Consider the following 144179-nt stretch of genomic DNA (forward strand, 5'->3'; position numbering starts at 1 on the left):
TTTTGGGAGTGTCATGTAACCTTCTATTTCCTCAAGTACAAATTTAGATTGTAAGCCCTCTGGGACAGGGAAATGCTTACTGTTCCTGAATGTAACTTGCCTTGAGTTGCTTCTGAAAAAACCCTGAGCTAAACCTAAACCTATTGGCAGCTAGACCTCCAATGTACATCTGCCAGATTCAGGATTAAGCCACAGTCTGTAGCCTCTGGCTAAGGATTGCCATGATGGCTGGGTTAATCCTGGATGAAGGTGATTAAAATGTAAGGAAGATCCTGGGTAAGGTTCATATGAAAAGCCTATGATGCTCCAGCCCTAGCAGAGACGGAAACTGAAAGAAGCAGAAAAAAACTGCCATACCAGAACCTTCCAAGCATTTCTAGAATTGCTAACTCCGATAGTTGATTTAGACCCCCTTTTATCAAGCCACATAACGTTTTTTTATCGCCAGTTGCTGTGGTAAAAGCTGCGACGCCAGCGATAAAAAAACCCTAATGCAGCTTGATAAAAGGGGGCCTAAATCTTTGCCGGCCCATGCAACTTCTACTGTCTGCTGCTCGCGCTGGCTTTTCCTCTGATGTCACTTCCTGGCCCCATGACTAGGGGGAAGGGAAGGGGGAGGGGAAGGGAGGGCGTGAGCTTGGTGTGGGGGAAGCTGAGAGGTGTCGGCACCCCCACCAAGAGGGCACACAGGGCACGTCACACATCAAAAATCAGAATGTTTAAAATAAGAAAAGTCAACAGTAACAAGTCATTGGATACAGTTTTATTATTTCTTAATTTTAATCATTTATTCTCATTTGACATTGAATAGAGAAGAGTGTGCAAGTCAAAGGAGCGTTTTAACTCTTCCCCTGTCAAAAATATTCACCAAGTATGAAAAAAAGTCCACTTTGTGGAGATAATTCACGTATCAGCTAGGCCCAAGCCTCAGTTGTTCAGCAGCAAGGGCTGCTCTTCCTCGGCCAAATCTTCGTTAGGTGGAATTTCGTAAATGAGGAAAAGGGAAGAATAGAAACAGCCGATAAAGGACACGAGACTTGCAAAGTACATCACCCCGTTGGCGCTGCCGACCACAGAGGTCAAAGGTCCCATCGCGATAGAAACAAGAACCTGAGCCAGAAAATACTGACAGCTCAGGAGAGAAATGTCCACACCCATACCCCTCTTTGTGCCATTGAGATTTGACCCTGCAAACTAAACAAAGAGAAATAGTCAGAAATGACTGTACAGCAATTTATTCTCTAACCACATCTGAAAAGATAATTTTTTTAAAAACCCAAAAAACAAAACACACAGACAAGTTAGTCCATATTCTAGAGCAGTGTATCTATCGCAAACTGCATGCCTCCTGAGATTTCAGGTGTGCCGCGACACACTGGCGAGGAGGAGAGACGTCCACGCTGGCCGACTGCCTACAGGATGTGCCTCTCTAAGTTTCCAAGTTTTATTTAAAATTTGATATACCGCTTAAAAAAATTTTTGTAAGCGGTGTACAAGGTCATTGCAGTTAAAATCAAGGGGGAACACAATTAGACAACAACAGTGACGTAATGAAACAAGATGGATTGGGGGGGAGGGGGGAAAATACAATTTGCGATAGGAGAGAGAGACAGTAACGTTCAATACAGAAGGAGGGGTATATGCTATTCCTTCTTCTTAAAGTCTGGAGATTACTTGTCATATGCGTCCTTAAAAAGGAAGGTATTTAGCTTAGCTTTAAATTTGTTCATAGGTATTTCTTCTCGGAGATGTGAGGGTAAGGAATTCCACAATGTAGAGGCTGTAACGGAGAAAATATTCTTTCTGGTGATGTGTTGTAGGGAAGGAATAATTAGAAGTGTTCTAGTTGGACAGTGTAGAATGAGAAGTCTGTCTATAAATCCAGGAGTGGGTATTAGTTTGGCCTTGAAGATGAGCAGTAGGATTTTACATGTAATTGGGAGCCAGTGGGATTTTATTAGGAGAGGGGTGGTAACATGATCAATTTTTTTTGCATTATAGATTAATTTAACTGCTGTGTTTTGAATAATTTGTGACCTTCTTATTTCTTTTTGAGTTCTTTTTGAGTTATTCCCCGATATAGGGTGGCGAGAGGCACGTCCTGCAGGCAGTCAGCCGGTGTGGACGACTCTCCACCTGGCCGGCAACTCTCCTCCTCTCTCTGCACCTCCCAGATCCCTCCACCGAAGCGGGTTGCGGCCAGATGGGCTTCCCTGCATGCACGGACATTGACGCAATGACATCATGCTGTTTTAGGAAAAACATAACATTTAGAATTTTAAAAATAGCCAGTTTAAGGTCAATATGTGCTTGTAATGGAAGCCAATGAAGTTCAGTATAAAGGGCTGATTGATTGGGCAAGCCGAGATCAAATCTTTTTGCCGGTCCTTATTTCCAGTTATCCAAAAAACCTAACCCAGCAACCATGCTTCTTTAGAGATAATATTATGGAAAGCCTGCCCTCTAGTGGATACCTACCTGCTGCATTGTGAATGTGCTCAGATATGTTTCTGAATGGTCTACCAATGCATTATGGGGTCCTTTTACTAAGGCGCGCTAGCTGTTTTACCATGCGCTAAATGCTAAAGCGTCCATTATAGTCTATGGACGTGTTAGCGTCTAGCGTGTGCTAATATTTAGTGCACGCTAAAATGGCTAGCAAGCCTTAGTAAAAGGACCCCATTTATTTTATGCCTAGATCCACTCAGTTTTCATCTAAGAAAACTTGTAATTTGGTTATTATTATATCCCCCCTTTTACAAAACCATAGTGCATTTTTAGCACCAGCTGCGGTGGTAACAGCTTTGACGCTCATAGGAATTCTGTGTCAGAGCTGCTACCACCGCGGCCGGCGCTAAAAACCGCACTACAGTTTTGTGAAAGGGGGGGGGGGGGGTTAGTGACAGCTTCAATTGGAAATAATAGTTTGTTCTTTGTTCCCTATGTTTGGGTGTTGAGAAGATCCTTTTGGAGGGCAGGGAATTCTCAGTGACTGGTCTAGCCCAGGGGTAGGGAACTCCGGTCCTCGAGAGCCGTATTCCAGTCGGGTTTTCAGGATTTCCCCAATGAATATGCATTGAAAGCAGTGCATGCACATTCATTGGGGAAATCCTGAAAACCCAACTAGAATACGACTCTCAAGGACTGGAGTTCCCTACTCCTGGTCTAGCCTAATGGAATATATTCCCTCTCAGTTTTGGGAATTGGGTGGGACATGAGCATGGGGGCAGGCTTGGAAGAGGAGTAGTGTTTCAGGATGGGTAGATTTGGGAATCAAAGTGCTATCCCAATCCATGCTATTATCTTATTTGGATTACTGTAATTCTCTTTATAGTGGAGCCTCTGACAAATTGTTGACTCAATTGCAAGTATTTTAAAATTCCAAGTTGATTAAAATCTGATATACCGTTCTAAATAATTGTCTAAGCGGTGCCCAAAATTAAAGGATAAAAATATCTATAAGCTTTGGGGGAATATGACTAAGACCAAAAAAAATTACAAAACATACAGGAACAAATGGAAAGGAGAATGAAGGGCAACGCATGGGGCGAGGGGAAGTTATGCTCTTCCTGTATTGGAGTCTCAGGGGGACAGTGATGTCATTGATTAAATGCGTCCCTAAATATAAATGTTTTTTAAAATTAGCTTTAAATTTATCGAGTTGTTTCTCCTCCCGTAAATGTAGAGGAAGTGAATTCCAAAGGGTAACTGAAAAGATTCATTTCCGAGTGGGGGTCATTGAAAGAGCAACTCCATTGTTGAGGAGACTTTCATTGGCTGCCAATAAGATCTCAGATTAAATTTGGTCTATAAATCACTTTATGGTTTTTCTTCTGATTGATTAACAAACTATTTAAAGATTCCAGCAAAATTTGCCACTTCAAGAAGTTCGTGTTGTTTTGAGTTGAATTATCTTTCTATTAATAATATTTCCTGGGGAAAAAAAGCAATTAAAAACCACGCTTGCTTATCAAGGAGCTCACGTTTGGAACTGTTTACCTCTTAGTACAGTAGAAGACAACTAGATTCTTATCTAGCTTTGGATTCTTGCCCAGAGATATCAAAGAAGAAAAAATAAAAAAAAATAAAAATTTAAATTGAATCAGGTTGGGCAGACTGGATGGACCATTCGGGTCTTTATCTGCCGTCATCTACTATGTTACTATGTAAAGCTCTTAAAACATGTATTTGTTTGGAATTAATTATAGACAGTTCAAATGAGAGCCTGGATGTATAATCTAATTTTTATGTATATGTAATTCCCCTTCTTTTAAGGGTTCTGTCTTTTTTAATCTGTACCAAATTAAATTGAATGGTAGCAGAATATAAGTGCTGGGATGGGTGGCAGTTATCTGTAGAGAAGGCTGTGCATAAGTGCTACAGCATATAAATGCAAGAGGGGGGAGGTGTAAACATAGATGGGATATTTCGAAGAGAGATCAAAACCCTGCTATTCAAGAAATTTGTCCAGACACCTTAACTCCCACCCTCATTCCTCTCCTCCCTGGAAAATCCCCTCTCAAAGCCTCCACTTCTCTGGTAATCTTTTCCTCTTCTAAATATCAACCAAGATTACAGTCCCCTAAAATGTAAAGCTCCTGGAAATATCCAGCTTTCTTATCTCACTTGTAACACAAAATTGTAACTATCCTGGAAATGTCCAGTTAGCTCTTCTGTAATCCGCCTAGAACTGCAAGGCACAGGCGGAATAGAAGTCACTAATGTAATGCAATGTAATAGGCAGGGCTCCCAGTTTCATTCTAGAACTTAGAGAAGATTCCATAGGGGTCCTTCTTGGCCCAATACGCCCTGCTCCGTGCTATTACTTAGCCACTGTTAAATTTGCACCAACCACAAGCCTTACCTGTTTGCTTTGGTAATAATCGCAGAGCAGAGAATAGGGAAGGGTGCAGAGTGTGGAAAATAATACGCCGTAAGTTACGCAGAGTGATAGAATTATATAGATGTTCCGAGAGAGCGTAGCCAAACCGGTGCCCAGTCCGAAGGCGAGATAGGCTATAAAGTATAAAGTGCGGACACTGAAATATTCTTCAAGTTTCTCTAGGAAGGCTGAAGACAGAAAAAAAAAGAAAGATAATTTATAGTGGATTACCAAAGGACAAACAATGCAATTGTGCAGGTTCTCCTAGGAAGCTTTTCTACTTAGGGTTGAATAACTTGGTTTGGTCTAAGCCCAGTGTCCTGTTTCCAACAGTGGCCAACCCAGGTCCCAAATAGCAAAACAGATTTTTTGCTGCTTATTCTAGGAATAAGCAATGGATTTCCCCAAGCCACCTCAATAATAGCCTATGGGCTTCTCTTTTAGGAAATTATCCAAACCTTTTTAAACCCCTGCTAAGCTAATTGATTCCACCACATTTTCTGGCAACGCATTCCAGAGTTTAATTACATGTTGTGTGAAGAAATACATATTTTCTCTAGTTTGTTTTAAATCTACTACTTAGTAGCTTCATTGCATGTCCCCTAGTCCTAGTATTTCTGGAAAGAGTGAACAAGTGAGTCACATCCCTTGATACCCTTCCCTGTGTTATTTCCTCCCCTTCCATCTTTAAAACTTCGGAAAACATTCCGCTTTAAACACCGACAACAAACTTTTTAGCTCAGTATCAGGAATGGCTTTTTCAAGAGACAACTTTGTGTTCTGGAAGAGAGAGAGGACCAGTAAAGATCCTTGAGCTGGCTGGTAACATTGGTATTAATTTGAGAAGAGTGGTTTTTACCTGCCATCATTTACTATGTTAAACACAAGGTATTTTGAAGAATTCTCCGTACCGGAGTAAAGAGCAGCGCTGAATGCATATATACACATCCCCCAGCAGCCCATGGTGACCCCAGCATTGTATTTCTGGTATTCCTCTGAACCGTGGGGAGCTTTGGGATCCCCCTGGAACACCACCTCCCCCATGAAATCTGTGTAGAACAGCAGCATTCCCTCAAAGGACAGCCAACCTAGAAAAACAAGAAATTCATAGCAATTAGCACGATTTCCCATAGAGGCTACGCTGACCTGTTATCTCAGTCTAAAAGCCCACTGCGCATTCATTTCACTATATGAAAAGAGAATAACAGGTAACAGAGATCAAAAGAGGAAACTGAGCTTGGCTTGTAGAGGAAAAAAAATTCCTATTATGCAATTCACAAATATCTCCCCGCCTCTTTTACAAAACCGTTGTGTGGGTTTTAGTGCTGGCCATGGTGGTAACTGCTCCGATGCTCATAGGTATTCTACACGGCCGGCGCTAAAAACTGCACTGTGGTTTTGTAAAAGGGGGGGTGGTTGTCTTTCTCTAAAATATCAGATACAGTCAAACCTTGGTTTGCGAGCATAATTTGTTCCAGAAGCATGCTTGTAATTCAAAGCACTCGTATATCAAAGCGAATTTCCCCATAGGAAATAATGGAAACTCACTTTGATGCGTTCCCCCCCCCCCCCGAGAACCGGCATTGCTCCCCTCGAAGGCCCCCCCCTGTGATCAGGCACCTCACCCCTGAGATCCGGCCCTCCCCTGCCTCGAACCGGCACCCCCCTGCCACGATCCGACCCCCCCGACACGATTGGGCACCCCCCCAACACGATCTGACATCCCCCCCGACACAATTGGGCACCCCCCGCCGCTTCTTACCCTCATCTGGGAACTCTAGAAGATCAGACTCCTCATCTGTTGGGCCTTGAGCATCTGAGCATGCTCAAGGCCTGCGAGTTCACGTTCACGTTCAGATGGATCTGGGTATAATTCCTAATACTTCTGCTCCAGAGTTGGCCATGGATGCTTTGGAAGCATCTTACTGTACAACCATGACACCTAGTGGCTGGATGTAAGGTCCATGATTGCAGGATTTCAGAAGGAGATCGGACATATGCCAAGGCAGAATGTTAGGATATTCAGAAGCACCGTCTGGAAAGTGCTGAGGGGGTCTATAAGGATATTTAGGGGGAAATTCATCACAGGGCGCTATGGCTTTAATGCATGTTAATGGAATTAGTATGTGCTAAATGCCAAAGCCAGGGCCAGATTTAGATGAAAAGAGGCCCTAGGCTATTCCACTTATGAGGCCCTTTCACCTCCCATTTTTAAGTTTGTAAATTACATGAGAGATAATAAAATACATCATTACTGTGATATATATCAATATGTTAAATGAAACATGTTGTTATTGGTACTAACCTTTATAAAAAAATAAATAAAAAAAAGTCGAGAACACTTATTTGGACATTTATTCTCAGCACCATATATAGTACTTGTAACAATAACTAATCAAACATAACACACAACATTGCCCCTTCCTATGTCTATAGTGCTCCCAGTGTGTCCTTCCTCACCTCACCCCCCCTCCGATGCCCGCCTGCCTCCCATCCCCCTTCCATTGAACACCCCCCATGCCATCCTGCCTGCCTGCCTTCCATTAAACCCCCTCACCCCCCTCCGATGCCAGCCTGCCTGCCTCCCATCCCCCTTCCACTGAAACCCCCCCCCCTGATGCCAGTCTGGGCCGCCCTGTCCTGACGGATCCACGTTTTGCCTCTCTCCCCGCGGGGCTGGGCTTTGCCCAGCTGTTTCCGGACTGACGTCTTTCCCTCCCCGATCCTCCTCCCAGGGCGAGAAAAAGAAAGGGAGAAGCCGAGTGGGCGCCCCGTTGCGGCCGGAGCCGGTTCCGATCCTGAAGCATAGAATTTCTCCTTATTTTCGGTTCAGTATTTTATTTTTAGAATAGTGTAATTTTAATTTTGCTAACTATTTGAATGTAGGCCCCTCTTGATCTTGAGGCCCTAGGCTGAAGCCTAGTTAGCCTGTAGGAAAATCCGGCCCTGGCCAAAGCCCCATTCAATATCTATGAGTGTATATATAGCATTTAGCTTATGCTAATTCCTTTAACGCGTGTTAAAACCATAGCACCTTTTGATGAATTCCTCCCCCCTCAGAGACACTAAGGCCTAGATTCACGAACCTTACCGATCTGGATCGCTGTCGGGCGATTCTTGGCCGAGTTTTGCCGAGTGACCGATTCACTACAGATTCTACATGCAAATGATCTGATCGTACGCACGCCCTATAGCGATCCCACTGATCGCTGTAAGAGCAAACGAAACGCACGTGCAGAGTATCCTTGTTGTTTGTTGATGCAATTCACGCATGCGCTAGCTCTTCGCCCTTACGACGTAGTTAGTGGGTGGGGTTTATCCCCGCACGTCATTGGCAGCAAAGCACAAATGAGCTCAAAAGAAAGGGGGAGAGGTGGCTGCAGTTTACTTTTGCTGGCTCTGTGGTGTTCCATCTGCCTTGTCCTCGCTCCCCTGGACGTTGGATGAAGTTTCATCGAATCTAAGTTGCTTTCTTTTGATTTTTTGGGGAGTTGGCTGGTGGGGGGTTCCCTGAGTGATTGCTGTGATTGAATTCACCTGTGTTCATTGTGCACTGTTTTTTATGATGATAGTGTTATTTTCATTTGAAGCACACCCTAGGTACCCGATGATGGTGTGTAGGTGGTGGCCTATCGGTCTCTACCTTATTGTGTGAAGCGTTGGAGCATTGCTCCCATCGCTGACCCCTTGCACTGAGGGTAACTAAATTATTGAATTTCTCTCAGTTTTGTTTATTAGTAGTTTTTCAGTGTCTTCTGAGAACCCTTGACCATTTTTTTGCCTTATTGTTGGCTCTATAAGTTGGACATTTCTAAAACGGAATGATTTGTGACTGATACAGTGAATTATTTTGTGTAGCCAGATTATTGAACAGAACACACTTTAAACCCACGGGCTCGCAATGCACTTTTTACAGAATGCATAAAAAAGGAATTCTTACACATATGTAAAGATATTTTACAGTTTTATTTTTAATTTTGATGGTTGTTTTATATGGGGTTGTAACCTCGATACTGATATCTCAGGGCAGGAGAGTCAACAAGGATAGCAAGCCACTGGTCCTCAGCATCACTTCTTTTCGGATCGGCAAGCCCAATAGCTGTTTCTTCTTCTGCTTAGCGAATCGATGGCTTCCTACTTTTGCGTGCCATTTCCCCTCGTTTGCATGGGTGGATCGGATCGGAGATTGATCGGGAAGCAGTTTAGTGAATTGGGTCGGGGAATGGGTTTCGCGATCGTCGGGATAGGATCGGAAGGTTTAGTGAATCTAGCCCTATCTGGATAAAAGTGTGTTCAATACTGAGCCAAGTATCTTTTTCTTGGAAGGGGTACGAAGTGATCATTAGTTCAGCAGAGGGATGAGAATTAGAGAATGACACGGTGACAAAATTCATCACCGTCCCCGTCCCTGCGGATAACCGCGGGAAATAATCCCATGTCATTTTCTAGTGTCTGTTTCAACCTCGGTCCTTCTACACCAGCATTCTTCAAAGCAAAGCTTGTGGGTCAGAGGTTGTGGCCATTCATACTCTGATTCTTATGGGAGCCAAGGATAATGAAGCCATTGTGACATCACTGATGTGATTGGCTCTTAGGCACTGGTGGAATGAGGCATTATGACATCACAATATCTGCTCTGGATACCAGAGACTGTCATTCTGTAGTGTCTGTTTCAACCTCAGTCCTTCTACACCAGCATTCTTCAAAGCAAAGCTTGCGGGTCAGTGGTTGTGGCCATTCATACTCTGATTCTTATGGGAGCCAAGGATAATGAAGCCATTGTGACATCACTGATGTGATTGGCTCTTAGGCACTGGTGGAATGAGGCATTATGACATCACAATATCTGCTCTGGATACCAGAGACTGTCATTCTGTAGTGTCTGTTTCAACCTCGGTCCTTCTACACCAGCATTCTTCAAAGCAAAGCTTGCGGGTCAGTGGTTGTGCCCAATTATACTCTGATTCTTCCCTCTCTCCTTAAAGAATGACATGAAGATGGTTTACCGCGGTTATCCGCGGGGACGGAAATGGTGATGAATTTTGTCACCATGTCATTCTCTTTACAGTGCTTATGTTTGACTGTTTGATTGCAATTCACTTTGTTCAAGTTTTATATTTCACAAGTTACAAAAAATGAGTAAATGAAAGTCACTTGTTTACATTTATCTCGGATCAGTTACGATGAAAATAAAGGGGCTGATATTCCAAGCAATGACAATGACCAGAAACGGTTCCTGGCCATTTAAATCAATTGTCAGGCGCTAACCGGGTATAATCAGTGGCAAATAACTGGATAGTGCTTTTCAGAGAATGACACGGAGACAAATTTTGTCCCCATCCCAGGCCCGTCCCCACGGACTCTGTCCTCATTTGCACAAGCTTCAAAAACTTATGATTTTGTTTTTTAATATTTTTATTAAAGAATAAGAAGGGACATTATTCTGTATAACTGTTTATAAATCACAAATTGAGCCTTCCATTTCGATCTGGTTTTGGTACAACCTTCCCAAAGGTTCAGTTGCCTATGTTTTTACATCATCTGGGAAGGTAATTGGATTGTCTTTCAGACATGGGTGTAGAAGAGAACTTACACTATGTAGTGGATAAACAGGAAAATAAGTGTCTATTAAGGGGGGGTTTCATCGAGGGGCTCTATGGATTTAACGCGCGTTAATGGAATTAGCGCAGGCTAAATGCTAGATGCACGTTAAAGCCATAACGCCCCTTGATGAATTCCCCCTAAATGTTGGAAATGCCTCTTGATGACAGCAACAATGGATGAACCTGTTGCAGTAACAGTAAGATGCATGAGCAGCTGGGTGCATGGTGGAAGGACATTGCAGCTGGCAGATGAGAAACATGCAACAGTAGTTCATTGAAATAGAAAAGTAGCTTCTGCAATTTTATTTAATCATTGATTCCAGTTGCCAATTGTCTAAGATATGTTAAGTTTTTACATATTGATACTAGTCTCAAGTTTATAGAAATTAACACAGGGACAATATTTGTTCCTGACCCTGCAGACTCTGTCCCTGTCTCCACTCTGTCCCCATGGGCTCTGTCCCTGTCCCCATCCCATGGTACCATCCCCATGTCATTCTCTAATTGCTGTTGAAAATACCTGGTTAGCACGTAAGCCAAAATGGCTACTTGGGTAGGCGTTCCAGAGGTGGAATCAGACCTCAGCCAGTTAAGTGCTAATGTTAATTCCTTAACCAGATAGGATAGCCGCATAAGTAGGACGGCATAAAACACAGTCCTATCTGTATGCAGTTCATTATAGCTGATTAACGCTGGCTTTTACAAAGGTAAATGCCCCTAAAAGCTGAATATTGCGTATGTCCAGATGTTTGATGCCAATGCACAGAAATGGCTGAGCAATGAATATCTGACAATCAAGCTGGCGGTGATCAGCGTAACATTGACGCTATTAGCTGAATATCGATCACAAAATTAATCACCCAATTATTCAGTGATCTGACAGACTCCCACACAAATTACCTCCACCCCAATTCGTATTGTTATCAGTCTCAGAAGACAGACCGATAAATAGGGCAGCATGCAACCAGTGTTGTTTAAAGTACTAGGTCAAAGTACTTAAGTAAAAGTAGCGGTAAATTGCATATTTTCATAATTAAATAAAAAGCATAATGGAAAAGCAAATTAAAAATTTACTCAAGTAAAAGTAAAAAAGTAAGGCCCGGATTCTGTACATATAGCCTTAAAAGTGGCCACCGATCACGTGTCAATTACACGACGATGCCGGGTACAGAATCGCGCCTCCGGCAAAGGTAAGCACTGAAAATGTAGGCCAGGGGGTTCCTGGCCTACATTTCTGGTGCCTACCTCGGATGTGAATCGCCACTCCTTATGCGCTTTAGGCCGTCTAATGCCACTTCTGGCGTTAGCCATGCCCACAGTGGCATTAGGCAGTCTAAAGGGACTTCGGAGGTGCGATTCCAGGGCCGATTTTTTAGACGCCTTGGAACTCAGTTTAAAACACAATTTCAACAGCGTTTTATACTGAGTTAATTGGTGCTGGTTAGAGAATCTGGGCCTAAGTGCCTAAAATAATACTTTTGGGGTAAAAAGTAAAAGTCCCGCAAGTACAATGCAGGTTCATCAAGAATCGCTACCAGCTCCGCTTTAAAGTGACCCAACCAGTGGCGTAGCGAGGGTGAGCGGCATCCCACCCCCACCACCACACACGCGCGCCCCTTCCCCGTTCCTTTTTAACTTAGGCGCAAGCAGCTGCCAACTTGCTGCCCGCACCGGCTTTGGCGTGCTCTGCGAAGTCACTTCCTAGCCGCAGGTCCCAGAACTGATGTCAGAGAGAGCGCCAAAGCCAACGCGGGCAGCATGTTGGCGGCTGCTTGCGCCAACATTAGAAAGGTATGGGGGAAGGGGGCGTGTGTGTGGCAGGGGGAGACCGGAATTGCTTACCCCTGGGTTAGGGGAAAGCACTCAATAAGCCAAATAGTACGGGGAATCTCCCCGTGGGGTCAGGCAGCAAGCTACAACATTAGGAACACAGCCGATTGCGTGGGTTTACCTAGGAAGTGATTGACGCAGAGTCGACGCAGAGCCGTGGGCATGTGGCAGATTGTGGAGCAGAGAAGTTTCATGGAAAGCTGTGGCTCAGCCATCTCACCCGTCACATTCAGTTCACTCTCGTACTTGACGCCATTCAGCAAAATATTAGCAACCTGCACCAGAAGAACTCCAAATTAGCGCAGAGTACAGAAACACCTAGAAACCAAACCGTGTAAGGTTAAGCCATGCGGCAGAGCGTGGCTAGCGCACCTCTAAGCACCGAAGAGCAGTGAGGCAGGAGAATGACGCGGGGACAAATTTTCCCTCGTCCCTGAGGAAACTCATTTTCCTGTCCTGTCCCCGTGAATTCTTTTCCAGCCCCTCCCCCTTCCTGCACGTTCCATCCTCATCTGCGCAAGCCTCAAACATTTAAAAAATCATAAGTGTTCGAGGCTTGTACAGTTAAGGCAGACCTTACAGGAACGGGGCAGGGACAGCGACAAAACTCACGGGGACGGGACAGGGAAATTGAGTTCCCATGGGGACGGTGAAAAATTTGTCCCCGTGTCATTCTCTATATACAATACACAACTACATTACGTGCAACGTTTCAACTTTTTAGTAAAGAAGCTTGTAAGGTTAGCATTTAAATTGAATCAGGTTGGGCAGACTGGATGGACCATTCGGGTCTTTATCTGCCGTCATCTACTATGTTACTATGTTACTATGTATTCAGCACAGCTGCTCTGTTCCTGGATATTACCAGCACAAGCTTCAAAGCCGTCTCCTGAGTATATTGGCCTGTCTGTAAACTGTTCTCAATCGCTCTAGCTCAGAGGTTTTCAACCCAGTCCTAGGGCACACCATGCCAGTCTGATTTTCAAAATCCACAATGAATATGCATTTGCCTCCATTATATGCAAATCTCTCTCATGCATATTCATCTTCAGTATCCTAAAAACCTGACTGGTTGGCCATGTCCTGAGGATTGCATTGTGGAGATCCACCAGCACAGTTTGGGGGAACCACTGGGGTACATCCTTGTAGGCAGAAGAAGTATACCCAGGGGAATTCTCTCAACACAATCAGCAAATAATGCACATGGAGCAGATTTTCAAATCTACGCGTATTATATGTTCCCCAGAAATTTCACTCGCACAAAAGACGTACGCAAAAGTCTGCGAATAGTGTGCACGTGTGGCAGTTGTCAAACAGGAAAGGGCGTGGTACGCTCGGTATTTTTGCTGCATCTGGGAAAAAAGTTTGAAAACTATTCCCCTAAAGCCATAGGGAACCTATTCACTATTAAAGACCAAAAGGCATTCTTCGTGGTTGGAATGCTTAAGATTTTGCATTTAAGCCATCAGTCCAGACAAGCGTTGCTTGGTTTAATTTTTCTCTATTTGAAATGGTTTCATTGGGGAATTAGGGCTCTTTTCACTAAGCTGCGGAAATCTCTAGTACCTGCTTACCAGAGCTTTAAAGGCCTCACCGTGGAATGGCCCCGCAGAAAGTTCCAATTATGCGGTTACAAACCACACACTAATAAGGTTGTAAATTTTTCTGGGAGGGAGATGTCTGGGGGCGGAGAGTGGATGTTTCCATTCTAATCACTTAGAAAATCTACACTGTCGCAAACTGATTAGCAAGGGATTAGCCTCTTACTGCCTACAAAATAGGAAAAGTCCATAGTCTGCTATTGAGATTGACATGGAGGAAGCCATTGCTGTTCTTATACTATTGAGATAGAGATGAGGAAGCCACTGTTTGCCCTGGGATCACTAGCATGGAATCTTGCTACTCTTTGGGGATTCCTTATGGAATGTTTCTACTCTTTGGAATTCCGGAATGTTGCTTACTCTTTGGAATTCCAGAATGTTGCTACTCTTTGGAATTCCGGAATTCCAGACCATTGGTCTGACCCAGGATGGCTGTTCTTATGTTCTTATACTATTGAGATAGACATTGGAGAAGCCACTGCTTGCCCTGGGATCAATAGCATAGAATCTTGCTACTCTTCGGGGATTCCACATGGAATCTTCTACTCTTTGAGATTCTGGAATGTTGCCACTCTTTGGGTTCCTGCTGGGGACTTGTGACCTGGATTGGCCACTGTTGGAAACAGGATACTGCGCTAGATGGACCATTGGTCTGACCCAGGATGGCTGTTATTATGTTCTTATACTATTGAGATAGACATTGGAGAAGCCACTGCTTGCCCTGGGATCAGTAGCATGGAATCTTGCTACTCTTTGGGGATTCCGTATGGAATGTTTCTACTCTTTGGAATTCCGGAATGTTGCTTACTCTTTGGGGTTCCAGAATGTTGCTACTCTTTGGGTTCCTGCCAGGTACTTGTGACCTGGATTGGTCACTGTTGGAAACAGGGTATTGGGCTAGATGGACCACTGGTCTGACCTAGGATGGCTATTCTTATGTTATATGAATGTTATTCCATGCTACCTGTTATGACATTATTTATATTCTGCTAACATTTATTGTATTTCTGCCATGCGATTGTCTTACAGTGCTGTTAAATGTGTATCTTTCTGATACTACATCATGTTAGTCCTATCACTTGGATTCAATTTGCCATTGGCTAAAAATAGCACTAAAAACAAAATTGGCGCACGCGCTAGCCGCTACCGCCTCCTTTAGAGCAGGCGGTAGATTTGTGGCTAGCGTGTGCTAATTCGGCGCGTGCGCTAAAACGCTTAGCGCACCTTCGTAAAAGGAGCCCTAAGGGCCTTGTTTGAGTGTTAGCACTCTTCAAACATTACCTATGTGATCACTTATAGCGCTGCTATTTATACCATAAGCGGTAAAGTATATTTAATTATATTTACTATTTTTATTATTTTTTTAAATGTTCTATGATTCGATATGTGAGATTTTGTTTTATTATAAGATTGTTGAAGTTTATCATTTATGTATTTTCCCTTATGGACCCCTGATGCAGATGCTGTTTGCCAAAACATGGCCCATGGCAGGTCATTCAATAAAGTGAACTCTGCTATCCTAATCTACGAGGCCCTTGCTGCTGTTTGGTGTGCACTTGGATTCCCTCTTCTTGTTGCTATGCTTACAGTTGCTCATTTGCGCTTTTATTTGGTTATGCTGTTAACAAAATTGTGAGTTTCGTGTCAAGTTGTGAACATAAGAATAGGTCCATCAAGCCCAGTAGCCAATCTAGGTCACTAGCACTTGGCCAAAACACAAGGAGTAGCAACATTCCATTCAGAATCCTGAAGAATAGCAAGATTCCGGAATCCCAATGAGAGCAACATTCTAGAACCCCCAAAGAGTAGCAACTTTCCATGCTACCGATCCAGGGCAAGCAGTGGCTTCCCCCATGTCTTTCTCAATAACAGACTATGGACTTTTCCTCCAGGAAATTGTCCTAATAACAGACTATGGACTTTCTGCCTGTTGTATACAGCCTTGGTGAATCATTTTCATAAAGGAAGTTAGAGAATTGACTAGATATAATTTTGTAGATTTATCACAACGTGACTTTCTTGTTTTATAATGGACAGCGTCCCGGTTTCATCCCCTTTTACCTGTTGACTGAAGGTCACGTTTCTTCTTCTGCTACTCTCTGTGCAGTTTCCTGCCACCACATCTGGAATAGCTAAAGTCTGTGGTCTTTTCAGAATGCCTGAAGATTGAGGTCTTGGACCATCTAGTGAGCCTACACTTAAAACATCTCCATCAGCCCTGGAAGCTCCTCCATTCTCATGGTACAACAAGCTTTCGGGCAGCCTGGGAAGGCTGACAGCTTGCCTCGGTAAGCTATTAGAGATTGGTAGAAAGCTCTCATGTCCTCCTGTGAAACAGTCTATGAGCACACCGTCAATGTTTGAGGTCCCAAATGAAGATGCAAACTCGTTGATCCCTGTTAAAGAGTTCGCTCTGCTGATGAAACTGCCATATTTTGGTGTTAATGGGCTGAGGGGTGAAATTGGACTTGTGAAGCTTGTGTACAACCGAGTTGAATTTTGAGTGCGGCGGCTCTGAACGTCACTTTCTTCAAAAAAGACTGGTGGGGAAGGAGGAAGAGGTAGGCTCGGGCTCTTCATCACTTTCTTCTTCTTGTGGATAGAGCGCAGGGGTCTTTCTGGAATGCTAATTAGAGTCAAGACAGTCGTTACCGTTAACGTAATGGATGTGAAGATGTAGATGACCCGCAGCTGCCCTCCCACAGCTCTTCCAAAACCGGTTCCATTCCAGTTAATTCCTCCAACAACATAGCCAAAACCACCTCCAAGACCTGGGGACAACAAAGCATATTTAATTAATTAATTAATTAGTTCATTTATATAGCCCGTCCTCCCCATGAGTCCAGAATGGGTTACAATAAAATAAAATTAGGTACTTAGAACTTCCCTATCTGTCCCGAAGGATCACAATCTAGCTAATCTATTTGGAGGACACCAGCTTAGCTTAGAGGGAACAGGGCTGCCCTCCAAATCCTTAGATACCATATTGGTACGCTCCAAATATTAAATTACCTTTCAGTTACCTTAGCCCCCTGCTAGGGTCATTTGCAGATGTACTAGTGTTCACTCAATTACATTCATACATATGCAAATTTAGGTAATGTACACATCAACTGGCATGCGTATAGCTTAATGCTCAGTAGTAAATAGGCCCCTAGGAATGCCATTTCCAGGGTAGCAAGACTTTTATTCAAATATTACCCCAAATCATAAAAATACTGATGCAGGACTATTTTGCTGTAGCATTTTACAGCCCAAACTGTAGTCAAGCTGGAGTCGAATTGTTTTTATTTGCCGGATAATTTCTGGCAGCTTCTTTCTCAACATGTTCTTATCCCTAATTCAAGCTTTCTTCTCAATGCAATCGGATACTTCTAGTCCTACATTTCAGTAAGAAAATCAGGACTAAACCTACCAGAATACATTAGAAGGGAAGTGCCCAATGGAGGAACTGCTTAAGAATGGTTCTAGGGTATGGCATGGAACCATCTAGGCACCTTTTAACATAATTGTCAAGAGTGCCTACCCTTGAGGTCCTAAATGAAAAGATAGACACCTTAATTAAAACAGTGGTCTCTACTGAAATTTCCTAAAAGCACAAGCTCGGAGAAAAGTATCTGTTGACATTTGTGCATATTTATAATGTGAGAATAAGGAGCAACGTGGAGTTAAACCGGCCTAGACAATCATGAGCTCAAAGCAAGCAAGACTTGTACCTGTACCACATACTAGAGAGTTGCACAGGACTGAAATTTCAACTGTCCCCAACGGAACCTGACCCATCCCCGCTGGCATCTCCTTCGTCCCGCTGTTACCCATAATAAAAAAAGAAGTAACTGTGTCAGGGGGCGGAGCTGGAGATCACATTCACCAATCACCGGTCACCACATGTTGTCAAGTGCAACCCCCTGGTTAGCAAGGAGATGGTGGCCTTGGCATAAAGAAAAGATGGTACACCGTTAAAAGCGTGGCGGACAAAGCCGAGCCGACAAGCACGTGCCGACAAAAATGCGCCGGACATATGCGCCTCGCCGGTTCACCCTATTTAAAGCCTTATCTTTTACGCTCTGAGGGGGGGGGGGGTGGGAAAACCCCTGACTACACTTAGAAGTGCTGGCACTCCCGTTGGGGGGTTGGGGTTGGCAGGGAAACCCCCCTCCCAATACACTGAAAACTCCTGTTTTTCCCTTTTGGGGAGTTTTCAGTGTAGCATGTGTGTGTTTGTGTGTGGGGTGTGTGTGTGTGGGGGGGGGGGGGTTTCCCCCACACCTCCCCCAATGGGAGCGCCAGCCTGTAGTCGGGGGAGGGTTTCCTACCCACAAACCCCAGAGCGTAAAAGATAAGGTTTTAAATAGGGTGAACTGGCAACACATATATATCCGGCGCGTTTTTGTCGGCGCATATATGTTGGCGTGTGCTTGTCAGTGTGGCTTTGTCCGCCATGCTTTTGACATGTCACCGAAAAGATAGGTAGGCTGGCCTGGCACTACACTTCCACGGGAACCCCAAAGGACCTGTCTCCATCCCCTCAGGATTCCCGTGAACCTGGCAGGGATCCCTGCAGGATTCCCACTAGCCCTATTCCAGTGCAGCTCTCTACCACATACACGCACTAGGCCCTGTTGACCTACAGCTGGGCACAAGAAATGTACCGAAGGGAAAAAGGTTGTACCTGCTAGCAGAGCATGGATATTGAGTCCCCTGTCTTGGTCCTCTGGGCTGCACACATCCATCATATAGGCATGGCTGGGGTTATCGGCTGAATCTGCACTGAAATCCATTAAGACAACCCCACAGATGGTGAGAACAATCCCCCATTTATGGTCACTCACTGTGTCAGCCATGGATAGTCCAATGTCTCTGCCATTCAGCAAAAGCGACAGTCCAAATAACGCTCCTAGAACCAAGGGTGGTTTAAGCACAGGGAAAATATTAGCAAGTACAAGGCATCAGTGTAAACTCGGCAGTCTTAGACTGGGCCAGGGGTGGGCAATTCCGGTCCTCGAGAGCCGGAGCCAGGTCAGGTTTTCAGGATATCCACAATGAATACGTGCGAGATGGATCTGCAGGCGCTGCCTCCTTGAGATGGAAATCCATCTCGTGCATATTTATTGTGGAAGATCCTGAAAACCTGACCTGCCTGTGGCTCGTATTGTCTATCCCTAGACTAACAGAATCAAGCAGAGAGGCCTAATTAGCAGTGTTTAGTTGGAATATAACTAGTGAACATAAATATACCTAAAACATCTGGATATTGTGAAATAAAGTATATCTCAATTATAAATTGTGAGCCCACCGGGACAGACGGAAAAATGCTTGAGTATCTTAATAAATTCATGTAAACCGTTCTGAGCTCCCTGGGGAGAGAACAGTACAGAAAATTGAATGAATAAATAATGTGAAAGGTTTCAGCCTTTGATAACCAGAGCTGGTATTGTGACATCACAATGCTTCATTCCACTAATAAGGGCCAACCTCCTCAGTGATGTCACAATGGCTTGATTGTCCTATACTTGGCTCACTTTTATTACATTTTGATTTCTAGAGTGATGCAGTGGTTAAAGCTACAGCCTCAGCACCCTGGGGTTGTGGGTTCAAATCCACACTGCTCCTTGTGACCCTGGGCAAGTCACTTAATCCCCCCCTTTGCCCCAGCTACATTAGATAGATTGAGAGTCCGCCAGGACAGACAGAGAAAAATGCTTGAGTACCTGAATAAATTCATGTAAACAGTATAGAAAATTAAATAAATAAATAAATTAGTTAGCCAAAGTAGAGATTTTGGTACCATTCCAGGCCTACTTAACTCACACAGAAATATCACAAACAAACCATTTTCTAGGTCAGTATTATAAGAACTCATCTCTGGAACTGTTCAGGGAAAGGTAGGAAAACAGAACAATCCATCAGCAACTGTTCAAATTCTGACTTTTTCTTACTTTTATAGCTTTTTATTTACACTGTTGGACATTTGTCTGTAGCTTGTTCTGACTACATTCAGATAACTCGGACTTTATTTGCAATCAGAACGAAGATCTTCCTCGGTGGCTTTTATCAGTGTAGCTTCCTGACCCTATTTCAGTGGTCTCCAACTCCAACCCTTTGCAGGGCCACATTTTGGATTTGGAGGTCCTTGGAGGGCCTCAGAAAAAAAATGGTTGATATCTTATTAAAGAAATGACAATTTTGCATGAGGTAAATCTCTTTATAAATCTTTCCTTTTGGCCAAGTCTTACTAATAATATTGTCATTTATAGCTAAAGAGACATATGATCAAGAAACTGTTTTATTTGACTTTTGTGATTAGGATAAACATACCGAGGGCCTCAAAAGAGTATCTGGCGGGCCGTGAGTTTGAGACCATGCCCTATTGATATAATTAATGTTACACTTATCTGATACAAATTTAAGCATGCGGGATGAAATAATTGACTCACTCTGGAATACAATTGAACCATGAATAAGAAAAAAAAAAATGCAGACTAGGGAGTAGCATGGGGACAGATATTTCACCCTTAAGCTGCCCATCCCCGCTGGAATCTAACCCGTCCCAATTGGAATCGCCTCCATCCCCTCCTGTACACGTAAAAAAAAGAAGTAACTGCATCAGGGAGCAGGGCTGGAGGTCACACTCGCCAATCACCGGTCGCCACACACCTGGTGATTGGCTAGCGCAGTGGTTCCCAACCCTGTCCTGGAGGACCACCAGGCCATTCGGGGTTTCAAGCTAGCCCTAATGAATATGCATGAGAGAGATTTGCATATAATGGAAGTGACAGGCATGCAAATCTGCTCCATGCATATTCATTAGGGCTAGCCTGAAAACCCGATTGGCCTGGTGGTCCTCCAGGACAGGGTTGGGAACCACTGGGCTAGTGTAACTTCCCTTTCCTGCCCCTTGATCAGCGAGGAGGCCGTGGCACAAAGAAAGGATAGGTTGGCTGGCCTGGTACACTTCCATTGGAACCCTCCAGGTCCTGTGTCTATCCCTGTGGGATTCCTGCTAACCTCGTCCAGCTCTCTAACACAGACCCCACTGACTTTAAAGGATTATGAAAGTTTAAAATATTATTTAGAATATATTTCATTTTCATAGTACTGTGTAAGTAATGCACCTAGAAGGAATATTGCGCCCCAAAGGCTGTGTTCTGTAGATTTATATGCATTACCAGTGGTGTACCGAAGGGATTGATTCCTAACTATATCCAGATGATCAGGAAAAGTGGTGGATTACAGCCTCGGATCGCTTATGAGGGAACATTCCGCAGAGACAGGCTGGCAGCCCAGCCTCAAGCTTCAACACCTGGAGGGACTCAGAGATCAAATCCACCAGATTCCCAAGCTGTCTACATACAGTAGGTTTCCCCCCTCCCCCCCCCCCCCCCGATCTGGAGCTCCACCCGGATCTTGGTCCTAGAGACCTGCGAGGGCCACAACAGCTCTTGCAGGAGTGGTGCCCACCCGTGTAAGCAGAGGCATTGTCATGGACATACAGGTCAACCACGGGCGTGGCCAGCATAAAAGGTTTTATGCAAGCAGTATTGTGGAAGGGCAACCTGGAAAAGTTTGCCTCTTAACAGATCGTACCAAAATTTCCCAAAGAAACCCCAGATAGTGTGGATAAGATGAAGAGGGATCTAGTGAAGCTTGAAACAGTGGGCTAGAATTTGGCAGCTAAGTTTTAGAGGGGTTACAGTTAAGACGTGTTAGTCCCAGGTATTAATAACTCGGTCGCCTGGCGTAAAAAGAGACCTGTGGTAAAATAGCTGGAGTTACTGGTAAAATACCCAAATCTTAACAGTAGTCCACATAGAAAATTACCCCACTTAGGGCTAAATTGCCACATGCGCTAGACCTTAACGCCAGCATTGAGCGGGCGCTATTCTAGAAGCATACCGCGCGGTAATTTTGTGCTAGCCCTTAGCGAGAAGAGTTTCAGTCTCTGTTAACCAGAGCGGTTATTGTGATGTCACAATGCCTCATTCCACCAATGCTGAAGAGCCAACCTCCTCAGTGATGTCACAAATGGCTTGATTGTTCCTACACTTGGCTCATTTTTATTCCGAGTTCCAAGTTTATGAAAACTTTCTATCCCGCGCATTATGGTTAGATTTTCTAGGCGGCTTACAATTCTAAAATTTAAAATAGAGTGGAAAAGTGTCTTAATCAAAATTGAACAGTGAGGGCAAACAGCAGAAATACAACAATTTAAGGAAGAAAATGGGGACAGGGGAAAAAAACATAAGGCGAGGTGCTAGTTTATCAGTTTCCCCGAAATGCATCTTCAAGCCAATTTTAAATTGTCCCCGATTAGTTTGCCCAAGGCCTTAATTTACTTTTACTCCATAGGCTAATAGGATTACTTAAATATTATTCTGTTACACAGCACTGTACACGTGCTTCTGTAGGATCCGTAGGCTCAGTTTTAGCTTGTGCGTCTTGCAGGCCATTACCATCTTCTGAGACCTACCTAGTGCTAGGACCATAATAAATGGCCTTCTCCTCCCGTATCTTGAGGTGCATCTGTCACTCCAAGCTCCTAAAAATGGTTGGAGCATGAATCCTAAAACAAGAAAGGATGCCATCTGAGAAATTTGAGAAAAGAAATCTGAGAAAAGAACACTTATGCATACGAAAGACAAAGCCAAGGGAGCACTTTGGGACATGGGAGTGTATCTAGTGTTTGAAAGCACTTTGGGCTTGATTCTATAAGAGGTGCCCAGATTAGAACCACTAGGCAACTATGTTGACGATGCCTACAATGCCTCACTTAAATCTATAAATTAGGCCATATAAAACCTAGCCTTATATATTGGCATCTACCACTGGGATGCCTATGTCTGCTTAGGCACCGCTAGGCGTGATTCTAGAAAGGATGCCTAGCGGTTGAATGACAACCACGCCAACTGGCACCTAGAAATTAGGCATGGTAGGTGCCATTTATTGAATGAGGCCCTTCCCGCTTAGTGACTTCCACTATCACGAATTTAAGGACCCGGGGATACTGCTATGCTGATCCTCGCTATAACCCAATCCGGGCATCAAACTCATGAGCTAACTCAAAGGAGGGGCTTTAGGAATCTGGGCAAATCAGAGCCTTAGGCCCCTCCCCAGTGCATCCCAGAATGCAGCGGGAAGGGGAAGGCCAACCATTTTGGAGCTGCTGGACAGAGGGTGTATGCATCCCTCTGACCGGACTTTCATCTTGAAAGGTACGGGGGGTGTTTGGGGGCTGGGGGTGTCACCAGGTGGGAGGGGCTAGGGCAGTTCTGGATTGGTGGCAGCAGGAGGGAGCGGGCATCCCTCCTGCTGGGAGATTATTCAAAGGAGGGGGGCATAGGTGGTTCTGGCAGGAGGTAGTGGGCATCCCTTCTGCCATAGGATTTCTCAGGGGGGGATGTCAGTGGTTTTGGCAGGAGGGAGTGGATATCCTCCTGCTGGGGGGATTTCTCGGGGGTATATTGGGGGTTCTGGCAGGAGGGAGTGAGCATCCCTCCTGCTGGCCAACTTTGCAGGTGGAAGGAGGTTCCCTGCCACAGCCGCTCAGCTGATTTTGGCAGGTACGTTCCCTTGCCTTGATCAGCTCAGTGGCCGTGTCTTTTTGAAATGAAGGCCAGCATGTTCACTAGTGCACAATATAAAAAATAAGAGCATAGAAAGCTTTTGGCTAGAAGCAAAATTCTAGTTGCTCAATTTGAAATTAGCATGCAGGTGGAGAGATTTAATTACCTAATATTGGGCTGATGAACCAAACCATGCTATAGAGTTCATCGGGCAACCCCATTTGCAGGAGCACCGGTGTGACATAGGCAGTCTCCATGGCGTAGCTGAACTCAATGCCAAACAGAATGCATCCATTGAATAGAAGTTCTAGGAAGGATCTCCTAGGGCGAAGGTCCCCAAAATCAATGAGCTCTATGGGGCAAGGGGTGTTGGGGGGAGGAGGGGGAGAAGGCCGAATAAGTTTTCTCCTCCTCGGGTGTCTCTTGAAGTTGTTTGCCCGGTGGCTGATGTGGCCGGTGACCGTGCTAGAATAGCCACAGGACTGCAGTCTCCAGAACTCCTGAGCAGCCAGATTGGAAAAGAGGGCATCGGGGGATGGGGTGACGGCAGCTGAAGATATCATCATAACATATGGAGTTTCTTCCTGGAAGAGAAAGAGAAATGAAGAATTCAACACCATCCTATGGTTTCTTTTCAACACCATTCTTCTGTATCAGGGGTGGGCAACAATTGTACGCAGAGGACTGCCCGAATGTCAGTACTTTCCCTAGTACACTGCAACATTAACTAATAATGCTTCTATGGAGGAAGTGGTGGAGACAGAGACTGTGTCTGAATTCAACAAGGGGTGGGATATCTTAGAGAGAGAGAGAGAGAGAGGAAGTGATAATGGTTACTGCGGATGGGCAGACTGGATGGGCCATTTGGTTTTTATCTGCCATGCTTCATTGTTTCTATAACCATAACGTTCTATGACATCACAATGCAGGTGTGAAGAGCCTTAGCCAATAGGGAGAGGAGGAGATAGTGAATGCTGCAGATGGGCAAACTGGATGGGCCATTTGGCCTTTATCTGCCATGTTTCATTGATTCTATAACCATAACGTTCTATGACATCACAATGCAGGTGTGAAGAGCCTTAGCCAATAGGGAGAGGAGGAGATAGTAGATGCTGCGGATGGGCCATTTGGCCTTTATCTGCCATCATGTTTCTACGTTTCTATAAAATTGCAAACAGAAATACATAAAGCTCCATAGGTCTTCTGTGATAAATAAATACGTAACAATTTAACTAAAACTGATGCTAAAGTGCTAGCCTGACAAAAGCTAGAATTTTTTTAGCCTCAAAGAGTATTTTAAATGACGAACAATTGTCTTTAAATGGGTTTAATTATCCCATCACTTCCACTAACAAAATTTTAGATCGGAACTTCTCAACGTCATATCAAGTGAACCTCGTGGTTTGAAAAAGGTTTGTGAAGTTATGGAAGCTGAGTTCATTACGTTCTTATTTTGACTTTTATTTTTATCAGTTATTAGTAGAATCTCTTGTTTTAGGCTTTTTAGATTAGTGCAGTGCTGTGTATTTATCAGGCTCTCGGGAAAACTTTCAGACACTGCAGAAAATCCAAAATACTGCAGTATGCTTGATATTCAATTTTTTCAAAAATATGGCCATCTATATTTATACTAGGAAAAGCTTCATTGGCTTCCAGTTCAAGCTAGGGTTGCATTTTATTACAAATCCACGTTTGGGTTAGTCCCTGCTTATTTTTACGATCATTTTTCCTTTCCTTTATCAAATCGTTCTTAAGGAATGTAAGTCTCTTTATAGAGGACATGTCCAGGCATCCAGATGGCTTTTCAAAACCTGGCACTTTGTCCAGGAGTAAAATCTGGTAACCCTACCTGGGACCTTTTTGTGTGAGGTCCACCGAAGTGCCCCCCTACTCCACTGCTGTGTTGGGATGTTTGGGGGCCAGGCTACTGCTGGCCTCCTCATCCTAATGGCTTGTTTTGGGGCATTTTTTCCTTGGACTATTTTTTGTTTTGTTTTGAAAATGGTCCTAAAAGATAGACACATCCCTCCCCCCCCCCCCCCCCCCCCACACACACACGATATTCAGACCATGGGAGATCGCTGGCCTTATCCTGAAGTCCACAGCAATACTGCTTTGGATTTCTGGCCTATTTTTGGCCGGCTAAGACATAGCTGGCTAGACCAATATTCAGCGGCTAGCCAGCTAACTCTTAACAACCAAAGACTGAGCAATCTTTTAGGTAGCTCCGTCAGGCTGCTGAACTTAGCTGATGAGTCAGTAAATATTCCTGGTGACAGGCTATGTCATGCAACATAGCCGGTTACCAGCTAATCCACCAGGCTGGATATTCAGTGGGAGATAGCCACCAATTTCGGCAAGAAAATATGGTACCTGCTTACAAAGCCCCTCCACCAACTCATGGTGACATGCACAGTGAGGAATACTCTATTATAAACATACTTTGTAAGTTTGGAAGGAAGCAAACGGTTCCTGCACCGCTCGTATCATTATGCATTTATCCAAAGGCAAATAGACCGCAATAGCAGATAATCAGAACAAAAAATAAAATAAAATAACCCCCCCTCAAAAAAATAAAAGACTATTGTCCCAAATATCTATACACTTTTCAGACAAAACTGTGCGTGCATCTCTGATACACAGATACTGTATGCTCTCATGCTAATTGTTTTTCAGAGTAAATTATACTGTATTTATCGTTACATCACTGCAAAAATCCATCCTGCGTCAGTGTCAGCTCTATAAATACTGGAGAATGACTAATTAGAAAACAGGCTACTAGCCATGCTTTTAAAATAATGGCATGAGTTGCAAGTGGCAGATTGCCCAATCGTGATGCCAGGTAACCAGAATTCAGTGTCCTCTTAGCTTGGGCAATTAATCTGTTTTCCCTGCATTAAGATCCAGGAGTAAATCTTCGACTGTCCTATTACCAGACCTGATACTAAAACATTAGAAAGGCATTTGCGTTTTATGAGAGAGAGGGAAAAAAAACAACAAAAAAATCAATTGTGGACCAGGCTATAATAATCTGCAGCACTGAGTCATCAAGTTTTCTTAGGCCACTTTTAACACCTGCAGAACAGTGGAAGGAGATCAGTTTTTATGTTTCTTTGTAGAGAAAATTACTGGTAAATGTAGGTTCTCCGAAAAAAAACCTCTCTCCCCCCTCCATAAAAAGTACCAAGCAGCCTGGTGGGAGAGTGTGGTGCAGTGGTTAAAGCTATAGCCTCAGCCATCTGTGGTTGTAGGTAGAGAATGACACAGGGGCAAATTTTTCCCTGCCCCTGCCGGAACTCATTTTCCTGTTCTATCCCGGCAAGTTCTTTTACTGTCCCTGCCCCATTCCTGCAAGTTCTGACCTCATCTGCACACTTTAAAATCTTAAGTTTTTGAAATTTGTACGGTTAAGGCTAAGGGATGGGACAGGGACAGGGACAAAACTTGCAGGGACAGGATAGAGAAATTGAGTTCCTGCAATGATGGGGAAAATTTGTCCCTGTGTCATTCTCTAGTTGTGGGTTCAAACCCACGCTGCTCCGTGTGACCTTGGGCAAATCACTTAATCCCCCCATTGCCCAAGGTACATTAGATAGATTGTGAGCCCACCAGGACAGACATGGAAAAATGCTTGAGTACCTGAATAAAATCATGTAAACTGTTCTAAGTTCCCCTGGGAGAACAGTATAGAAAGTTGAATAAATAAATAGTGTGAAAAGTTTCAGCCTCTGATAACCAGAGCTGGGATTGTGACATCATAATGCCTCATTCCACCAATAAGAGCCAACCTCTTCAGTGATGTCACAATGGCTTGACTGCCCTTTAGTTGGCTCACTTTTACTACAATCAGATATTATCTGATTAATTATTTCTGGACTCTTGACGAAGGCTTTTGCCGAAACACAGCCTGTGTTGAGCCCCTTTTTTGAAGTTTCAGAATAAAAGAGCTGTCATCTACATCCCATGTTCGTTTCCCATTGTACGAGGGGCCGCTGAAAAGTTCTCAGTCCAACCAACAAAGTTGGAGCAGTCTCTATTGAGAGCTAAACACTTAGACCCAGATTCCCTGAACAACAATGTTTTTTTAGGCGTCGGCAGGCACTCCGTTTTTAACTGAGTTTCAAGGTGTCTAAAAAATCGGCACTGGAATCACGCCTTTGTAGGCGCTGCAGGCCACCTAAAGCCCTGGCCTACATTTCCAGTACCTATCTTTGACGGAGGCACAATTTTATACTTAGTGTCGTCATGTGATTCCGGAATCCCAAAGAGTAACAAAAGATTCCGGAACCCCAAAGAGTAACTAAAGATTCCGGAACCCCAAAGAGTAGCAACATTCCATTCAGAATCCTAAAGCATAGCAAGATTCCGGAACCCCAAAGAGTAACTAAAGATTCCGGAACCCCAAAGAGTAGCAGCATTCCATGCTACCGATCCAGGGCAAGCAGCGGCTTCCCCCATGTCTTTCTCAATAACAGACCATGGACCTTTCCTCCAGGAACTCGCCCAAACCCTTCTTAAAACAAGCTACGTTATCAACTCTTACCACAACCGTTGGCAAATGGGTTCCAGAGCTTAACTATTCGGTGTCAGGTCAAAAGCGCGCCAGGACAAAGGCGCAAGCAGACAACTGAGCGCAGCGCGGAGGTGCGCGCCGAAGAAAAAGACTGTTTTTAGGGGCTACGACGGGGTGTGTGTGAAAAAAAAATCTCCTCTCCACTAGTGATAAAGGGTGCCAAAATCCCAGATGGATATTTCAGTGCCATGGACCCCAGTTGACCTCGTTTTCTTCCTTCCCATCTCTGTGCTTATCACGTGCTTTCTTAAATTCTATTACTGCATTTGAAGAGAGACATCGACAGTGATGGCTCCCCAGACTGCAGATGGTATCAGTGATGGTAATAATGGGAAAAGCACAGGCGGCCAGTTCAATATTTGCAAACCAAAATTTTCTTGAGTGCTAGCCTTGACCTTGAAGTCTTTTTTTTCCCCAAACATCAGAGAGTTAACCCTTTCAATCCAGACGTTCAAGGCAAACCAGGACCATCAAGCTGTCATTTGAAAGCTGCAAAGCGTGGCCTAGCATTAGCACTGGGTGTGTAGTACAACCATCAGTGCCATTTAACTGATCAATAACAGAGCAAAAATATCCACGGGAAATTCTTCAGCTCAGCACTAAAGCTGACTAGCCATGCATATAATTTCCAGGCAATAGTAGAACGAACCCAGAAAGGGTAGGGGGTTACGTATCAAATGGTAACCCCCGCCCCCCAATTGTTCTTAAGGAAAGCAAAAAAGCTTTTAAAAAAAGGCAGGTCCATCTGTAAAACCCTCTGCAGTCATGGTTTTGGGTTTTTATTATTATTATTATTCCTACTCAAAATGCAGCTGGAACTTTGCAGTTAGAAAGAAACAGCAAACAACCACCCAAAAATTCCCTGTACACATTCCTTGTTTAGTGCCTAATGTAGGCAAATGATCAATCTGCCTAATTATATTTGCAATTTCTTGACAGACCCTAAAACATTCATTCAAGGAGGAGTACGAATAACTATTTCTCGTAGCAGTCACTTATTTATAAACTTGGCAATAGAAAAGGCTCTGCCTTCCCGTTTTCCCTCCGACCCTTCCTTCTGAGAAGGGCATAAATTATTATTTTTTAATTTATTGATAAGGAGGGACTAAACACAGGATCCCCTGCAGCTGGCTGCATAAAGCCACGCCACCGTCACACCGGGCTTTGCCCCTCTGCCGAGTCTGTCTCAGTGCCCACCAAACCAGCTTTTGGATGCCTCTCTGAGGAAGAACCCCGTTCAGGCACAAAGTGGTGCCATTATCGCCTGCCCAGTAATCGCCCCGTACATCTGGATGGCATCCAGCCCTCCCTGCAGAGAGGGCATTTCGCCTGAGGGAAGCCCAGCTCTTCTGCAGAACAGCAGATCGGTTTACCTGGGATTAGCGACGGAGATTCATCCTTTTTTTTCCAGAGGCAGATGGTAGGGGGGGAGTCCCAACCTGCCCCTTATCCTGGGGATGGATCCTCCCTCTTCGGAGAAAAGGATCTCTCCTGCTGAATGGAGGGTGGGGGCAATGACATCAGCAGTTTCCTTCCCTCCCTCCCCCCCCCCCAGCTCTGTGTCTGCAGACAGCATCGGCAGGTTTTAATGGCTGTGCCACTTAAAGGGGCAGGTGCAAGATATAACAGCTCAGCCTACAGAGGAACAGTACACGGGGCCACTTCTCAGGTTTATGGCGGCCAACTGTCCACGAAACGAAACGAACACTTTCTTTGCATTTATATATCTATAATGTATTAACTGAGTTGAGATAACATTCGTTGTAAGATTATTGTTATGTATATTTTATTTTTAAAACTCAATAAAAATTATTGAACTTAAAAGAAAATTGAATAAATAAATAGTGTGAAAAGCTTCAGCCTCTGATAACCAGAGCTGGAATTGTGACATCATAATGCCTCATTCCACCAATAAGAGCCAACCTCCTCAGTGATGTCACAGTGGCTTGATTGTTCTTTACTTGGCTCACTTTTACCACATTTTGATTTCTAGAGTGGTGCAATGTAGAGAATGACTTGGGGACAAATTTGTCCCCATCCCCGCAATTTTTTTTGCTGCCTCTGTCCCTGCCCATTCCTGTAGGCTCTGGCTTAACCGCACAAGCCAGGAACACTTATGATTTTAAAGTGTTTGAGGTTTATGCAAATGAGGACATAGCTTGCAGGAATGGGGCAGGGACAGAAAAAGAACTCGCGGGGACGGGATGTGAAAATGAGTCCCAATGGGGAAAAATTAGTCCCTGTGCCATTCTCTATTCTAAACTTAGAGACTCTTGAACTAAAGTGTGTTAAAGCAATTAGGGTCTGATGCTATATAAACAATTGATGCCAACTAGTGCAACACTTAGCACTAGAAAAGGTATGCATAACTTATTGAATCATATTTAGCCTCGGTTGTGGTCATAACTAGGGTTACCAGACAGTGGTGTACCAAGGGCGGGGTAGACCATCCCAGGTGCACGCCCTAGGGGAGTGCACAGCCGGCTGGGTCCAGAGCCTCCTGGGACCTGCACTTCAGCACGGCTGCCGGTCCACCCCCACAGCCAAGAAAAAGGCGAAGAAGCCGGCGGAAGTTGCGAAAGTATCCTTTAAGGGACACCCTCCCGATCTGGCTCTATCCCACCCCCTTCATGTCGCCACTGGACAGCATTGTCAGCCATTGGTCGACCTTGCCTGGGTGCTGAGCCAGATAGGGAGGGTGTTCCTTAAAGGACGCTTTCTCCGCTCCCACCGGCTTCTTAGCCTTTTTCGAACCGTAGCAGTGGTGTACCATGGGCGGGGGAGGGGGGGATCGAAAAATGATGGGCCGGGGGGGTGTAAAAAATGATGGGCCCCGGGTGTCACATACCCTAGGTACGCCACTGTTACCAGATTTCCACTTTAAAAAAAGTACGCAGTTCCGCCTATTCTGCCGCAGCCCTGCCCCGTTCCACCACTAGTCCCACCCCCACATGAACCTTGTGTCTCTTTCCCCGAGCTCCGGGTTGCATCGAGAAGTTTCAGTTATATTAAAATTTGATATGATCACCTATTCCTAGGTTTCTAGGCAAATTCCAAAAATAAAAGTTATACAGTGTTTAAAATGCATACACTTAATTTGGGGTTTGACGCACCAGACACACAGGGAAAGGAGGGGGAGGAACTACATATGCTAAAAGAAAATAAAACAATCAAGGTAAGACCGAAAGGGAGAGTTTGGTTACGAAGAACTAAGAATGGCGTTATGAATCCTAAGGAGATTAATGCTCCGGTGTAAAACTGAGAGGAATTAAAGATGACCTAGGCTCTCTTTTACTAATTCAATTAGCGAGCACTAATGGATTAGCTCACCTTAGTATAAAAGGGGGTTAATGTCTCATGGGGAGATGTGATCAGATAAAAAATTACAACGAGAAGGCATCTTTGAAGAGATGGCTTTTTAGTTTCCCTTTGAAATGCTCTAGCACAGGGGTGTCCAACCTGTGGCCCGAGGGCCGCATGCGGCCCAGTGAAGTATTTTGTGCAGCCCCGGCCGAGGGCGATGCAGTGTTTTCCTCCGCTGCCCCTGGGTGTTTACCGTCTTGCCGGCTCCCTCCTCTGTCTTGCTGCAGGGTTTGTGCGGCCCCAGAAACGTTTTTTTCGGCCAATGCGGCCCAGGGAAGCCAAAAGGTTGGACACCCGTGCTCTAGCATTTGTTTTTCTCTTAATTCGAGTGGCAGAGCATTCCACAAGTGAAGGCCTAAAGATTTCCAATCATCTAATACTGATAATTTTTAGAGAGGGAATAGTTAATAATAATAATTTTATTCTTATATACCGCCATCCCGAAAAAGTTCTAGGCGGTTCACAACAAAGTGAGCTAATACATGGGATACAGCTAAAATACAAATTAGAATAATGGACTTAAAAACAGATAAAGACAGAAAGCATTTACAATATAATGCAGAAAATACCGGCACGGCAGGGAAAGAAGTAATACATAGAACAGATCAAATACATCAAGTTGAATCTAAGGAACTTGATTGAAAAAATGAAGCAGAATGCATTAAGATACCAGTCTATCAAGATTCCAGAATCCCAGAGAGTAACAAGATTCTAGAATCCCAAAGAGTAGCAACATTCCATACAGAATCTCAAAGAATAGCAAGATTCCGGAATCCCAGAGAGTAACAAGATTCTAGAATCCCAAAGAGTAGCAACATTCCATACAGAATCTCAAAGAATAATAATAATTTTATTCTTATATACCGCCATCCCGAAAAAGTTCTAGGCGGTTCAGAACAAGGTGAGCTAATACATGGGATACAGATAAAATACAAATCAGAATAATGGACTTAAAAACAGATAAAGACAGAGAGCATTTACAGTTGCTGAATGGCTCGGGTGCCGGCGGAAGAAAGCTCTTCCAGAGATGCAAAATGATGTCCACGCATAGGTTGTTTCAGCTTTGGAAAAAGGTCAAAGTCTGGACTGTAGGGAGTATGAGGTAACATCTCCCAGCCGTATTTGCGTAGTTTTTCAATGACGAGTGAAGACCTTCATCTTCCCCACGATCAAAAAAATTTCGACGAGCTCAATCAAAAGTTAAACAAATGATGATTTTTGCTTATGATGATGAAGGCATCATCATCACAGACAAAGTTCCATGTGGAAGAAATGTCACAGAAGTCTATTATCGTGATTTCTTTTGCAAAAAATGCGCAGAAAAATGCACAAAACCCAACCTCAGTTGCTCTTGGCTGGGCCACTCATTCTTCACGACAAGGCTTGCCCGCACATGGGGAATGTCATCATTGAAAAACTACGCAAATACGGCTGGGAGGCGTTACCTCATGCTCCCTACAGTCCAGACATGAGTCCACCAGACTTCGACCTTTTTCCAAAGTTGAAACAACCTATGCGTGGACATCGTTTTGCATCTCTGGAAGAGCTTTCTTCCGCCGGTACCCGAGCCATTCGGCAACTGAACAAAAACGGTGTCTGGGATGGAATAATAAAACTTCCCGGATGTAGGGACTCGGTCATTGCAAAGCAGGGAGACTATATTGAAGGATTGTAAAGAAATACTTGGAAACCCCCCCCCCAAAACAAAACATGTAAATAAAAAAAAAATAGTGGGCATTATTTATGAAATGACCCTCATAGAACAGTCACTACAATCCCGCAGCGTCAGAGAGAGAAGAACCATCGGCTCGGTTGTGATGATGTGATGTGTGTATACTGTATACAGTCAAACCTTGGTTTGCGAGCCCAATTCGTTCCAGAAGCATGCTTGTAATCCAAAGCACTTGTATATCAAAGCTAATTTCCCCATTGGAAATAATGGAAACTCAGACGATTCGTTTCACAACCCAAAAACTTTAATACAAAATACTATACGTACTTGTATTGCAAGACCTCGCTCGTTTAGAACAGTCACTACACTCTCGTAGCGTCAGAGGGAGAAGAACCATCGGCTCAGTTGTGATGATGTGGCGCGTGTATACTGTATGTACTCGTATTGCAAGACCTCGCTCGTTTAGAACAGTCACTACACTCCCGGAGCGTCAGAGAGAGAAGAACCATCGGCTCAGTCGTGATGATGTGACGCGTGTATACTGGATGTACTCGTATTGCAAGACCTTGCTTGTATATCAAGTTAAAATTTAATCAAATGTTTTGCTTGTCTTGCTAAACACTTGCAAACCAAGGTTTTACTGTATTTGTAAACAGTCATCTTATTCAATATGTTACAATTTATGTGAATTGTAGCTTTACGTGCCTGGACTAGTGTAACTTTAGCAACTTGTTAACAGCTAACACTGCCAGGAGTCAACAGTGGACACATGGTTTAGAAAAGTGTCTGTCACGGTGGGGTGCCCCAAAGAGGTTCCGGAATTTTACTTTATTTTAAAAAATTCCCTTCATGGAATAGATGACACGTGTGTCCCGTACGCAAGAGCCTGTCGATGCTAGGAGCGTCTGTGCACATAAGGATACAACCGCTAAGACAAGCGTCATTCTTTGACGTGGTTGGTCCTTGAAAACCAACAGCAAAGAATTCTGTTTTTATTTCTTTTAGCCAATAGTTATCCTAACTTGAGCAACAAAGCAAGCGAGGCTTTGCCGGGAGATAATCACACATCCCATTTGAGATCTGAGAGCTATCCGGGTGTCGGCATGGTTTTTGGAGACAGCAGATGACAGCTTTTCTGAGGAGCTTCTTCCCAGTGACTTCAGCGTTCGTTACATGTGGTGGGCTATTGGTGAAATTAATAGTGGAGTTATTTTTTGCTTATGATATGAACAAGGTAGCTTTATTTTTACTGCGTGTAAAGTGCTGCCGTTTTTTTCCTCCACTGATTGGTTGATTCCCTTAGCCACTAATGGATGGGCCTTCCGTGGGACATATTTAATCATTTTTTAAAGAATTTCGTGTGATTTCGTTTGGAGTTATTCTCTTATAATCATTCATACCACACCATAACATATAGGGCTCCTTATACTAAGGTGCACTAGCGTTTTTAGCGCACGCTAAACCCACACTACACTTCTAGAACTAATGGCAGCTCAATGCTGGCGTTAAGGTCTAGCGCACAGTAATTCAGCGCGTGCTAAAACCGCTATCGCAGCTTGGGAAAAGGAGCCCTACGTCAAACCTAATCTCTAGCAGAAAGTTCAAGTTTAAAGATGGCAAAAGTATAAAAGGCTTTTCTACTATAGAAACTAGCTCAGAAAGTTTGCTCTTTTAAGATTTAAACCAGTGAACCACCAGGCCAATCGGGGTTTCAGGATCGCCCTAATGAATATGCATGGAGCAGATTTGCATGCCTCTCACTTCCATTATATGCAAATCTCTCTCATGCATATTCATTAGGGCTAGCCTGAAAACCCGACTGGACTGGTGGTCCTCCAGGACAGGGTTGGGAACCACTGATTTAAACTGTCCTATAAAGGAGCCTACAATTCAGCTTTTATTCCTCAAATCATCAAAGCTCAGAGCAAAATAATGTCCAAGATGGGGGGGGGGGAGGGGAATAATTTTTGTTTTCTTAAAACTGAAAATAATTGTTGAGGTTTTGGGGGGTGGGATATTTGATTTGAATTAGTTTCTGACAGAATATTAAGTGATCTCAAAGTGTAAAAGGTTTTCATCTTGTATTGCACTTATTGAAAGTTTTAAAATGAATAAAGAATTTAAAAAAGAAAAGAAAGCAACGGAAGCTAAACTTGGATGTCTCAATCCATCCTCTTTTTTCTGGAGCCAGGGTAACCCTAGGCCAGGGGTAGGGAACTCCGGTCCTCGAGAGCCGTATTCCAGTCGGGTTTTCAGGGTTTCCCCAATGAATATGCATGAGATCTATTTGCATGCACTGCTTTCAATGCATATTCATTGGGGAAATCCTGAAAACCCGACTGGAATACGGCTCTCGAGGACCGGAGTGCCCTACCCCTGCCCTAGGCAGACATACTATTTTTTCTAACTTTCCAGCTCAGGCAATGGAATTTGAGGTGAATTGCCCAAGAGTTTGAGGAGCATCAGTGGGGAAAACAGGATCTGAACCCTTAGTTCCTTGGTTCTCAGCTTGCTGCTTCAATTATTAGCCTACTCCAGTGGTTCCCAACCCTGTCCTGGAGGAACACCAGGCCAATTGGGTTTTCAGGCTAGCCCTAATGAATATGCATGAAGCAAATTTGCATGCCTATCACTTCCATCATATGCAAATCTCTCTCATGCATATTCATTAGGGCTAGCCTGAAAACCCGATTGGCCTGGTGTTCCTCCAGGACAGGGTTGGGAATCACTGGCCTACTCCTTTGTTCCTGCCAATTTTAAGAGAGAAAATATTGGTGAAGCACATTTTTAATGTACCAGCCACCCTCCATTACAATTCCTATAAGCTGTGTCGTATTTACCACGCCAGGAGTCGCCACTGCAGTTTTGTAAAAGGGGCCCTAAAATGCTTAGAAAATGAACCCTATGGTGACCTGAATTTCGTTCCTGATCTTTGGAGGAGAACAATTCTTAAATTTGTCCACTAGAAGGCAAGCAAGCATCACGTAATTGCTTTCATGTTCTGGGGAGAAAAATTTGGTTTGACTGAGAGCTAATTTGGCCTTTTTTTTTTTTTAATTGGCCACTAGAGTTTAGTATAATCCGTACAATCAATGCACATGCACACATGGTTTACATAATGCATCATGCATTTGTTCAAAAGCACCTGGAATTAGATACGTAAAATACAAAATGTGCAAAGATCAGTACTGGGGCTTTTTTGTTCGATATGTTTGTGAGTAGGTTTACCAGAGGTCCAGATTAGGGAATGACACGGGAGCAAATTTGTCCCCGTCCCTGCAGGAACTCACCCTGTGAGTTTTGGCGCTGTCCCCGTCTCCCATTCCTGTAAGTTCTGCCTTAACCGCCCAAGCCTTGAACACATGCATGCATGCATGTGACATCATCGCATCACAGCCACGCATGCTCGGAGGCCCTCCCAGACATAGCCACGAGCTAAAGAGGAGGTTTGTGTGGGGGCGGGGCTGGGGTGGAACAGGGCAGAATGGGGGCGGAGCCACGTGCCCGGGTTTCTACTTTGTGAAATCTGGTAACCCTATTTCTGAGCAACATTGCTGAAGGGTTAGAAGTAGGGTTTCCTTATGGCTCCAGAAAAAGGATGACGGATTGAGACATTTGGGGGTTTTACTTCCATCGAAAGCAATGGTCTGATTCTGTAAATAGTTCCTTAGTTAGGGTTACCAGTTGTCCAGATTTCCATGGACATGTACTCCTGATTTTTACGTGGTCCTATTCAGTGGTGTAGCGAGAATGGGAGGTATCTGGAGTGGTGGTGCCTCCCCCCGCCCTCTTCTCTGCCCTTTCTCCTTTCCTACACCCACCCTGCCAAACGCATGCACCCCTTATCTTCCACCGTACTGCTTTAACTGCACCGGCGCAAGTAGCATCGCCAACCAGCTGCCTGCGCTAGCCTCGGCTCTCCTTATGACATCACTTCCTGGTCCTGTGACCAGGAAGTGACTTCAGAGGGAGGGTCAAGGCCGCAGTTTAGAGATATGGAGGAGAGGGAAGGCGCGCATGCGGTGGGGGAGGGGGGAGGGAGGAGCAGGGGCAAAGAGGAGGTGTCAGCGCCCTCACCAAGATGTCATCTGGGGCAGTCTCCCCCCCCGCCCCCCCCTTATTACGTCACTGGTCCTCTTTATGTGGTTACCTTAGCTAGTTAAGTGTTGAATATTGGCACTTAACCGGGCAAGTTTTAACTTCATACCTGGAACTCCCTCAATATAGTTGATTTTGCGTTGGGCGCTAACTAAACATTCTCAGCAGCTCTATCTGGTTAAGTGCCATTGAATATGCCTGGTTAACTCTGGCCAGAAGATTTAACCATTTAAAGCGTCATTTTCTAGTGCTCCAGTTGTTTTCAGGTCCTTTTTGGTCATGTCTATTTTGGTGCCTTGAAGCGTTGGGACACAAGAACAGTGAAAGATAAATACACAGAAGACCCACATGGGTAACCACAAGGTGCCACGATAGCAACAGCTGGTTAATTCAGAGGGGCTTCCCTCATGCCGGCGGCTATTTCAAAGCCGATTTCAACAGCTATACATTTAGCATTTCCTGAAGCCTGGCTTTGGAAATATGTGTTAGAAAGCAAATATCGGAGCTGTGCTGATAAAGAATCATTTATCAGCAGGGCTTGCGCTCCAGTGGTTCTGTTCGCTGAGCACCTCCCACCTTCCCAATCAATAAAGAATTTGCTCAAGTCAGCAAAGGTTACAGCATGCTAACAGAGAGAGCAAACATTAACTCATGGTGTTTGCGCTGGGGAACTGCAGAGAGCAAACATTAACTCATGGTGTTTGGGGAAGATTTCATGGGGACACCAGGAAATACTTCTTCACTGAAAGGGTGATTGATCGATGGAATGGTCTTCCACGCCAAGTGGTCGAGGCCAGTAACGTGCTCGACTTCAAGAGACGTTGGGACAAACAAGTGGAGCTGCTACAGAGTCATGCTAAAAAAATGGACTCATGGGAGAGGCAAATTTGCTGAGGGAGGGTTCTTGAGTGGGCAGACTTGTTGGGCCGCCGGCCCTTTTCTGCCGTCATACTCTATGTTTCTATGTAAGCTGCAGAGAGCAAATGGTGAAAAACAGCCTCCCTTCTCCTGTACCCCCTTGCCCAACACACAAATATCTGCAGAGCTTTGAGGCTCCGATTTGTGGGTAGGAAATATGGCGGTGGTCGTCGCACAGCTGGAGATTCTGGAACCAGAGCGCTGTGGCTCAGTTTCATTTATAACTTTAGAAATTGACGTCTGTTGTATCCAGCAAGGATGTTTGGGACATTTAAGCTGCATTGAAAGGAGATGTTTCTGTGGGGCACGTTTAGGTCATGGGGATCGAAAATGCATTGCAGGTGGTATTTTCAAATCTATGCCCGATATTTTCAATTTAAATAGCAAACAGGCAAAACGAAGAACACCTTGCCTTGAGATATAGACCAGTGTTCTTCAACCACCAGTCCATGGACCAATACCGGTCCACAGAAATTTCCTGCTGGTCCACAGGGCCAGCATGTGCATCAGGCCCAAAACAGTGTTCTTCAACCGCCGGTCCACGGTGCGATCGATGCGGCGTTATCTTCGAGCCAGCTCCCTCTTCCTAACTGATTCAGTGCACAAAGCCACGGACAGCGGCTCCTACGGGCATCCTGTGCCTGAACCAGAAGCCTTCTCTCTGACATTGCAACTTCAGAGGGAAGGCTTCCAGATGAGGCACGGGACGTGCAAGGTGCAATTAGTACTATTATGGGGGCGAGGTCTAAAAAGCATGTTAGAAATATGTAAATTAGCATTATTTCACTGAAAATAAACTTGATTTTTATATTTTTTCAATAAAATAGACCATAATACTCAACTGGCCTTCCCATCAAAATTACTGTCTTTACAAAAACCTTATGAACAAAATGCGTATGTATTTAAAAAAATTTTTTTTAACAATTTTATTCACCATAACTATAAAGGAGAACAAAATGGACTAAAACTTCCTTTAAGCAGAAGCTTGTGAGCAGTTGCAGCTTTGGGGAACTGAGAACCACGAACACAATTACCAAGGGTGGAAAGAAATGCTTATTAATTAGCAGAAAACAAAGAAACACACATATTCTAACCAGGCACAGAAAGAATTCTGGAAATTTCTACCAAGTCAAGAGACAGTAGAATGAGTTCCAAATGTGGGGAACTGAAAAGCAACATTTTCCTGAGGATCATCCCCTCCCTTAGGATTTTAGAGGGGCAGAGCATTTCAGTCACTGCTTCCTTTTAATACAGTTGCAAAACCACGTCTTTTTTAAATGAAATTACTTGATGTGCAAGGGCTTTCACTGATTAACAAAGGCATCAGCTTCCTTCTCTGGGCTGTATTCCAAAAGGACTTTCCCTCATTCTGTGTCTAAAGAAAATAAGAAAAAAAAATCCCCCTTGAATAAGATCTTTAGAGTTCAATGCCTGAGAAGGTTCTGCTGCCCACCTGGCATATTAACATCACAAAGAACAAATGGATTTATGCATCTGAATTGCAGGCTGAATAAATTAATCAAAAAGAAAGTGCCCCCAGCTTCCTCCCCGAGACGACTGCTTCCAAGAAATGGAGGAAAAGGAAAGAAACAGGATACATTGGCTTTGGCCTGATCCACTAAGACAATTTCTATGTGAAGAAGGCAGAGATGCCAGGTTACATAGTTCCAGGCTGGAGACTTCTTGGCCAGTCCTGGTTTTGAACGGACACCCCAAAGCAGTGTGGGATTTGTAGTGCCTGATCCTGTCTATTGGACTCATTTGGAGCACTGGTCTTGACCTTGGGGCCGCCGCGTGAGCGGACTGCTGGGCAGGATGGACCACTGGTCTGACCCAGCAGCGGCAATTCCTATGTTCTTATGTTCTTATGACAGAGATTGGCCAAAGACCTTGATTCTTTTGATACCTTTACAAGATGGGCAGGATAGCTTAAGTTGTTGGTCTCCCCTTGCAAAAGAGAATCTATAAAGGTTCCAAGATAGAGAAACTAAGGGAGTAAAAAAGCCAAAGAGAATTTTGAAAATGACGCAAGCACATTTGAACTAAAAGCAGACTATGGACTTTTCCTCCAGAAACTTGTCTACTGTTAGAAGTAGAGAATGACACAGTGACAAAATTCATCACTGTTCCATCCCTGCGGGAAACCATCCCCATGTCATTCTTTAAGGAGAGAGGGAAGAATCAGAGTACGAATGGGCCCAGCCACTGACCTTCAAGCGTTGCATTGAAGAATTCTGGTGTAGAAGGATTGAGGTTGAGATAGACCCTAAAGAATGACACGGGATTGTTTCCTGCGGTTATCTTCGGGGACAGGAACGCTGATGAATTTTGTCACCGTGTCATTCTCTTGATAGAAGCAAGCATTTATACCAGCCATTGATCTAGTATAAGTGATCATGCATCATCTCGGTGCCTAACTTTATCTGATCTATAGAAAATGATCACCTCATTGTCTAAGAGCGTTAGCACACAACTGTCCTTCTTAAGCATTTTGTACCCTGAGTTCAAAACATGGCCATGCTGGGTTTTTAAGAAGCCTCACCGCAGCGTTGTACAAGGAGCCCAAAGTGACTTATATGACTGGTGATTTTTGTTCCAAAAACCGAGCGGACAACTAGCAGAAGTGATGTTTTTCCAATCTTTATCCAATAAATTCGTTTTGAAATGATAAGATTTTGCATCAGGGATGTTTCATTGGTGTTTATTGACTAAAATCGAAAATCAAAAGTCATGCTTATATTCAATGCGTCTTGACATCCTAATGAGTAGAGCAGGGGCAGGAAGAAGACAGTGACCTTCTCACTTGGCTTTTCTTTCCAGAATTTGCACTTTTCGTGACATATTTTAACATGCAAGTTAGATCTCTTGGCTACACTTTACACTTCTTCGTAATTTCCCACATATGGAGGCAGCCTTTCTAAACCCCAAGAAAAAATCATGAGGTTTTGTTTTTAACCTTTTCTTTGTCAGGACAATTGATTGAAAGCAGACTCCACAATAATTAAGCTCCTTTGCCTGACCCATCTACCAGAGCGTGCCTGACAGTTTTCAATGGCCTCCTTATTCACAGCTTGGCTCACCAACAGATAAACCCTCTCGTTATTCACTTGACTTGAATCAGGATCTTTTTTCTTTGTTTAAATGTTTCTTTCTTAGAAACCTTTCTAAGGATCTCAATAATCCTTTCTCTCCAGGAGAAGATTTGCTGCCTCTCGGTGACACTGTCACCGTTCCTCCTTTTCTTTCCTAGGAGATATAGGGCAGAAGCGGAAGGGAAAAGCAAGGGGAGCTTATTCAACACTTTTTCAGCTTGGGAGCAATGAATTTGAACTATTCATTCATAGTCTATGAGTACCTGGTTAACAGCCATTTTCTCATACCTAATTAGATTCTGTCCACCGTGGGATGGGCGGTGGAATTATCTGTTGGAACTTTCCAAGTCAATCATGAGCTCAAGAGGTTGGCTTTAGGGCCAAACATCCAGCGATGCCAAGGGTAGACCACTAGACCAACCCAAAGAGTGAGACTGAAGGTTTTTCAGACAGTGGGTGTAAATCTAGCAACTTCCAAACAAGAGGGGGGAAAATAATTTTTTGCCTCAAAAATGGCACAGCAACCCAGCAAAGGGAGGCAAATGAGATGTCAGAAAATCAACCATCTTCCAAACTTCTCTGACTCACTATTATCGAGAAATCATCCAATACTTAGAAGCTCAAAAACAGCTATATGGGAGTTCAGATTCCACCATTTCATTCGAAATTGGTAGCAGTGGTGTTCTTCATTATTCCCTTCATAGGTTAACGTTTATAACCTTTCAATATAGAGCATACGTTAAATTTGAGGGAGCTTAGATGGATGTTTGAATTACAAACGATGGCTCCTACCGGTGTGAATGAAATCTCGGACTGGTGGCACAGGTAGTGGGGCCTGGATATTTAAAGTGGATACCAATGGTTGCTAAGTGTGATGTCAGGGGAGGGGCCTATTTAATGCTCTGGGTAATTGTCGCGGCCATCTTTGATCGCCAGTGGCAGACAGAAATGGGAAAAGTTTAATCCTTATCATAGGTATGTTTAGAAGATTTTAAATGAATAAAGGTAAGGGATTTTAAGATTGAAGATTAAGGTATGTCTTTTGGTTTTGTCTTATAGTTCCCTCAACCTTGATAAAGATAAGCGAAACGCGTTGGGACGGCGAACCAACAACGACATAAGATAAGTTATCTTGATATAAAGATCTATATAAGTTGGATTAATATAAAATTAAGCTATAAAATAATAACTATATTGAAAGGTTATAAAGAACACCACTGCTACCAATTTCGAATGAAATGGTGGAATCTGAACTCCCACATAGCTGTTTTTGAGCATCTAAGTATTAGAAAATCAACCAGACAGTTACTTTATTGTGTAAATAATAAGTTACGTAAAGATAATAAAGCCTATAACATAATGTGCATCTTGATTGCAAAATCTCAAAAGAAATCCCAAATGCGTGATAAGGGCTAAAACTTAGGCCCTCGTCTATCAAACTGCGCTTGCAGTTTTTAGTGCGGGGAACCGGGCTGAATGGCCCGCGGTGCTCCCGACGCTCATAGGAACTCAATGAGCTTCGGGGGGCAGCGCGGGCCATTCGGCGTGGCTTGCCACGCTACAAACCTCTAGCGCAGTTTGATAGAAGAGGCCCTTAGTCTAGGTCAGAGACAGCGACTTGAATAGCTCTCAAAGCGATACAAACACAGACAATAAGCATGTGACCGCGTCTCTACAACAGAAGGGTCTTATGACTGAGGAGGTCACACCTTGTACTCCCCTCTCTCAAGGTCTTTGGCTTCTGCCTTCTCTTAGTCCCTGTAACGCTCGTGTTTGGTTCCAAAAAGAGTTCCTGGGGTGAAAATAAAAAAGCGAAAATCAGTTCATTACATTAATTTTATGATACATGTTATTTCTGTTCATTAAGTTGGGCTAATTGATTTTTTTTTTTTTTTTAAGATCAGATCTGTATTTTTTTTTAAAATACCATTTTCTTAAAACATGATCTTTGGGTTTACGCAGCTCATTAACCTCTAAAGAACTGTTAATTATTACCGAAAGCATTCCATTTCTCCAGGGCAATAGGAAACCACATAAAAAACAAACCAACCCAAAACCCTTCTTTTCAAGGTCAACGATGTTTATATGAGTAAAGGTGTGTTTTGTAATTGTAAGCTTTATACGTGCAGGACGGCAGACTTACCCGAGTGTGAGTAATTGCCACTCGTGCTCCATTATCTGTTTTGCTACGGTTTCTTGTTCTTGTACAGTCAGTTCGCTATTTTCCAGACGTTGTCTTCCTTGTGGTGGAGGGAATCCGAAACTGCTTTATAATTTTGGCAGGGCGGAAGCTGAGCGGAGGGAGAAGCACAGCCGTTGAGCAGCTCTGTCTCAGGCCGCAGGTGATAGATGCCGCTTGACTGAAAATAAAAGTTTTGGCATTCCCTGTATGACGGATGTTTACAAAATGACATACTAATAACGCAACATATACTCTTAGGGTTCTTTTTTACGAAGGCGCCCTAGCGTTTTTAGCGCACGCAGGAAATTACCGCGCGCTACGCTTCTAGAGCTGACGCCAGCTCAATGCTGGCGTTAAGGTCTAGCGCTCGGGGCAATGTAGCGTGCGCTAGTCCGCGTGTTAAAGCCCTAACGTGGCTTAGTAAAAGGTGCCCTTAGATTCTCCAACATCTTCCACTACGAACATGCGCTGAATGGTCTGAGCTGCTCCTGACACTTGAATGTCGGGAGCAGGGCAGAGTATTCGGCGTGCCAGCCTGCGCTAAAGACTGCCTCCGCGATTTTGTAAAAAATTTTGTCAAAAGCCTCCTTGAATACTGATAAAAAGGAGGGACGTTATCAACGCAGGCTATCACGAAGACGTGTTATTGTATTGCAAACTCGTGCTATTTTGTCAGAGTGGATTGCAAGCTCCATTTATAGGAGAGTTTGATCCAACAAAAGAATTAGCCCAGTGCATGAATGGTACTGGAGACTGGTTTCTATAGGGAATAGGACTGCTAGTCCACACACGCGCGCGCTTCGGAGCAGCACAGATCATGGGTCTCTTTTCCAAAAACGTTAAAATCTGGTCTTAATGTATTTTTCCCATACGTTAAACCCACTTTAACACCTGGAAAACCTTTCATACACTGAGAGATTGGAGAAACTGGGTCTCTTTTTCCTGGAGAAGAGGAGACTTAGAGGAGATATTACAAGATATTAGAGAGACTTACAAGATCATGAAGGCCATAGAGAGAGTAGAGAGGGGCAGATTCTTCAAACTTTCTAATAATAAAAGAAGAAGAGGGCATTCGGAAAAGTTGAAAGGGGACAGATTCAAAATGAATGCTAGGAAGTTCTTCTTTACCCAACGTGTGGTGGACACCTGGAATGCGCTTCCAGAGAGCGTAATAGGGCAGAGTACGGTACTGGGGTTCAAGAAAGGATTGGACAGTTTCCTCCTGGAAAAGGGGATAGAAGGGTATAAATAGAGGATTACTGCACAGGTCCTGGACCTGTTGGGCCGCCGCGTGAGCAGACTGCTGGGCATGATGGACCTCAGGTCTGACCCAGAAGAGGCATTGCTTATGTTCTTATGGGAGAGGAGGAGATAGTGGATGCTGCGGATGGACCATTTGGCCTTTATCTGCCATCATGTTTCTAGGTTTCTATAACCATAAAGCTCTATGACATCACAATGCAGGTGCAAAGAGCCTTAGCCTATAGGAAGAGGAGATGCAAATGTTAAGAGCCTTAGCCAATGCGCTTCCAGAGAGCATAATAGGGCAGAGTACGGTACTGGGGTTCAAGAAAGGATTGGACAATTTCCTGCTGGAAAAGGGGATAGAGGGGTATAAATAGAGGATTACTGCACAGGTCCTGGACCTGTTGGGCCGCCGCGTGAGCGGACTGCTGGGCGCGATGGACCTCAGGTCTGACCCAGCGGAGGCATTGCTTATGTTCTTATGTTCGTTTTTGAAGATCCCATGCCAATTTTCCCATTAGCCTACAGGATTTACATCAATTTAATAAGGGGGCACCTACCACCTCCTGTTTAAGAGGGCCTAAGTGCTCCCTTGTTGAGTCAGGATTATCCAGTTTGTGAGTGCTGATCAGAGTGTGATAGCTGAATAAGGTTACCAGATTTTGCATCTGGAAAAAGAGGACGCATGGCCACGCCCCGTTCCACCCCCAACCCCAACCGCACGCAAACCTCGTCTCTTCGGGCTGAGTCTGGAGTTCATCTGCCCATGCACAGATGCGACATAATGGCATCGCAGGCATGCGCGCAAGTGTGTGATGTCACCGCGTAGCAACCGTGCATGCGCAGATGCACTTCAGACTCAGCCCCTTTCTCAACAGCTTTTCAAAACCCGGACAAAGTGCCGGGTTTTGAAAAGCTGTCCGGACAGTCCTCTACAAAGAGGACTTGTCCGGATAAATTCAGACATCTGGTAACCCTAGAATAACGCTTTCGTGCCCATTCCCTGCCCATGCCATGCTCCCTTCCAACAAAAATGTAAAAAAAATGCACAAGGAAACAATCAACCATAAGATATTTTAACGTGTTTTGTGGTGCCCTTCCCCCCACACACACATAAATCATACATTAGATTAGAGCAGTGGTCTCAAGCTTGCGGCCCACCAGGTCCTATTTTGAGGCCCTCGGTATGTTTATGATAATCACAAAAGTAAAATAAAACAGTTTCTTGATCATAATGTCTCTTTAGCTATAAATGACAAAATTATTATTAAGACTTAGCCAAAAGGAAAGATTTATAAACTATAAAGAGTTTTACCTCATGCAAAATTGTCATTTCTTTAATAAGACATTAACTATTTTTTTCTGAGGCCCTCCATGTACCTACAAATCCAAAATGTGGCCCTGCAAAGGGTTGGAGTTTGACACCACTGGCTAAACTGTAACCATGACATCCTGTTTGCCTTTGGGAAGCAGAGCTGAGATTGTGATGTCATAATGCCTCATTCCACCAATAAGATCCAGCCTCATCAGTGATGTCACAATGGCTTGATTGTCCTGTTCTCCCCTCTGCCCTCCAACCCAGCCAGCAGATTAACTGTTCCCCTTAACTCAGTGGTGTCAAACTCGCAGCCCGAGGGGCCACATGCGGCCCACCAGGTCCTATTTTGAGACCTTCGGGATGGTTTATCATAATCACAAAAGTAAAATGAAACAGTTTCTTGATCATGTGTGTCTTTAGCTATAAATGACAATATTATTATTAAGACACAGCCAAATTGAAAGATTTATAAACTATAAAGAGTTTTTTACCTCATTCAAAATTGTCATTTCTTGAATAAGCATGAACTATTTTTTTTCTGAGGTCCTCCAAGTACCTACAAACCCAAAATGTGGCCCTGCAAAGGGTGTAAGTTTGAAACCACTGGATTGGAGCCTTAACTTTCTTTAGTAAAAGGATCCCCATATTAGTGCCTGCCCCCAAATTTTCTGAGAAATAGGACCCTAGGGTTGGTTCTGTTGTTCCCATTCCATGCTAGAAATCCTCAGATGAAAAAGGCTGCCAAAGTGCAGAATTTTAGTTGGAAATCAAGACAGTCTGAAGGGAGTATCTGTCATGGTGGAGGGAGACAGCAGCACAACGTGCCCGCCTGGAGTCTTAACCCCTCGGTGCCCTAGCAATGTTGCAAGAGAAAGGCAAGTACCAAATCTTCTTTAACAGGATAATGAGGCATCTGAGGGTTTGCCACACATGTCAAAAAAGCCACTTCTGCTTTAGGGCTTGGTAGCTGAGCTTTGGAATGTAATTGCGAAAATGAAGGGAGCATGAAGCAATTTAAAAAGCTGCTATTGTTTCTTTACTGTAAAGAAACAATATAATCTTCCTTCTCTCCTTGCATCTCATTATTATCTTGTTTTGCTGGATATGTTTTTCTAGGCTCTTTGGTTGTTTTTCCTGTGTCCTAGTCTTCCTTTCTTTTGTCTCATAGAAACATAGAAACATAGAAAGATGACGGCAGAAAAGGGCCAAGGCCCATCAAGTCTGCCCACTATAGACCCTCCCCTTAAGATTAGCTAGTGTTTTGTCGTTGCATTTTTTTTTTAGACCTAAACATTTAGGGATCCTTTTACTAAGCCATGTTAGGGCTTTAACGCACGGAATAGCGCGTGCTACATTGAGCTGGCGTTAGTTCTAGAAGCATAGCGTGTGGTATAGTGTGCAGTAATTTCCGGTGTGCGCTAAAAACGCTAGTAAAAGGAGCCCTTAACGTTCTGCTGGTTTCGCAATTTTACAATTCCAATTATAATGTGCTGAGAAAAACATTTGCTCCATTTAGTGTGTCGGAGCTAAAAAAAAAAAATTTGAGATGCACTGGGCTAGATAATTATCCTAGTGCTGGGATAGTGTTGTTCTCTGCACATTCACTGCCGATATCCACATATCCCCTATTTCTATAAATTTGTGTGCACAATTTTATGCTATGCGCAGAGTTGTGTGCACAGGTTATAGATTAGTGCCAATTACATGCATAACTTAATTTAATAATTAGCTGTTAATTGTCTAATTGACTATAATTGGTGTTAATCTCTTAGTTATAATTACATAAGAATGTAAAAACATAAGAACGTCATATTGGTTAAGACCAATGGTCCATCTAGCCCAGGATCCTACATAAGAACATAAGAACATAAGCCGTGCCTCTGCTGGGTCAGACCTGAGGTCCATCATGCCCAGCAGTCCGCTCACGCAGCGGCCCATCAGGTCCAGGACCTGTATACTAGCCCTCTATCTATACCCTTCTATCCCCTTTTCCTTCAGAAAATTGTCCAATCCCTTCTTGAACTCCAATACCGTACCCTGTCCTATCACTCCCTCTGGAAGCGCGTTCCTATATTCACAGTGGCCAAGGTCACAAGTACCTGGCAGAAACCCAAAGAGTAGCAACATTCCAGAATCTCAAAGAGTAAGCAAGATTCCGGATTCTCAAAGTGTAGCAACATTCCATGCAGAATTCCCAAGAGTAACAACATTCAAGAATCTCAAAGAGTAAGCAACATTCCAGAATACCAAATAGTAGCAACATTCCAGAATCTCAAAGAGTAAGCAAGATTCCAGATTCTCAAAGAGTAGCAACATTCCATGCGGAATCTCCAAAGAGTAGCAGGATTCCATGTTACCAATCCCAGGACATGCCTGGGCTTCCCCTGTGTCTGTCTCAATAGCAGAGTATGGACTTTTCCTCCAGGAAATCGAGTGCACGTAATCCATAACATGCAACTGCAAGGGGGTGTGGACCTGGGAGGGGCGTGGGCGGGTCAGGGGTGTGCCTAGCACTTATGCACGTGCCAGTTATGCGCTTGACTGACAGCAGTTAGGTGCGAGCGTTTAGACCAGTCATTTGAACTAGCATAACGGCTCATGCCTAAATTTTGACATGTAACTGTAGACTTATGCTAGCATTCTACAGGGTGGGCCATGAAAAAGTAGCCCGCCTCTAATACCGGTGGCAGAAAGATGGTGTTCTCCCTGGAACAACAAACAGTGATTGCGGAAGGCTATAGATATGAACGGGGACCACGGTCACCATCTGTTGTAACTTGTGGGTAAGTGAATAAAAATAATCCACTTGCTCGTTCATCTTGTCATAAAATCGCCAGAGGCAGGCTACTTTTCTGTGGCCCACCCTGTATGAATCAATTTTGCATATAATTACCTGTATAGAATTCACACTTAGCACTCAGCATCCCTTAATTTTGGGTATCCTATAGAGCAGCAGTCCCCAACCCTGTCCTGGAGGCCCACCAGACCAATCGGGTTTTCAGGCTAGTCCTAATTAATATGCATGAGCGAGATTTGCATATCATGGAAGTGACAGGCATGCAAATCTGCTCCATGCATATTCATTAGGGCTATCCTGAAAACCCGATTGACCTGGTGGGCCTCCAGGACAGGATTGGGGACCACTGCTATAGAGAGCTATCTCTATAGTGGCTGGTGCTGAAAATCCACATACAGTGGTGCCTCACACAACGAACTTAATTGGTTCCAGGAGCAAGTTTGTTATGCGAAAAGTTCGTTATGTGAAACGCGTTTTCCCATAACAATACATGTTAAAAAAAATTATTCGTTCTGCAGCATAAAATATGCTAAGATGACATAAAAAAAGATAAATTTGTCAAAATGGTGAAAATGGTGGTCTTGCTGAGGCCAAACTCTTTGACGAGGTCACACTGTTTTACCCCACATTCACTCCTTCTAATTATTTCCCGTTTCATTTCAACAGAAATCACCTTCCTGCTTTTTTTAGAAGCCATGATATATATAAAATATTGAGTTTATCTTAAAAGGATGACTGTATACAGTGAGAGAGGGCAGAGTCTCAGCGGCAAAAACTGGGACTTAACTTTTCTTTTTTTTTTTTTTTCTAGCATCGGGGAAGCGGCGAGAGTAGCTCCGCCCCCCCCCAACGCATCAGCAGTAGGCACCGGGCTCCTCCATAAAAGGAGGCGAGCCGACGGTCCACCACTTCACAGGGAGCCAGGCGAAGGGCTGTGAGAGAGGGCAGTTAAGCGCAGTGACTAACGACTGCCTGCAGTGCCTGCGCGGAAGGATGCAATACATCGGCAGCTCGGGCGACTTCGTTGTGTGAAACGAAGTTCGTTGTATGAATCAAGACATGAAGTTCGTTGTGTGCAGCGTTCGCTGTGCGAGGCGTTCGTTATGCGAGGCACCACTGTACTTAAATGCCATATAGATAGGGACAGGTTTTCAGGATATCCACAATGAGCATGCATGAGAGAGAGATTTGCAAACCAAACAGGCAGTGCAGGCAAATCTCTCTCATGCACATTCATTGTGGATATCCTGAAAACCTGGCCTTATAGTAGATCTCGAAGACCGGATTTGGGCAGCCCTGGATTACAGTATATAATTATTCATTATTTATGTTTCTGCTGGATCAAAGACCAAGTCACTTTAAAATCCATCAAATTAATAATTTTAAAACCATCTTAACTCCAAGCAGAATTATAAAATCACTTCAGGCTACATATTTTAAGATCATATCAAAATTATAAAATCATTTCATGCTACATACCAAACTCTAACTAATACACCCCAAATTGAATGTAATCTGCTGTCTGCCAAATTAAAAAATGACCTCCCTGCTGACTTCATAAGCGGTTGGTGAGTATCAGCGAAGCAATCGTTATTCATCACTTTTGGTTCTCAGGTTGACACAGATGCACCCAATGCGACCATCCAATATGGCTGCCTCAAGGGTGGATGAATACCAACTTCACCATCTGGTAAAAAACTGTACTTCTAACCAGCAAAACATGGCCAGGGGAGTGTGTGGCATAGTGCTGCACAGTGGTTAAAGCTTTCAGCCTCAGCACCCTGAGGTTATGGGTTCAAACTCACATTGCTCCTTGTGACCCTGGGCAAGTCACTTAATCCCCCCGTTGCCCCAGGTACATTAGTTAGATTGTGAGCCCACCAGGACAGACAGGGAAAAGTGCTTGAGTACCTGAACAAATTCATGTAAACCATTCTGAGCTCCCTGGGGAGAATGGTATAGAACAGGGATCCCCAAAGTCCCTCCTTGAGGGCCGAATCCAGTCAGGATTTCCCCAATGAATATGCATTGAAAGCAGTGTATGCACATAGATCTCATGCATATTCATTGGGGAAATCCTGAAAACCTGACTGGATTCGGCCCTCAAGGAGGGACTTTGGGGACCCCTGGTATAGAAAATTGAATAAATAAACAAATGTTGGACGAATCTGTTTAAATCTGGGAGCCAAGCATGGTGGCTAAAGATAGCTTTATTCATATGTACGAGTATGATATGATCGTCTTGTTTTCCATAAAGGATCTTGTGGACCGTTTGCCTTGTGTCCTTGGTGAGCATCAGTGCCATCATCTGTAATTTATAAAACTCCTAGTGTAGGCCATTCATACAGTGAAATTCCTTTCACAGATCTGTTGTGTTCAGAGTTGCAGCCCTAAACTATTTAGTTTTGTCATGGCTTACAAGTGGGTTCCAAAAGGAGAGAGTGTGTGATAGGACAGAGTACAGTTTTGGGGGTTCAAGAAAGGATTAGATGATTTCCTGAAGGAAAAGGGGATAGAAGGGTATAGATAGAGGATTACTATACAGGTCCTGGACCTGATGGGCCACCGCGTGAGCGGACTGCTGGGCAGGATGGACCTCCAGTCTGACCCAATGGAGGCCCTGCTTATGTTCTTATGTTCTCCAGACTGGTGAATAAATATTGCAGTCGTGTTTTCATAATCACAGAATTCATTGTGAACTCTTTCTTTAAGGGTTTTTGTAAGACCCAGTCTCTCCACCCCTCTTTCTTACTCAAGTCACATCTGGGAGTCTGTCAACACATCACTAAATCCTATCTGCAGGTGCCAAGCCAGCACATCACTGGATTCTGTGAGTAAGAACAGGACTCGTTCTGATTCACCTTAGAAAACCTATCAGCACGTTACTACACGGTAAGCCTACTTTGGATAAGTATAAAAGCCGTCTTTTCTTGATCATGATGGGAATAGCTATCCAAATGGTCACACATAACTGGAGGAACCACGGCAGAATAAATGACACATTTTGGTGAGCAAATGTGTATCCCACCTATAAATACGAGAGAATGAATGCAGAAGGTTTGGGGTTTAGTAATTCATTTAATAAAGTGTGGAGCCTATTGACTACATTTGTTACCTCGCAATAAGGTATCTCTCCTTTTTTTAGATTTCCTTACACATCCAGGGGGGGGGGGGAGGGAAATGTATTTTGAAGATTAAAATTATTTAACTATAATATTGTAATCACATCATATGTCTTATTGTATTAATAATTGGGAGGAGGGTGGGAGAAAATGATTATTTTATGTATAACTTGTGTAGTTAATAGTGCGTTTTTATACAGTATTTTATGTTCAACTAATTGTATTGCACTGTCAAAGTTTGAAAATCAATAAAGATTTAAAAAAAAAAAAAAAAAGAAAGAAAACCTATCAGCGAAACTCAAAAATAATATAAGCGGGCAAGAAGTCTTTCCTTTTTCTCCTCCCCCACTAAACTTCAGTAGGTTTCAAATGGCAGCTATGCAGTTCTGCATGCTCTCCATCCCCGTCCCAGAAAATAAAACACATTTTTGAGCGCATGGTGTGCATGTACAAATTGGCAAATGTACCATGGGATGCCAGGGCATGTCCCGCAGAAAGACTTTTTAAGGTGCATTAAGCATACGAGGTCTGTTCGAAAAGTTCCAGGACTGATTTTATAAAAATGTATTAATCTTACGACTCATTCCATTGAGTCCCCTTCAAAGTACCCCCCCCCCCCTTTCCTACGTATACATTTGTCCCAGCGTCGTTTCCACTTCTGGAAACAGTCCTTATATGCATCTTCAGGAATCGCCAAAAGTTGCTGCGTTGAATTTCGCTTTATGTCTTCATTGGTGCCGAATCACTTTCTTTTCAGCTTGGGTTTAAGTTTAGGAAACAAGACGAAGTCAGTGGGGTGTTGATCAAATTTAAGTTAGTAACTAGAGTGAAGACGTTAAGGAAATCTACTGTGGTGGCATTTAACGTTCAAAAAGCTACAGTAAAATGCGGAAAATGGATTTAAAAAATGCTACATGCTGGAAACCTATTTTGGATGTCCTCCTAGACACTCGCCCAACATCTTAATTATCTGGTTCATAGACAATTGTGCGCAAGACAATCACGCGCGGACAAAATCGCGCAGACAACTGGGCGCGAGACAACTGAGCGCAAGACAAATGAGCGGAAGTCAATTGAGCGTTAAGACAAGTGAGCGCAAAGACAACCGAGCGTGAGACATTTGAGCGCAAGACAATTGAGCGGAACTTATTTACCGAAATGTGCACGAGCGGGACAACTGAGCGCAAGACAACTGAGCGCAAGACAACTGAGCGCCAGCAACTGAGCGCAAGACAACTGAGTGCAAGACAACTGAGCGCCAGACAACTGAGCGCCAGCAACTGAGCGCTAGACAACTGAGCGCAAGACAACTGAGCGCAAGACAACTGAGCGCCAGCAACTGAGCGCAAGACAACTGAGCGCAAATGTCTTACGCTGAATTGTCTTGGCGCTTAGTTGTCTTGCGCTGAATTGTCTTAGCGCTGATTTGTCTGCGCGATTTTGTCTGCGCGCGATTGTCTTGCGCGTTTTTGACCTGTCACCAATTATCTTGGAGGTTTTCACCTTAGTTTGGCTGAGCTCTGGGCATCTTCAAGGGATTCGCCTGAGCCTCTTGGCGACCCTTGCGACAACGACTGTTTAGTTGTTTGTCTGTTAATGCTTGTAACATAGTAACATAGTAGATGACGGCAGATAAAGACCCAAATGGTCCATCCAGTCTCCTATGTTCGCTACCCATCTTGTAATTTCTCCTCTAAGACTCTATTATGTAACCAGCCCCCTAGAGTGTAATTTTCCTGGAAATGTCCAGTTATCTTCTGACGTAATCCGCCTAGAACTGCAAGGTACAGGCGGAATAGAATTCACTAATGTAATGTAATAATATATGTCTCCCTATTTAGCAAGGTTAGTGCTGTTAATTACCAATGTGTATCGCCTACTTGCAGACAAATTTTCAGGTACTCCTGGACTACTGTAACATACTTTACCTGTCATGCCCCGCCAACATGCTATAACAATTACAAACAATCCAAAATACGCTGAAAAAATACGACCACATTACCTCAGCGTTCCAAGACTCACACTGGCTCCCAGTCCAAGCACGCATACAACACAAGTTCTACTGTATCCTATTCAAAGCCCTAAATGGAAATGGACCAAATTATCTGAGCAACCGCTTAATCAGGAAAAACACATCCAGACCAAGGAGAACTCAAGCACACTTTATCCACCCCCCAATCAAAGGCATGCAAAGCAAAAAAAATATATGACGATCTACTAGCCACCAGAGCAGCAAAAATGGACCACCACCTCTCAAATCTACAAAACATTCAGAAAAGAACTGAAAACTATACTATTCAAGAAATTTGTCAAATGATCTAACCAAACCGTATCGACCCTTCCAAGATCCTGACGCATACTATAGCTATCAACCTTGTAATCTCCCTGGGAATGCCCAGGCTAATTTCTTGTTGTAAACCGCCTAGAACTGAAAGGTATTGGCGGGATAGAAGACATCAATGTAATGTAATGCTCATCAAACAAATTTGATGTTCTGTTATATTTAGGGGGTTGAATGTTATCCTTTCCTTTGCATTATTGTTCTCTTATTTTGTTAAAAACATTAAACCCTGTTGATCAATAAAAAATAAAGTTAAAAAAAACCCAAAACACCTACAAGGAGTCAGAGAGTACCACAAGACTACCACTAGGGGTCACCAATGCCATTCATTACACAGCATCTTCCAAAGTAAGAATAGATCTATTATTTATCATAGTGTGATTATTTAATTAATTCCAAGTGATTGTGATAGCCTGAAATGTTTACTCCAGTTGATTGTTCTAACTTAGGGCTGCTACACTAATTTAGTCCTAGTTTTGCTTTGCTATGTGTATGAAAGGGAAATACTATTGCTACTACTTAACGTTTCTGTAGTGCTATACTATAGGCTAACTAGGCTTCAGCCTAGGGCCTCAAGATCAAAAGGGGCCTACATTCAAATTGTTAGCAAAATTAAAATTACACTATTCTAAAAACAGTGAACACTAAAACACTGAACCAAAAATAAGGAGAAATTCTATGCTTCAGGATCGGAACCGGCTCCGGCCGCAACGGGGCGCCGACTCAGCTTCTCCCTTTCTTTTTCTTGCCCTGGGAGGAGGATCGGGGAGGGAAAGACGTCAGTCCGGAAACAGCTGGGCAAAGCCCAGCCCCGCGGGGAGAGAGGCAAAACGTGGATCCGTCTGGCATCGGGAGTGGGGGTGGGGGGTTTCAGTGGAAGGGGGATAGGAGGCAGGCAGGCTGGCATCGGAGGGGGGGTGGGGAGGTTTAATGGAAGGCAGGCAGGCAGGATGGCATGGGGGGGTGTTCAATAGAAGGGGGATGGGAGGCAGGCGGGCATCGGAGGGGGGTGAGGTGAGGAAGGACGCACTGGGAGCACTATAGACATAGGAAGGGGCAATGTTGTGTGTTATGTTTGATTAGTTATTGTTACAAGTACTATATATGGTGCTGAGAATAAATGTCCAAATAAGTGTTCTCGACTTTTTTTTATTTATTATCCGTGTCACATTTTTTATAAAGGTTAGTACCAATAACAACATGTTTCATTTAACATATTGATATATATCACAGTAATGATGTATTTTATTATCTCTCATGTAATTTACAAACTTAAAAATGGGAGGTGAAAGGGCCTCATAAGTGGAATAGCCTAGGGCCTCTTTTCATCTCAATCCGGCCCTGCCAAAGAGGTTGTTTTCGTATAATGAACCTTATGACATTCCCGAAGCCAAGTTATAATTCATTATAGAAAAATTAATCTGAGAATGAGGGGAAGGAGGTTGTCATCATTTGGGGAAGTTACAGGAAGAGTCAACAAATTCTGTCGCGTTGAAAACAAAACAAAAAAATCCTCATTAGAAAACTGGCAAAATAACGCGACTCTGTTTGCTCTGGATCATCTCAGCAAATTGACTGAGCCATTTTTATAAATTATGCTCTTTACGGTAAAACCTGAATGAGTAATGATGCAATGTTCTTAACTCGCGGGTACATTTAATATCCTCACCTGCTTCAGTTGCGTACGTACAATCTTTGCTTTTTGTCCCTTTTTTTGCACGAAATTCTGCAGCTATGCAGGTGGAATGGATATGCCCAATCCTGAATCGTTGATAGTTCTCTTTTTTTAGGGCAATTAAACAAACCACGCCAAAAGCAAGAATCAGCAAACTTCCCATTGCGACAGCTCTTGCGTTAAAAAAAAAAAGGGGTTATTCCTGGTTGACCTTCTTCACTAAAATCCTGGTGAAGCTATCATTAAATATCCATTGGCATTTTGTAAGACCACCTGTCCTGGGATATGCTTAAAATAGATTCCTAATGCATTTAAAAGCAGTATTGATAGAGGAACATCTGCTTCTTGGATATGGTTTAGTTTGACTCCTACAACCAATACTGTTTGATCTCACCCAGAATCCCTATGGAAATTAGTCTGTAAGTTAATCAACATAATAGTACCCATTATAACAAAGGAATTCAAGTGTAAACAAGAAGATACATTAATATTTCATGAAGCCTCATTTCCTTTTGTGGTATAGAAATTTGCATATGGGTATATCAACCATTATTATACAATTTACTATGTAGAGAAATCCTAAATAAACCAGACTGAAAAATGGAGTCAGCTATTAGGGCTGGCGTGCGATTGTCATGCGTGCAGTTATCGGTGCATGTATTTGATGGTGCGCTACTGTCCTGCACGCATTTGTCGGGTCATGCACTCAGTGCTGCTTTTTCATGGATTCTGTGTCTGGTTGCAGGGGTCTTGGCTACTTTGGGGTAGGTCACCCCGCTCCTGAAGAATGGCCTGGTATTCGAGTACGGCCCCTTTTTTTGCTAGACAAAATGCACTGCTTATAACCTTTCCAGTGCATGGGCCTGGCCTGGATTATGCTAATGAGGCAAGGATTTCAGCAAAAGTTGCATTTTAGCAAGTCTGGGCAGTGCCCAGATGACTTGTTGGACCGTATCTCCCAGCAAATTGGATTATTTCACCTCCCTTACCGGAAAACTCTGACCCATTGCCGTGATGCAATATATTTACTTTTACTGTTTAATTAACGTGCTCCTAGTCAACATATTCACTACGCAGAAGTCCTGACTCACTGTCAGCTGAATATTGACTTTTGTGGATGTCAACCTTTGGTGCATTTTGCTTCTAAAATCCAGTAACCGTAGGGAAAGGCAGGAGGTGTGGATGTTGCAAGGGAATTGTCATGGTTCTGTGGAGAATTCTACTGCTTGACCATTAGTCCACAAACAGTAAAGGCTAGCAGAGCTGTTAAAAAGACGGGGAGAGTGTGGCGCAGTGGTTAAAGCTATAGCCTCAGCACCCTGAGGTTGTGCATTCAAACCACCACTGCTCCTTGTGACCCTGGGCAAGTCGGTGTCAGATCAAAAGCGCGCCGGGACAAAGGCGCGTGCAGACAATTGAACGCAGCGCGGAGGTGCTCGCCGCAGAAAATTATTGTTTTTAGGGCTCTGACGGGGGGGCAGGGGGGGAACCCCCCACTTTACTTAATAGAGATCGCGCCGTGTTGTAGGGGCATTGTGGGGGGGGGGTTTGAAAACTTCACTTTTTCCCTGTTTTTAGGGAAAAAGTTAAGTTTACAGTAAAATGTGGAAGGTTACAACCCCCCAAACCCCCCCTAACGCCGGCGCGATCTCTATTAAGTAAACTGGGGGGGCTTCCCAACAAAACCCCCCGTCGGAGCCCCTAAAAACGGTAATTTTATTCAGCGCGCGCCTCCGTCTTGCGCTCAGTTGTCGGCGCGCGCCTTTGTCTTTCGCGGGGTTGTCTATGAACCGGGCAAGTCACTTAATCCCCAACATTGCCCCAGGTACATTAGATAAATTGTGAGCCCACCAGGACAGACAGGGAAAAATGCTTGAATTCCTGAATAAATTCATGTAAACTGTTTATTGTTTATTGTTTAATTAGTTTTTTGATTAAACGCTTTATCGATTCTACAAAGCGTTGTACAATGCATTAAATAAAATAACATTTCAACAAACATAAATTACAATATAACATACTTTCGGAAAAAAAAAACAACTTTAAGATGAACTACTACACATACTAGGTTAATTAAGGACGAACGAACAAAAGACACATGAAGGAAAAAGGGAAGAAATACAATAGCTATAGTAAATGAGAGAAACATTAAGGGTAAGCACAAAAGGGCAGGAATTAATAGAAAAAAGGAAGACTAAAATAAGTTTAGTTAAAATCAGCTTAAAAAAAAAAAAAAATAAAAAAAAAGAATGATAAAACTTTAGTTAAAAGCATCTTTAAAAAGGAAACATTTTAAGTTGCTTTTGAACGTTTTTAAAGTATTTTCCATTTTTAGATACAGTGGAAGAGCGTTCCAAATCGTAGGAGCTGTTACGGAGAAAATGGAGGTTCGACGTGTGCCAATTATTTTTAAGGAAGGAATAACTAGATTAGACTGGGATATGGATCTCAAAGATCTCGGTGGGTCATATGGAATCAATACTCTATCTATGAAAGCTGGGGAATTAGTCTGCATAGTTTTGAGCTTCTGAGCTCCCCTGGGAGAACAGTAGAGAAAACTGAAAAAAATAAATTTGTCATATCTGAAAGAGCGTGTCATTGGATATTGAACGCTCTGCGTGGGAAAGAGGAACCTTAACTATAGCTACGCGAGGCAGGGTTCCACATTACCAGGAAAAGGATCTAGGTGCGGTGGCATAGCGAGGGTGAGAGGTCCCCGGTGCGGTGGTACCCCTCCCCCGCACTCTTCTCTGCCCCCCACCTCCACATGCTCCTTTCCCGCTCCCTCCTGCCATGCGTGCACTGCTTCTCTTCCCCCATACTTCCGTTGCGTTCCTGGCACGAGCAGCAACCCCCAAGCTATTGTCGCACCAGCGTCAGCTCTTCCTCTGATGTCACTTCTTAGGCGTAGATCCGGGAAGAGTCGACGCTGGAGCGACAACAGGTTGGGGATTGCGGCTCGCGCCAGGAACGTTACGGAGGTATGGGAAAGGGAAGCAATGTGCATGCATGGCGGGGGGGGAGGGGTGGAGAGGAGGAGGGGTGCCTGCCGAGGTGGACCACCTCCTCGCCCCCCCCCCCTTTACTACGCCATTGTCTAGGTGTCGCCGTTGAGGATACGATGAAACCCTCAGCTCAATGTGTGGCAGTGGCTATCAAAGCGAATCGAATGTTAGGAATCATCAGGGAAGGAACATATGACTGCCTTTGTATCGCTCTATGGTTTGGCTGCGCCTTGAATACCGTGCGCAATTCTGGATGAAGGTACAGAAAAAGGTGACAAAAATGGTAAAAGGACTGGGACGACCTCTCTATGAGGAAATGTTAAAGTGGCTGGGGCTCTTCAGTTTGGAGAAGAGACGGCTCAGGGGGGTCTATAAATGACTGAGTGGAGTGGAAGCTTCGGTCCATTAGGGCGTATTTTGAGGTTTCATCATTTAGAGTTTTGGTACAGTCTCTTATACTAAGCCAGCTTGATTACTGCAATATTGCCCATTTGGCAATTTCCCAGAAGAATATGCAACGATTGCGAATAGTACAAAATGCGGCGGTCAGGCTGATTTTTAGGTTGAAGCAATAGGATCACGTAACACCCTCCTATCGAGTACTGCATTGGTTTAAGTTTGGTTGCTTCTGTTTTAAGGCTCTGGTTTAGCTCCCAAATATATAATTGAGCTTTTCTCTTTTGCAACCAACAGACATAAGAGAAACTCACATCTGAATTTTGGTTTTCTGCCTGTTAGAGGACGTAAACTTAAAAAAAATCATCAAAATCTTTTTTCATATCAAGCAGCGTTATGGGGTAAGGATTTAGAACAATCTTACTGACACTTATGGGGAATTTAGGAGACATCTGAAAACAGATCTGTTTTCGAAGTATTTAGGCAGCTAATTCGTAAACATTTTATTATGCGCTATTTTGATCATTTTAGTGTCTCTAATTATTGGCTTTTAACTTTTTTTTAGTTCTATTCAACTTCTTTTATTGTTTTTTTTTTAACTATTGTAAACCACATAGAAGTTTACGGCCTTGCACTATATAAATTGATTATTATTATTATTGTTTACTCTTTTCAAAAATACTAGGACTAGCGGGCAGGTATTGAGACCACTCAGTAGCAGATTTAAAACGAATAGCAGAAAATATTTCTTCACTCTGGGGTAGGGCTTAAATTAGGAGCACCTTTAAAAATCACGCTAGGGCTTATTTTCAAGATAGGTCTTATTTTTGGGGAACCACAGTGTATATTATCGCAGGAGAAGAAAGAATCAGTTTTCACTGGGCCTGATGACTAGGTGAATTATTATGGTTAGGCCCAAAATTGGACTGTCTTCCTCTTTCTGTAACTTTAGTTTCTGGATCTTCTCTACAGATTGAGTTCTCTGCCAAGGTATTGGGAGTTTTTCTTGATTTTTCTTTCTCTTTTAAAGATCAAATTAACTCCCTGGTCAAGAAATGTTTTTTTAATCTACGTATGCTTAGGGAGGTTAGACATCTCTTCCATCATTATCACTTTTCTATCTTAGTTCAGTCAATTATTTTATTACATTACATTAGGAATTTCTATTCCGCCATTACCTTGCAGTTCAAGGCGGATTACAAAATAATTATCAAGGAAGTATTACAAAAAGATCTTACCAAAAAGAGATTTGGTCATTTTCAAAGAGAGTAAGAAATGAGTATGGTTATTTGTTTAGGGTAGTTGGCTTTAATGAGAGGCGGTGTTTGATACATGTGGTGCTATTTCTTTTTCAAGGATTTCTTGAAGAGTATGGTCTTTATTTCTTTTCTAAAAGTCTTGTAGTCTAGGGATGCCACCAGTAGATTGGCGATTTGGTTATCTAGTTTGGCTGCTTGAGTGGTCAGGAGGCCATCATATAGTTTTTCCGTTTGACCTCCTTAATTGGGGGGTATGAGAATGTGGTATGAGTTTTCCTATGTCTGGTTGAGGTGTTGTGGATGAGGCGGTTGTTCAGGTAGTTTGGACTGTCTCCGTATAAAGTCTTAAATAGTAGACAGTAGAATTTGAATTGTATTCTTGCTGGGATTGGAAGCCAGTGCGATTTGAGATATGCTTCTGTAATGTGGTCATGTTTCTTCAATGAGTAGATGAGTGTGCTGTGCTTTGGATTGTTTGTAGTTGTTTTGTTATTGTTGCAGGACAGGGGAGATAGAGGATATTACAGTAGTCTAGTAGGCCTAGTATTAGGGACTTTACTATGAGCTGGAATTGTGATTTTTCAAAGAATTTCTGAACTTGTCTTAAGTTTCTCATGATTGAGAATGATTTTTGTATTGTTTTATTGATTTGCGGTTGCATGGTGCAGCATTTGTCGATTGTTATTCCTAGTAATTTTAGAGTAGGTTGTATGGGGTAGTTGATTTCAATGTTAGCTATGGTTGGTATTTTGTTGTTTTCAAGGAGGATGAATTTAGTTTTGTCTGGGTTCAATTTCAGTTTGTGATCTTTCATCCAGGTCGCTACTGATTTTAGTGTTTGGTGTTTTGTGTCTGCCATGGAGGGTTTTGGTTGATCGAAGGGTATGAGAATGGTGATGTCATCTGCATAGCTGTATCTCGTCTCGACTACTGCAATGTTATTTACCTTGGTGTTACAAAAACTTGTCTCTACAGATTGCAATTAATTCAAAATACTGCTGCAAAATTGATTTTTGGGAAACGTAAATTTGATCACGTGACACCGTTTCAGAGTTTTCATGGCTCCCAATTTGTTGTAGAGTTCAATTTAAGTGTGCCTGTGTTGTTTTTAAAATTTTACATGGTATTTTTACTCCTCTCCTTCCTCTATCCTGGATTGTTTATAGATTTTCTTTTGCAAGAGGCGATCAACAATTCAAATGATCTCTTCCTTCCAAAAAAGGGATTAAGGAAGATAAGTTTTTCAGTCACTCTTTGATTTTTAAGCTTTCTCAACTGTGGAACGACCTTCCACTTCTTTTAAGGAGTTCCTGCTCACTTCAACCTTTTCGCAAATCCTTAAAAACGACTTTATTTGCTAAACACTTTGAAAATTAACTTTACCAAACTTATTCTTATTCTTTTCTGGGTTTTTATTCGATAATTTAACTATTGTAAACCGAGTCGAGGGTTCATAGACAACGGCGCAAAAGTCAAAAGTGCGCGCCGACAATTGAGCGCAGCGCGCGCCGCCGCGCCGCTCTAAATTACAGTTTTTAGGGGCTCCGACAGGGGGTTTTGTTGGGGAACCCCCCCAGTTTACTTAATAGACATCGCGCCGGCGTTATGGGGGGTTTGGGGGGTTGTAACCCTCCACATTTTACCGTAAACTGAACTTTTTCCCTAAAAACAGGGAAAAAGTGAAGTTTTCAGTAAAATGTGGGGGGTTACAACCCCCCACAACGCCCCCACAACGCCCCCACAACGCAGCGCGATGTCTATTAAGTAAAGTGGGGGGGTTCCCCCCCACGCCTCCCCCGTCGGAGCCCTAAAAACAGTAATTTAAAGCGGTGCGGTGGTGCGGGCACGCCTTTGTCCCGGCGCGCTTTTGACCTGACACCGAGTTGAGCTTTCCTTGAATGATGACTCAGTATATAAAGTCAAGCATTAGATTGGATTAGCAGAACCTCGCTTTGCAAGCTTTCAGGGTAAAGGAAGAACACGGATGCCAGCCTCGATTTTTATCTCCGTGCTCTCATTTTCGACTTGTGCAAGACCAAAAGCCTCCTATTGCCTTATTTGCCAGAGCGAACTGATGGCATTTTCAACGCTGCAATTTCCATACTGAGTAACCTGCAATTTTGGTCCTGACAGAATTTTGGCAAGACTCCAGCGTGGCTGAGTGAAAATGTCTTTGTGTTTGCACAGATGTCTGTCAACCACCGTAGCCTCGTGCAGACACCCACCTGGAGCCAGATGGTGATTTCAAAGCTGTAATTTTCCAGGCTTACTAAGCCACAAACAATAGGGTTTAAACTTGTGCCCTTTTCTCTCTGCCAGCAGTTTGTTCCTTTTAATGAAATACACAATATTTTTGCTCGTTGCAACCATTGATAAAGAAACACACAGGCAGAGAACATACAATTACTTCTCACCTTTCAATGCCACTTAGCTGTGGTGTATGACTAAAGATGTTGCTCACATTTGACAAAGCAGTGTGACAAAAGAGACCCTTTTTTTAAGGGAATCGTATTCACACAATATTATTTTGCCCAGGAAAGCAGAGATGGGTGGGTCAGTGCCGGGACCAGCTTGCACTGAGAGGCCATTGGCAAACAAAACCCACACTTTCGCTCAATAAGTCAGTGTGGGCCAGAATATAAGGTCTGAACTAGAGAACTAGAGAATGACACGGGAACAAATTTTTCACCGTCCCTGCAAGAGTTTATTTTCCCGTCCTGTCCCCACGAGTCATTTTCCTGTCCCATTCCTGCAAGCTCCGTCCTCACCCGCACAAGCCTCAAAACGCTTTCAAATCCTAAGTAGCAACATTCTAGAGCTCAGATTGTGATGTCATAATGCCTCATTCCACCAATGCCTAAGCTCTGTCCTCACCCGCACAAGCCTCAAAACGCTTTCAAATCCTAAGTAGCAACATTCTAGAGCTCAGATTGTGATGTCATAATGCCTCATTCCACCAATGCCTAAGTCCGTCCTCACCCGCACAAGCCTCAAACGCTTTCAAATCCTAAGTAGCAACATTCTAGAGCTCAGATTGTGATGTCATAATGCCTCATTCCACCAATGCCTAAGCTCTGTCCTCACCCGCACAAGCCTCAAAACGCTTTCAAATCCTAAGTAGCAACATTCTAGAGCTCAGATTGTGATGTCATAATGCCTCATTCCACCAATGCCTAAGCTCTGTCCTCACCCGCACAAGCCTCAAAACGCTTTCAAATCCTAAATAGCAACATTCTAGAGCTCAGATTGTGATGTCATAATGCCTCATTCCACCAATGCCTAAGCTCCGTCCTCATCTGCACAAGCCTCAAAACGCTTTCAAATCCTAAGTAGCAACATTCTAGAGCTCAGATTGTGATGTCATAATGCCTCATTCCACCAATGCCTAAGTCCGTCCTCACCCGCACAAGCCTCAAACGCTTTCAAATCCTAAGTAGCAACATTCTAGAGCTTAGATTGTGATGTCATAATGCCTCATTCCATCAATGCCTAAGCTCCGTCCTCATCTGCACAAGCCTCAAAACGCTTTCAAATCCTAAGTAGCAACATTCTAGAGCTCAGATTGTGATGTCATAATGCCTCATTCCACCAATGCCTAAGTCCGTCCTCACCCGCACAAGCCTCAAACGCTTTCAAATCCTAAGTAGCAACATTCTAGAGCTCAGATTGTGATGTCATAATGCCTCATTCCACCAATGCCTAAGCTCCGTCCTCATCTGCGCAAGCCTCAAAACGCTTTCAAATCCTAAGTAGCAACATTCTAGAGTTCAGATTGTGATGTCATAATGCCTCATTCCACCAATGCTTAAGCTCCGTCCTCATCTGCGCAAGCCTCAAACACTTTAAAATCATAAGCATTCGAGGTTTGTGCGGTTAAAGCAGAGCTTCCAGGAATGGGGGCAGGGACAGCAACAAAACTCGCAAGGATGGGACGGGGAAATAAGTTCCTGCTGGGATGGGAACCAATTTGTTCCCGTGTCATTCTCTAGTCTAAACCAAAGAGTTTACTTAAACTTGGACTGCTCAGGCAAACTATAGGACAACTCTAACATGAAAAATACCAGGGAGAGGTTAAAAATAGGTTTCAACACTTAAAATCTGTATTAGGTTTCCTTATGTTCCCTTTCACATGGCCGGAGGTCATTAGCAAAAGTCCACTTGCAGCTTTACTCAGTCTGGGGGCCCCTTCCCCATTAGGAAACTTCTATGGAAGTATCTTATCAGGTTCTTCAGGGTACTCTTTGGGGCTACCTATTAGGGGCATTTTCAAAAAACTAAGTCATCCAAAAAATGGCGTAAAATGGACACTTGGATGCCTTAATCACCAGGCCGAGTGCCATTCTTTGAAACCGTCTTTTGGGACGTCTTGCCAGGCGTCCTACCCACTGTAAGTCCAGAACTAAAGGGGGGCATGTTGGAGGCATATTCCGGGCGGGCTTAGATTTGGACATTTTGTGGCAGTAATCGAACGACTTGTATCTTGGGTAAGTGACCAGTTTATAACCCTAATAAACACCAGGCCTCCAGGTGGCCAAGGGATGAAGGAGATTAGTATGGAAAAGTAAATGAACCTATGCACCGGTGATAACTCTGGACCAATGCCTCACCATGAAAGACCAGGTGGACTCCCTAATCAAAAAGGGTTTTTTCACCCTCTGGAAACTTCAATCCATTAAAGCATACTTTGATAACTCTGCCTTCAGAATCCTGGTACAATCCCTCGTATTAAGTCAACTCGACTACTGTAACATCGCCTACTTGGCGATCCCCCAAAAGAATATGCGACGCTTACAACTAATGCAAAACACTGCGGTCAGACTAATCTTCGGTCTACAGAAGTTCGATCACGTGACGCCATACTTCAAACAGCTACACTGGCCGCCGATGGAAGCTCGTGTAAAGTTTAAGTTCGCCTGCCTCTGTTTTAAAGTTTTCTACGGTCTAACCCCTAAATACATCACTGACCTCTTCTCCTTCTCGGCCAACAAACACAAGAGAAGCTCCCACTCGCACTTCGTTTCTCCCCCGGTTAGAGGATGCAAACTAAAAAAAACACCATGACCATCTTCTCTCACATCAAGCAGCTCTATGGGGTAAAGACCTAGAACAACTCCTATTGCCCACCACTTATGAGATATTCAGGAAATGCCTCAAAACCCACCTATTCCCGAAAGACCTAGACAGCTGACCCACTTCCCTCCTTCCCCTCTCTTGCCCTTTCTCTCCATTGTTCCCACATCCCTTAAGTTAACTCAACTTGTACGTCAACTCAACTTGTACCCCACTAATCTTCTGTAAACCGCATAGAACTTAACGGTACTGCGGTATATGAACTGTTATTATTATTATTATGACGAATCTATTTTTATGGTATTCATGTGATTTCTCTGTGTTTACGATGCCAAATTCCCTATATAAGGTCTGGCTTCAGAACAGAATTTAGAACATGTCTTGTCTACATTTAAGACGAGTATGTCCTCATATAGCGATATGTTACTAAAGATTCTTAATTCAGAGCGCAAGCTAGTGTTTATGTATTCACAGATTCCACAGGCTTAGAGTCGGACATTTTGCAGCAGTAATCAAACATTTCCCAAGACATCTTGGATGGAATTGACATGTCCGAGGCTAGACCTGATTTCAAAGCATCTGAGAGCCACAAAGGTACCAAAACTGATCAGATGACCACTGGGGGGGATTATGTAATGACCCTCACCCCCACACCCCCAAATCTGAATGAAACAGACCATACCTGTCTCTAGGACAGGAGCACCTGGTATAGGAACGCTTAGCACGCAGGTGTCTTAAGTAGCCTGGTGGGTGGGTTAGAAAGCCATATTTTACGGCTTCAGTTTACGCAGTTTGAAGCTATATTTGTTCATGACATGTTGCAATGAATGCCCTAGGTTCAGCCTTCAGATGAATAATTTCCACGGTTCAAAAACTAAACATAGACCAGATAAGCTTTATCACAAATGAGTTTATAATGGATTTATTCACCAGACAACTATTTTAAGGCACTCTTTCCTGAACTTCAAACTTTGAACCTGAACTGCAGCTCTAAGTAGGAAAATGACAGCAATAAGTCTATTTATTATTTGATGGCTGAACATTCGAAAGGATTTATCTGTATAGTTGTTTAGATTGTAAGCTCTTTGGAGCAGAGACTGGCTCTCAATACGTATACTTTGGAGAAAAGGCGGGAGAGGGGAGATATGATAGAGACATTTAAATGCCTACGTAATGTAAATGCTCATGAGTCGAGTCTCTTTCATTTGAAAGGAAGCTCTGGAATGAGAGGGCATAGGATGAAGTTAAGAGGTGATAGGCTCCGGAGTAATCTAAGGAAATACTTTTTTACAGAAAGGGTGGTAGATGCGTGGAACAGTCTCCCGGAAGAGGTGGTGGAGACAGAGACTGTGTCTGAATTCAAGAGAGCCTGGGATAGGCACTTGGGAGAGAGGAAGAGATAATGGTTACTGCGGATGGGCAGAATGGATGGGCCATTTGGCCTTTATCTGCCATCATGTTACAATGTTTCTATACACAACGGAGTCGTGCGGATAAGATGTCAAGTAATCAGCCAAGGGTGTATGGTTCAAAAAGTCACTTTATTTGTAGATAAGTAAGCTGTTTAGGTTGCAGACAGATAATAAATATTTTAATTAAATAACCCCCTTTTACAAAACCGCAGAAGGGTTTCTTAGCACAGGCCAGCATGCTGAATGCTTTAGAAAAATAGAAACACAGAAGTTGACGACAGAAAAGGGCCACGGCCCAACATGTCTGCCCACTCTAATGACCCACCCCCTAAATTCTTCCCTGAAGTGATCCCACATGCTTATCCCATTTTCTCTTAAAGTCCAGCGTGCTGCTGGCCTGAATTACCTGCAGTGGAAGACTATTCCAATGGTCAACCACCCTTTTGGTGAAGAAGTACTTCCTGGTGTCACTATGAAATCTCCCACCCCTGAGTTTCAACGGATGTCCTCTTGTTGCCTTAGGTTCTTTAAGAAAAAAGATATCCTCTTCTACCTCAATACGGCCCGTGACATATTTGAACGTCTCAATCATGTCTCCTGACACTCACACAGTTCCTATGAGCGTTGGGAGCAGCGCAGAGCAATCAGTGTGACAGTCTGCGCTAAAAAACGCTTTCGCGGTTTTGTAAAAGGGGGTTAAATAAATATCATTGAACCAGAGAAACGTGCATTTTCAGTTTAGACAGCTAAATCTGCATAAAAATCAGAAGTGTCATAGTTAAGCTTGAATTTGCCCTGAGCTGGCTTTGCTGAGTCACTATGGAAAAAGAAAATCATGATGTCATCATAAAATTTCTTACATTTTACCACAGATATGAACGCAGGCATAAAATTTATTACAAAATGTAACAGCAAGGCACGCCTTAAGCCGAACGTGAAAAATGACACTGCCTTAAATCATAAAAAAATATAAAACTGTAAAAATCAAATGTCATTAAACAATAAATCCAGATTTAGTTGGCAATTGTGATCTAGCTTGACTAAATCAACTCAGTCCGACTCCTAGTTTCCTGATAATAAAGCTTTGCACATTATTAGCTTTATTCTTTACAGGAAGGCTTTGTTTAGGTTTTCACAAAAAAATAATTCTTCTTATTATGAGCTATTTGAATGTTGAGCCTGTTTGTGAGTGAGTTGGTTGATCTATATGAGAGTGTCAGGTCATCCCAACCCCTTTCATCATTAAAACAAATAGTGCTTGTGAAGCCCTGGAATGAAGGTGAAACTAGGAGAAATCTAAAGAAATATTTATTTACGGAAAGGGTGAGGGATGCATGTAATAGCCTCCCAGCGGAGGTGGTGAAGAGAAAGACTGTATCTGAATTCAGGAAAGCATAAGACAAGAGCAGGGGAAGGGGTAAAACGCGGACCTCACGGATCTAAACTCGCACGTCCTTTAAAATCTGAGGTCCGTGCCACGTTTTAGGTGTGATCAATTTTTTTATTTTCAAACAGAAAAATAACCTACAAAGTACAGGCAACCGAGAAATAACAACAAAGTAGAACTAGAATACAAAATAGACTAGTCCAGCACCCCACCACTTTTAGTCTCAGCCTAGGTTCTGGCTCTGACAGACCTCTGACGGACCCTAATGCTTCTCCCTCCCTATGCTAAGACTAAAAGTGGCAAAACTTTTGCCCTGAGGTCCGTGCCATAGGGAGGGAAAAGCATTAGGATCCATCAGAGCTAAATTGTCATAGAGGTCTGTCAGAGCCAGAATCTAGGTTGAGACTAAAAGTGGCACGGACCTCAGATTTTTAAGGACGTTCAGGTTTAGATCTGCGAGGTCCGTGAGGTCTGCATTTTACCCTTTCCCCAAGAACAGTAGGTCTCTAAGGGACAGGGAAGAATTGAAAAGCTTTGTAGTTGATATGGATGGGTCGACTGGATAGACCATATGGTTTTACAATTTCTGTATTTATATGGGGGTGGGGGAGAGGGTTCTGATTCACATGGTGCACTGGTACATTCTCTAGAATTCAGCCTGCCAGCAGAAAGTGAACCAGTCAGGTATTCTCGCTCAAAAGAGAGAGGGCGAGCCAAATTTACTTTTGTTCAATTCAACCATTGGGGATTTCTAGTTTTCCTGCTTTTTTTTGACGAAATGGGAATTAAAAACTCAAAAGACCCCAAAGGAAGAATAACAGAGCCTTTTTCTTCATACTGACATTTGGTAACCCCAGGCTGAGCCAGCAAACTAGAAGGTTCAGAGGTCAGGGGCAGTGACCGAAACCCAGCACTGCCTTTTCGCACCATGGTCAGCTTTGTAAGGAACACATGTTTGATTATTTCTTGATAGTTAAAATCTTAGATTTAAGGAGTGTCCATAAACTGTTCTAGAAAAATGAAACAAATAGAAATAGAAATAGTTAATATTACAATATAAAAATAGAAATTAAAACATTAATTATTCATGACCTTAAAAATTAATTTTAAAAGAGAAAAAAGAAAAAACCTAAATACATATTTAACAAAACATGAGTAAAGGGAAAAGGGGATAAGAACTACAAAATATAATAAAAAGAAGGTTGGGGGAAAACATAAGGTAGGAATTTTTTTTTTTTTTTAAATGATTGAATTATAATGATCCAGATTATAAGTTATTAATCAAAGGCGTCTTTAAAAAGGAACGTTTTTAAATTAATCTTGAATTTTTCAATATCGTGCTCTTTTCTTAGGTAGATTGGCAAGGAGTTCCACATTTGTGGAGCAGTAACAGAAAAGATAAATTGTCTTCTAGTATTTATAATTTTAAGAGATGGAATTGTCAGTAAATGCTGTTCGTTAGACCGCAATATTCTATTTGTGGAGTAGGGAATCAGTGTTTTATAAATAAAAGCAGGTTATCAAGGTTATCTAAACAATCAGGTACTCAAGCATTTTCCCTCTCTGTCCCGGTGGGCTCGCAATCTATCTATGGAGGATTAAGTGACTTGCCCAGGGTCACAAGGAGCAGCGCGGGGTTTGAACCCACAACTCCAGGGTGCTGAGGCTGTAGATCCAACCACCGCGCGCCACACACTGGCACTTTCCCCGTCCTGAAGAAGACCCGAAACGCGTTGGTGGGGTGTAGTGTATCAGCGACATGAACCCACCTAAACTAACTAAGCTAAGTAGCTAATTTGGATATGGTTATGGATTATCAATGAAGTAATGAACACTAAGGAAAAAAAAATGAAGAACACGAAGTGAGCGAATGGAAATTAAATAATGCACAGGAAAAGATTTTACACTTATTAAAATTATTGATAGAAGATTAGATTACCAGTGAGGAATAGAGGTTTAAAAGAGATATAAAAGACAAAAAACTAATATTTAATAAGAACACGTTGGGTGAGCTGGTGAAGAGTGATTCCACGTGGTAATCTGAGACTCCCCATATGTGGTTTAAAAGATTTTTTTGCGGCATGATACAGTTAATTAAAATATATACTTTATTAGATTTTCATACTTCTGGCATTAGCCCTGTCCACAGGGCATTAGGTGGCCTATAGTGCCTATGGAGGCGTGATTCTAGCGCAGAATTTTTAGGCGCTGTTATGCACTTTAATATTAACATTTTTTACTGTTTTAAATGGTGTTTCTTAATTAACTTAGGCGTTTGTAGAATTTCCCCCTAAGGGCATAACACTCTTTGGTAAAAGGGCCCCTAAGATGGGAACCTTTCAAGAATATTCCTCAGGACTTTCCTTTTTAAAAAAATTTTGTTTAAAATTTTTTAAAAATTCTCTTTCTTACAGCCATACAAAGAAAGAGCGACAGAGACAAAACAGAGTATGAAAAACAGCTTATGAACAAACGCTAGTAAAATGGTTTGCTTGAAAGGCTGAAACTTCTTTCCTATTCAGCCTTGTTACTGAGGAAAACATGCACCGGCCCGCTGATATGGAATGGCTTTATCAGATTCATTCCACTGAACAAATCTCTTTCCCCTGATTCTCCCCCAGCCCTCCAACACCAGCTGAGCTGTTCATAAGATGTCAAAGAATAATCAGAAGGTTCCCTAGGTCACAAAGTCAGGGGTCCAAGGGTTTCCTCTCACTGAAAGGCAGAACAAAGACCGTCTCATATCTTTTATGACGGCCACTTGCCAGCGTAATAGCCCAGCAAATTCGTGGAAACGTGGGATGCCACAGTAACTGGAAGCCTGCACATTAACTCAGCCGGTCTCTCGTTTTGCAGATCGCTTGTTATTTGGTACCAAAGTTATCCGAAGAATGCCATTGTGTACAGGGTTAGTCAAACCATGGCAAGGACATGTGCCGGTTTGATTTACCACCCTGCCAACAGCACATCATCCAAGCCTTGCTGCATGCATGTCAACATCTGGAAAAAAAAACAAAAAAACCAACCCTCTGGGGATAGATGATGCCAGAAAGAGAAATCTGCCTTAATTTTCCACTGTAATATATCAGAAGAAGGGAAATATTAAGGGAGATGGTGGTAAAGATTCAGCTTTTGGATCAAAAAAGGGGGGTGAGGTTTGCACAGCTGGGATAACAGACATCTCTTGATAATCATGGGAACTTCCTGGACTGCATTATATTATGATGCATCAGATCTGGAGAAATGTGGCCAAAACTGATAAGCAGATGTTCTGTCTGCATTAGGGAATCCTTTTACTAAGGCGCACTAAATCTTAAGGTGCCCATCTATAATAATAAAATGCTAGCCGCGCATGCGCACTCGCGCCACGCGTTCCCTGATCCCTGTTCTGTCGGGGTGTGCTGGCATACTACGTCACCAGGATCGACTCCACAAGCCGGGGCCGCAGCCAGCCCCGGATCGAGGATAGCCCCGTGCGCGTTCGACCCTTGCTGCCCAAGGAGGTGCTGCACGGCCACCAGTCGTGCCTGCGGGCGGACCCCCGGGGCGGGTTGAGCCTACCATCCAAACCTCCCACCGCGAGGCAAACACAAACCTCCGGCCTGCAGCAGATCCACAGCTCTGTTGTTAAACTTTCGGTTATACATGCTGCTAAGTCTAAGCCGGCCCACGTCCCGCCCAACTCCCACCCTCGACATGCTCCCGAAACGCCCCGTTTAGCTTTGGATGTTGAGCGGCACTATGAAGGCCTAGGTCATTTTAAAATATGTCCAAAACCCAGTTTTATTATCGGCGCTTGGACGTTTTTGAGAAATGTTCGTCCAAGTGCCGACTTAGGCTGGTTTTTGGACGTTTTTCTCTTTCGATTATGAGCCCCATTAAGTTTAACTGTACCCCTAAGGTTCTTGATTTGTGTTTTGATATCAGGGGACCCACAAGAGCTCGGTTTTACTTGGGTTCAGGCAAAGAGTGTTGTTTTTAGCCAATTTTTTGGAATTTCATAAGGTACATTATGTTTTGATTTCATTCCAAACAAGCTAAAGGAATTGTATTACCTATCCCTTACTCATAGTAATTAACGACTCAACACTGGAAATGGAAGGGGGGGGTCTTTGTTGCAAGAAATTGACTCATGCACACAAAAACACCATAGCTGTCACTCTTCTTGGTCGATTAAAATGTTTTTCTCTGGCTTGAAATGTTTCCTGGAAACGTGCCTAGGTTCGGTCTTCATCCTTCCCTGAATCTGTGAATCACTTTCTTATCCAAATGGGTGATATAATCAGTGGCATAAAAAATATTTGCGGTTGCTCTAAATGGATGAAAAGCCCAATAAGTGTGAAGGATTGCTCTTGAGTCACAAAGAGAAAACAGGGTTGGTCCTAAGTTTGCGATCAGGAAATCATGTGACAAATACAAGGAAGAGGATGAAGGCATTTATTAATATTTCTCAAATTGTGGTGTTTTTTTTTTTTTCTATTTAAACGTGAAAGAACAAAAGATGTGTAACAGGAGGCCCTGGTGGCAGCAGAATCCTCCTCAGAGCATGATTCACCTGACCCAGTCCCGGAAGGGAAAGATTGGTGGTTTCTCCTGCCAGGTATAAAAACTGTTCCAAGATAAGAACATAAGAAATGCCTTCACCGAACCAGACCCTTGGTCCATCAAGTCCGGTGACCCGCACACGCGGAGGCTTAACTAGGTCTTTCCTGTTGAAGACCTAGGTGTTCCCAGATGAGACCTTGTTTACCTGTATCTCTCAATGTGATTTGCAAGCAGGTGTGCATCCAACTTGCCCATGAATCCCATAATGGAGGTCTCCGTCACAACCTCCTCCGGGAGAGCGTTCCAAGTGTCCACCACTCGCTGTGTGAAACAGAACTTCCTGACGTTTGTCTTGGGCCTGTCGCCTCTCAATTTCAGTCCGTGACCTCTCGTCCGAGTCACATTGGACCACGTGAATAACGATGCTTCTCGCTGGATTTTGTCAAATCCTTTTAGTATTTTAAAAGTCTCTATCGTATCCCCACGCAGCCTTCTCTTCTCAAGGGTGAACAAGCTCAGTTTTCTGAGGCGTTCTTTGTAGCTCAAGGCCTACAGAATCAGGGTACGGTCGTATGTTGCAAGCCATCTCCATACTCCAGGAGCCAGTCACCATCTCCAGAACCCAGCAAAGATGCAGATTGCCCCATCTTGAACAATTCTCAAGGTCCTCCACCTTTAGGGCGGCTTCCTCCTGCTGCTGTTCCAGATGCTCCAGATGCTCCCCATGGGACTCCAGCTGAATTTCTGCATCATCCACTCTACGGTCAATCTCAGAGATGTCGCGTTTTAGGTAGGGTTACCAGACTTTACCTTAGTAAAATCCGGACCTCCCTAGACCCGCCCCCCCAGGCACGCCCAGTTCCACTCATCCCTGACCTGTTCATTGGGCAGGAAGACATCAGTGCATGTGACACGATGATGTTGCATGCTTGCAAATGTGTCTGATGTCACTGCATTGCATCCATGCACCTGCGGATGCCCTCTCCCGACATGATTTCTTTTCAAAACCCAAACAAAGTGCCGGGTTTTGAAAATTCGCCTGGATCCCTGGACATGTCCTCGAAAAGAAGGACATAGAAACATAGAATCATAGAAGATGACGGCAGATAAGGGCCCTAGCCCATCAGGTCTACCTACTCTACTGACCCACCCCCAAGTCTACTCTCCTAGGGATCCCACTCCCAGTGACAGGTTCCCTTGGCTTAACCCTCCAAGGGATCCCACATGGGCATCCCATTTGCTCTTAAATTCTTGCACGCTGTTTGCCTCGATCACCTGCACCGGGAGCTCGTTCCAAGGATCAACCACTCTCTCGGTGAAGAAATATTTCCTGGTGTCGCCATGAAATTTCCCGCCCCTGAGTTTGAGCGGATGCCCTCTTGTGGCTGAGGGTCCTTTGAGAAAGAGAATCTCTTCTTCCATCTCGATACGGCCGGTGATATACTGAAACGTCTTAAATGTCCTGGGGAAGCCTGGACGTCTGGTAGCCCTAGTGATGCGAGTAGAGTGACTCTAGCACAATATAAGTCATGTAGCAGAATTTGGAATAGATTGAAGGAGAGAGAGATAGTTACATGGGAGACCTGTGAGAGGCAAGTTGCAGTAGTCTAAATGAGAAGTGTTGAGTGTGCGGATAAGGATTTTGGTAGTGTGCTCAGAGATGAAGGGTCGGATTTTGGTAATGTTATAGAGAAGGAAACAACAGGTTTTGGTAGTCTATTGCAGTGGTTCCCAACCCTGTCCTGGAGGAACACCAGGCCAATCGGGTTTTCAGGCTAGCCCTAATGAATATGCATGAAGCAAATTTGCATGCCTATCATTTCCATCATATGCAAATCTCTCTCATGCATATTCATTAGGGCTAGCCTGAAAACCCGATTGGTCTGGTGTTCCTCCAGGACAGGGTTGGGAATCACTGGTCTATTGGATTTGTTCAGAGAACGAGAGTAGTCAACTGGTTAGAGCAGTGATTCCCAACCCTGTCCTGGAGGAACACCAGGCCAATCGGGTTTTCAGGCTAGCCCTAATGAATATGCATGAGAGAGATTTGCATATGATGGAAGTGATAGGCATGCAAATTTGCTTCATGCATATTCATTAGGGAAGTGATTCCCAACCCTGTCCTGGAGGAACACCAGGCCAATCGGGTTTTCAGGCTAGCCCTAATGAATATGCATGAGAGAGATTTGCATATGATGGAAGTGATAGGCATGCAAATTTGCTTCATGCATATTCATTAGGGCAGTGATTCCCAACCCTGTCCTGGAGGAACACCAGGCCAATCGGGTTTTCAGGCTAGCCCTAATGAATATGCATGAGAGAGATTTGCATATGATGGAAGTGATAGGCATGCAAATTTGCTTCATGCATATTCATTAGGGCTAGCCTGAAAACCCGATTGGCCTGGTGTTCCTCCAGGACAGGGTTGGGAACCACTGCCCTAATGAATATGCATGAGAGAGATTTGCATATGATGGAAGTGATAGGCATGCAAATTTGCTTCATGCATATTCATTAGGGCTAGCCTGAAAACCCAATTGGCCTGGTGTTCCTCCAGGACAGGGTTGGGAACCACTGGGTTAGAGCATATTTACATTACATTGCTAAGGATTATAAGAAAATACTTTGACACAACATCCTTCAGATTACTGGTGCAGTCGCTGGTCCTATCTACCCTAGATTACTGCAACATCGAAAAACAGTACAAAAATTAAGATTAGTGCAAAACACTGCAGTTCGCTTGATCTTCGGACTGAGAAAAAAAAGACCACATTAGCCCCTATTACAAAAAATTGCACTGGCTTCCAGTGGAGGCGCGAATACTGTTCAAATTTGCTTGTGTCTGCTTCAAACAAGTCTGGGGCCTAGCACCTTCCTACCTGCAAACACACTTCACTCTACACAACCCCACACGAACCACCAGAAACAAAAAACATCTTTGCATACCCAAAGATCACAGGCTGCAAATACAAATCCTTCCTAGACAGAACCTTCGTGTTCCAAGCAAACAGACAGCAATCCACATAAATAGAGCCAGGTAGACCTACAACACATTCCGAAAATCAATTAAAACCGCTCTATTTGACAAATTCCTTGCTTAATCAGATCACCTCTCTCAGGTATTCTTTCCCCTTTCAACCCCAAGGTATTATGTAACATCTTTCTTCTCTCATATATTCATCCTTCTCCAGTTTACTATGTAACATCCTTCTTCTTGTATTTTGCAATTCGCTGATTGTCCAGCCCTCTTTCTATGTGAACCGCCTAGAAGTCAGTTTGACTATGGCGGTATAGAAAAATAAAGTTATTATTATTATTATTATGGTTCATAGACAACGGCGCGAAAGACAAAAGCGCGCGCCGACAATTGAGTGCAGCACGCGCCACCGCGCCGCTCTAAATTACAGTTTTTAGGGGCTCCGACGGGGGGTTTTGTTGGGGAACCCCCCCAGTTTACTTAATAGACATCGCGCCGGCGTTATGGGGGGTTTGGGGGGTTGTAACCCTCCAGATTTTACTGTAAACTGAACTTTTTCCCTAAAAACAGGGAAAAAGTGAAGTTTTCAGTAAAATGTGGGGGGTTACAACCCCCCACGCCCCCCACAACGCCCCCACAATGCGGCGCGATGTCTATTAAGTAAAGTGGGGGAGTTCCCCCCACGCCCCCCCCGTCGGAGCACTAAAAACAGTAATTTAGAGCGGCGCGGTGGCGCGCGCTGTGCTCAATTGTCTGGGTGCGCCTTTGTCCCGGCGCGCTTTTGACCTGACACCATTATTATTATTATTTAAGTACATACTTCTCACCTAAACCCACCCCAAAAATGCCTTCACTCAACACAGTTAATGCAACTTATTTAATTTCATTTTCATTTAATTTGGGCATTTCTAACCCACTTCTATATCCAGTAGAGGTTTGAAGGGGTGTGTTTGTGTGTGGGGAGGGGTGTGTGTTTGCAATCCTCAAACAACCATTATTTTAAAAATTAAACTCTTAATCCAAGACTCCTAACTAACCACGTACCAGAAAATAATTCTAATGCAAGCATCTTCTAACGAACCCAGATTTTACTTCAAAGAAAAATAAATCAGTATGTTTGAACCACTGTTCAAAGAACCGAGCCTGAACTATACCAGCTTTTTGCCATGCCCATGGCAGGCACTAATTTTGAGCCAGGTAAAATACTTTTTGACTCCTGGAAATCGCTTTGAAAATGACCCTCCCTGAGGAAGTGTTCACCAGAAGACTCTAAACACAATTCAGCCTTTTTCACGGCATATTTTCGCTCAACTGGGAAGGCTGTCCGGTGACTGTGAGAGCCCGAATCAGCCCCCTCAGGAGAGTTCATGATCCCAGGACCTCATTATGCTCAGGCAACAAAACTGAGGAGGTTTTGGGTCACTGCCCAGTCCTGTTCCATTCTATTTCTTTAAAAGACATCCATATGATCTATTTCTCTTCCTGGGATTACCAGAAAGGAAAAACCTACTTATTGTAAAGCGACCCAGCCTAAGGTACAAGAGGAAATGAAGGACCCTGATAAAGCCTCCAAAGCTATCACACCAAGGCTGGACAAAAGTCCTTAATTGCTGACAATGGTGATAATTAACTAGCCAGCGAGATACAGGAGATGAGTGGCTTTTCTGTGGATTATGCAACCTATTTAAAGTCAGATTTTTATAGCACTGCACCAGCAGTGCTTTCTCTCTTGCTAGTCAAACTTACCTCCCTCGTTTACAAAACTGTAACCTGGTTTTTAGAGCCGGCTGTGGAGGTAACAGGTCCGACGCTCATAGAAGCCCTACGAGCGTCGGAGCTGTTACCGCTGCGGCCAGTGCTAAAAAAAAAACACGCTACGGTATCGTAAAAGGAAGGGGTTAGTCTTTGAAGGCCTGTGTGTGCTTGGCTTTTCCTTGACTCATCCTACAAGGAACGTATCCTCATTTCTACCGAGAAACCAAGTGCAGATGTAGCCAGCTGCAAAGCTTTCTTCATGAGCCATTGCATGGTCATTGTAATCCACATCCTGTTATTCTTCTAAAACGAGATCAGGAAAGGAACTGACAGCATTTAGATTGGATCGAGTATTGAGATTGTAGGAGTTCAGCAAAGCTTCTGTTGTAATCACAAAATGGATGAATCTGAACGATATTTTTTTAAGAAGATGATCAAATTACAAAAGAGTGTGAATGGATAGGAGTGGTTTAGTGTTGTTTTGTGGGGTTGTTTTTTTTTTTTTACCTTTCAGCATTTTAGAAATGATAAATAGTAGTAGTAGTGGTTAGAGCTACTGTCTCAACACCCTGAGGTTATGGGTTCAATCCCAGAGCTGCTCCTTGTGACCCTGAGCACGTCACTTAACCCTGCATTGCCCAAGTACTATATCCAGATTGTGAGCCCACTGGGACAGACAGAGAAAACACTTGAGTACCTGATTACTATTCGCTGTACAGTGTTCCCCTGGTCATTGGTGGTTGGTGGTTTGCGGTCCCGGTCATTCGTGGTATTTTCTGACCGCGAACCACCGACCAGGAGAGGACAGTTGGTGAGGCAGGAGAGGGCAGCCGGAATGCCGGCGAGTGAAGGAAATCACTCGCTGTATGCTCCGACCGCCTCTTCCTGTACTAAAGTCGGGCCTCACCAATCAGGAGCTGCTTTGACTCTCCTGCCTCTCCCGCTGCCCTCTCCAATCTCCCCCCACGAAAAACCATATTCACAGTTTTTCAAGATTCGCGGGGGTTCCTGGAACAGAACCCCTGTGAATATCAGGGGAGTACTGTATTGTGAACCGCTTTGGGTGATTTAAAATTTTCAGTAAAATTTCTTGGGGGGGGGGGGGAGAGAAGAAAAGAAGCATAAATAGTAGCATAGTAACATAGTAACATAGTAGATGACGGCAGATAAAGACCCGAATGGTCCATCCAGTCTGCCCAACCTGATTCAATTTAATTTTTTTTTTTTTTTTTTTTTTTTTTTTTCTTCTTAGCTATTTCTGGGCAAGAATCCAAAGCTTTACCCAGTACTGTGCTTGGGTTCCAACTGCCGAAATCTCTGTTAAGACTTACTCCAGCCCATCTAAACCCTCCCAGCCATTGAAGCCCTCCCCTGCCCATCCTCCTCCAAACGGCCATGCACAGACACAGACCGTTCAAGTCTGCCCAGTAACTGGCCTAGTTCAATCTTTAATATTATTTTCTGATTCTAAATCTTCTGTGTTCATCCCACGCTTCTTTGAACTCAGTCACAGTTTTACTCTCCACCACCTCTCTCGGGAGCGCATTCCAGGCATCCACCACCCTCTCCGTAAAGTAGAATTTCCTAACATTGCCCCTGAATCTACCACCCCTCAACCTCAAATTATGTCCTCTGGTTTTACCATTTTCCTTTCTCTGGAAAAGATTTTGTTCTACGTTAATACCCTTTAAGTATTTGAACGTCTGAATCATATCTCCCCTGTCTCTCCTTTCCTCTAGGGTAGCAAGCCTTGATGTCTGGTGCCACTGACTGCAAGTTACAAACTTGTGCTAATTTGACTTTTTTTTATAGTTGAACTAAGGGGAATTGCAGCCTCTTGGAAGCATGGATGGTAAAAATTTGGCAACTCGAATAACAAATAGGGGTACTTGTCCTCAGGGTTGGGTGGTGGGTGTGGATGGAGACCTGCCATGAGTTCCCTCCCACAGTTGGAAGGCAGTGTGGTGGTGGGTTTGAAAACTGGAAGTCCTGTTCTTGTTTCCGTTAGGTGGACAAGTCAAGGATTGTTCATCAAGTGAAGCCTTTCGAAGGTAATCCATAAAGACTCCATTGTTATACTATTTTAGTGAATGGAATTTGTTGTTCAAGAAAACTCTATTTCATTTTTAAAACAGTACAGGGGTTAGATTAATGAAGGTGTTGGAAATATAGCAAAGATCTTCTATATACTTCCGTTGTAACACTTGGCCATTGTTGCGAAAAGGATTTTTTGAAACGCCAACTCTAATTTCTATTAGACTCTTGGAACTTCTTGATAATTGATCCATAACAATTCATAGAAAATCTAGCTGCTGTATCTTGTATTAAACTGGCGTTATCAACATGATCCCATTTGTCCAAGTGTCTTTGTTGATTTTTATAAGAATATAAGCAAGCACAATTGCGAAATGATCCCATTAGAAGCTATGGGCAGCAAACCAAATCCTTGAAAAGACTTTGAGAGAAACACTGAAAGCGTGCTTACTATATTACAGGATATCCCCTATCATATGATTCTAATTATCCTTATTAACTTGAGCGCTCAATGATTGTAAGTAATCTCTCATTACAAGGGAAATCCACTGCCAGCGATTATGTATAAACCAAATCAGCAAATCTCAAGTACGGGAAAGAACAGCTATTTCATTCAATTATGCTGCACAGTTTAATGCCATCTGCAAATTTAATCACCTCATTCATCGTTCCAATTTCCAGATCATTTTCTAAATAAGTTAAATAGCACCGGTCCCAGTACAGACCCCTGTGGCACTCCACTGTTTACTCTCCTCCATTGAGAAAAATGACCATTTAACCCTACCCTCTGTTTTCTATCCAATAACCAATTCCTAATTCACAACCGAACTTTGCCGCCTATCCCATGACACTTTCTCAGGAGCCTCTCGTGAGGAACTTTGTCAAAAGTTTTCTGAAAATCTAGATGCATGACGTCAAGGGGCTCACCTTTATCCACGTGCTTATTCACACCCTCAAAGAAGTCAGGCAAATTGGTGAGGCAACATCTCCCTCGGCTAAACACATGCTGACTCCGTCTCATTAAATCATGTTTGTCTTTGTGTTCCACAGTTTTATTTTTTAATAATTGTTTCCACCATTTTGCCCGGCACTGAAGTCAGGCTTTCCGGTCTGTAATTTCCCGGATCTCCCCTGGAACCCTTTTTAAAAATCAGCGTAACATGTTACTTAAATTACAGGTTGCATTACAGTTTTGGTGTTTGTTTTCAAAGCTGTAAAGAGCGGTAAAATAAACCTTGTTTTGGTAGATTATTTTGGGAACTGGTTGATTTCTTTTCATGGAGGAATTATTTGCGTATTCTCCTACGAGCCAATCAATCAGAAAGGAATTAAATTAAAACCAAAAGCTTTGTCTCTTCGTATTTCCTTTTTTTCGTAAAGTTCTCTAGATCAGTAGTTCTGAAACCTATCCTGTCGGGTTTTCAGGATATTCATAATCAGTGGCATAGTAAGGAAGGGGGGAGGTGAGGGGGCAGGGTGGTAAGCCCTGGGTGCCATGCTGTCGGGGCCCCTCCTCCTCTTTCTGCCTCTTCCCATTCCTCTCCTTGCCATGCCCACACCCTCCTTCCCTTCTCCCGCACTTCCAGCTGTTCACCACCGCGAGCAACAACCTCAACATGTTCCTCACGACTGCATCAGCTCTCCTGCTGACGTCACTTCCGGGTGCCACATATAGGAAGTATTCAATTTTTCATCTGTTATAACAGTGCATTCATCCTTGAGAAGCTAAGGGAACCTCAGACTGCCATCCTGGTAACATAACTCGGGATGGTAGATGGCCAAATACAAAATATATCATCCAAAAACCGTTTCCATGCTAAGATTTCTTTGAACCATTCAGACGTGTATAAATGTCTTTCTTCAAGATCCTGCTTACTTACCAAAAGCAGCGGCTGATTTTTGAGTGGGGTAAGTTATTCCACAAGGTCTCAATAGAGAGACTGAGTGGCTTGTACCACGCTAAATATAATAACAGGCTTTGGGTTTCTTTTTTTGAACGCTGTTCTGTCCACACTTCCCACTGGGCTTCTCCATTGATAGATTATTTGCAGTTGCGGAGCAGACGTCATGCCTTTTAAAGGTCTGCGCTCCCTTTTCATATCACGTGGTTTTGCCCGGCAGGTGTGGTCCTGCTGAGTTTGGGAGTTTGCGGTCCTCTTTTCTCTGACCCGGTAAGAAAGTCATTAGCTGTTTTTGTATTTCACTTTTGAATGATTTTTGATCCTAGTTTGGCAAAAGGTTTTGAGTTTTGTGCTGATTTTCTGCCTGTGGTTTTCATTTTCAGCGCTGGATTCATCCTCTTGAGAAAGAACAGTTTCAAACACGATCTGTGTCGAGGAAGCAGAGTGAAGCTTGCATTTATTTTGGATTATACTGGTGTGAATGTATGGACTATTTTTGCTGTGATTTTGTGCCATCTCTATCATGCATCATCAATAAAAAGTTTAATGAACAAAAATGAGCATTTGAATGTCACGTGATTTCCCAGGCTAAATCTATTTCTTATTCTAACTGGGGAAAAAAAATATCACCTTTAGGATAAGTCTAAACCTCAGTCCCCATACCAGACCTGTAAACCACTGGCAGATCACAAGTTGCACATATAAAACCCAAGGTGACTAATTCTATTTATTAAACAGGAGCCTGCATGGTTCTACTCCTGTCGGGGATTGCCAGCTATCTAGTGAGGCTTTGAATGCTGCTGCTCGACCGCTTACGCATCCCTAGCTATCAGCGTCTTTACTGTATCTGTAGTGTTCCCTGAGAAAGGTGTTTTCATAATGCCGAAACAGGGATCCTTGTTGGGACCATTACTTGTTTAATAAAGACTTTATCACTGGTTGAAAAGACACCATCCTTGACTTTTTTATTTGACTCACCTATCTAGTGGACCCATTTTTCAAAATGTTGCATTCTTCATGTTGCTTCTACAGTGGTACATTGGAGACATCGTCAAGGCATGGATGGACATTTCATTTGAGGTGTTGAATATAGAAGCCATGATATAAATCCAGGTGTTTAAGACTTTGACGTCTTTGTGACTCATTGGAAGTCTGGCCCACTGGCGGCCTGCAAACATGAAAGAGTTAGGAGGTGTTCCAGGGTGAAACGTTACAACGCAAACTCACATGTAAAACAGCGACAGACACAGATCTTACTTGAGACTATATAAATAATTTATCTTGGCTCAATTATGGAATAATTATGATCTACACCACGCCTGATTTCAAATTATACAAAGTATGGCGCGATCGGCCAACCGTTGCTTGCAAAGTTCCTCATTGTGCTATCAAGTGTAAATTAAGATGAATTAGATCTGATGTCAAGAGCTACAGTATCATGTGTCCTTCAAACACCATAAATGCAAAGATGTTGATAGAGTACATTGTTTCTTGCAGATGTAAGCAGACGTTGCCCAGCAAGAGCCCAGAACAGACAGTATGTAACAATCCACACTGTAGCTGGGACTAAGGAAGGGCTGTGAAACTTGAGATCTGTCAAGCTCAAATGATTTCATGCCGCTTCTTATGGCATGACCTAGAGCAAACTCAGTGTTACTAAAGCTCACATTTCAACTCACAAATCCACTTCACTGCAGTTGATCGTATCAGTTAAAACCAGTAGAGAAAATATTAAGAATTATTTTTCAATGTGAAGAGTGATATTCATAAAAGAAAAATACAAGTGGACTTTCAGAAGGTTCTAGAAAGTTTGTTATGAAATGGTCCATTCACTGGGTGTCTTATCAATCATTGGCCAACCACCTCCTCCAATCATATACTACATGTGCAACCAGTCCAATTTATAGAACAATCAAAACAGGAACTTGATATTTCTGGTCAAACTCTTGAGTTCTGATCTCATCGGGGCCCGTTTCACCCTAAGCTTCCATAGGAGATCAGAGGATAAATAATCTTCCTTCAGCCTTGTTCCAAATAGCTCATTGAGCACATACTTCTGGCAGGACTTGGCGTATCTTTTTCTCCCAACCTGCACGGAGGCATACACTTCCCAAGCCTCTCTAATGCTGGCCTGCGGCCCGAAGACCTGCCTTCAGTGATGGCGCCGATTCCAGCAATCCTTTCCCTTTCTTAAGACAGTACCATGGTTGGCAGTAGGTGAACGTATTCGATTTAAACTGTAGATGTTGGCGTACCAAAGCCTGTATCAAGAATCATCTCAATATTTGACTGGCCGTCTTAGCTGGAATGTACCAACAGCGATCCCTTACATTGGAGGAAGCATGTACGAGCTGACTGTGCCTTCTTTTTGTCGCATTCAGTTGGAACGGACACAAAAGAGATGTTATTCCATTGCAGCCCCACTTGAATGGAGCAAACTATGAGTGGTAATTAGAAGATGGAAGAACTTGACATCTTTTAAGCGATTACTAAATCGGCATTTACATTTTCAGGCAGATTTTGGGACCTTAAATGTTCCACAACAGCTCATATTTTTGTTGAAGTGTTTATTTGTTTTTTAATACGAGTATGCATATAAATTGCAATAAATGAAATGAAAATAAAATATGCACGCTTACAGATGGTGATTTAATAAGGGTAATGCTCTAAGTTCATGCCTGCATTTACGCACCTCTTGTGCATAAAAAAAATAGCCCTCGTAATGTTTTCTAAGTGCTATTCTATAAGGGAACATTTAAGTGCTATAAATGGCCATTTTCAAAAAGGATATCTAAGTTCAAGATCAGAAGTGATATCAGAAGGGCGTCGACACTGGTGTGAGCAGCAATTGGAAAATGCTACTTGCGCTGGAGCCACGGTTCAAACAATCCACATATAAGTTGTTTTAAATATAAGTAAAATACCTTCCACACACACTGAAAGGCTATAAAATGCTGAATTTATATATTCAACTTAAAACACAACCAGCAAATCATGTTTTACATGGTCTAAATCACAACATCCAAGTTCCGTCGATCCTGGGCTGTATAACTTTCGGTTATACATGCTGTACGACTAAGTGTAAGCCGGCCCACGTCCCGCCCAACTCCCGCCCTCAACACGCCTCCCGAAGCGCCCCGTTTAGCTTTGGACATTTAGAAATACATCTAAAACCCGTTTTTATTTTCAGCGCTTGAACGTTTTTGCGAAATGTTCATCTAAGTGGCAACTTAGGCCGGTTTTTGGACATTTTTCTCTTTCGATTATGAGCCCCATAATGTTTGGCTGTGGTAATTCCACACTTTCCTGTCACCACAGTACCCATAAAATGTTATTATGTGGTAATTCTTTGAATTAGGGAGGTCTGTAATTTTTTTAAAATGCATTTTTCTTTTAAAAAAATTGCTCAGTAGAGACCTCTAGTGACTCTACTAGGAATAGGTATATGACCTTTTGACTTAGAATACTCTTACAGCTAAAACATAGTCCCCCCACCCAACACACACAATTTTCAGCAGTGCTGTTAATATCTACTGCTGGCGTTGAACCTAGATGTTCAATACCCAGCCATTTCTGGTCACCAGTGTTAAATATCCTTAAAAAAAAAAAAAAAAAAGCTGGCTAGCGCATGCACCTCCAGTCATGGTGCATGGGCTCGACATGCAACATCATTGCATCACATCTGTGCATGCTCAAAGGCCCTCCGGATGCAGTACTGAGCTCAGGGAAAAAGAAACAAGGTTTGTGTGCAGGTGGGACTGGGACGGAATGGGACGTGACTGGGGACAGAATGGGGCAAGGTCATATGTCCTCTTTTATTTAAGAAGGAAATCTGGTAATCCTAATTTAACAACTGTGAATAATTTGTTCCATCTGCAAATTTGACCATTTCCCTCATTGTTCCCTTTTCCAGACCATTTTCTGAAAAGCACCAGTCCCAGTACAGATCCCTGTGATACTCCACTATTCACTTCCCTCCACTGAAAGGACTTGCCATTAAACCTACTCTTCGTGTTCTATCTTTTAGCCAGTTCCCAGTACACAACAGAACATTGCCTCCTACCCCATTGCTTTTTAATTTCCTTGTTATCTCCAACTGCCTCATCTTTATCTACATATTTATTCAATAGACCAGGTCTTTATTCAAAGTAAGGGACTTGAGTCCCTAAACGAAACAGTGCCACCTGATGGCTTAAGGATAGATTGCAATCTTCAATTATTTGTAGATGCCTTTATCAAGTCAATAATTTCTTTCTCTGGCATAGTTGTTAAATTATTCGTGACCTTTTTATATAAGTCTTGGTATTAGTTTGCAGATATGATCGCAGAGGATTGTTTGTGTGTCTGTTTTATTTATTTATTTTTATAATTTTCTGTATGTAAATTATGTAAACCGTTTAGTTCTAAACGGTATAGAAAATTTTTAAAATAAATAAATATTAGACTTTTAGCACATGGCTTTTGTTTATAACTAACACCAACTACATTTCTTGACCGGCTGGAAGAGATGCTGAAGGCAGTATCTCTTTTCCTGGTGAGACTGAATGTGTCCCTACACGAGATTCTGTAGTCCAACTGTATTGATAGCTTCTTTTTTTTTTTTTTTTCTCGGGATCAATCAACAATATTTAACTTACTATTTTTACCCTCTCCGTTCCACAACACCTGATGGAATAAACCATTGGGGCATATCTTGAAAACTCGCCTTTGACATGTCAACAACAACATCTTACCCTGCAAAAGGTCACTGCTATTAAATTTCCCCTTCTTCAGCAAACTCACATAAGCCTTCTGTTTCCAGTTAGCCAGACAAACTAACAAAGCAGACCATTGTCCAAAATGTACACCCAAAGTTTTTAACGGAGGCTTTGAAAAAACAACTGGGCAAGTTCAGACAATTAAGACCACTTGGTTAATTTTCCAGAACTGCACTAGTAGCATGTGTTATCAGAGACAGATGGTACTTGTCTAGACCATGAAATCTGTTCCAAGGCTGTAGGAATGTAGCCTGAAGGGCGTCAAGGAATGGAGGCAGATTGCTAATCCACCGGACAGGTATGGCGTAGGCAGGAGGCGGACGTATACATCAGTGACCTCAACCTTGTTCTGGGGGATGGACTATCGCGGTGTCGATTATGAAAACGAGAAAGATTCTAGTACATTTAGAATGGCCAAAAGGAAAGCGTAGAAAAAAAAAAAAAAATCGATGTCTTTGAGGTTTAAATGACTTCCTTACTTCACACACAGTCTCAAAATTCTCGCCCTGAATGGAACACGTGTTTAAACCCCTCATACTGCACTGTATTACAACGTATTGTACTTAAATAATTAGTCAAGTACTAACAGCTTCATGAAAACCATAATTGCTGCTATTTCATCCTGCAATCGCACACATTACCATAGTGTCTCTCAAACCTTTTTAGTTCCGGCACACTAAATGGAGCAAATGTTTTTTTCGCAGCACATTATAATTGAAATTAAAAAAAATTGCAAAAACCAACAAAAATTAAATTTGAGTTATTTCTTTAAAGTTTTTTTAAAGCTACATATGGGTAATTGTAACAACAGTGAAACTGAAGAGATAACCTAGAATTGCTAATCAATGCGATGGATAAGCTTGTGTTTGAGTGCAAATTAACTCAAAACGTAGCTCGATGGTCGACAAGCCAACACGCAAATTCATCATCCACCATCTGCAGTCATTCTCTTTTTCCGATTTCATTTCTGTCAGAGCTGAAAATCCAAGTTCGCAAAAATAAGACGATCAAAACGCCAACAAGGCCTCGATTGCTTTGTTGCTCAAGTTAGGATAACTACTGCATACAAAATAAAAATAAAATTGTGAGTCTGTCTGTGTAGGGATACAACTGCCCAGATGAGCATCATTACGCCAAAGAATGATACTTGTGTGGGCGGTTGTATCCCTACACACACAGATGTTCATAACATTGACAGACTCTAGCATGTGCAATCTACTGTACATATCATCTGTTCTAGTGTATACTTATGAAGGGAATTTTTTAAAATAAAGTAAAATTCTAGAATCTCTTATGGTCCATCTGGAATCTCTTTGGGGCACACCACTGTGCCGCGGCACACATTATCACAACACTTAAAATCAGTCATGTAGTGGTCTTCGAGTGATATTTTTACATTAGCAAAGCGGATGCTGGTGAAAAAACAGACTAACTGCCCACCTACACTGGTTTGGCTAAATGACATGGCCCTGAGATAATGAGGACGCAGGAGGCCAGCGAGGGAGGGGCAGAAATGCGTAAAGCTCGCTCCTGCCGATACACCGCTGGACCACCACAATTTAAAGGTGCCAGGGAGTGGAGGTTGGGACTGGCTGGGGGCTGGGATAGCCTACCACTTAGACCTGCCCTGTACCCTGTCCTGGCCTACCACTAGACCACCAGAGGAGGTACAGGGCAGGGTGGGGAGACAGCGTGAAAGCCTGGCAGGAAGGAGAGGGGGACAGGGCTCAGAGTCTGGCAGGAAGTGAGGGGCGCTAGGTGCAGAGCCAGATATATATTAGTACACAATTTGGTTCAGAATGGGTTTTTTTCTTGTTTTCCTCCTCTAAATCTAAGGTGTATCTTATGGTCAGGTGTGTCCTAAGAAGCGATAAAATACAAGACTTATCATAGCAGTGACACCTCTTCTATATCTTATTAATTCTAGATATTGAAAAACAAATACATTGAAGACTTGAAGCTTTGAATATTTGAATGAAGCTTTGAAAAAATATATTAATATTCTGCACACATTAGTAAAAAAAAAAAAAATAAAATATGGGATCGATGACGATTGCTACCAAGATGGGTTATGCTACCCGATTGGCATTCTGAAGATCCTAGTCATGTGTGATGTTGCTACCGTGTAAGTTCTCTTGGGAAGAGTACAGATATCATTAAATAGGTCAGCCATAGCTCTGTACATATAATCTACTTCTATGAGGTTGATCCTGCCTTCAGCTCTAGGTTTCACAGTCTCGGCATACACTCATGAGAGTGGAGGAGTTTTCTTGTTAGTACATACATTTGTTTTCAAGGTATTTAAGAGTCTAATCCACAATTTCCAAGATATATGAGGGGGTGCTGAAAAGGTCCCAGCCCAACCAAGATGGATATAAGAACATAACATAAGAACATAAGAAGCGCCATCTCCGGATCAGACCTTCGGTCCATCAAATCCGGTGATCCGCACACACGGAGGCCCTGCCCGGTATATACCTGGCGTAATTTTAGTCACCCATATCCCTCTATGCCTCTCGTAAGAAGATGTGCATCTAGTTTGCTTTTGAATCCTAGGACGGTCGATTCCGCAATAACCTCCTCTGGGAGGGCATTCCAGGTGTCAACCACTCTCTGCAACTTGGCACGTAATGAAATAAGATAACATTTTTTTTCAGCTATAGAGGCAAAATAACGCTCAGAATTTAGAAAGTTGGTTGGTCGGGCTAAGAACGTTTCAGCACCCCCTCGTACAGGAATCCAAAGCTGGGTAATGACTTATATCTTGTTCAATATCACTTTTAATCCCCTCTAATATTTTTTGCCGGTCTTGTCTCTCAGAATTTTATGTTGGTTGTTGGTTCTTTCTCTGCTCCTAGATATTTCTAGAAATCTTCCTATTCGAGTTCCTTGATGGCCCAATGTTTTCAGTTTTGCTCCGTTTTCCCTCCTACGAAGATTGCCGTAGCACATTTAGCCAATCCAAAAGCCATCCTGTGATTTTCTGTAAAGCTTTTTACTAAATGAATTCATTCTGCCAACTGTTGATCACGAGAGTGTAGAGCTCCAAGTCAGCAGGTGTGATGTTACCTCTGGGCCTTTGCCAGCTCTAGGATTAAGAACAAATCTATAACCCAAAGTGTTAAGAAGTGTACTCAAAGGATCAAGTGGTGACAAGGAGTCTCCCTGAAATATTTCTTACTGGATCCTGATAACAGGAATGGCATACCTTCCATCTTCAGACTGTAGATGGAATGCTATTTGCCCCATTTTCCTGATGAAGTTTGTACATTTCAAAGCAATTTATTATCCAGGTATTTAGCTTAGGCTTTCTTAAAATCACGTTCCTCAGATGCTCAAATGAGATTTCAGTTTTTTTAGCATTAGATGTTGATGGCTTCATTTGGCGCGAGCTGGTCTTTTGTTCCAAACGCTCTTCTCTTATTGACTTTCTACTTCATTGCCATGATGTTATTAGAGTCAATGTGATCATATAATCAGTCTACATCTGTTGTGGTGAACAGCTTATGGACTGTATTGGTCTGTCATTTTTGGAAAGGGTTACTTGGATCTCTGTTTTGGAAACAGAAGTGCTCTTCCTGTTGTTCTGGCTGCCTCATCAACTGATTTTTGCAGCTTGCCATGTCTCGATTTGAGCCAAGTTGGTCACTCCGTCCGGGCCAGGATTCTTCCAGTTTGGGGCTCGTTTTAACCTGTATTCCATCTCTTTCTATTAAGTGTACAATTTTTGCTTGTCAGTGCTGTAAACACACTATATGCAAGTCAGTCATGTGCCAATCAGGGAGAGCACACTGGATGCAGGTGCACAATTGAGGGCATTGATGGCAGCTATTGATGTCCAAGTAGAAAAACATATGGGCACACACCTGTGCATATGCCAGGAAGGTATTCTGTGCATACAATTTTTTGATGCTGCTATTTATACAGAAAGGGCTTGATTTTATAAATGGCATCTAAGGTACATAAAAAAAAGAGAATCCAACAAAAACTGCAGTAGGACAAGCAGCAAGCAAAAAAACAAAACAAAAACTGCAGGCAATGTACAAGATGCAGGCACTGTTTATTGCAACATCAATGGTATATAACCTTATTTCCAACCAGAGGACCCGACACGGTCCGTGTTTCGGACAACACACCTTCCTCAGGGGTCCATGGTAAGTAAGGTATTGAGACTAACAGCAATAAGCAGGACAAACAAGTGCCAATATGACTACGGTATTGAATCCCAAAGTGCATCATAGTCATATCAGCATTTGTTTGTCCTGCTTACTGCTGTTAGTCTCAATACCTTACTTACCATGGACCCCTGAGGAATGTGTGTTGTCCGAAACACGGACCGTGTCGGGTCCTCTGGTTGGAAATAAGGTTATATACCATTGATGTTGCAATAAACAGTGCCTGCATCTTGTACATTGCCTGCAGTTTTTGTTTTGTTTTTTGATAAATGGCATCTAAGTCATAGGCACCATTAGGTATGGCTGTCAATTGTCTGCAAGGCGCCATTTATAGAATCGTGCCTAGCGGTACCTAAGCTTTCTTAGATAGAAACAGAGAAACATGATGGCAGATAAAGGCCAAATGGCCCATCCCTAGCATCCACTATCTCCTCCTCTCCCTATTGGCTAAGGCTCTTCACATTTGCACCTCCTCTTCCTATTGGCTAAGGTTCTTTACACCTGCATTGTGAGGTCATAGAACTTTATGGTTATAGAAACAAGATGGCAGATAAAGGCCAAATGGCCCATCTAGTCTGCCCCACCCCTTACTATGCCACTGTTCCCATTCCAGGCCCTTTTTGTCCACAAATTAAGGCCTAGTGACGCACTTTCTTTCACAAGACAGCAATCAGCAAAATACCATCGCTAATTTGTTACTGGGTCTTTTTCACCTGGTTTAAGACAAATGAGTCTGACTTTTCTTTGTTCATAATCTCTAGTCCATTGTCACTATATCAGCAGGTTCTGTTGCTATTGTATCTTGTCAACTGGATAACTCTCTTTCCCCTGAATTGAGCAAATGCTGTGCCTTTTCTTTCAAGTTCTTGGGACTTTGCCAGTGCTGGGCTGATGAATGGGGAGCTTTTTCTTTCAAATAAACGAAAAGCCTTAACACAGCCACGTCCTTAATGTAGCTCAGCTCAGAGAGTTTATTCAAGGATTCACGTTGACGTCTTCATTAAACAGCCTTGTATGCACAGACCCATCAAAAATGTTAGAAGCTTAGCAGGGCTGTATTTATCTTCGTGTGGGAGGATGTAAACAGTCAGCACTTGGTTAGGACTGTCTCAGTGACCCCATAGGCACTTAATGCCGAAGTGTTTACTGAAAGAACGGACGCCCTAATATAGCAATGTGTCGCAACCATCGTAGACTAAGTTCACTCAGGCAGTCATTGAATTTGCCTTCTCAACTTTTGCCAACTACGCTGAACTTAGGCCCCAGATGACCCAGGAATTGAACCCAGTCTCTGCGTCAGCCCAGCCTGTTTATCTCTATTTATCATATATTTCCCAGGAACTGATAACCTGCCAGCAAGTGTCAGAATGACACAATAGCACTTGCTCATCCCCAATACCCCTGGGAATGTGTATGACCCGACAACTCATCCCCATCCAATGGCATCAACCTCATGGATCCTTTCCTCCAGCTGGTGAATTCATGCAATGGCCTCCCAGAGGAGATCATAGAGACAAAGACTGTATCTGAATTCAAGCAAGCTTGCGACAAATACGTAGGATCTCTAAGGGAGAAGAAGAGATAACAGATGGCATGGTTGGGCAGACTGGATAGGCCAGATGGTCTTTATCTGGGTAGGGCTACCAGATTTTACTTTAGTAAAACCGGGCCCCTAGACCGTCCCCCAGGCCCGCCCAGTTCCACTCAGTCCCGCCCCCGCTGCCTGCCCAACACGATTTTGAGGAAGCTTTTCAAAAACCCAGACAAAGCGCCAGGCTTTGGAAAAGCCGTCCGGACCCCCGGACATGTCCTCGAAAAGGACATCCAGACATCTGGTAACCCTATCTCTGGGGAGTTGGTAGATCTGGAAGACTGATGGATCACTCAACATGGGTTGGAGGAGGCTATGGTAGGAGCAGAGTGGTATCAGGGCCATCGAGAGGCAGGGGTCAAGTGATAGGGTCATTGGCTTTCAATTATCTGCTAGTTTTGATGCTTTAGGTCAATGTCTCACAATAGCTCGTAACAATTTCTCTTTACAATACAATTTCAGATCTGCAGCAAACCCTACGCTTATAATGAAGGTTCGATTAGTCGCTTTTAACAAACCTTGTGGGAACTAGCAGAGAGAGGATTGCATATTAATTCTCTTTAAAACGACACCAGTAATTTTCTCTTGGATTTCCTGTGTTGCTGTGTGAAAAAAAAATTTCTCCAGAAATTGAACTAAGCGAATCCTGGCCTACATCTGTTGAGAAAAACAAAACAAAAAAGAGCAGTAATTCCACAACCAAATATCAAATACACACATAAAAAGTGGAATGAAACAAAAAATGAACTTTGTCAACTCAATTGCACTGATAGATCATAAATGGAAGAAGGCAAAACCTCAGACCGTATCGCCGCGTCTCATAACAGCCAAAGGCTATTGACAAATGCAATGTTATGGTTTCAGTCACTGGTCCGCCTCCATCCGTTGAGAACCAGTCCTTTACCTGGCTGTATTTTCTCTCAGCTGGAATTCTGCCTCCATTTCCTGCAGAGGAGGCCCATGACACAGTCTCCTTTCTGGTTAAGAACGCAAGCACACAAAGATAATTATGCTAACATTTTTTCTTCCTTGGGTGTTTTATAGCACAAACTATACATAAGAATGTGCTTTAGGCTGCAGGGATGCCATCAGGTGCTGACTGCTCCCTCTGTTTAGTAAACGGGCCTTAAATTAGGCATACATTGACCTGAAATACCAATAATAGGCCATAATTGGAGTTACCATTAATTGACACTGAGGCACATTATTCACATTTCCAAGTTTATTAGGGACTTAATATCCCGCTTATTAAAGATAAAGGTCTAGGGAGAGATCCAAAATGGCGCTGTAGTGGAAGGACGCGCTGAACGGTCGCACTGAAAGGCCGCACTGAAAGGCTGCATGAGCAGGGCTTGGCGCTTTGAAGAGTTTTGTCAGCCATACCTTATTTCCGTTTCATTTTTCGATGGGGAAAAGGAGAGGAAAAGTGTAGGGGCCCCTCCCCCACCCGGTGGCACTATCCACTACAGGAATGAGACAGCCGACTCTTGATTTCTTCCGAGCTCCAGCGAGACTGGTGAGCTCTTCTCCCTCAGTCGTGGCTGGAGTTTTTGCATCAGGGAGCAGTTTGAGTGGGGCTTCCTTAAGCCCTGTAGAACCAATGGCTCCCCCGCACCTGGGTGAAAGTTCATCAGAAGTTCAGCGCTCGACAGGGGAACACAAGCAGGATGATATCCCCTGTGAATTAAATTCATTAGAATATGGACAGACCGCAGGTCCATCAAGCCCAGTATCTCGTTTCCAATAGTGGCCAATCCAGGTCCTTAGTACCTGGCAGAAACCCAAAGAGTGGCAACATTCTAGAGCTGAGATTGTGATGTCATAATGCCTCATTCCACCAATGCCTAAGAGTCAAACTCACCAGTGATGTCACAATGGCTTGACTGTCCTATACTTGACTCACTTAAGAACGTAAGAGCTGCCATACTAGGACAGACTAAAGGTCCATCAAGCCCAGTATCCCATTTCCAACAGTGGCCAACCCAGATCCCAAGTAGTAAAACAGATTGTATGCTGCTTATCGTAGGAATAAGCATTGGATTTCCCCAAGCCATCTCAATAATGGCCTATGGACGTCTCTTTTAGGAAATTATCCATACCTTTTTAAAACCCCGCAAAGCTAACTGATCCAGTTTTGCAAATAGGACCCTAGTCTGAGTTGAGTTTTTACCATGAGGAAACTGAACAGAAGAAAGGGCTTATGATCACAATGAGATCACTCGGTTTAGCTAGACTCACTGGAATTCACTCCTTCTCTGAGCTTTTCCAAGGGTTAGAGAAGTGTTTGCAGAAAGCTAAAATGTCAATCTTGCACCCTTAATGCTTGCAGTTAGAGGTGGTTTCGCTTTCTATTGATTCAGTGCTGGTAATATTTGTTCAGTTGTAACATGAAAATTCTTCTTAACCTGCAGAGGCAGGCGATGAAATCATTTCACAGATTATGAAGACAGGAGGATGGAATTAGGGCAGGAACATGTTTAGCAGTGAAACAACCAGCAAAGACAGACCACTCCACTAGACTATCTGCAAAAAAAATTCTCATTAAATATACCTCAATTTTCCTCCATCCAGGGGCTGTAGGTACAAAAGATAGGATAAAACCCTCTCTTTTCAAATTGCTTTATGGGACAAGGATTTCAAGCGGCTTTCAGCATCATCATCCATTTCTTTCCTTCATTACAGGAAACAACTTAAGGCTTTCTTGTTTATTAAATCTCCTAGCTCTTAACATATTCCTCACGTTGATTTATGTATCGTAGCTAGTCTTTTGCAAATCGCATTGAACTTTACAGTAATGGCAGTCTAGAAATAAATTCTTATGTTATGTAAGGCAAGGCTCCTGACAGGGGAACGTCACAATATCCATTCAGAAATGTTTAATGTTCAATGTATCTGATACACTGCAAATATTAAATGACATCTTATTGGCGTACAAAGCCAAAACAAAGGGTACGTTGAGATAAGGACAAGAGACGGCATGTAAGGGAAGAATAGTGGGAAAAATTACAAAAAGGTTTAAAGGTACAGGAAGCAGCAGAACAAGCAGCAGAAAGGGAGACGAGGCTCGTCCGCATACGCCCAGCGAGGGGGGGGAAAAAGGAGAAACTGGAAATATCTGGAAGCAAAGTAGGCCTTTAATAGGGGTTTAAATCAGCTAAATAAGGAATCGGCCCTGAGGTAAGGGGGAAGATGATTCCATAGAGTTGGTGCTACCACATCAAAAGAAGACGGGTCTAGATTCACAGGACAGGGTTGATCCAGTCCTGGATTTACCCAGTTGCATGCAGGGACTTGTAGCTCTGATTTCCCCACTGTATTCCCTAAGAACAGCGAGATCACATGTCCCAGCATGCTCCGGGATAAAGCCAGGACTGGATCAACCCTGTCCTGCAAATCTGGATCCAGTTGACAGCTTTAGTACAGTACCGTCATGACACACCTGGTAGTACGAGGGAATGACTACACGGCACGGGCGAGAGATGAACGAAAATGTCCTTGTGGGCAGTACGGTATCAGAAATGAGTGACTCTTGCCATTTGGTCTGCTTCTGTAGGCTCAATGGAATAATTCCAAATTCCAGCCCCACCTGCTAAGCACCCAGAACGGTATTATCATCCCCTCTGTAATTCCCCCATTAATGCACTGCGTATAGATGTGCATTTTTGTCCAGTTCATCTCTCAACTAAATTGTAAGCTCACTAGAGCAGGAACTGTCTCGTCCATGTGTTGATGTACAGAGCTGCATAAGCCTGCCAGCACTGTAGAAATGATAAGAAGTAGTAATGATAATGGAGGGCTAAAGAAGAGGGCAGCCATTTACAGAATCTGGAAATGAGGTGAGAATAGCATTTTCAGTTTATATATGGTGGATTTACCGCCTGCTTTCCACATTGATAAAACCAAGAACATATATGGCTTGGAAAAACGATGTTAGAGGTCTCTTCCTATCTTGATTTTAGAAAATTGTTAAAGACTCAACTCTTTGATAGGCTGGTATCTTAATGCATTCTGCTTCATTTTTTCAATCAAGTTCCTTAGATTCAACTTGATGCATTTGATCTGTTCTATGTATTACTTCTTTCCCTGCCATGCCGGTATTTTCTGCATTATATTGTAAATGCTTTCTGTCTTTATCTGTTTTTAAGTCCATTATTCTAATTTGTATTTTATCTGTATCCCATGTATTAGCTCACTTTGTTGTGAACCGCCTACAACTTTTTCGGGATGGCGGTATATAAGAATAAAATTATTATTATTATTCTTTGAGATTCTGAATGGAATGTTGCTACTCTTTGGGATTCTAGAATCTTGTTACTCTCTGGGATTCCGGAATCTTGCTATTCTTTGAGATTCTGTATGGAATGTTGCTACTCTTTGGGATTCTAGAATCTTGTTACTCTCTGGGATTCCGGAATCTTGCTATTCTTTGAGATTCTGTATGGAATGTTGCTACTCTTTGGGATTCTAGAATCTTGTTACTCTCTGGGATTCTGGAATCTTGATAGACTGGTATTCTGCTTCATTTTTTCAATCAAGTTCCTTATATTCAACTTGTATTTGATCGGTTCTATGTATTACTTCTTTCCCTGCCATTATATTGTAAATGCTTTCTGTCTTTATCTGTTTTTAAGTCCATTATTTTGATTTGTATTTTATCTGTATCCCATGTATTAACTCACCTTGTTCTGAACCGCCTAGAACTTTTTCGGGATGGCGGTATATAAGAATAAAATTATTATTATTATTATTTTCTTGTTGAAGTACCGAGGAAGGGAAATCATACAGAAAAGTGCCTTCATTTAACTTGGAACCCTACAAAGGAGGCTCGGCACATCACAACCGCTTCCAAAGAGCACTCCTGGGCAACCGTCTATGCAGCCCTCTCCATGGCGTATTTTACGAAACCCGTAATCTCCAGACATAATTTTCAGCCACACTTCAAGACGTTTCTCTTATGAGGATGGATTGTGCAACCCGAGCAACTTGGTTACATAAATAATAATAAAAAAAAGCATGTTCCTTCTCCCCCCAATAAAGGAACCAGCCGTACCAAGAACCACATAGATTACCTTTTGTGTCATTGTTCTGCTAAAGAATGTACTCACTCACAGAACAGCTTCTCCGATGAATTTATTTTTAGCAAAAACCCTCCAGTTATAAGCGTGGGTTAAAAAATGGGATATTATATTACCTGTTTCTTTAGTGCTCTGGGGCAGGGAATGGATGACACCCACACAGTTTAATCATTGTAAGACTATGTAGGTACGGACACCCAAACTAGCGCTGGTGGTGAAATCTGTAGCATTGCTCTTTGGTGACAGAGTTCTCTATTAGAAGGATAACCTCAGAGTTACTCAGTAACGCTTCCTACAAGGTAGATCAGGAAGATATAAAGGGGTTAATTCTATAAGGAGCTGCCTAGTTTTAGGTGGGTAACTGGCCACATACTTTCTAATTCTAGAAAGCTGAATGCCGAACTTTCTGACTAGTGTGCAAGTTTGCGCTTGCAACTTATAGAATAAGATCAGTTGCGTGTGCAACTTAATGAATTAATTAGCTGCTAATTGGCCTTAATTATCAGTTATTGGCTGTTACTGATTTTACTTGACATCATTTGCCAGTTGTGCATTGACCTTAGTCAATATTCTACAAATTGTGAGCTCTAATTCTAGAGCAGGGGTAGGGAACTCCGGTCCTCGAGAGCCGTATTCCAGTCGGGTTTTCAGGATTTCCCCAATGAATATGCATGCAAATAGATCTCATGCATATTCATTGGGGAAATCCTGAACACCTGACTGGAATACGGCTCTCGAGGACCGGCGTTCCCTACCCCTGTTCTAGAGCATGAAATTCCAAGGGGAGCACGGACAGCTTGGGGGCATGTCAGTTACACACATAGGTGTGACCACTTACACCAGCCATTGAGGTAGCATAAGTGTTCACAGCTAAAGTTAGGTGAGGGAGGAGGGAGATAGGGTACCCCTTGAAGGTGTAGAAAAGAAGTCCCAGCTCTTTACTAAAGACCTCAAGGGGCCTCCCTCAAATCCCCAAGCTCTCATCCCCTAGTTATCCCGTGGGCCAAAAGAGTTGCCGAAAGCCTACTAGCCCAAGGAATGTAGGGCTTCTTTTTAGGTGTCACTAGCCCAAGGAACCCCAAGGGCCAAAGGTAAAACCCATGAAGGCTAGGGTCTGGGGAAGGGACCTGGATTGAGAAGAGAAGCTCACCCAGGGGGAGGATGAAATGATACAGGAAACCCCCAGTAAGGAGCATGAAACACCCATGGAGGTAGGTGAGGGAGAGAGTCAGGAATGGGACATGGAAATTGATTTATAATCTAGGAGTCATAATCCAAAGAGAAGAGGGAGTGTGGGAAGGAGAACCTTTCAACTGCTCTGTGCGGGTGGTGAGTTTCTCCCTTTAGACTCCATGCTTGGTTGGTCAAGGGTATCCTTACAACCTAAGCGACGGTATTCATCTGTATAAAGGTGTCCGGCCTTATTCTGGCCAAACCCGATTTGCCTCGGGGTGAACTTGTGAACTAAATCTACATAAAACACTCACATGTTTATGTTTATTAAAATCTTTATATACCGCATATACAGCCAGAAAGGATCAATATAATTCAATCAAATTTATGAAAAGAACGCCATTTAAATAGAAAGAAAAAGAAAAGAAGAACAAAAAATAACATTTCTAATACATAATATTCTATAACATCCGTGTCTTGCCTAAGCCCCAGTAAACCCATTCCTAGAAATCAACCTACTTCAGTGGTCGCTAACCTTTTTTCATGTTAAGGGCTGCAGTGTGAATACAAGAAAGCTCAGAGGGCCACCAAAAGATTTCAAGCTAACACATATAACAGCGGGATCTGGATAGTCCCTGCTGCTGTCCCAAAAACCCTTTCCTCCTTACCCTCCCCTAAATAAAACCAACACACTTAATATGGTATAATAGCCGCAGCTCTTTATTAAATTAGAATAACCAATAAATTAACTTTTCATAAATAACATCATTAACATAATGACTCTTAACTTGAAAATCAACATCAGCAAGCTCCTCCCGAGCTACCCCTTGTAACATTGCCATTTGCCCCCGACCCCGCCACCAACTGCAAGCGTCTGAGGGGTGGCATGACCTCATGCCCCATTTAACCCGGATCACCTGACCCCAAGGCACGGCTCCCAGCCGGCCCACCACTCATCGCCGGATGAGCACCAGCAACCAGTAGCTCGGGATACCCGCCATCCAAGCCACTAGAGCCACCAGCCAAGGGTGGGAGGGTGGGACAAAAACCGCCCTGGAGGACCTACAACAACTCAGTCCTCCAAGGTCCCGATTTCTTGTGCCCCCTCAGACCGCCCCTTTTCTTTAACCTAACCTATCCAAAACTCGCTTTTAGGCGCGAACCCCTCCCCTGTACCTATTCTAATTTTTTTTCTTCCAACGGTCCACCCAGCTTGCCTTGCGGGCAACACGAGGGCCTCCCAGCCCCGTGTTACTATCCGCCTGTTAAGACAAGCTCCCGGGCTACTCTTTACTGATTTTGCAAATCGCCTAGACCTGCTTGTTCAGACTGGGTATTAAAAATTAATATTAATATTGATTCTGCCACACTTCAAGAATATCTTTTAAAAACTCACTCTATTTTGGATTGTCAACTGTAGCAAATGCCATTAATGAGACACCTGAGTAACATACTTAAGAGATTGTTTGCTGTTATATGAAGTGGGCAAGATAGGAATTAATGCATTTATGGGATTTCAGCCAACCGTTTGAGGGCCACAATGGAGGACTTTGGGGGCCCTCAAAGGCCTGTGTTGGAAACCAGTGACCCATTTCGTCTGTGCACTGCCTTGAAATCACAGGACTGGGCCAAGCAACATGTTCACATCCTGCTGTTTTGGTGAGATAGTCGGGTTCGGGCATTTCAGTCCGTGACTGCAGTTCTCAGCTTAATCCCCGGGACACCCCTTAGGCGTTCAGATTTTCAGGATCTCCACAGTCTACAACTTCCACTGTGAGGTAACTCCATTTCATGCATAGCCTGAAAACCTGACTGGCTGGAAGTGTCCCGAGAATCCTTAGCCTGGGCCATTCATGGAATTGGAAAACATTCTCATTTCATAACTTCTCGGTTTATGACATCACCGTTTGTGTGAATGTCTCCGATTACCCCAAAGAGGGTTGGTGAACAAGTGCATTCTCTTTCAGAACGTCCAGCAGTTACATAGAAACATAGAAAAAGACGGCAGATAAGGGCCGCGGCCCATCTAGTCTGCCCACCCCAATGACCCTCCCCTATTTATCTCTGTGCAGAGATCCCACGTGACGATCCCATTTCTTCTTAAAATCAGGCACGCTGCTTGCCTCGATCACCTGAAGTGGAAGTCTATTCCAGCGATCAACCACTCTTTCGGTGAAAAAGTATTTCCCGGTGTCGCCGTGCAATTTCCCGCCCCTGATTTTCCATGGATGTCCTCTTGTCGTCGTCGGACCTTTGAAAAAGAAGATATCCTCTTCTACCTCGATACGGCCCGTGAGGTACTTGAACGTCTCGATCATGTCTCCCCTCTCTCTGCGTTCCTCGAGTGAGTATAGCCGCAATTTATCCAGCCGTTCCTCGTACAGGAGATCCTTGAGTCCCGAGACCATCCGGGTGGCCATTCGCTGGACTGACTCAAGCCTCAGTACATCCTTGCGGTAATGAGGCCTCCAGAATTGTACGCGGTATTCCAGATGAGGCCTCACCATGGATCTATACAATGGCATAATGACCTCAGGATTGCGGCTGACGAAACTCCTACGTATACATCCTATGATCTGTTAATGTAAGGGCTTAGGGATCAGATTTAGGCTTCTGGCAAACGGAATGCCAGCTCATCTCAGTTATGAAATAGAGCATCTCTTGCCCAAGGATTTCATATCCTGCAATTTCTGGAAGGGAAGCAAATTCCTCGGGAGGAGTCGAGTAAGCAATAGCATCCGAGCAAGGTGCCAAGGGACTTTCACTTGAATATGTTGAATTCCACAGTGCTTTCTGCTGTGCAGTTTTTGCAATGGAAACTTGCACTGCCTAGACGGTTCATAGTCAAAAGCGCGTGACGACAAAGGCGTGCCGACAACCCAGTGCGGACAACTGAGCGCAAGGCGGAAGCGCGCCGAAGAAAAACAGAATTTTAAAGGGCTCCGACGGGGTGTGTGTGGGGGATCCCCCCCCCCCCACTTTACTTAATAGAGATCGCGCCGGCATTGTGGGGGATTTGGGGGGTTGTAACCCCCCTCATTTACTGGAAACTTAACTTTTTCCCTCTTTTTTAGGGAAAAAGTGAAGTTTTCAGTATAATGTGGGGGGGGGGTTACAACCCTCCAAACCCCCCCCCCCCACAACGCCAGCGCGATCTCTGTTAAGTAAAGTGGGGGGGGGGGGTTCCCCCCTACACACCCCGTCGGAGTCCTTTAAAATACTTTTTTTCTTCGGCGCGCTTCTGCCTTGCACTCAGTTGTCTGCGCTGGGTTGTCGTTGCGCCTTTGTTGTCGCACGCTTTTGACCTAGACGGAACTTGGCCGTTGTGACTTAGGCCATCTAAAACCAGGTCTAAGTCCACAAAAGGTGTCCAACGTGACCAGATAAGCACTGCAGACACAAAGTACAGCCCCCCACACAAAGCCCCAGTGATCACTGACCCCCCACCCCTAAAAAATATAATATCAGCTATGCATATCTGCCTCCAGAATATCAGCACCTGGTAGCCTGGCATAGGAAAGCCTAGTAGAGATACACAAAGGTAGCTTAAGTGGTCTTGGGGGTGGGTTAGTGAACCATGGAGAGGAGGACCCAGGCCCATAAGCCACTCTAATCACTGCATTCATGGCGAAACATGTGCACCCCCCAAAAAAAAACCCCAAACCCTTTTGTACTGCCATATATGTGGCTCCTGCAGCCATAAGAGCTATTGGGGATGGTAGATAGGTGGATCTAATAGATTCTGGGGGTGTTTTGGGGGGCTCACCATGGCCTATAAGGGAGCTGTTCTAATATGTTTATGTGGCACCCTTTTTGTGAAGTTCACAGCAGTGTCCTCTAAGGTACCCCACTATTCTGGTGCCATGGCTGGGTGTCCAGTCCCTTACTTTTCTGGCCCCTTCCACGCCCAAAAGGTCTTTTTCTAAGTGTTTTTGAGTTGGACGAATTTTTGGTCGAAAATGGGGCATAAAGATGGACAACTTAGTGGTCTGGGTGATCAAACGGCTGGACATACAGTTGGACGATTTAAAAATAAAAATATGATGGATGTATTTTTTGAAAACGGACCTTTTCCCGTGTCCGACTTTGGATGATTTGTGAGTTAGGCCACAACGGACTTAGACGTTTCTTTTGCGTATGCCCCTCCTCGTGTTTATGTAAAGTACCCCAGAGGAGGGGAGCAGTTCTTTTGCTTAAAAAGTTGCATTGGTTGCCAATGCAGGTTTTTAAATTGCTTTGGATGGCATTTACTTGCTGTGCATGATGACTGGCCATGGATGCTGGCCTGGGTTAATAGGAGGGTCAAAACTGGTACGGATTTTTGAAGTTGGTTAATTTGTCTATGTATGCTTTATTGTAAACCGCTTAGGCTTTTTAAGCGGATAACAAATAGACCCCTCCTTTACAAAGCCACGCTAGTGTTTTTAGTGCTGGCCGGGGCGGTACCACCCGTAACCTATTTTATGCAGCTGCAATTAATTCCCGATGAAAATTTTGAAATGGGGACCTCATTAAATGCACGCTACCATTCGGAGCTAAGATATTGACTTCGGAGCTTTAAAGAGGATGAGTTGTTTACTTCTATGGCGTTTATAAACAAAAGTGTTTGTGATTCAATTTATATCACTTGATAAGAGCGCCTTTTTTCTTTTGGATTGTTCCTCTTGGGACATGGTTTTCCTTTATTTATTTATTTGTGTCACGGAGTTTCTTATGAGATATGTAAATATAATAATAATATTAATAATAATAATAATAATAACAGCTTATATACCGCAATACCGTGAAGTTCTATGCGGTTTACAAAGATTAAGCAAAGGCACAAATTGATTTACTTTAAGAGGGGAGGAAGAAAGAGGGTTAATAGGACAGGAAATCCATTTTTAAGGAGGGAGTGATCAATAGAACAAGTTAATCGCTATAGAGGGGAGAGAGAACATTGAGATATGTACTTTCAGAGGAGCAAAATGATGTGACTTATTTGTAACAACTAAGTCTATTGAGACTCATTATTGTACCACCGAAACCTCAACTTTTTACAAAAATTTCTTTTTATTAATATTGAACTTTCAGCTATTTCTTCTCGGAGAACCATCTCCCCAGTGTTAATTTCTCAGGCATAGGTAGGGTTACCAGATGTCTGGATTTTCCTGGACATGTCCTCTTTATAGAGGACTGTCTGGGTGTCTGGATGGGTTTTGAAAACCGACGGGAGCTCAGGGCCACATCTGGAGGGCATCTGGCCCCTCTTGCATCCCAATGGCTGGCTTTTCTGTGATTTTTTCATTTGGACTTTTGTTTTTGGAAATGAGTCAAAACGATGGATGCACTGAGGACAAACACATCTTGGAAATGGCCATAAAAAAAAAAAAAAAAAAAAAAAAGAAAGATGGTTGTCTGGTTTGAAAATGCTCATTTTCGCTACTGGATATTTCGATGCTTTTCCCACAAGGTCTAAACTGTGATTTGGACATATGCTATATGGGTATCCAGTTTTATGTATGGCTAAGAGACTTGCTTATGTTTTTATGTAAGCTGTTCTCAAATCCATGGGAATCAAAGTAGGCTATTTCAAATAGTGCTATACGAATAACCATAATGATGATTATAAAATCACATTTCTAGTCTCTCTGTAACCGGGAATTGATGTATTAGATAGAAGCGATATTTGGCCTTCTGCAGCAAGACATCTGCTTTCTTTCTGCACAATCTGCCTGTTCTCAGGAGGGCTGTAAAAATGAGGTCAGAGGTTAGAAGTAATGGCTTAGTCCTCAGGCTGCATCGTAAAGATGGGATAATGTTCAGGGCAATACAGAGACCGGGAATGAAAAAAGTGGAGCGGCGAAATAAATGATTATAACATAAGGGCTTAACTGAGAACAAAGCCCTGGCACTTAACGGGAAAAATTAAGTATCTATGATTGAGCGCTGAAGGCCGTGAATAAAAGTACTTGCCCAGATGCGTTTCCACTCACCTCACAAAGCTCATTGCGTAAAATGGGCTTTACAGGAGATAATGCAATAAGAGCCTGATTCTATATATACAGCGCCCCCAAATTTGTCGCTAACTAGAATAGCGCCTAACATTATTCTACAAGGTGCATGCACATTTTATAGAATTGCGTTTAATGCCCGTGCGCATCGCATAACGCTGGGCCCACTGAAAACAGCACTCAGTCCATTTGCGTTTTCTCCATAGACCTCATTCCACCCCCAGCTTCACCTTGTTCCACCTCCAACCCTTCCTGTCCCGCCTCCAGCCCCGCCCTGTTCTGCATCCAGCCCCGCCCCCCCCCCCAAAAGCCTCATCTCCTTTTTGCCAACCTCCAGGCCCTGTCTGGAGGCCCTCCAGCATGTGTGGATGGGTGTGACATCATCTGTGCATGCTTGATGATGGCCCTCCAGACACGGCCACTCAGGGCTTTTCAAAACTTGGAGAAACGGCCGGGGTTTTGGAAAGTACGTACAGGAGCCCAGATAGTCCTCTAAAAAAGAGGACATGTTCAGGGTTTCCCAGACGTCTCACATCCCTCAGCTGGTGAGGGTTTCCAAGAATTCTAGCTAAGGTCCTCGGCCCACCTGTGGCCACTGCCACCTCCACGCTGGGCTCATCCTCTGCGCATGCTCAGTTTCACAAAAACTGAGCATGGGTGACAGGGTGAGGCCTAGCATGGCATTCATGAGTGGAGGAGCATATCTGGGGACCTTCTCCAACTATGGACCTGAACTCAAATTGGGGGGAGAGCCTTAGGCCCCCAAGGCCTTCCATGGTTTCACCCTTAACACATACATGTTCAAATAGTAATATTCTAAACATTTGTTTATGGAATCAGCACATAAAAGTGAGTTCCCTAGTGTACAAGCCTGCACTGCATGTACTTTTAGGGATGACCTAATTTTATAAGAACCTGTTTAGGTGTATAAAGGAGCATTTCGTCAGTGAAAATGATTTATGAAAATTGCCCACATAGTGGATTCAGGCCTCGTTTCTTAGCTAACATCAGGAAGTTAATAATTCCCAAAATATGAAGTAACCGTAGCTGTTGATCCAGGGGTCTGGTCTGATAAAACAGCAGAGCCAGCCAGCGGACCAATGCATTCCAGCCGACTACTCAAAGGTCGCTGGGGTCAAATGTCTTGCAATCTGTGTCTGCGAGGAAGGCAGGGAAGTCTGCAAGGTCCTTTTCCTCAGGCATCCGACTTCTTTTTAATGAGTCTATCACCTCTTCAAAGAAAACGGGACGGAGAAAGATCTCGATAGAGAAGGGACTGATATTAATGGAAAAGATACACACAGAACTTCCTAGCTTTGTCCTGATATGCCTAGTGGGTTCTCTGACTGGACATTACCTACATGAGGTAAATGATTCCATCAAAGCCAGTCAAGTGTAGTTAACTGAACCATTAAGAGGTCAGGTGATGTCAATGAAAGTCCCGTGACTACCAGAGCTGCATTTTGCCATATTGTTGTCTGAGATAGGTGCAGATGTGGGTTTGGAAGTTCTACTGCAGAATCTCAGTAGAGGAGGAACTCTTTAAATAAGAAGGGTGCCATGTCCAACAGGATATAGCTGATATCCTAAACTGGCAATGGTACAATTAGATGTGTGAGAAATTTGCCATTATTAGAGATGATAAAGTTAAGTAAAATAACAGAAAGAGAGCAAAACAGGGTGTTTCCAGAAGAGCTCTTAGAACATAAGAATTGGCATACTGGGACAGACTGAAGGTCCATCAAGCCCAGTTTCCTGTTTCCAACAGTGGCCAGCCCTGGTCCCAAGTACCAGGCAGAAACCCAGAGCAGCAACATTCCAGAGCTCAGACTGTGACATCATAATTCCTCATTCCACCAATGCCTAAGAGCCAACCTCACCAGTGATGTCATAATGGTTTGATTGTCTCATACTTGGCTCACATAAGAGCATAAGAGCTGCCATACTGGGAAAGAGCGAAGGTCCATCGAACCCAGTATCCTGTTTCAAACAGTGGCCAACCCAGGTCCCAAGTAGTAAAACAGATTTTATGCTGCTTATCCAAGGAATAAGCAGTGGATTTCCTCAAGCCATTTCAATAATGGCTTATGGACTTTTGTTTTAGGAAATTATCCAAACCATTTGCAAACCCAGGTAAGCTGAGGCCACTGTCTAGGACATTTATGAATGGGTCCATGTTCAGACTTTGTGGCCGGAATTTCAATTTATGGCTGGCCTTGGCGTTTGAGATTCGAATTGAAGATCCGGCAACAGCATCTATCCAGAAATCACCACTGAATGGATAGTGCCACTGAAAATGTTTGGTTAGTGGCCAAGCCAGAGCCAACTATTTTGTGGGTGTTCTGTGGGCGGAGCTAAGATTTCCAAATAATAGGACCACATAAAAATCAGTCCTTTCTTTATATGGCTCTTCATAGCCGATTAAAAGACAAATAGTGCACTTAACTGACTGTTTTTGCTGGCTCCATACGCCTGGAAATTCAATGCAGGAGTCCAGACATGGCCCAGCACTGAATTTCTGGGTATAACTGATGGCAGTTAGCAAAATGTGCGTCACCATTGTTTGAATATCAGGCTCTATGGGCCAGATTCTATAAATGGCGCCTAAGGGCTCCTTTTACAAAGCCGTGCTTACCGCTACCACCTCCTCTTGAGCAGGCGGTAGTTTTTCGGCCAGCGCAGGGGTTAGCGCGTGATGAAAAGTCGCACGCGTTAAACCCGCCAATGCGCCTTCATAAAAGGAGCCCTTAGGTGTTGCTAGGCACCGGGAAATTAGGCCAGATAGAACACCTAAGTTTACCACGGCGTTGGTCCAAGTAGTCACACGTAGCTTAAAGAACTTTAAATAAATAACTCTCAAATTTAATTTTTTTGTTGGTTTTTGCAATTTTATAATTTCAATTATAATGTGCCGTGAAAACATTTGCTCCTTTTAGTGAGCCGGAGCTTATAAAGTTTGAGAGACCTGCGGGTCTTCACCAGCTTCGCAGAGCAGAGAAGCCCTGGAGCTGTTTTGGTGTTCATACCTGAAGAATTGAGGGCCCTGGAAGTCACACTGTTGGTTTCAGCCCGCTGCAGAGAAGATGAATTCCCATCATGGCAGTCGAGGCAGATCTCTCAGCAGCAAAGGTCCTCGGTGGAGTTGGCAACAGCATGCCAAGGAGCTACAGACTAGGACAGAGCCAAAACAGTAGTCTGGGAAAGCTTAGTGTTCCTAAGCAACGAGACATATTGAGGCTAATGTCTGTTTGGTGAAGTCTGAGGCAGCGGCTCTTGGAGCAGGCCATTGTCTTGAGTGCAAGCATGGCTGCCATTTTGTTTTGCTAAAAGCTTCCCATCACAGCAGACAGAGGTTTGGGGTTGCAGGCTGCTGGTTTGACTTTGCTCTCTGCCTCCATCTGCTGGCTGGGGGACATAACCCATTCATCTGCATTGATCTAGTGCAGGGGTAGGCAGTTCCGGTCCTCGAGAGCCGGAGCCAGGTCAGGTTTTCAGGAGATCCACAATAAATAGGCATGAGATAGATTTGCATCTCAAGGAGGCAGTGCGTGCAAATCCATCTCATACATATTCATTGTGGATATCCTGAAAACCTGCCCTGGCTCGGCTCTCGAGGACCGGAATTGCCTACCCCTGATTTAGTGGGATGATAAGGAATGGGTCTTTAACTGGAATAGTTAAGGGCCATTTTATTAAAGCTTAACACATTCTAATGGAATTATCAAATAGGTATTAAAGGGGCTTCCTAGCATTTTGTGTACCGGTACTCTACTTCCATTAACACATTCTAAGCTCTAGTAACTGTTGCCGCATGTTGTGTCGACATTCCTCTTCTATATATATAGGCTTAGATCAGCTTGTATTACGTGGATATTATTGTATGCATTTCATTTATATGTTCAACATGTCTGTATCTTGCCTCATTAACATTTCTGTTTCTGTACTTATTGTACATTGAATATTAAAATCAATAAAATATTTGAACTAAAAAAAAAAAAAAAAAAAAAGGGCCCCTTAGATATTTTTTTACCCTTGAAGCCTGAATAGTATAGGTTGGAAATAAACCTGCAATATTGCTGGAGAAAGGGTAAGCAAGAAGTTAAAGTAAATAATAGGTTAATAAAGTCTCCCAGGCTTCGCTTTCTGAAGGATTGCTTTTGCTGAGTCTCCCTTACGCAGGAAGCCGAATCTTCAGAGGGTTGGGTGAAAAATAAACAGATGTCAGGAATGATCTTTGCTAGTCGACTTTGGGGAGCACAAGAGGGAAGCCAAGGGGGAAGCGATCCAGCAAAACAAGTGTTCTCACCTGATTAAAAACCCAATTCTAAATGAATACGTGCGTGAGCATGCCAGTCAGAGAACAGAATGGCATATGAACCCCGGGAACACTCTGTCCCAAGGGTCCGCAGCCCTTCACTTCCTGTCTTGCGGGAGTATATTTCCACCCTGACTCATCCTTTCACTCCCCTTCCTTACCCTGCATGTGGACGGAGGGAGCTGGAGAGGGGAAGTGTGGGCTTCACTTGCCACCTACTTTCTTATGTCACATCCCTGCTTTGTGCTGCTGACTCAGACACCGGGCTTTGATTCCCCTCCTTCATTCAGCTGCGTCTTAAAAGGGAACTGACCTGCTTTGGTGGGTATAGGACTCACTGGCTTATAAGTAAAATTCAGCACAACATAATAGATGACGGCAGGTAAAGACCCAAATGGTCCATCGAGTCTGCCCAACCTGATTCAAGCTAAGAGAAAGGGGAGACATGATTGAGACATTTAAGTACATCACAGGTCGTGTCGAGGCGGAAAGCGATATATTCTTTCCCAGGGGACCCTCAGTCACAAGGGGGCACCCGCTCAAACTCAGAGGAGGGAAATTTAATGGTGACACCAGGAAGTATTTCTTCACAGAGAGGGTAGTAGATCATTGGAACAAACTTCCGGTGCAGGTGGTCAAGGCCACCAGCGTGCTCGACTTTAAGAATAAATGGGACATCCACGTGGGATCCCTACGGGGGTCGAGTTAAGGAACTGGGTCATTAGCACTCAGACTTGATGGGGTGGGTCGGAAGAGTGGGCAGACTTGATGGGCTGTGGCCCTTTTCTGCCGTCATCTTTCTATGTTTCTAAGCTCCCACAAAAGAAGAAAACCTGACAGGCTTTTAGAAAAGGGGCCTTGCTGTTCGATAAGGAAACGGATTCAGATTCAAGAAACCTTGTGGGCCAAGAGGTTCGTGCGTGCATTAGCCAAGTAACAGAAAAGAGTCATTTAAAATCATGAAAAAATTAGACTGCAAAGCAAGAAAAGGCAGTTCCAGAATTCTGGTGTTTTTTTAGTATTATCTATGCTTCTGTTTCTGATCAGATGGGACACGGGATACCAAGTTTCCAAGTTTATTAGTTTTTAATAACCCGATCATAAAATGAATATCTGACCGGTTTACAATTATATAATAATTAAAAAAGAATTTAATATAGAATAGAGAGAAATAAAAAGAGTGTAAAAGAGTAGTTAGAGTGAACACGTATGACATTTACAGACAAACTAGAAAGTGAGGAAAAATGGGGAGGTGGGAAAAAAGGGAATGCGCTCCCGGGAGAGGTGGTGGAGAGTAAAACTGTGACTGAGTTCAAAGAAGCGTGGGATGAACACAGAAGATTTAGAATCAGAAAATAATATTAAATATTGAACTAGGCCAGTTACTGGGCAGACTTGTACGGTCTGTGTCTGTGTATGGCCGTTTGGTGGAGGATGGGCAGGGGAGGGCTTCAATGGCTGGGAGGGTGTAGATGGGCTGGAGTAAGTCTTAACAGAGATTTTGGCAGTTGGAACTCAAGCACAGTACCGGGTAAAGCTTTGGATTCTCGCCCAGAAATAGCTAAGAAGAAAAAAAAAAAAAAAATTAAATTGAATCAGGTTGGGCAGACTGGATGGACCATTCGGGTCTTTATCTGCCGTCATCTACTATGTTCTACTATAATTGTAGAAGGAAAAAAGGATATAGAGGGAAAAGGGGATGACACATAAGGGGTGGGGGTATAATAAAAAAGAAGGTGGACTGCTCTAAAATAAAAAAATAAAAAAAAAATTATATTATTATTTTATGATTAGGATTTATCGTACGCATCTTGAAAAAGGAAAGTTTTGAGATTGACCTTAAATTTTGGTAGTTGTAGTTCATCACGAAGATACATTTTGCTACTGTCGCTGTAATAGGAGAGAGCCATCCTCGCCTCAGTAAGCCCTAGTGCTTCTGGTAAGGACTTTCTATGGCCCTGTGAGAGGCATACGTGAGGCTCGTTGCAGTTTTTCTTCATCTCGCCGCGTCTGAGTGGGTAGAGCCGACATTTCAGCCGTCGCGCTGTGGCTTTCTTCAGAGTATGCTGTGAGGTCTGCAGTTGGTCTTTACGTAGAGCGGGTCCTCAGACCCAATGGGCTGGGGCTTGAGGTGAATGAGGCAGGAAATTCTGTCTGTTGGTCACCGATCTGAATTTTGGTGAGAAAGTTCTGTGGCCTCTTTTTCCTGTAGAATGGAAAATTGTTGTGCATGGCCCATACCTTTGTGTCCTCTGTGCAAGTTGAATCCCCCTGGAGCCCCTATAGCAGTAATCCCTGGTGGACTAATGTGCAAGCTAGAGCCTGTAGGCATCATTGTTAATTATGCATTAAGGGCCTGATTCTCTAAACGTGCGTCCCTATTGCAGGCGGCAGCAGGAGTCCTGCCGCCATCTGGCAGCCAATTGGGAGGCATGTTTAAAAAAAATTGTGTGAGGAAGGACGCCTACATTGTAGGCATCTGTAGCGCATAGACAGAGATGTGTAGGGATGCTTAAGAAAGATAAGTGGCCCTACGTGTCTCCATAGAAATGAGACAGAAGCCTTAAATGTGGGCCGGCAAAACGCTGGTCTTCATTTAAGGCAGGGATTTCAAAGTCCCTCCTTGAGGGCCGCAATCCAGTCGGGTTTTCAGGATTTCCCCAATGAATATGCATTGAAAGCAGTATCTCATGCATATTCATTGGGGAAATCCTGAAACCGCGGCTGGATTGCGGCCCTCAAGGACTGGAATTGCCCATGTTTGGTCTAATCCAGGGGTCTCAAAGTCCCTCCTTGAGAGCCGCAATCCAGTCGGGTTTTCAGGATTTCCCCAATGAATATGCATTGAAAGCAGTATCTCATGCATATTCATTGGGGAAATCCTGAAACCCCGACTGGATTGCGGCCCTCAAGGACTGGAATTGCCCATGTTTGGTCTAATCCAGGGGTCTCAAAGTCCCTCCTTGAGAGCCGCAATCCAGTCGGGTTTTCAGGATTTCCCCAATGAATATGCATTGAAAGCAGTATCTCATGCATATTCATTGGGGAAATCCTGAAACCCCGACTGGATTGCGGCCCTCAAGGACTGGAATTGCCCATGTTTGGTCTAGTCCAGGGGTCTCAAAGTCCCTCCTTGAGAGCCGCAATCCAGTCGGGTTTTCAGGATTTCTCCAATGAATATGCATTGAAAGCAGTATCTCATGCATATTCATTGGGGAAATCCTGAAACCCCGACTGGATTGCGGCCCTCAAGGACTGGAATTGCCCATGTTTGGTCTAATCCAGGGGTCTCAAAGTCCCTCCTTGAGAGCCGCAATCCAGTCGGGTTTTCAGGATTTCCCCAATGAATATGCATTGAAAGCAGTGCATGCACATAGATCTCATGCATATTCATTGGGGAAATCCTGAAAACCTGACTGGATTGCGGCCCTCAAGGAGGGACTTTGAGACCCCTGATTTAAGGCATCTGTTCAGCAAAGAAGACGCAATTCTGTAAAGGATGCCAGTGCGTGATTGGCATGCGATCGGCGGCCGCTTCTTAAGCCCTAAATGTCTCGTTAAGGAAAGAGTGGGAGAAATGGGTGCATGGCCTCGTTTACACTCATTTATTCCTTCAGGGAAATAGAAATGTGCTACTTATGCAGAAGTCCGCTGCTGGATTAACGCTGCGTGGTAGGCAGCGAAACCACATTTGATTATCAACGGATTTCAAAAAGCAGGTTTACTTGGAGGAGAGAGGTTATATGACTCCACTGATGAGGAGGAATCCGAATTCAATAATGATGAAGCAGGTTGCCAGACCCCCCTAGACCTGCTCCACCCCAGGCCCGCCCATCCCCGCCCCGTTACACCCCAGCCCCGCCCCCAATTGTGAATGGAATGATTTATGATAAACATATTCCAATTTCCTGCATTTTTATAATAATTAACAAAAATTTTTTTACATATCTATCCCATTCTTACCTAATGTGCTTCCCTTTTATGTTATTTCACTAAATATTACAATTGTAACTTTTTCCCCTCTTACCCACTTATTCATGTATGTCCAATTCCTCTGTCTAATGTCTTGTCCCACTATATTAAATGTATTACCAAAACCTGTTGGTTTTTAATCTGTACATCGCTTAGATATTGTAATAAGCGATCCATCAAATGTAAATAAACTTGAAACTTGAAACTTAAACTACCGACTGTATGCCGCCTTGGGTGAATCTTTTCATAAAGGCGGTTAATTAATCCCAATTAATCAATCAAGCAATACATCTTTGCGAAATAGAGCAGTTTGATAGCAGAATCGTGATGTGCAGAAGACTCCAGTTTTATGCAAGAGCAGAAGCCTGCGACAAATCATCTAACGTATGGTCCTGTTAGCATTTGGTTTCCTCTCCCCAGTCAAACTGGCATCTCCAGGAAATATAACTTCCTTTAGGTGTTTACTCTAAGATCTAAAAGTATAATTTACCAGGAACAAACAAGGAGGTTGACTTCAGTTACTAAGACATAGAGGGCCCTATTCAAAGCAAATTTTCTCCAGGGGCACAAAATGAAGAAGAGGAAAAAAAAAAAGTCCTTTCTGAACAAGGCCCAGAGTGTTTCAAAATAATGGTTCCTCTGCAAAGTACCAGACGCTTATCCTGCATCCTACGAGTCACGTCTCTTACTTTGTTCCATAGAAAAGTGTAACCTGAACCACCATCATCCGTCCATCGCTCACCAACAGTATCGCCGCTTGGCAGCTTCAAATAAAAACAGGTCACGGAACAGAGAATGCATAGACTTACACAACAGCATGCCAGACTGTTTGTTGCCCTAAAACCGACCCTCTGTGAAAGGACAGAGAAAGACAGGAACGTAGAACATTTCTCAGAAAAAGGATGGCTGCGGCCCACCCAGTCTGCCTGTTTTGACCAGCCTGTTGTTTTGTCACAGCACCTAGGTTTTCATCCTCCTCCTCATTCTGCCACGAAGGTGGCTAAAAGGCTGTTCCAGGCATCCATAACCTCTCAATGCAAAAGTATTTTTTCTCACATTTCTTTTGTTTCCCGCTCTTCGCTTTCATACGATGACCTTTGATTTCGAGCTTATTAGCAGGCGTCAATAAAGCACCAGATATTTACATAGAAACATGATGGCAAATAAAGGCCAAATGGCCCATCCAGTCTGCCCATCTGCAGCATCCACTATCTCCTCATAGAAACATAGAAACATAGAACATGACGGCAGAAAAGGGCCATGGCCCATCCAGTCTGCCCACACTAATGGCTCACCCCCTAACTACTTCCATGAAGAGATCCCATATGCCAATCCCATCTTTTCTTAAAATCTGGTACGCTGCTGGCCTCAATTACCTGTTGTGGAAGATTGGCCGCAATCCAGTCGGGTTTTCAGGATTTCCCCCCTGAATATGCATGAGCTCTATTTGCACGCGCTGCTTTCATTGTATGCTAACAGATCTCATGCATATTCATTGGGGGAAATCCTGAAAACTCGACTGGATTATGGCCCTCGAGGAGGGACTTTGACGCCCCTGCTCTACTGGGATGTCTGTGTGGCCAGCCCATTGCTATGGCTGGCCCCTCCCACATCCAAACGGTCTACATTTGGACGTTTTCAACATGGGTGGTTTTCTGATCAAAAATGGGGTATAAAGTTAGACATTCTTGTGGCCTCGATGTCCTGGTGGGCAAGACAGAAGAACATAAGCATCGCCTCTGCTGAGTCAGACCACAGGTCCATCGTGCCCAGCAGTCCACTCCCGCGGCGGCCCTCCCAGGTCAGTGACCTGTAAGTGATCTTTTACTTAAAAACATTTTGCTCTGTATAGTATCCCTCTAATTGTACCCTTCAATCCCCTATTCCTTTAGGAAATCGTCCAATCCCATTTTGAAACCCCAAATCGTATTTTGCTCTACCACCTCCTCTGGAAGCGCATTCCAGGTGTCCACCACACGTTGGGTAAAGAAGAACTTCCTAGCATTCGTTTTGAATCTGTCCCCTTTCAACTTTTCCGAATGCCCTCTTCTTCTTTTATTTTTCGAAAATTTGAAGAATCTGTCCCTCTCTAGTCTATGCCCTTCATGATCTTGTAAGTCTCTATCATATCCCCCCTAAGTCTCCTCTTCTCCAGGGAAAAGAGTCCCAGTTTCTCCAATCTTTCTCTCTCTCCCTTTCTCTCTCTATTTCTCTCTGTCTCTCTCTCTCTTTCTGTCCCTCTCCACTCTCTCTATGCCCTTCATGATCTTGTAAGTCTCTATCATGTCCCCTCTAAGTCTCCTCTTCTCCAGGGAAAAGAGACCCAGTTTCTCCAATCTCTCAGCGTATGAAAGGTTTTCCATCCCTTTTATCAAACGTGTCGCTCTCCTCTGAACTCTCTCAAGTAACGCCATGTCCTTTTTAAGGTATGGCGACCAATATTGGACGCAGTACTCCAGGTGCGGACGCACCATCGCCCGATATAACGGCAGGATGACTTCTTTCGTCCTGGTTGTAATACCCTTTCTTGATTATACCTAGCATTCTATTCGCTCTCTTAGCAGCCGCTCTGCACCGTGCCGTCGGCTTCATTGCCATGTCCACCACTTAAGGTTTAGTTTAGTTTAGTTCAATCATATCTCCTTTCAGCTCTCTCGTGTCTTAGAAACATTTTCTGTGCTCTTTATGACCTCAGCTTGCTTGTCTGGTCTTCTCTGAAGGTGTTCTGATTTAAACGAGCACATCAATGTCCCTTCCTCTGTTTGCTCCAAATCTAAATGGAATGTTGCTACTCTTTGGGTTTTGGCCAGGTACTAGTGACCTGGATTGGCCATTCTGAGAACGAGCTACTAGGCTTGATGGACCATTGGTCGAACCCAGTAAGGCTATTTCGTATGTTCCTTTTGATTGATCCTTGATCTAATCAGCTAGATTTTGGACTGCTAGAATATGGATCACCATTCTCCTAAATCGAACTGGGCAATATCTAGCCAGAGAGGCAAGAGTTCGGCCAGTCGCTATTACCTGGGGTATCCACTTTTAGAGCACGTAAACTCTGCTGCTTTTAAAACTAGACCCTGAAGGGCAAAATCAGTCCCTTATTTTAAATCCTTTTAATATTACAAGAGCTCTTCAAAATAGTTATGAAATTCATGATTTTTGCATGAACTGTGTTTCTCTTTTACCAAGGAATTTCCTGTGTCAGACATTTCAAAGAGTCCTATTGTTATCTGAAATGTGAGTAAGAACATTTTTTGTCATTATTTGTATGTAAGGAAGGCACTTGTAGCATCTTCCTGTCCAATAAAGGTGTGTGGGTGGAAAATTGTTCTACCTGTGCATACCTCAGCTGTCATGGCCAGAATGAAATATATGGACTGTATTTAGTGCAGTGGTTAAAGCTAGAGCGTCAGCACCCTCAGGTTGTGTGTTCAAATCCCACACTGCTTCTTGTGACCCTGGGTAAGTCACTTAATCCTTCCCAAAATACCTCTCTTCTGGATTCTTTAAATAAACTTTATCTTGGAGAAATGGTGGTGAAAAGTCTTCTTCCCCGCTTCGTCTCTGATATATTTTTAAAGTATATAAATCAATCAAAAAGGGGAAGGAGCCTCAGATCCCCGTGCGTGGTGTGGTATGTTAACCGAACAACCGCACTAGAAAGGGAAAACTCCAAACTGGCTCCACCCCCCACCCCAGCCTAATGTCGTCGTTCTGTGCCAACTCTTTGGTATGATGATAAGTTAGTATATCATGCTACTTCAAAACTTATGCAGTCAATGACATGAAGGTAATACAATGAACTTAGCTTAGGCAGGGTTCAAGTAGAATTGCAGGCAGCTTATTAACTCTCCCGCTGTCTTTGCCGGTCCCTGCTGATGGAAGCTAGCCGGCGTTTCGCTATGTAGCTGTGTCAGGGCTATGGACCGCTCGGCATTACTTCTCATGCCCAAAAGAATTAATTGCTGGAGAATGTAGTGAAATCGGTTAGCTTAGCGGGGTTTAAAAAAAAGGTTTGGATAATTTCCTAAAAGAGAAGTCCATAGGCCATTATTGAGGTGGTATTTATTCCTAGGATAAGCAGCATAGAATCTGTTTTGCTACTTGGGATCTAGCCAGGTACTTGGGACCCAGGTTGGCCACTGTTGGAATTAGGATCCTGGGCTTGATAAACCTTTGGTCTATCCCAGTATGGCAATTCTTATGTTCTTAGCCATAAGAACTGAACTACCTCACCTTACCTATTTGATAAATTGCTTCTAATTCAGTGACTCAGCTCTTTCACCTTGGCAATGTAACTGTCCTCCACAATGTTTTGTAACCTTCTAACAGTATAACCTTCCTCTACAAAGTGATGCACGACGTCCCTATGATTTAATTTAATTTAATGTGGTGTTATATACCACTAAAATTCCCAAAGGATTCAAAGTGGTTTACAAAACAATGGAATTGATCTAAGTAATGGCCAAAAATCTAATCAGGTTCTTTGAATTTCCCTCTCTCTCTCTCTCTCTCTCTCCCAACGGGCTCAGCTCACAATTTAACTGCAAGATGCTGCATGGGCCTCTTATCTTGTAAATCGCCTTGAACCTGTGGTGGATAAATATGGTTAAGAAATCCTGATTAGAATAGAATAAACTCTGGAAATTGTTGCCTGAGAATGTGGTAAAACAGTTAGCTTAGCAGGGTTTAAAAAAGGTTTGGATAACTTCCTAAAAAAAAAAAAAGAAGAAGTCCATAAGCCATTAGTAAGATGGATGTGGAGAAAATCGCTGCTTATTCCTAGGATAAGCAGTATCAAACCTGTTTTATTTTTGGGATCTTGCCAGGTCCTGGTGACCTGGGCTGGCCACTGTTGGAAACAGATGGATCTGCGGTCTGGCCCAGTATGGAAGCTCTTATGTTCTTACACTATGGCCTAAAAAATTCTGTGTTGAATCTGGGCATAGCGTGTGGGGAAAGTCCCACATTAAGACACTCTAAGCCCAGATCTTAGCAAAAAGAGTCTCTTAGACTGTCAGCCCTCCAGGGTCAAGGAAATAGCTGAATGTAATTTACCCTGATCTATTACTGAAAAAAAAGGGCTGGAAATACATTCCAAATTCCTTCTGTTTCCTTTCTCCAACCAAACAGATTAAATTATTTAGCCACCTCAAGGCTCACCATTACGAAATACTCACCTGGTGGTGCGCCGACAATCCCGCGCAGGACTTATTCGTGCCCAGTTCAAACTGTTCCTGTTAACGCTGTGAGTGGAGGTCTAGGGGGGAACCCCCCCAGTAAACTGACAAGTGTTTAACTCCCATTTGGGGGGGTGGAGGGGAGGGAACCCCCTTTACACTGGAAACTGACATTTTCCTTCAGTTCTCAGGTAATCAGCAGTTTTCAGTGTAGTGTGGGGGTTCCCCCCCCACACACACACCCCTCAACATGAGTGTGAACAGTTGTGAGTTTAGTGGGGGTTCCCCCCCCCCCTGAGTGCTAATAGGAACAGTTTTTAGGCAGCGTGCAGAAGTCCTGTGCAGGATTGTTGGCGCGGCAATGTCCCACGCGGTATTGACGGGTCAGCAGTGGTGCAGAAGTGACGAGGGATCTCTCCTATTTGAACTTAGCAGATTCCCCTGGATGAGGTAAGATGGCTCTGAAGGACGGGGGGGGGGGGAAAGAAAGTCTGGCCTTTAGTTTTTCAAATGTAGAGATATTAGCTCTGGGTATTTGGCAGGGGGCAAGGGGACCCTAGCCCCTGCATTGCATTTTTAAAATTAATTTGCCCCTCCCCCTTTTACTAATGCATAGTGCAGGTTGTAGTGCCGGCGGTAACTGCTTTGACACTCATAGTGCGTCAGAGCAGTCACCACCACTGCCAACGCTAAAACCCACGCTATGCGTTAGTGAAAGAAGGGGTTGATTTTGTTCAAACAAATGAAGGATAAACAAAATAGACAAAAAAAAAGGAAAGAAGCTGAAACAAAAACCAAAAAAAAAAAAGTAAGTGCAAAGGTCACTATTTCCTGCAATAAACAGGTTTTAATTAAGTGTGCCAAGCCACACCCCAAATTATATATGGACACTTTCTTAGGTAGCATATTGTCCCTTTTCTTCGTTGATTCCTGGTCAAAGAGGTGCAATAAACATCCATTTTTTAAAAATGCAAATATTGTACACCTGGTATGAGGTGTCTAATTTTGACCTGGATTCCCTTAGGGATCCTTTAAATCTTTATTAATTTTCAAATGTTAACAGTGCCACACAATGAATTTAAACAGAAACACTACACAAAACGCACTTTAAATACACAAATAATTCAAAAAACAATCATTTTCTCCCCCCTCCTCTCCATAATTAATAGAAGAAGTACATATGTAATTTCAATAATATAGATAATTAAGTATAGCAAACAATAATATGCTGCCCCCACCCCAGGGCCGGATTTTCCTATAGGCTAACTAGACTTCAGCCTAGGGCCTCAAGATCAAGAGGGGCCTACATTCAAATTGTTAGCAAAATTAAAATTACACTATTCTAAAAACAGTGAACACTAAAACACTGAACCGAAAATAAGGAGAAATTCTACGCTTCGGGATCGGAACCGGCTCCGGCCGCAACGGGGCACCGACTCGGCTTCTCCCTTTCTTTTTCTCGCCCTGGGAGGAGGATCGGGGAGGGAAAGACATCAGTCCGGAAACAGCTGGGCAAAACCCAGCCCCGCGGGAAGAGAGGCAAAACATGGATCCGTCAGGACAAGGCGGCCCAGACTGGCATCGGGGGTGGGGGGTTTCAGTGGAAGGGGGATGGGAGGCAGGCAGGCTGGCATCGGAGAGGGGTGGGGGGTTTAATGGAAGGCAGGCAGGCAGGATGGCATGGGGGGGGGTGTTCAATGGAAGGGGGATGGGAGGCAGGCGGGCATCGGAGGGGGGTGAGGTGAGGAAGGACGCACTGGGGGCACTATGGACATAGGAAGGGGCAATGTTGTGTGTTATGTTTGATTAGTTATTGTTACAAGTACTATATATGGTGCTGAGAATAAATGTCCAAATAAGTGTTCTCGACTTTTTTTTATTTATTATCCGTGTCACATTTTTTATAAAGGTTAGTACCAATAACAACATATTTCATTTAACATATTGATATATATCACAGTAATGATGTATTTTATTATCTCTCATGTAGTTTACAAACTTAAAAATGGGAGGTGAAAGGGCCTCATAAGTGGAATAGCCTAGGGCCTCTTTTCATCTAAATCCGGCCCTGCCACACCCCTTTGAGATGAGGGAATGTTGCTACTCTTTGGGTTTTGGCCAGGTACTAGTGACCTGGATTAGCCACTGTGAGATCGGGCTACTGAGCTTGATGGATGGACCATTGGTCTGACCCAATAAGGCTATTCTTATGTTCTTACTAAACTCTTCAAACCACCCTCGCACTACAGCTTTGTCATCTCAAGAATGCTTCGTCCCAGACATCGCTCAGCAACTGTTCATAATTTAAAGTTGTCACTTTTATAAATGCTACACCAGGAAGCGATGAACAAGCCCAGAGAAATCTGTATTTTTCAGGGATTATTACTCCGTTTGATGGGTCCCATCTTCCTGTTGACCCACATTTCAAATAGCTTAGGACGTAATTAGGCCAGTCTTGAGAGCTGAATTGTTGCATTGAGTAATAGATTCCTAAACACTGTTTCTGCTGACGTTACGAGAGGATTCATGCTGATGATTTTTGCAGATAGGAAGTGCACATTTATCGCAGACTTTTATTAGGATGTTAAATTATGTTGACAGAGGATATTTATGGCACATGTGTCAGCGTCTTAACATTCATTGGTTGCTTCTAGTATATAATATAAATGAATTCTAATGTAATATTATTTGCTTATAGCACTCTTGAGAATTATACTGCAACCTCGGTTTGCGAGTAACCCGGTTTGCGAGACGAGCAAAACACTCGGCAAACTTTTGACTCGCAAACCGAGCACTGCCCCGATAAACGAGCACTTACAGCCCAGGAAGCGCCGCTTCGGGAGATTCCTCTTCCGTCTTCCGGCCAGCCTTCCGGGGTGAAAAGCCTCAGAGCATGGAGCAATTAACCCAGCTGGGGCGTTCAAACGTGATCCAAGTCACTATCTCCCAATCGGATCATAGGCAAAAAAAACCCCCGATCTATCCACTCGTATTGTTATCATTCATCTGTTCATATGATAAAGAAAAAAAGAAAAAAGTTATCAGAGGAATAACAACAATACGAGTGGATAGATCGGGGTTTTATTTTTTGCCTATGATCCGATTGGGAGATAGTGACTTGATCACGTTTGAACACCCCAGCTGGGTTAATTGCTCCATGCTCTGAGGCTTTTCACCCCGGAAGAATATCATTGTATTACTATACTGATTATGATAATAACATACACAGACTAGGAGTAGATACCTCAGAACACTTCTCCCTCTGTATTTGCGGTTTCGACACTCGCGGTTTCACGTATTTGTGATTTTTCGTCGGCTGGCTCCGCCCCCCCAAAAATTACATCATGATTAAAGTTCCTTTCCTGTTGCTGTACAGTAAAAAATAAGTTTAACCTTTACCAACATTCACTCCGCTTCCGTGCTTTCTCCTACAAAATCGAAGTTTCAAAACTTTCACCCTGAAAATCGCTGGTTCACAGCGTGCACAGAGAAAAAAAAAACGCTGCTTCCCAGCATCCATAGAGAGAAATGCTGCTTCCCAGCATGCATGGAGAAAATCTCTTGCCTGCTTAAAGCTCTAAAAGCTGAAAAGTTATTCATGGTTTTAATAGCAAAACCACTGTCTCTTACAAAAAAACGCGAATAACATATACAAAAGCTATTCACGGTTTTTCCATGTTCACGCCTATATCCGGAACGCATCCACCGCGAATACGGAGGGAGAAGTGTAGTACATAATTCCACTGTGGGTTTTTCTAATTTATCTGAGGTAATTTTTAGAAGGGAGGTGCATGTGGTTTTTCCTAAAACTTCAGTTCTTGCATATAACCACTAGAGCTGCCTCCTCAATGAATTAGGTTTGCAGTTGTTCCATGTGCTTATTTAATGACATTTCTTTTAAAGCTATAACAATGTAGCTCTGTTAAGTTGTAAGTAATGTAAGCAAGACCCCGTGTTTCCATAATAAACCTTTTCTACCGGTTCCTTTTTTCAGACACCTACATAGCACCAGCTCTGCGCTCTCTTTCAAACCCTATACAAGGATGGCTCAGTCACGGAGCTAGAATGCATTTATTTACATAACTCTTCAACAGTCAGGCCTTGTTCGGCTGTTTTGCCCAGATGTGTGGGCAGCTGTTTTCCACAGAAGTCGGAATGCTGAAGCGGCCACCAATTCTGCACAAATATTTTGAACCGGATTTTTATTTCTCATCTTACTTTAGAAAGGTAAATAGAATTTATGTTTTAAAAAAAAAAACCCAGTCTGAGATTTTATCACAAAATAAAAATTAGGGGGGGGGGGAGTTTAGTACACGCTACAGCCAAACAAAACATATAAAATGGCCCTGCGGTACTTAAGCACATTAGCACACACCAAATGACCCTCCCGTCTAGTTTTAAGAGCAAAAATACATGAACATAGTAACATAGTAGATGACGGCAGATAAAGACCCAAATGGTCCATCCAGTCTGCCCAACCTGATTCAATTAAAATTTTTTTTTCTTCTTCTTCTTCTTAGCTATTTCTGGGCAAGAATCCAAAACTCTGCCCGGTACTGTTCTTAGGTTTCACCTACTGAAGTCTCTGTCAAAGCTTACTCCAGCCCATCTACACCCTCCCAGCCATTGAAGCCCTCTCCAGCCCATCCTCCCCCATGTGGCCATATACAGACACAGACCGTGCAAGTCTGCCCAGTACTGGCCTTAGTTCTTCAATATTTCTGATTCTAGATCCTCTGTGTTCATCCCACGCTTTTTTGAACTCCGTCATCATTTTCCTCTCCACCACCTCTCTCGGGAGCGCATTCCAGGCATCCACCACCCTCTCCGTAAAGAATAATTTCTTTACATTGCTCTTGAGTCTCCCACTCCTCTGCCTCAAACTATGGAACCTCATCCCTCCTATCTATCAGAGAGCTGGATGTCTTCAGCTGTGGCTAGTACGTTTAGTGTGCCGCGGCTTGACAAAGTTTACAGGACAGAGTGTATCAGGCATAGGGGCAGGGCAGTGCTGTCCACCCCGTGTACAGACAGTGAGGGGAAGAGGTGCATGGAGCGGTTGAGGGACTATGGTCCACATGCACACAGCTGTCGGCTCTGCTGGTCCTGCCCCATTGACACCAATTTCCTGTTCTAGGAGAAAAAAATTGTCAGAGCCGATGGCTGCACGTGTATGGACCATGTCCCCGTGACCACTCCACGCAACCCTCCACTGCCCGGAGGAGGGGTTTTTTTTTTCCACCCTGGGTGGCTGACAAGTGTTCCAGAACTGGAATCGATGAACTTTTGCTTTTCTTTAATTCACGGGACCATGAGTGCCACTTCTGCAGCAGTTCCAGCCCTGGTCTGCTTGAGAATCCTGCACTTAAGCCAGGAATCTCACTTATGCCTTTCACAGAGCACATACTAGGCTTACTGAGGTGAGGGTAGGTCTCTCCTATTACAGTGACAGTAACAAAATGTATCACATCCCATCTGATCAGAAACAGAAGCAAATATGGCATTATAGAACACCAGAAATTTGCATGCACTGCTTTCATTGTGTGCTAATAGATCTCATGCATATTCATTGGGGAAATCCTGTAAACCGGACTGGATTGCGGCCCTCAAGGAGGGACTTTGACACCCCTGCCCTAGTGTGTTAACCCTTCCCTCCCTCTTATGATTTTTTTTTCTCATTGTACTTAATCTCTCACCCTTCCCCTCTTATTCTTTTTGTACCTGTAAGTCTACATGTTTTGTCGACCCCTCTATTTTCATTTTTTTCTTTTACATAAGAACATAAGACTAGCCGTACTGGGTCAGACCAATGGTCCATCAAGCCCAGTAGCCCATTTTCATGGTGGCCAATCCAGATCACTAGTACCTGGCTAAAACCCAGGGAGTAGCAACATTCCATATAGAATCTCAAAGAATAGCAAGATTCTGGAATCCCAAAGAGTAACAAGATTCTAGAATCCCATAGAGTAGCAACATTCTATGCTACCGATAGAGGGCAAGCAGTGGCTTCCCCAGTGTCTTTCTCAATAACAGACTATGGACTTTTCCTCCAGGAACTTGTCCAACCCTTTCTTAAAACCAGCTACATTATTTTAATAATATTTGATAATTGTAATCCGTTTCGATATGTTTTGATAAACGGTATAATAAAAACGATTGAACTTAAAAAAAAAAAAAGATTAAATAAATTTGGAAACAGGTCAATTCCCTTTTAAGACACAGCTGAATGAAGGAGGGGAATCAAAGCCCGGTGTCTGAGTCAGCAGCACACAGCAGGGATGTGACATAAGAAAGTAGGTGGCAAGTGAAGCCCACACTTCCCCTCTCCAGCTCCCTCCGTCCACATGCAGGGTAAGGAAGGGGAGTGAAAGGATGAGTCAGGGTGGAAATATACTCCCGCAAGACAGGAAGTGAAGGGGCTGCGGGCCCTTGGGACAGAGTGTTCCCGAGGTTCATATGCCATTCTGTTCTCTGACTGGCATGCTCACGCACGTATTCATTTAGAATTGGGTTTTTAATCAGGTGAGAACACTTGTTTTGCTGGATCGCTTCCCCCTTGGCTTCCCTCTTGTGCTCCCCAAAGTTGACTAGCAAAGATCATTCCTGACATCTGTTTATTTTTCACCCAACCCTCTGAAGATTTGGCTTCCTGCGTAAGGGAGACTCAGCAAAAGCAATCCTTCAGAAAGCGAAGCCCATGGATTGTTTTTTTTGAGATTCCTGCTTATAGTATCATCAGTAACATAGCTGGGTTATTTTCAACCTGTATTATTCAGGCTTTAAGTACAACTGTGTCAAAGCAATACCCATTCCTTCAGGGCTGGCTCAAGGGACTGCATTGGCAACCCCCACTCTGTAATTAGTTACATTTTTAGGTAACTATGATTGTAATTAGTTACTTTTTGCTAAAATCGACAAAATTAAGCAACTAGTTACTTTATTTTAGTAACTACTAACTAAATTTACAAGTTACTTTTGCCTTACTGACATATGGACCTCCCACAATAGAAGTTTTTGGGGAGTTACCATGCTCTGGATCAAGATCAGCACATTGGAATGAAAGTCTGCAGCATTGGCACGTTCGCGTTTGCGAGGACGACATAACTTTCATCCCAATTGCATCCGCGCTTGAGAAGATCCACAACAAATTTCATATCACTCTGCACAGTTACTGACGACAGATCAAACCTTGTTAAGGCATCCGAGGCATTCTCGGAGACAGAAACAACGGTCGTAGAACCAACCCAAGTTGTGCCCTCACAAATCGACAACGGAGAGGTGACCTCCTAGACAGGCAAACAGATGCAGAAGCAACAGGGTACGCACTTCCATCTCACCATCGTCATAGTACCCACACAACGAACTTGATTGCTGTGTCTGATTCAGAAGGGGCCAATGAAGATGCAAATTACAAGAAGTCAAGCCATAACGTTAAGCCGTAATGAAGATGCAAATTACAAGATGTTAAACCTTGGCAAAATGCAGTGCCCTCTGGAGCAAGGGTATCAGGTCAAAAGCGCGCCGGGACAAAGGCGTGCAGACAATTGAGCGCAGTGTGGAGGTGCGCGCCAAAGAAAATTACTGTTTTTAGGGCTCTGACGGGGGGGGGGGAACCCCCCCACTTTACTTAATAGAGATCGCGCCGCATTGTGGGGGCATTGTGGGGGGGTTTGGGGGGTTGTAACCCCCCACATTTTACTGAAAACTTCACTTTTTCCCTGTTTTTAGGGAAAAAGTTAAGTTTACAGTAAAATGTGGAGGGTTACAACCCCCCAAACCCCCCACAACGCCGGCGCGATCTCTATTAAGTAAACTGGGGGGGGCTCCCCAACAAAACCCTCCCGTCGGAGCCCCTAAAAACTGTACTTTTCTTTGGCGCGTGCCTCCGTCTTGCGCTCAGTTGTCGGCGCGCGCCTTTGTCTTTCGCGGGGTTGTCTATGAACCGGAGCAAGTGCAGTCAAAGTCTGCAGGCAGCTGAAATAGTGTACGAAAGTTTGGAAACCACACTTGCTGTACCAAATGTTACTAGATGGAATTCATTCCATTATGCTGTTGGCAAACTGTATTCTGTTGTGGAGAAGAAGTCTGAAACTGTGCTCATTGCCCTCTGTGAGAAGCCTTCCCTAACAGCTTTCGGCTCAAATGAAATTGCTCTCATGGCAGAGTACATTAAGGTGATGAAACCAATTGCTATGGTCCCTGTCACACTGCAGGCTGAAGGCTGTTTGGCCTTTATCTGCCTCCATGTTTCCATATTTCAAAAAATATCTATACAAAGCTTGTTTTCTACATAACTCTCATAAGAACATAAGAACTGCCTTCTCCGGATCAGACCTTCGGTCCATCAAGTCCGGCGATCCGCACACGCGGAGGCCCTGCCAGGTGTACACCTGGCTTAATTTATAGTCCACTAGTCTCACTATAGTCCACTATAGTCTCACTAGACTTACTTGAACTTATGGCTAAAGTTCAAGTTTATATATCCAGTAGAGAACTACGAACGATCTCAAGCAATCACAGGCTAAAAATCTGTCAGTATTAAGAGGTATGGGATAAGATTTCTTAGGTTAACGGTTTTTGGCTAACAAGCTGAGTTTCATGTGTTTTTGCATTATAGTACTTATAGAACAGTTATAATTCTGTAGTGATTTAAGGTAATCTCAGTGTGAGCAGTTTCCTAAAAATATTTGGTCTCTAAGTATAGGGCCTGTAGCATCGCCATAGCGCGTTCATATATGAGTGCAAGCAAGTTTTAAAAAACGTATATTTATTAGATTTTATACTCAAAGAGTGTTTTTGTCTTCTTCTAGTATGATTGCTGGTGGTTTCCTGACGAAGCTCTTAGAAATACATGAGCGAAACGGAGATCTTCCGTCGTATGTGAAGCTAAGTACCCTATATTTATGAAGCTAAATTCTTCATAGAGTTTATTCTCAAAAGGGACACACTGTTAAACAATTTAATGAAGACCAGTATAATAAGAAAATATTTATAAAAAAAATATATATAAATACTTGAAAAAAACGAAACCCCCCCCCCAAAAAAAAAGTGAGAAATAGAGAACACATAAGATCAATGATAGCTCACTGTAGGGTTATTAGTTTGAAACATACATCAGACTTTTAGCCCGTGAGCGCTTGAGATCGTTCGTAGTTCTCTACTGGATATATAAACTTGTACTTTAGCCATAAGTTCAAGTAAGTCTAGTGTGAGTCACAAATTTTATAGGATTATTAGGATTCTACATAACTCTCTCAAAGCTTAATCAATTTCAATAAAATTTGGGACGTACGTTGCTGAATAAATTTGCAATAAGCCTACGCTCCTGCTGGCCCTCTCACCTAAATGACGTCACTTCGCTCCCTGGTTTTTTCAACGCGCGCTGTGATCGGTTGAGCCCGTTTCTTGCCAAAACACATTCTACCCTTACCCGCTTCTACCTCTTTTCTGGAAACTCTTGCACCAGGCCATGAGAACCTTAACCTTTCTCCACATGCACATTTTTAATAAGGAACAAATCCGCCTAAATGAAAACCAGGTCAACTGTTTATGCTAAAAGCAAAATAGCATCTGCATGTATCACAAGAACATAAGAACTGCCGCTGCTGGGTCGGAGCAGTGGTTCATCGTGTCCAGCAGTCTGCTCCCGTGGCGGCCCTTAGGTCAAAGACCAGTGCCCTAACTGAGTCCAGCCCTACCTGCATACGTTAGGAGGAACTTGTCCAACTTTGTCTTGAAACCCTGGAGGGAAGAATGTTCCAGTTTTCCACCACTCTCTGGGTGAAGAAGAACTTCCTTACGTTTGTACAGAATCTATCCCCTTTTAACTTTAGAGAGTGCCCTCTCGTTCTCTCTACCTTGGAGAGGGTGAACAACCTGTCTTTATCTACTTTGTCTTGAATCCCTGGAGGGTGTTTCCTCCTACAACAGCCTCTGGAAGAGCGTTCCAGTTTTCCACCACTCTCTGGGTGAAGAAGAACTTCCTTACGTTTGTACGGAATCTATCCCCTTTTAACTTCAGAGAGTGCCCTCTCGTTCTCCCTACCTTGGAGAGGGTGAACAATCTGTCTTTTTTTTTTTTTTTTTCTGCTAAGTTTATTCCCTTCAGTATTTTGAACGTTTCGATCAAATCCCCTCTCAGTCTCCTCTTTTCAAGGGAGAAGAGGCCCAGTTTCTCTGATCTCTCACTGTACAGCAACTCCTCCAGCCCCTTAATCATTTTAGTCGCTATTCTCTGGACCCTTTTGAGTAGTACCGTGTCCTCCTTTAAGTACAGCGACGTAGTATTCCAGGTGTGATCGCAACATGGCCCGGTACAGCGGCATGACCACCTTCTCCGATCTGTTCGTGATCCCCTTCTTAATCATTCCTAGCATTCTGTTTGCCCTTTTCGCCGCCACCACCACACTTTGCATGGATGGCTTCATTGACTTGTCAACCAGTACTCCCAGGTCTCTTTCCTGGGGGGTCTCTCCGAGTACTGCCCCGGACATCCTCTATTCGTGTATAAGATTTTTGTTACTGACATGCATCACCTTACACTTATCCACGTTAAACCTCATTTGCCATGTCACAGCCCTTTTTTTGAGCATGGTGGCACTGGCAATATCATTTAGGTGACTGGAGGCTTAGTGAAAATTTATTCAATTACCTGGACAGTTGTTTTTATGCCCTAGTAACCTCTCGTTTGGATTACTGTAATTCTGTCTATACAAATGATTAAAATAAAAGGATCCCAATAGCACACGAGCACTACATATATACAACAGAAAGCACATTTGGCCTCAAGAACAGAGATATAGAACACTTTTATTAAAATAACCTGACACGGCCCGTGTTTCGGCTAAAATTCTGCTTCAGGGGTCTATAATTCCATCTATGCTAGCCTTCACACCTCTCTTCTTAAGAAATTACAAATCGTCCAGAATGCATCACTCAGACTCCTAGCTTACATGGCCCGATTTGATCACATAATGGCCCTCTTTCTAAATTATCATTGTCACCCAATTCCTTTCAGAATCATCCACAAAATATTGACCTTTACACTCTAGGTCCTTCCACAGACTTGCTTCTGTTATTTCTCCCTATATACTTTCCAGGTCCCGACTCTCAATGCCTAAACATCATCTGTCTATTTCCCCTTTTTTCCGTGCCCAATTTGCCTCCATCCGGCAGGCCGTGTTCTTTTATCTTTCTCTGTTCCTTTGAAAAATGCTACCACTTTCTGTAAGTGGTGAACTTTTCTATCCAAAATTCAAACTTTTTCTCATTTGCATTCCCCAGTGGTACAACCTTAGATGACCACATCTCCAACATTGGAAGGGCCTGATCCTTGGAGTCCCTTCTCTGTTTCATCTCTCTCTTTTCTTTCTCTCTTCCTTTTTTTTTTTTCTCTTCAATCCTCCTCTATTGCTGCTTACCAAAAGAAGAAATTCTATTTCCTTTCTCACTTTATTTTAGTGTGTATACTGCCATGATTGTGATATGGAAGCAGTGGCATACCTGATGGGATGGGAGCCCAGGGGGAAGCACCCCCCTCCTCTGTCCGGAGCACCCCTCCCTCCAGGCAGTGGAAAGGTATGTGAATTGGTCGTGGGCTGCCTGTATGTGGCCATCGACTCGTCTGGTCTCCCGCTCCAGAACAGAAAGTTGATGTCAGAGGGGGGAGGGGGCTGGCAGCTGCACACAGGCGGACCGCAGCACCCCTGAGCTCCCTGCACCCTCGCCCTGTCCTTGTTACTCCGCCGTACAGAAGAGTGGTATAGCAAGAATAGAATCATTAATATTACAAATTTTAAATTTTTTTAAATTCTTTATTGAATAATTTTTTATTACAATATCTCAATGCAAGACACAGTTAACACTGAATATAATTTGTAAGCTTAATAAACTAATAAGGATAATACATCTTATCCAAAAATTCACTTAAAGCAATCCCATTCCTGATCATACCCACCCCACCCCCTCCCAGGAGACCTGGTTCAAAAACCATAGAAATAAGATAATTCTTTCATAGAGCTTCTTTATCCAATTCAATATAACTCTCCCATATGTCATTAAATGTTGCCCATTGATTAGTTAAGAGGGCCAAAAGTCTATATTTTTCACACACTATCCCTAAACGTTCCCTCACATCCCTCAAGGAAGGTACCTTTAACATACGCCATTGCTGAGCTAGTGTCATTGATCTTACAAATGATATTGAAATTGGTCAGGTTTTGATAAAGTTGCAGTGCAGGTGCAAAAGTCACCGAACCCTTCTAAAATGGCCTCCATAATCAACATGTTTTGTTAAGCTTATGTTTTTCGTGCCCTCCCATTCCCTCCTGCAGGAAGAGTGACGGACTAGGGCATAGTTTCCTGAAGAACTACTATTTCTGTTTATGTACGATCAGCACTGCTCCTCCTTTAAACTTAATCACTTCAGAAAACTCCAGGCAGGCCATAAACGTATTTTCTTTGGCACAGACGGACTGAGCTAGCCATTTTATTATTTTTTCCAGAGTGAAATTCAGTTTGTTTCCTCATGTGTACAGTATAAACAGCAGACGTGCCATGGAGAGGTACAGAGTGTTATGGAACACTTGTCACATGTTACATCACCGGCCCTTTTTTCTAAATTATTTGAATGTCTATGTAAACTATTTGACAGAGCACACACTGTTTGGAAACAGGGCAGAACTGAGGAACAGACCAGGTTTGATATTCTTGCCGATGTTTTTCGGTATACAGTTCTAGTATTCTTCATAATTTTGTGAAAGGCTTCTGTATTGGGCTTTTTTTTAAATGTCTTTATAAGGTTTTTGTCCATTTAGTGTTCAAGTATGTATTTTTAAAACTCATGACTGGATTTTCTTTAAAATACATATCAAGATTGGAGCCATAATCATGTCATACACGCATTAATGTTCTCATTTGACTTCAGCAAAGGGGTAACCTTTGCTGAAGAAGACGTGTGGCCCTGCCCCGTTCCACCCTGGCCCCCCAGCCCTGCCATGTTCCGCCCCCCAATCCAGGCCGCACATATACCTGGTTTCTTCAGGTCCGCGTCTGGAGGGCATCTACGCTTGCGTGGACGTGATGTAAATCCGGACGTCAGGTAACCCTACGTCATCATGAATGAGATTGTGAAGTGCTGCATTCAACCTGAAACTTATTTAGGGAATGAAATATAGGGAACACTTCCTCAAATAAAACAATGCTTTATAAAATGACCTACTTGATATGCCCGCAGGAGCTCAATTTCCCATCCCTGTCCCTGTGAGTTTCATCGCTCTCCCTGTCCTGTTCCTGTAAGCTCTGCCTTAACTGCACATGCCTCGGACACATATGATTTTAAAGTGCAGATGAGGCTTTTAAAGGCTTGTGCAGAATGGGACAGAGACAGGAAAAGAACTAGCGGGGACGGACGGGAAAATGAGTTCCCATGGGGAAGGAGGAAAAATTTGTCCCCATGTCATGTTCTAGTGAGCAACATACAAGCTTTGTAGGACTCCAGGAAACCTGCCTGTCCCTGGCGATTGAAAACAAAATATTGAAGCACCACCCCCTGCTGGCAGCAATGCAGTCGGAGGACCCACTCAGCTTAGAGCAGTGGTTCTCAACCCTGTCCTAGGGGACCCCCCCCAGCCAGTCAGGTATTCAAGATATCCCTAATGAATATGTATGAGAGAGATTTGCATACCTGTCACTTCCATTAAATGCAAATCTCTCTCATGCATATTCATTAGGGATATCTTGAAAATCCGACTGGCTGGGGGAGGGGGGGAGGCTATCCCCTAGGACAGGGTTGAGAACCACTGGCTTAGAGGGAACAGTGGCAGCAGTAAAATATTTTGGAGTCCAAAGGTTGCCTAATGTTAATAAAAGCTGCATATGTATGGGTGAGAGTGTTTGTAGGCGGGTCCATCGGATGGAAAGGAAGTCACGATGGAGCATTCGCAGCAAACCCTCTTCGCACATTTTCAAAATATCTTTTTCAGGCAGCCGTAAACATATTCATTTTGAGCCAGAACTCTCATGGATGCTTAGTTGAAAAATAGTTGCCGTTTGGATACACCTGAATATTTTTTTGTTTGGCTTCCACGTAAATCGAGCCCTGAATAATCTATTAGATCTGTTTTCTGACACATTTATTATATACTAGTGAGAATACCAGCCACACAGCGGAAGAAAATCGTTTTGAATCTTAAGCCCTGTGTGTCAGAAATGAAGAAGTCAGAGGATGGTGGTGCATCTCCTCTACAAAATTAGAGCTCGGCATGGCTTACAGAATTTAAAAAGAAAAAATACAATAGGAATTAAGGATGATATAGAGGGAAGCGCAGTCTATGATTTAGAGAAAAGCCAAATTTTCAGATGTTTTTGGGAATAATTAGGAAGAGCCCAATTCACGCAACTGAAGAGGAAAATTATTCCAGAGCTCAGTAATTTTGAAAAGAAGAGACTTCCCTAATTTACCAGTATACATGACACCTTTCAGCGTAGGAAAAGATAATTTGAGTTTTTGAGTAGGTCTGGTAATCTCAGATCTTGTAGAGTTCCAAGATAGAGGAAGGAAGGAAGGAAGGAAAGATGCCATACAAGATCTAAAATGTAAAGCAGGCAATATACTAGTGACCCTGTGTCATTCTCAGTATCATAATGAGCAAAACTGAAAAGATACCTAGATTGGTTGACTAGCATTCATTACTGAAGACCAAACGAGTTAATGTGACTGTTTTCCTAAACCTCATCTTCATCACTGTCCAAAGACTTCAGTCAATCCAGAATACTGCGGCTAGGCTGATCTTTGAAAAAAGTAAATTTGATCATGTCTCTCCACTTCTGCTAAAACTTCATTGGTTCCCAATTATTTCTAGAGTCTACTTTAAGGGCTCCTTTTATGGTGGACAATCCAGGTCACTAGTATCTGGCCAAAACCCAAAGAGTAGCAACATTCCATTCAGAATCCTAAAGAATAGCAAGATTCCGGAACCCCAATGAGTAGCAACATTCCATGCTACCGATCCAGGGCAAGCAGTGGCTTCCCCCCTGTCTCTCTCAACAAGAGACTATGGACTTTTCCTCCAGGAACTTGTCCAAACCTTTCTTAAAACCAGCTATGCTATTCGCTCTTACCACAACCTCTGGCAATGCTTCCAGAGCTTAACTGGAAGGGGATATTCTGGTTGGAAGAGCATGGGCGGGTTCTGGAAAATTGCTCACAGTGTTATGGATGGACGGATCATGTCGCCAACTCGGCCACTGACTCATGGCAACACACAGGGAGGAATCCAGCCTGTGATGGACAGGAGTGGTTTGTTATTGCCTTCTCAAGCACAGTGGCGCCACTAGGTCGCTCCTGCCTATAGCGCCTGGCATTCCCAGGTGGTCTCCCACCCAGGGAACAAGCCAGGCCCGATGCTGCTTACATTATGATAGTAAGAGCGGGCCAACTCAGGGCGGGCAGGCCATAGGCTCACAGTGTTATAGGATACCACAAATGCACACTCAGCTTGCACATCAGGATTTACACCTGTTCAGTTTGACTGGGTCCTTGTGTCCAAACTTAGACATTAACTTCAGTGCTCAACACTGTTTTTTAATCTTTATATTTATTTTCCATTGTAGTGCACCCACACATCCAGGGGTGGGGGATGGGAGCAGGGGGGTATATCTTTTGTTTTGGTATTATTCCTGATGGTAATGATGGATGGGGGAGGGAATTTTTATCTTTTGTATAGATTCTGATTGCTTATGTGCTTATTTGATTATTATTATTTGTATGTAAATTGTATTGCACTACTTTTTGTTGGCATTAAAAACTAAATAAAGTTAAAAAAAAAAAACCACTGTTTTTTTTTTTTTTTTAATAAAGGGAATGCTTCTGGACCGCTACTAATGACGGGAGGAGTCAATTTAGAGCGGTTTGCATAAGCTTCTTTATTTTAAAAATGTATATACCGTATAAACCTAAAACAGTTTACATATCGTTACATACATATGTATGTCTAGCCCCTAAATACATAACAGACCTCTTCTCATTCCCAACCAACAGACATGAGAGAAGAACACACCTGAAATTCGTCTCCCCACCGGCTAGAGGATGCAAATATAAGAGATACCATCAACAACTTCTATCGTACCAAGCAGCCTTATGGGGCAAAGACCTAGAAAAATTAATTACACACACAAACAAACACGGAGAATTTAGGAAACACCTAAAAACTTACCTGTTCTCGAAATACCTAGGGAACGAACCAGGACAATAGCCCCCCTTCGTAATACCATCCCAAAACCGAACTTGTAAACTGTCAACCCCTAATCACTAACTATGAAAACTCCATTCAATTTATGGAATTTTTCTAATTCTTTGTAAGCCGCATGGCCCTGCAGCATACGAACTGTTGTTATCACAATTAATGTTGTTATAATCAGATGTACACTGCTATACTCTGTAATTCGCTGTCTGTACAATTTCTCTTTATTGTAAACCGCCTAGAAGTCGCAAGATTGTTGGCGGTATATAAGAATAAAGTTATTATTATTATTATTACATAATTCAGTAAGACAAATAAAATCAAACACTAACATATAATCATCAGAAAATTACGTAAAGTGCCCATCAACAGAACAATCGCAGAGATCAGTTCCTAGAAAAATGCATTAACAAAGAGCCGTGTTTTTAATAGTTTTCTGTAATTACCCTTGTCATAACATTTTCGTAATTGACCGACGAGTGAGTTCCACAGTTTGACCTCCGCACAGCTAAAGGCTATTTTACTGGTCTCAGCATATTTTAGATTCGCATTTGTTTTTAATAACGCTGAGTTCTCAGAGCGCAGAAACCTAGATGGTAAATAGTTTGACATCTTATCAGGTATTGATGGAAAACCATTATTGCTTTATATTGAAAACTAGAAACAACAAGCAGCCAGCGCAGTTGATGGAGATAGGGCGCCTATCAAAGTTATCTACGCAGTTTACAATCAGGTACTCAAGCATTTTCCCCGGTGGGCTCGCGATCTATCTAACGTACCTGGGGCAGTGGAAGACTGAGTGGCTTGCCCAGGGTCACAAGGAGCAGCATGGGATTTGAACCCACAACCTCAGGGTGCTGAGGTTGGAGCTCCAACCACTTCTGTAAAGGTGTTACAATAAATGAGCTTCCGTAGAATGGTTACAATACAGAGTTATTAAGACCGGCATAATTATGCAATAATCAATCATCCTACTTATATTCACATCTAATATTAGGTTTATTATTTCGGCTAAGTACACAATATTCACACCTCCTAAGGAGTTGGGTCAATTCAACTAAATATAGCCTATATAGACGTGTTTTATCGTGTTTTATGTTTATCTTTGAAATATTATCTTCTGCAGAGTCTAGCTTGCTTGGCTTCTGTGCTTTGTCTATTTATATCCTATTGTGTTTTTCCTATCGTGTTCCTGATTTGGGGGAAGGGGAGGGCAGTGGACTAGTCAACTGTCTCCTCTACGTTGTTTTATTGGATAAAGTAGTCTTTCCGGGATCTTTTCTAGTTTTAGCTCCTTCGGTTGGGGGGGGAGGGGGGGCCTTTACTGAATCCAGCCCTAAGCATAAAACTGGGCACACAAGTTTATAGAATGAAAGGACAGTGGTGTAGTAAGGGGGGTGGGGGGCAGACTGCCCAAGGAGCCATCTTGGTGGGGGCGCTGGCACCTCTCCACCCCCCACCCTTGCAAACACCATGCTTAACACCCTCCCTCTCCCTCCATACCTCTTTAAATCTCCGCCAGCTCAAGCAACTACTCTGGCCTGTTGCTTGCTCTGGCCTGGCTCCCTCTGAAATCACTTCCTGATCACGGGACCAGGAAGTGACATCAGAGGGGAAAGTCAAGGTCAGCACGAGCAGCAAACCGGAGAAGCTGCTCACGCTGACAACGATTTAAAGAGGTTGGGGGTGGGAAAGAAGGGTGCCAGCGTGGTGTGGGGGTGCAGAAGGAACAGGGGCGTGGAAAGTGGGGGGAGGCAGAGAGGAGGGTGGGTAGGGAACCACTGCCATGGGTACCTCCTACCCTTGCTATACCACTGTGAAGGGGTATCCAGTTAAATGCTGCCGAAAACCATGTGGGCAGCCACTTCTGTCCAGCTGATTCCTGCTGAAAGAAAAATGAATGCAATTACGTCTCACGAGTACGGATTTGGAGCATCCTGAAAAGCCAAGACCTGTTAAGGGTGTTCCAAGACTGGATCTGGGTTGAACTTGGAATTACAGATCAAGTTTCAAGTTGATTAAAAATTTCTTTACCCGCTTATCAAATATCTAAGCGGCTTGCATAAAAATGAAAGTTAAAATCAAGGGAGTACAGATTTTTATTTTTGGTATAAATCTTTATTCATTTTTTCATTCAAAAACAATGCATTAAAATAGACATCTACGTATAATTAACTTCAAAACTGCATTTACATCAATCATAGAAATACTTCAAAAACACCCCAGTCCAAGAACAAAAACAAAATGCATTATTTCAGACATATAGGGCTCCTTTTACTAAGCTGCGTTAGCGTTTTTAGTGCACGCAGCAGATTAGCACGTGCTAACCCCGCGCTGCGTGGCTAGAACTAATGTCAGCTCAATGCTGGCATTAGCGTCTAGCGCACATGGCAATTTAGGGCGCGCTATTCCGCACGTTAATGCCCTAAGGCGGCTTAGTAAAAGGAGCCCATAGTGAAAATCATAACGAACTTATTGATCAATGATAACAACAAAATAGAATACCCCTCCGCCCGCCCACCCACCCTCCCTGGATGTGTAAATCAAATAGGAAATCAGGAAAATAATCCAGCTAATCATCGTTAACAAAATTTGTCAATGGACTCCATATTAATTTAAATAACTTATTATTACACATTTCTGAATTCATTTTCTCATATTTGTAGCATAAACATAAAGAGTCCGACCAAAAGGAGAAATTAAGTCGATTCCAATTTTTCCAGTTTTTGGTAACCATTTGCATGGCTATCCCAGTCATGATGGAAAATAATCGACTTTTATATTTGTCCAAAGGAGTATAAATTTTTAGACTAAGATAGCCGTACTTTAAGATACAAAGGGTTAAAGGTATAACTACAAAAATGCATAGGAAAAACCCAAGGGATGAGAACCTGTCTGCAAAAGAGAGATGCATTCGAGTGGAATAAATTGATTAACACCTAATTTGAATGGATTAAAGATAGTTAAAGATCATAGGCGTCTTTACGGTAAATAAGAAAAAAAGGAAGCGATTCTTGACCTAAAGTAGAAATTCACTAGACATAAAAGAGTTTCAACTTTTCTTTCAGGTATGCAGCAAAATGCAGTGAAAATACAAAAACAGCCCTTCAATGTTTGGGAAAGCATAACAACCAATATTGGTTGCCGTACCTAAAGAAGGATATGGCGATGCTCGAGAGGGTTCAGAAGAGAGCGACGCGTTTGATAAAAGGTATGGAAAACCTGAAAGATTAGAGAGACTAGGGCTTTATTCGCTGGAGAAGCGGAGACTTAGAGGGGACATGATAGAGACTTATAAGATCACGAAGGGCATAGAGAGAGTGGAGAGGGACAGAAAGAGAGAGAGAAAGGGAGACAGAGAGAAATAGAGAGAGAGAGAAAGAGAAAGGGAGAGAGACAGAAATAGAGAGAGAAAGGGAGAGAGACAGAAATAGAGAGAGAAAGGGAGAGAGAGAGATAGAGAAAGATTGGAGAAACTGGGACTCTTTTCCCTGGAGAAGAGGAGACTTAGAGGGGACATGATAGAGACTTATAAGATCACGAAGCGCATAGAGAAAGTGGAGAGGGACAGATTCTTCAAACTTTCGACAACTACAAGAACGAGAGGGCATTCCGAAAAATTAAAAGGAGACGGATTCAGAACCAATGCTAGGAAGTTCTTCTTCACCCAATGGGTGGTGGACACCTGGAACGCGCTTCCAGAAGGAGTGATAGGACAGAGTACGATATTGGAGTTCAAGAAGGGATTGGACAATTTTCTGAAGGAAAAGGGGATAGAAGGGTAAAGATAGAGGACTACTATACAGGTTCTGGACCTGATGGGCCACCGCGTGAGCGGACTGCTGGGCATGATGGACCTCAGGTCTGACCCAGCAGAGGCACGGCTTATGTTCTTAAGTTCTCAACTTCCTGCATTAATTCAGAATAATACAGTATTGCTTGAATATCTAATGAAAATATCAAACCATTGAGGATTCAGGGCTCCTTTTACTAAGGTGCGTTAGGGCCTCAACGCGCAGAACAGGGCGCGTAAAATTTCCACATGTGCTAGACCTTAACGCCAGCATCGAGCTGGCATTATTCTAGAAGTACTGCACGGTAATTTCTTAGTAAAAGGAGCCCTCAGTGCCCTTTAATATAGGATTTTCTTGAACTCCCGACATTATTGAATGAATAGGATCACTTTGGACATTAAACAAAAGCGGTAAGTCCTGTAGCTGTCTGAAATGTGAACTGTAAAGATAAGGGGAACACGGTTCATAGACAACGGCGCGAAAGACAAAGGCGCGCCCGGACAATTGAGCGCAGCGCGGAGGCGCGCGCCGCTCTAAATTACTTTTGTTAGGGCTCCGACGGGGGGGGGGGGCGTGGGGGGGGAACCCCGTCACTTTACTTAATAGACATCGCGCCGGCGTTGTGGGGGGTGTGGGGGGTTGTAACCCTCCACATTTTACTGTAAACTTAACTTTTTCCCTAAAAACAGGGAAAAAGTGAAGTTTTCAGTAAAATGTGGGGGGTTACAACCCCCCACACCCCCCACAATGCCCCCACAACGTGGCGCGATGTCTATTAAGTAAAGTGGGGGGGTTCCCCCCACGCCCCCCCGTCGGAGCCCTAAAAACAGTAATTTAGAGTGGCGCGCGCCTTTGTCCCGGCGCGCTTTTGACCTGACACCGGGGAACACGTTACAGGTCAGATGGTATCTTTACTTTCTCCCCAGTCTGCTCCAGAAACAGCCTACTGTTTGCAAAGCAATGAGAAAAAAAAAATCCTTGTAGCGGGCAGTCTGACAAATCCCAGGTTTCATATCTCAACACAGATAACCAGGCTTGCAAAACAATAACAGAACGAATTTCCAAGAAAAGACTTGCGGCACTTCTGCACCTGCTGTTTGGCTCACTAGAAATAAAATTAACATTCAAACAACTGCACAAAACTCCAAGAACTTGGCTTTCTTGGACTTCGATAAAGGAGCTTTACTATCGCCGGAGCAGGTTCTCCGTGCCATAACGAGATTGCCTATTTATTTTTTTCCGTAGGAGTAAGACAAATACTTGCCCTTTAATAAACCAGTCAGTTTAGAAAATCTTTGTGATCACGCTTATATAAACCCTTATCTTGAATTTGTGATAATGCAAAGTAAGTTGTGTGTTTTCTTAATCAGGAACTACATTGCACTTTATAATCCACACGATCTGGATACATATAGATATTATAGAATGATGGCAGATAAGGACGTGACGGTTCATCTAGTGGCAAGTTTATCCAAGTTTATTAAAATTTTGGTTATTCCGCCTCCGTATTCAAGGCGGCTTTACATAATTTTTTAAAAAAGTACAAAATATAGGGAACAGAGAACTTCAAAGACTACATCAGAGACACGTGAAAAGACAGACTTTCTTGACAAACGTGACTGACCAGGACGAACTGGCACGAGAGGAGGGGGGTAGAAGTACAATTAATAATAGGAAAGAATAAAAAAAGGGAAGCCCGCTAGGGTGGGGAATCCCCCAAAAGTACCACCCTAATGGTAGGGCTAGCCAAGGAGACAAAATAAAAAAGGAGTTAAAGCATCCTTAAAATGATGGTTATATTGCAAAAGAATATGTAAAGAGCATGGAGGGGCATAATCAAAAGAAATATCTAAGACCGTTTTCGCCTAAGTCGCAAGTCATCCAAAGTCAGACACAGCTTAGGACACATTTTCGAAAAATACGCCCCCAATTTTTTTTTTTTTTTTTTTCAAAAATCATCTAACTATACGTCCAGCCGTCTGATCGTCCAAGCTGCTAAACCGTCCATCTTTATAACACATTTTCGTCCAAGTCAAAAATGCCTAGAATAAGCCCTGTTGGACTTGGGAGGGGTCAGCAAAGTGATGGACTGGACACCCAGACATGGCACCTGAATAGTGGGGGTACCTTACAGGGCACTGCTGTGAACTTCACAAAAAGGGTGCCCCCATAAACATCTCACTACAGCTCCCTTATAGGTCATGAAGAGCCCCCCCAAAACGTACTATACCCACCTGTCTACAACCCCAATAGATGGCTGCGGGAGCCACTAATATGGCAGTACAAAGTTTCGCGAAAGTTTTTTTGCCTATGATGCTTTGGTGGAAGAGTGTGGGTCCACCTCTCTGTTTGTCTGAGGCTTTTCTTTCGCTTAAGTAATAAGCTAGCTTTCTTGGCTTGTGTGGTGCTTTGGTTTTGGAGTGACATTTTTGAATCTTTGTGAAAAGGATTTTATACGTTTACCTCCAAAGGGTGTAAAAGCGTATGAACCAAGTGCAACTGAAGAAAAGAAACTTCCACCACAAATCCTCTGAGGCTGAATATTAAGTTCAACATCTGACATAAGCCCCATGATGGTTGCTTCATTTCTTGAAAGCAGTATGGGCTAAGTCTAAAAATGGCACCCAAAGTTAAGCAGTGGTAGCTGAAATTCTGTAAATGGTCCATTGCTTGAATGTCATGCAATCAGCAGCCATTTTTAATACGGCCATTTTTAATCTGGGCCTATATGTCCATCACAGACAACTCAAGCAAGGTCCATGGTTATTTTTTTCACCCGCACAAGCTCAGTTTTCAGCAGCTTCAACAGAAGCTTAGCCTGGATAAACTATTATTAACCAATTCCGAATGCACTGTATGTTTCCTTAATCTCTCAGCACAGTTCCTGCCAAGTTCCAGAAGGATTAGGTCACCCCGACTCAAGAAAGGATATAGTGCAACTAGCGAAGGTTCGGAGAAAAGTGACAAAAATGATAAAGAGATTAGAACATCTCCTTTTTCAAGAAAAGCTAAATAAATTAGGGTTCTTCAGCTTGGAGAAAAGACACCTGAGAGGGATATGAAGAAGTTTATGAAACTATGAGGGGGTAGAAGAGTTAAAGAGGGAACGGTTTTTAATCTGTCAAACAACACAAATACCATAGGACACTCCATGAAACTAATGACCAGCAGATTGAAAGCAAATGACAGACAGTATTTTTTTCCATACAATTGACATAGGTTATGGTCTAGATCAGTGGTTTCCAACCCTGTCCTGGAGGACCACCAACCAGTCGGGTTTTTGGGATAGCCCTAATGAATATGCATGAGAGAGATTTGCATATAGTGGAGGTGACAGGCATGCAAATCTGCCTCAGGAGGGAGAAGTGTAGTAAGATGGATGAACATAGTATTTGAATATTTATATGGAGTACAGTGTTGAGGATGACTGAGAAATTTGCGTTTCGAGTATTAGTGTATTTTTGCGTGGATGTTATTATTTTTGTGTGAAGGATTGTTGTATGGATTTTACACTTTTTTGTATTATTGGGAGCACACTGAACATGCTGAAGAATTGAAGTAATATGAGCAATGATCGTAGTAAGCAGCCAGCTGGTGAAAGGTAAGTGACATCTTGCTTATCTTTTCTATATAAAAGTCATCATTCCCTTACTGACCTTGTTGGGAACAGTTAAATTATATCAGGCAGGAAGAAATTGGTGTTCTGAAGTCCAAGCTGGTGGGGTCTGCTGCTCCAATACCTAAAGCTTGCTGGCTGTTTTCACTGAGCAGTTTTAATTATTTAACTATGAATGATTAATTTATTTATTTTTGTTATAACTGATAATATCAATTCTCTGTTATAGAAACATTGTAACATGATGGCAGATAAAGACCAAATGGTCCATCTGCAGCATCCACTATCTCCTCCTCTCCCTATTGGCTAAGGCTCTTAATATTTGCATCTCCTCTTCCTATAGGCTAAGGTTCTTTACACCTGCATTGTGAGGTCATAGAGCTTTATGGTTATAGAAACATGATGGCAGATAAAGGCCAAGTGACCCATCCGCAGCATCCAGTATCTCCTCCTCTCCCTATTGGCTAAGGCTCTTAACATATGCATCTCCTCTTCCTATAGGCTAAGGTTCTTTACACCTGCATTGTGAGGTCATAGAACTTTACAGTTATAGAAACATTGTAACATGATGGCAGATAAAGGCCAAATGGCCCATCCAGTCTGCCCATCCGCAGTAATCATTATCTCTTCCTCTCACTAAGAGATCCTACGTGCTTATTCCAGGCCCTTTTGAATTCAGACACAGTCTCTGTCTCCACCACCTCTCGATTGTTTTTATATCATACAGCCCCTGGATGTTTTCGAGATTTGTTGGAAATTCTATGCTATGTAGGGGTGAAATTTTGGAACTCATTGACAGGTCAGTTACAATTATGTAAACCCAGGGATACATTTAAGAAACTTTTGAAGACAGTTATTTGTCATTGTGTGACACTTTTAAAAACTCATGAAGATTTAGTTATAGGACAATGCATTTATGTGAACGAAATGAGTATTTTCGTACCGAAAGATGTAGGAGAGTTTATGAGTCTAAGTTGTATTGTTCTTATTTGTTATATATGGTGTTTGGAAACTGCCTAAACTTTAGGTGGTAAATACATTTTTTAAAATAAATAAACGTCCTTGCCATAGATAAGTGAAAATCTGATGTAGTAGAATTTGTAGTTTCTTACATAGAAACATAGAAACCTAGAAGATGACGGCAGAAAAGGGCTCCAGCCCATCAAGTCTGCCCACTCTGCTTACCCACCCCCTGTCTATGCCCTAATGACCCAATTTCCTTATCTTGACCCTCATAGGGATCCCACATGGGTATCCCATTTATTCTTAAAGTCTGGCACGCTGTCTGCCTCGATCACCTGCACTGGAAGCTTGTTCCAATGATCAACCACTCTCTCTGTGAAGAAATACTTTCTGGTGTCTGCAGCAGCCACTCTCTCCTCCTCTCCCTATTGGCTAAGGCTCTTAACATTTGCATCTCCTCTTCCTATAGGCTAAGGCTCTTTACACCTGCATTGTGATGTCATAGAACTTTCTGATTATAGAAACATAGAAACATGATGGCAGATAAAGGCCAAATGACCCATCATAGAAACATAGAAGATGACGGCAGAAAAGGGCTACAGCCCATCAAGTCTGCCCACTCTGCTTACCCACCCCCTGTCTGTGCCCTAATGACCCAATTTCCTTATCTTGACCCTCGTAGGGATCCCACATGGGTATCCCATTTATTCTTAAAGTCTGGCACGCTGTCTGCCTCGATCACCTGCACTGGAAGCTTGTTCCAATGATCAACCACTCTCTCTGTGAAGAAATACTTTCTGGTGTCTGCAGCAGCCACTCTCTCCTCCTCTCCCTATTGGCTAAGGCTCTTAACATTTGCATCTCCTCTTCCTATAGGCTAAGGCTCTTTACACCTGCATTGTGATGTCATAGAACTTTCTGATTATAGAAACATAGAAACATGATGGCAGATAAAGGCCAAATGACCCATCATAGAAACATAGAAGATGACGGCAGAAAAGGGCTACAGCCCATCAAGTCTGCCCACTCTGCTTACCCACCCCCTGTCTGTGCCCTAATGACCCAATTTCCTTATCTTGACCCTCGTAGGGATCCCACATGGGTATCCCATTTCTTCTTAAAGTCTGGCACGCTGTCTGCCTTGATCACCTGCACTGGAAGCTTGTTCACTCTCTCTGTGAAGAAATACTTTCTGGTGTCGCCATGAAATTTTCCGCCCCTGAGTTTGAGCGGGTGCCCTCTTGTGGCCGAGGGTCCCTTGAGAAAGAAACCTTGATGGGATCTGACATATATAGAATTCCTAAAGTGAACCAAAAAAGTGACTCGTGTTTGATTGGATAGCTTGGCACTGCTCGGGACAGTCAATTACATTTCTAACAGTCTGGCAGTACATGCAGAAAGAAGAATGAACCGCGTGGGTCAGTGAACATTCAGAATGCTATGAAATGTAGCTTTGCACTTTGTTAATCATACACAGAATATTTATTCACCCTGTTTAATCACATGAGTCTCAGCCTGGTGGAACATCCTGTCTCTCTGGCCTTAACCAGTTTATAGGTGAAGTGTCTTGGATACCTTCCAGCCCTGGGTTGTGTGTTTTTTTTTTTATTTGTACTTTGCATAGTTGAGAGATTGGCAAACCTGTCCTTGTTAATAGAGTTACTATTAACTGTTTGTTCTGTTTACGTGTTGTCTGAATTTTGTGTTGGCCCATGAGG

The 144179-nt window shown here is 43.3% G+C and overlaps 1 protein-coding gene across 5 annotated transcripts; it reads right to left on the reverse strand.

Annotated features, from left to right (window-relative positions):
- Positions 1-748: 748 nt before the first annotated feature.
- On the reverse strand, positions 749-107709 carry SLC45A1 (solute carrier family 45 member 1). 5 transcript variants are annotated; one of them, XM_033921287.1, is made up of 10 exons: positions 43339-43429; positions 42905-42987; positions 23646-24063; positions 22387-22479; positions 18589-18813; positions 15978-16687; positions 12437-12590; positions 5794-5970; positions 4865-5070; positions 749-1194 (listed from the first exon to the last, which is right to left on the reverse strand). In XM_033921287.1, exons 3-10 carry the CDS (start codon positions 24043-24045, stop codon positions 928-930), a joined length of 2232 nt encoding a protein of 743 aa, XP_033777178.1. In that variant the 5' UTR covers positions 24046-24063; positions 42905-42987; positions 43339-43429; the 3' UTR covers positions 749-927. The 5 variants fall into 5 exon arrangements, with proteins under 5 accessions (XP_033777178.1, XP_033777179.1, XP_033777177.1 ...); XM_033921288.1 differs by lacking the exons at positions 42905-42987; positions 43339-43429 and adding an exon at positions 107407-107709; XM_033921286.1 differs by lacking the exons at positions 42905-42987; positions 43339-43429 and adding an exon at positions 29426-29544.
- Between the last annotated feature and the right edge of the window lie 36470 nt (positions 107710-144179).

This window comes from Geotrypetes seraphini, chromosome 15, assembly GCF_902459505.1.
Source record: "Geotrypetes seraphini chromosome 15, aGeoSer1.1, whole genome shotgun sequence".
Taxonomy (NCBI): Eukaryota; Metazoa; Chordata; class Amphibia; order Gymnophiona; family Dermophiidae; genus Geotrypetes; species Geotrypetes seraphini.

Coding starts and splice junctions, on each gene's coding strand:
- SLC45A1 (XM_033921288.1), bottom strand. CDS start 24,045: ATGATGATATCTTCAGCTGCCGTCACCCCATCCCCCGATGCCCTCTTT. Junction 18,814..22,386: donor TATTATGGTCCTAGCACTAG/GTAGGTCTCAGA, acceptor CCTTGGTTCTAG/GAGCGTTATTTGGACTGTCG. Junction 5,071..5,793: donor CAGCGCTGCTCTTTACTCCG/GTACGGAGAATT, acceptor TTCTGTCTTCAG/CCTTCCTAGAGAAACTTGAA.